The 104,826-nt window shown below is 43.2% G+C and overlaps 1 protein-coding gene across 3 annotated transcripts; it reads left to right on the plus strand.

Annotated features, from left to right (window-relative positions):
* The first annotated feature begins 610 nt into the window (after window positions 1–610).
* On the plus strand, window positions 611–102,736 carry LOC124711364 (glucose dehydrogenase [FAD, quinone]-like). 3 transcript variants are annotated; one of them, XR_007005465.1, is made up of 10 exons: window positions 611–827; window positions 64,553–64,811; window positions 71,837–72,068; window positions 79,560–79,738; window positions 81,865–82,119; window positions 91,210–91,390; window positions 93,101–93,276; window positions 93,467–93,738; window positions 94,742–95,216; window positions 102,709–102,736. XR_007005465.1 is itself a non-coding variant. In XM_047241403.1 (9 exons), exons 1-9 carry the CDS (start codon window positions 784–786, stop codon window positions 95,088–95,090), a joined length of 1,947 nt encoding a protein of 648 aa, XP_047097359.1. In that variant the 5' UTR covers window positions 611–783; the 3' UTR covers window positions 95,091–96,415. The 3 variants fall into 3 exon arrangements, 2 of the variants coding, with proteins under 2 accessions (XP_047097359.1, XP_047097360.1); XM_047241403.1 differs by lacking the exon at window positions 102,709–102,736 and having other exon boundaries at window positions 94,742–96,415; XM_047241404.1 differs by lacking the exons at window positions 611–827; window positions 102,709–102,736 and adding an exon at window positions 53,490–53,535 and having other exon boundaries at window positions 94,742–96,415.
* The last annotated feature ends 2,090 nt before the right edge of the window (window positions 102,737–104,826 follow it).

Consider the following 104,826-nt stretch of genomic DNA (forward strand, 5'->3'; position numbering starts at 1 on the left):
TTTCATGGCAACAAGCTTAAAAATTCAAAAGACGAACCATCTCAAAACTATTATTTTCATATTACTGCAACTGGTAAAAGCGAGTGCCAGCTGCCACAAATGTAGCAAAATTCAAAATACTTTGCTACGCCTGGCTGGAAAAACGTAACAGCGGAAATAACATTTCACAGCCGGAAACAATGATGTCGCACCAGTACCAACATACAACCAACCATCCACAGTGATGCAGAAACGCAAAATCACATGAAGTGTGGGTGGGGCAGGTGGTACGCTTGTGCTATGATTAGAACACTAAATAGATTTACCGTAGTCGGATATGCTTACTAGAGAAACTACGATAGGACGTCGCGTGCTGTCCTTCTACAATATTCGCTAATACAGTGTTCCTACTATATACCATTGACGCACTTCGCAAGGTCAGTCGTTCGACTAACAAGCGAGATAACATTAGCAACGGAGAACAACCTAGATAAACAGTGACGATAAACTCCTTAAAACCAGTTCGGAAATCACGTAAGTAAATTCCCACTGTAGAAACTAACAACGTACCTCAGCTAGTTTCGCGTCACGTAAGTGTCGGTAGAGAGGACAAAATTCCAGTACAGCATTAGTAATGGCGTATGAACGAACGTTCTTCGAGAGATCCGGGCATATATAAATCAACTAGTGCATTTTATGGCATTTGTTTTTCTGGAGAAGTACTGATAGTCGTGGACATCAGAAAATTTTCTAGCGGTCACATGCAGTATCGGTCGCTCCACCCAAGTTCGGCGTCATCATGAAATGGTGAAATCCACCCCTACTGCTGAAAGAATTGCTGCAATACGGTGAGTAATGTACAACGTAAGCTCCGATAACGTATTTTAGTCACATCAGAGCGCGGAGCGACTGCCGAAGGTAGTTATTTTAACTATTTGCATCTGCGAGTTAAGAGTAAGGCCAAATGGAGACGGCAGTTTCCTGTATTTGTGGCTTCCTTGAAACGTGACATGGCAGTTTTACACAGTCACGTATGTCACGTTTGCGCGGCACTTGCTTATCAATAATTTCTTAGTGAGAGCGTACATCAAGACATGAAAATGTTGATAATGATGAACAAATTTATGTACAAATCGCACAGAGTAAAAAAGCGGTAGAGGAAAAGTTGGAAACAGTCTACATATGAACCTGCTTCGTGTGCCCTGTAACAGTGCGTTTTAAAAATACTTCTACAAATTTTGTTGACGTTTGACATCTTTCCAGGTGCAAACCAACAACTTCACTCATCCATCCACCGGTTCGACTCATTGTATCGTATATGGCGTTGTGTCGCCAGGGAGACTTGTTTACATTCGACTTTCGTCTGTCTTATACGTGTCCATTATGTACATGTACAACAGGTAGTGAGTTAACTGAAAGTGCTCCGTTCAAACATGGCACGATATTTATTTCGTTAGCAAGCAGACATGATTTTAATGTACGGCCACGAGAATAGTAATGGACACGAGCCTAGACTGCTGTTTCAGATGGCATTTCCAGACCGAAGACAGCCGAGTCATCCAACCTTTGGTACCGTGTACCGTAGCCTTGGCGAGATAGGATCGGTAGCACCACAGACTATTGACCGAGGAAGACCACGTCTCATCAGGAAGAACACGTTCTATGGACTGTCAAAGAAGAGCCATACAAGTGGTCCTGAGATGTGGTATATTTCTAACTTCGAAAGGGAGCATACTTCACGGGCAACTCATGTATCAATATCCTCTCAAACGTTTCCAGGGTGGTACGCCTGCCAATCACCCACCATAGGAGAACTTCTGCCAATGGTTTGTTGCACAAAATGCCGATTCGTTATTTCTCTTTTGTTTACAGACGAGGCAACGCTTGGAAGAGCTGAGGCAGCAAATTCACACAGGCAACACATATGGACCGGTCGCAGTCCTCATGCTACAGCATAGGCCTGACGTCAGCATGAGTTAAAAGTGTGGGTCGGAATTGTAGGAGACTGTCTGTATGGGCCATAAGTTCTCCCAGCGTGTCATACAGGTGCTGTCTACAGGGACTTTACTCAGAACATGTGCATGATGGAGCCCCATCACATTTCATTCCCAGTGTTCGAGATGCACTGGCTGCGATGTACCATGGCAGATGGCCCGTTAGAGAAGGACCAATTCCATGGCCTGCACGCTCCCCCGATCTGTCCTCTGGATTGTTATCCTTGGGAGCACATTAAATAATCGGTCTATGCAGCAGACCACCCGGATACAGAAACTCTTCGCCGATGTGTCATGGAAGGCTGCAAAACCTTTCGAAACCGTCAGGAGAATTTGAAAGAGAATGACAGTCCATGATTTAAATTCTGTTAAGAATCGAAGAAATCAGCTGCTTTCACAAATAAAAGTATTTTAAATAGTATACAAATGTTTATCTGGCAAGTCAACAGCCAGTATTACGGAAAATAAAAATTTATACATGACAATCCAGTAGCAAATATTCTATACATTTTGTGTGAGAACGAATTACAATGTAATAAATACCAAGGAAAGAGTAAGATGATGTTTTAAAGTCGACTCTGAGGAAAAAGAGGATTCAATTCTAGGCGTTTCTAAAAAAGGGCCTTATACCATTAAACAAATTTTTATTACGTAGCTGCAGCTGTTCATTCAGAATGAAACCGTCATTAAGAGGAAGGCGTATGAAAATTTCTAGTTCTTCAAGGATATAAAGTCTGAAGCCTTTCTCTTCTGTGTGCAGGATACTGATGTCATGAACTTCTTTAGGCTTATGGCCTGTAAATAATAAATAATCAGCAAAGGACGAATTATATGCATTTGTATTTTTTTTCCTAAGAGATGTTCTTTAAATATAACAGCAGTAGCTCATTCTGTCTGTCTTACGTAATAGGCTGGACGTGGACCACAGCTAATTTTATAGACACTGGATTTTTGTAAGGGAGAGCGCACTGGTTTCAAATTATGAATAAGATTATTTTCCAAACTATTGTTAGTAGAAAATGCTGCTTTACAATCATTTTTATTTTGGAGAAAACACTGAATCCTCAAGGATACAGGCACTAAAAGTTACACAGAAAAAAAATTTCTTTTTATTATATTCCTCATTAGGAGAAGTGCGAAGAATGGTGATTCTATTATTAGTTTCATTTTTGAAAATATTGTCCATAATGGTTGGTTCGTACACATTGTTAATTGCGATATTTTTACCAAATTAATCTCAGCATCGACATTTTCATTAGATAAAGGTGTGGACACAGCGCTATGGATGGATGACTGAAAAAAGACTTTTCCGTGAGAGTGAGCGTGTGTTGAACAAGACGGTACTATTTCATCAGTGCATGTTTCCTTGCGGAAAATTTTAAAGCTCTTGAACACCGGTCGTTAAAATTCGGCCCGAGAGCCGCATGCGGCCCATACTTCTCGCCCGCATTTTATCCATTATATAATTGTTACTCAGAATAGCATTTTTTACAGAGAGCTAAATATCTTGCAAAGTATCTTTCCAGATTTTTGGTACGGCAAAGGAGCTCTTGACGTTATTAGTGTGCTCTTACTGACAGGACCTGAACGAGAATCACCGCCGCGAGAACTCATCAACGTGACAGCCGTACCCAGGGAGAAGTGTGCGGGGGAAGCACCAAACGTGGCAGCGTGTCGGACGTGTGCCCGTCCAGCCGGCCCTCAGCTCTGTGATGTCGCTCGGTGTGAGTCACACATTAACTTTTGGTGCACCTGAGCTTTCGCCGCGTTTAAGTGTATGTGTACTCGTTAGTGTTGTGATTGTCTTTCTTAGAATAAATAATGTGTGGTACACCATCAGAAATAGTTAATAACAGGAAGATAAGCGAGGACAACAGAAGTTTCCAAGCAAAATGAGGAGAAGTGGACACAAAGAACAAACTACTATTTTCTTAGTGCGCTGAAAAACGGTTTAATTCAGAGATGCAGTTTATTTCGCCATTACATAAGTGAGCACAGTTCATTCACAGTAGCTTTTCCTTTAGATTCAAATGACAGAAAAGAAAACGATTCACCTAAAACCCACATCATTAACTCTTTATGTCAGTACCAATTTGCAAAATGAGGCTGTCAGGAAGTACTATACGATGCAAATAACGTTCTTGCAAAAAAAATATGAGACCTCCCATGGATGCTGATTAGTTAAGCAATGAATCATAACTCTTTTTCAAACTTTTTTTCAACGTTTCTCAAACAGTAAACAAATATTTCTTAAATTAAATAAGCTTATGCTTTTCGAATCGCCGGCCGAAGTGGCCATGCGGTTAAAGGCGCTGCAGTCTGGAACCGCAAGACCGCTACGGTCGCAGGTTCGAATCCTGCCTCGGGCATCGATGTTTGTGATGTCCTTAGGTTGGTTAGGTTTAACTAGTTCTAAGTTCTAGGGGACTAATGACCTCAGCAGTTGAGTCCCATAGTGCTCAGAGCCATCATTTGCTTTTCGAATCTACTTGTCCTTGCCGCATAGAAAGTAAATCAACATATTTGGTTGAGAAAGTAATTAATAAAGTAAAAATATGCAAATACATTAGTCTTGCGTGTGATTCCAGTACAGATACAGCTTCGACGGCCCAGTTTTCATTACTTGTGCGTTACTGCACAAATGATGCAATAGCAGAAGTGCCGCGAGGGATTAGCCGAGCGGTCTGAGGCGCTGCAGTCATGGACTCTGCGGCTGGTCCCGGCGGAGGTTCGAGTCCTCCTGTTTCTCCTTAGGGTAATTTAGTTTAAGTAGTGTGTAAGCTTAGGGACTGATGACCTTAGCAGTTAGGTCCCATAAGATTTCACACGCATAGTAGACAGAGACTTGTTGGCGGTATAACCACAAGAGGTCACACAAAAGATTGTGATTTTATGGATGCAACCAACGATTTTGTAGGAAAAAATCACTTACTTAGGAACGCTATAATATGAGTGTGTACATACGGCTATCTGTCAATGACTAGCGTACATAATCATTTGATACAATTGGTTAAGAGGAGTAGAATTTAACAAAATTACTCTCCACTCACTGCCTACTGCATCACGAAAGCTTTAGATGCCAAATTTCAAATAATGGGCTGGAGAATGTTATGAAAACCATCATAAGTGTTATCATTTTCATTTGTCCATGTGGAGGAGGAGGAGATTAGTGTTTAACGTCCCGTCGACAACGAGGTCATTAGAGACGGAGCGCAAGCTGGGGTTAGGGAAGGATGGGGAAGGAAATCGGCCTTTCCCTTTCAAAGGAACCATCCCGGCATTTGCATGAAGCGATTTAGGAAAACCACGGAAAACCTAAATCAGGGATTGAACCGTCGTCCTCCCGAATGCTCGTGCATATGAACTTAATCACCGAAAATTTAAAGGACTGCTGGAGGAACAGCAACCTTGTTACGATGATAGCACCACATATTGCTCTCAGATGGGTAAGCAAAGGAAAAGTGCTGCAACGGTTTGCCAATTAGCAATTTGAAATTATTTCATTCCTACAACACAGCAGTAAAAATTATACTGGACTTGATAATGATGAGTAGTGGGCTCTTACAATTTTTTGACCAACATTACACAAAAAATCAACAAAAGTAATTTGAAATTGCAAGGACCAAACAAGATAACTGAGCACGTGACTATGAACCCAAACTGCAATATAAATATAAATAATGGGGCGGTTAAGACTGTTTGTAGAAATATCTGGGGCATTACAACAATTTGTTCGTCTTGAAAGGAGACATCCAATGACTTAAACTTGACCCCCTCCCATGGATGGTTGTCAGCTTTGGCATCTTCAATATGAGTCCCTAGTTTTTATTGCGGATTTGGGTTCTCCGGAAAAAAAATAAAAAGTATGTAACTTTTTTACGGAACAACTTCACCGTTCCATGATCTATGGCGCAGTAACTGACACAAATCAAAATAGGTAACAAACCGTCGAAAAGTGACAGGGGAATGTTCGATATGTTAACCACTGTCTGCGATACGTTTTGTATCGTTCAAATAACCGTCTGTGATGCACCAAGGCGAACATGCGTCGCAGTCCATGGTCAGACTCCCGCTGTAGGTGCAACACCTCTTGGTGCAAGGATGTAGTTCCATTCCGTCGAGCGCGACTGAGGCCGTACCGCGAACGACGGACAAGGAAACAGCGGCGGGAAGCGGCTGCGGTTCGCTTTACTGCAAACATTTAAACCGCAAACGTCCCTTCCAACGTGTGCAACGATGTGGACGATTGCAGAGAGGGTGATATCACTGCTTTGTACTTTGCCTCAAATAGCCATGTAGGAGAAGCTCATCTATGGTATGCGAACGTGTTCCGTAAGAGGGATGTTCCTTCTGCAACGACATTTTGCGGTATTACCCAACGGCTCACTGCAACTAGAAGTGTTCAACCCACACGAAGAATTCGACCACGGCCTGCGACGAACGAAGATGTCACAGTGGATGTTTTAGCTGTAACTGCTGCATATCCTCACTACAGTTCGTGGCAATCACTCGAGGTGCAGGAATGCCGCGACGAAGTGTTATGCGCATACAGCATGACTGCAGATACCACCTATATCAACTGTCGTACATGAAGCCCTACATGGGTGTTACTTTCAAATCCCCTTGAACTTTTGCAACTGGATATAACAACAACTAACAGCCAATGACGATTTTCATTCACCGGTACTCTTCTCTGATGAAGCAATGATTACGAATCGTGGTCACATGAATCGGCATAATATGCAATTATGCACAGTGAAGAATCCCCAGTGGTTAAGGCAAGTCGACCTTAAACGCCCCTGGATTGTCAGTGTTTGGTGCGGTGTGTTAGATACCCGGATAATTGGCCCATACATCATAGACGGTAACGTGAATTGCAAGTAAATGTAACGCCTACAGCCGTCCTTATGATCATATTTATTCTATAGCTATCAGTATTTCAGTGCGCCATCTTCAGGCCTTAGTTGGTTCTGAGGGGGTTATCACGATTCGTATATACACTGCATCAGTGCCCAACAGAACTTGTTTACGCAGACTATCTGTAACTGTGATGTCAGCACTCCAACCATCAACTGCAGTCGATACAGCGTATATGTGGATCCTGATAACTCCTTCAGCATCAACCAAGGCCTGAAGATGGCCCATTGAAGAGCCGAAACTGGCAGCTGCACATAAATAACATCATAAGGACGAGAGTAGGCATTTCATTTTCTCACAATAGTGAATGGCCATTGTCCTCAAGACCTCCAGTCAAAGAATGGACATACAAAAAAAGGTAATGTGAATGGTCGAATCTTTGCGAGTCTTTAGATAACACAAACATCAAAAAAGGTTTTGCATCACCTCAGTTACGAGAGTTCCGTAATCTGTACAGAAAATTGGAATAGAGATCAACATAAACATCATTCCGCCCTTTTTATTGCCCATGAAAACCTCACATTGCATGTTGTACCACCACACACCGAGACCTTCAGAGGTGGTGGTCCGGATTGTTGTACACACCGATAACTCTAATACCCGGTAGTACGTCCCTTTGCACTGATGCATGCGCGTATTCGTCGTGGCATACTATCCACAAGTTCATCAAGGCACTGTTGTTCCAGATTGTCCCACTCCTCAACGGAGATTCGCCATAGATCCCTCAGAGTGGTTGGTGGGTCACGTCGTCCATAAACAGCTCTTTTAAGGCATGTTAGATAGGATTCACGTCTGGAGAACATGCTGGCCACTCTAGTCGAGCGATGTCGTTATCCAGAAGGAAGTCATTCACAAGATGCGCACGATGGGGGTGCGAATTGTCGTCCATGAAGACGAATGCCTCGGCAATATGTTGCCCATTTGGTTGCGCTATAGGTCGGAGGATGGAACTCACGTATCGTACAGCCATTACGGCGCCTTCCATGACCATCAGCGGCGTACTTCGGGCCCACAAAATGCCGCCCCAAAACGGCAGGGAACCTCCACCTTGCTGCACTCGCTGGACAGTGTGGCTAAGACGTTCAGCCTGATCGGGTTGCCTCCAAACACGTCTCCGACGATTGTATGGTTGAAGGCGTATGCGACACTCATCGGTGAAGAGAAAGTGATGCCAATCCTGAGCCGTCCATTCGGAGTGTTGCTGGGCCCATCTGTACCGCGCTACATGGTGTCGTGGTTGCATAGATGGACCTCGCCATGGACGTCGGGAATTTTAGGCCTCCCATTATTTTCCTATGGGGAAAACTAAAAGAGAAATGTTACATGCACATATCAACAACACCTGCAAATATGCGGCACTGAATGTGCAAACATTGGCGAAGATACTTAGAGATGTAGAAATAGGGTTGCGATGTGTATCGCAGCAAACGGGCACTATTTCGAACGTCTGCTCCAGTAAAATAGTAAGATTTGTAAGAGGCTAGGGACGCACCTAAGACAAGCATCCCAATGGTGAGAGGCAAGGGAACTCACATTAAAAAAACACCCCGATGGTAAGAGACGAGGGGACTAACATTAAAAAAGTGCCCCGAAGGGAACAAAACACTTCTACTGCCACGTCGTTATTCCTGAGTAACGTTAAATGTACTTGTTACTGCACTAATAAACAAACCAATGACAAAAATGGTTCAAATGGCTCTGAGCACTATGGGACTCAACTGCTGAGGTCATTAGTCCCCTAGAACTTAGAACTAGTTAAACCTAACTAACCTAAGGACATCACAAACATCCATGCCCGAGGCAGGATTCGAACTTGCGACCGTAGCGGTCTTGCGGTTCCAGACTGCAGCGCCTTTAACCGCAAGGCCACTTCGGCCAGCGAACCAATGACCTGTTCGAACCGATTTCCACTTCGGTGCCACCTGTAAATAATTAATAATTTGGACACGTAAAGTATTATGGTCTGGAGAATCACATTGGTTTGCTGTAAAACACTGGTGTCGCATTACAGAGTATAAGAATACCGCCCTTCTATCCTCCTGGGATCCTAATCTTTTTGGGTAATTTCCTGATTTCCTGAGATACTAATACGTCTGATTGGGTTGTAACCCATTTTGAGTTGTGTCGATTATAATGCCATCTACCACGCAACGATAAAATCGTCCCATACAAAAGTTGCATATTTCTTTCCGGAGAATCCGAATCCGCAATAAAAATTTGAAAATTGGGAGTTCTTATTGAAGATTTCAAAGTTGACCCGCCTCCCAATCCTTGGGGGGAGGGGGGCGGGGGCGGGAGGATTGAGTGTTGTGTATGTCTCCCATCGAGGCGAACAACTGTTGATATAACCCTTTTTGTAATCTGATTCGTAGTTTCCAAGATTTTTCCAAAACAGTTTTAACTGCCCCACCATGTATAAAAGGTAATGTCTTGCCTGACTGACTCAAAACTACCCAGCCCAAACCGCTGAGTGTAACAGAAACAAGAAATTTGGAGAGGGTGTTAATCATACACTGTAGGCGCCGTTTAAGAAGTGATTTTTCGAAATTCCATCCCTTAGGAGGTGAAGGAAAGGATGAAAATTTTTTTGGAAAATGTGTCGCTATTAAGGCAGTTCTGAAGCTAGATCTGTGAAAATTGGTATTAGTTGTCTCGCTCAGAAATAAATAAATACGTGTTTCAGAATTTTTTTCGAAATTTAACTCCTCTGGGTCTGAAATAGCGAGTGAAAAATTTTTTTAAATAAATCATTACGAAAGAATTTCTAAAGTACTTTTGAAGCTACATCTATGAAAATTCGTATTTGACTTCTCGGTTAGAAATAAAAAAAATATAGTTCTAATGTTTTTGGAAATTCAACCCCAAACGGTGAGAAATAAGGGATGCAATGTTTTACGACAATATTTCATTATAAAAGTATTTTCAAATCTAAATCTTTGAAAATTTGAGTTTATCTTCTGGGTTAGGAATTAAAAAATATGTTTCACTGTCTTTGGATATTCAACTGATTTGGCGGTGAGACAGGGGATGAAAGTCTTTGTGAAAATATATCATTATGCAAACATTATTGACGCTAAATCTATGAAAATTTGTATTTGGCTTCTCGGTTAGAAATTAAAAATACGTGGTTCATTGTTTTTTTGGAAATTCAACCCCTGAGGAGGTGAAATAAGGAGTGAAAATTTTTAAGAAAACATCGTCATATTAAAATTTTTAAAGATAAATGTATAAAAATTGGTATTTCACCTCACGTTTCGACATAATTCCTGTCAAGTCTGAAACATCTATGACGTATATATGCAGACTGAAGCTGCAAATGAAAATTTGTTTGTGCAATTGTGCAAAGCCTCTCTGTGCCGCTTCAGTCTGTATGTACACATCAAAGAAATATGTGTTAGGGAACAAAAGTTTCTATGGAAATATCACCACACGAACGCAAAAGACACGAGTTACGAAAACCTTGGACTCCAGTTACCAGAATCCGTTTCTAGTCAGAAATACATTCGGGAAAGACCGTGCTTCTAAGCCCTTAATTAGCATGAAAAGTTTATAAGGTGTTGCAATTCGTAAACAACATAAAAATTCGATTAAAGAAAAACAAACAAAAATCTGTGTATATCACACAGTCTACGGAGCAAAGCAGAGGATGCTAAGCTTGTAAAGAAAAAGATTTGTCTAATTTTTCGGCTGTTGCTATGCTCCGGTCTGACTTAACAATCGCCGAAAGTATTTAACAAGACGTGGCGTCTTATTTGAAAGAACATCTGAAAGAAAAAACGCTTTTTGGAAAAGCATATTTGTTTCATACTCGTAGAGAACCCTTGGCATGTTGAAGATGATGCTCTCATATTATTCTGTCAATTTTGGTTTCATAAATCTTATTTAATAAATGGAACAATCGAACTTCAACTCGATACGCACCTTATAGCTCAATTTATGCGGCATCGTGAAAATCAGGAGTAGATTGAATTTTGGAGATGAGTGACTAGCAATTATAAGAATTTAAGAGAATGTACGTAGTTTAATACCCTTTCCTTCAACGTACCTTTTTGAAGATTCGTTTGCCTAGCAATTATAAGAATTTACGAGATTGTACGCAGTTTAATACCCTTTCCTTCAACGTACCTTTTTGAAGATTCGTTTTTGAAAATGAACTATTTGAGAATAAATAACATAATAGGTTGTCCAGTCGTTTAACAGATGCAGGGAATATTGCATGCAACCCATACGACGCACATGTAAATGAAACAGTAGAAAAGTACAATACAAGTCACATTAGTTAACAGTTTTATTTTTGTACTTAAGTTTGCTTTGCAATGAAAAAAATTCAGTTTCAAGAATTATAGCATTTTTTGCAGCCTTTGGCATGCGAAGATTATCAGAAATGAAGGGGGTTATCGGTTTTTTGTTGTTTGAAAGTTTGAGATTAATGGCATTAGAGTATAGTTTTTGGCCATTTGAACAACGTAACATAATTTTTTAATGATACGGCTGGCTAACATTGCATAGAAGTACTTTGAAATCAACTTCAGGGACAGAATACACGGATCCCAGACTCGTTTTTTGATGGTGATTAAAAATAATCAAATTAATAATGAGTCCCTTCCTTTCCTGCAGCCCTTATAGCAATTTTCAAGTGACATGAACGTTATACGATTGTGTGGGGCTGGTGAACTTTATTTTTAGGAATGAGTTAGACTGGACTCGATTATACAGGCGCTCTGTATTCCTTCTTTTAGTTCGTTGAAAAGTTGACAGGGGCACTTCAGTCCTGTGTTATTTTCTACATTCGCATACATGCTGTGAAATTCTGTCAGTTGCGAATCCCCGACGTTGTCCAATGCTTCCACAACGATTATTCAAGTAATCACCAACATTCGGAACAGGTGAATACATCACTAAAAACGTATTTGTTGTGAAAACGGTGCGAGGAAATTTTAAATTCTTATTCCGTATATTGGAGGATTTTATTGCCACTTTGTTGATCATGTCAGCAACTACACAACAGTTTTATTATACGAAGTTGTCGGATTCAGCCAGAGTTGCAGTCTTTCCAGTTTCAGGCATGTTAAGACCCTTTTTGGTCCATTTTCTGTCACTGCAGTACTACCTTGGGCCTTTTTTACATAGGCGTGAAGTGCTCGTTATACAGATACAACGCGTCATAAAGTTTTGTTGGTGGAAAAGTGCTACTAAAATCACAACTGGGTGACATCAGAATCCTTGCGATGTCCCTAGAAACCTTTCCAAGGGTTCACCACATCAGTTCAAATTATACTTAGATCTCAGACTGCATTTTACATGTATATTTTATGTGCATAAGTACGGTAATCTTTGAAACTCTCAATTACGGTAATGGATAACATTATCGGAAAAAAGGTTTCTAGGAATCGTCATCTTAAGAACATATGATAAAAGGTTCAACTATATGCCTGTTGAAATTGGCAGCCACACAACTGGTACTTTTGGTACGCAAAGTATATGGTTTTCCATGTGCAACTGAATAACGAATTCAGACTTTCGAAAACGGGAAAGCCAGCCGATGTGGCCGAGCGGCTCTAGGCGCTTCAGTCCGGAACTGCGCGTCTGCTACTGTGGCAGGTTCTAATCCTGCCTTGGGCATGGATGTGTGTGATGTCCTTAGGTTAGTTAGGTTTAAGTAGTTCTAAGTCTAGGGGACTGATGACCTCAGATGTTAAGTCCCATAGTGCTTAGAGCCATTTGAACCATTTTGAAAACGGGAAAATGGTGTTTCTTTGTGAATGTGTAAAGGACGTAAGTTAACACTTGAGCCATTTGCTATGGATAATTATTTTGATAATAGCGGCCCAAGGTGTAAAAATAGCTAAAACCTGGTTTTTGCTGTTTTTGAGGTTTCCTCCATAAATATGGTAACTTTGGACTTCTGGATCGCGGTAACGGATAACAACAAAGGAAGGAATTTTTAAGGACCTTGTGAATACCACCTTAAGAACATATTGAACCGTGAATTTACTTTCTAAATTCTTTTTAAAAAGAATTTACCATATTTACTGGCGATTCATCAAGAACATTGACACATTTAATCACACTAGGTGAGCGTGGAAGTAGTTGCCAGGAAGTAACAGATGGAAAATTACTTTTAACAAATGTGAATTTATTCCTAAAAGCTTTTTCAAAACAGATTTAAAATTATAAGCAGAAAGCACACTCGAAATATCAAGCTACAGTTTTGTTTAGAGGCAAAGAACAATATTAACAGTAGGAGCCTTCGGGCTGAGAAGCTTGCCTGTTCCCTTTCAACACGGCCGTAGTCATGACGGCTCACAGCAACCTCTGAAAGAGTACACTGGTGCAAATCTGCAACACTCCACATTACTTTAAACAAAAAAAATTTTATGCACCCCGTAAGAGGAATGGAAATGGTACAACCCTCAAATTATTTGCCACCGAAAGTGCAATTTTTTTAAGGACTCTTGCGGTGGAAGGGTGGCAAGCTTATAACCTAAAATAACTATTTAAATAAAACCCATAACATTCAGACTTACATAAAATGTACAACATGCTCTACATCACACATATCCCACCTCGCAAGATGATAAGCGAGATAGAAACATATTTCAAGAATTCGGCCTTTAAGCAATAAATTCGTCAACACCGAATGCGACAAACATGACAGAGGCAGCTATTAACGTACGACAGACAGACAGACAGACAGACACTAACTGCCTAACAAATGCGGACTAAAGACAGACGAGCAAATTGGGGACGAGAGACTGACCAAGAAAACAAGTAGAACTTAACAACTAAATGACACAACATATCTCCAGTCACTTAACTTCTAATAAGCTGCGATTTCTGGCGAAGACCCGGTGCAGCACCCCTAACGCTCTCCCGAACCGTCCAAAAAGAGATGGGGCCCCTCCACACCCGCACCAACGTGGTGACCAAACCAAAAGTTCTACTGTCATCTCCGTAAACATGTTAGTTATCTAGTAAGTGGATCACAGGATGCTGGGCTGTGATGTTGTCCGTGCGTCTGGGTAAGGCTACGCATTAACACGGTCCATCAGGTGATAGATAGTGGACGAAACGCGAGTGAGGGTAGCGATTTGAAGAGCAGAGGGGAAAAAGTGCCATGGCTCGTGCCGTGGGAAAAAAACCTCTGCGACAGTGGGATGGGTAGTAAGAGCAGTAGTGGCTTACTAGCTGCGATAGCTTATGCAAGGTTGGATTTGTTAGTATAGGTATCATGCATCATTACCGTGACAAGCGATGGCGATGTGTCCCATTTGCTGCAGCTGCTACATTCCTGGAACAATCAAGATCGTTATACAGTAGTGGGAGATCGGCCATAGATCATCTCACTGTGTGGGGGATGTGTGGAGCTTGTTTGCATGCAGTGTACGGTACGGCTTCCCTGTGTGGTGCCAGTTATTCGACAGTGTATTTCAGCTGGATATCCAGTAATGGCGTCTGATTAACAGGGGCTCGCCTGTGCCGTTATGTTTGCGTATGCTTGGCCATAGATGTTATGTCCTTACAAGTATGCCTTTTGGTCTTTTATGTTTCCATCTATGGTTGTGGTCGTAGTTCCCCAGATTCAGAATAAACGGGTTCTGCGAATGTCTGGAGTCTCTGTATAGTCTTGTGGTGAGTTTGTGGATTACCTCCGTGAGAGTCTCAAGTCGGCATTCCCGGTGAAGGTCCGCGATGCGTGTGTATCGTGGAGCGTTGCTTATGATTTTGAGTACTTTGTTTTGTATGAGCTGCAAACGGCGCAGGCGTGTAGGCGCAGCGTATCCCCAGACAGGAGCTGCGTACGTCATCAGGGGTCGGATAAGTGTCATGTACATGGACTTCGACACCCTTCTGTTCAGTGTGCTACGCCTGTTGAGCATAGGATAGAGCTGTTTGAGCCTCGCGCTAGCTCGGTTGGTCATGTGTTGTATGTGGTTCCCCCAGAGTAATTTCCAGTCCAGCCAGACACCGAGGTATTTGACTTTCTCGCGGAAACGTATTGGACGTGCATGTAGAGTTATTGGTCTGCAGTAGCGGTGTTTGCGCAGTTGCTTCGGTCTTCTAGCGAACAGAACGGCTTCGCACTTGTCGACGTTTACTCTAACACGCCATTTCTCCAACCAAGGCTCAGCCACTCTGAGTGCAGTCTGTAGGCGTGACGTAATGTTTGATGGTTTCCAATCTTGCGCAAGGATGGCTGTGTCATCCGCGTAGATTGCCATCATTGTGTTGTGTGTGGTTGGGAGATCGTTTATGTAGAGGTTAAACAGTAGGGGCCCTAGGATGCTTCCCTGGGGTACTCCCGCGTGTATACCGTGTCGTGTCGATTGTTTTCCCTGCAGGTCAGTGTTGAAACTCCTGTCTGTGAGGTATGAGTGTATTAGACGCAGCAGCCCGTCGGGGAATCCCGCGTCGCTGATTTTGCGGATGAGGCCGTTGTGCCATAGACGGTCGAAAGCCTTTTCGATGTCCAGGAACACTGCCCCTGTAGCTTTGTTTATGTTGAAGCCATGTGTTATATTTTCAACGACCTGTAGGAGTTGTTGTGTTGTGGAGTGGTGATTCCTGAAGCCGAATTGCTCCGGTCTCAGGATGCCATTTGTTATGCAGTGCCTAGTGATGCGTTTGAGAATCACCTTCTCAACAATCTTAGTGAGCGAGCTCAGAAGGCTGATGGGTCGGTAATTTTGTGGGAGGCTGTGGTCTTTCCCCGGCTTCCTGAACATCAGGACCTTGGCCGTCTTCCAAAAGGCGGGGAAGTGTTGGTGTTTTAGTATGGCATTCGTTATGTGTGTAAGGTACTCAGTTGCTTTATCCGTGAACTACTGGAGGACACGGTTTTGAATGCCATCATGACCAGGGGCTTTACTAGCAGCGGAATGCATTATAGCCCAGGAGACTTCGGCTGTGCTAGCATGTCGAATGTCGTCGCGCGATGGTTGGGCTAGAATGCGTGTAACCTCTTGGTCAGTAGCAAGTGTGAACACTGGATCTGATGGTACCAGGTTCGGTGTGAATGACGCTGCGAGTGTTCGGGCCATTAGTTCTGCTTTCTCTTCCGCTGAGTATGCAGGTCCGTCAGGCCCTTGAAGCGTTGGGGTGTATATTTTCTCCCTGGTGAAGTGTCGGGCTAGTTGCCACACGCCAGGTCGTGCGGTGTCCAGCCCTTCGAGTTTTTGGTTCCACTGTTGTGTTCTATGTGTTTGTATTTTATCGTGTATGATGCCCTGTAGTCTGTTAATGTGCCGTTTGAAGTACGGACGCCTGGTGCGCTGCCATTGTCTCCTGAGGCGATTCCTCATTGAGATTAGGCCCAGGATTTCCTGGGACAGGGGCGCACTGCGTTGTTGTGAGGTGCGATCAGGTATGGTGCCTGCCATTGCGTCCTGGACGGCGTTAGTGAGGGTTTCTACTGACTCGTCAATTTGTGCTGTTTCGTTAATTTCGTGTATAGGTGGGATGTGGCTATCAAGCGTTTGCTTGAACAATGTCCAATTCGCACGCCCGTAGTCCAACATCTTGCGTTGTTCCGTGTGCTGCAGTGTTTCCTCAATGTATAGTATTACAGGTTGGTGGTTTGAGGGCAGATCGTTTTCAACGGCAACGTTGAGCGTCGCTGTAATGCCCTTGATGAGGGCCATGTCTATCACGTCTGGCCTGTGTCCCCTCTGATATGGAATGTGCGTCGGTTCAGTCGGCGCTAGTATAATGTAGTTTCTGCCTAGCGAATGTTCGTACAGTTTTTTCCCGTTGGGATTTCGTATGCGTGAATTCCATTCTGGGTGTTTTGCGTTCAGATCTCTAGCGACTATTACTCGCGGTGAAATGTTGAGTAACGTGCTGATATCGCGTGTTGAGATGCCTACAGGGCTGTTGTATACCTATATCAGTGTGGTGTAGGCTCCGTTGAACTTGACTCTGACGGCCGTAGCCTCGATTTTTTCCAGCTCAGGGAGCTCTATGTTTGTTTGCTCAATGTCTTTGTGTATGACGATTGCAGTTCCACCTGCCACGGCGTCGCCCGGTCGGTCGGTACGATAGACACAATAGCCAGGAAAGTTTAATTGTTTGTGCGGTTTAAGTTTAGTCTCGCTCAGTAGCGCGACAAGGATTCCCTTGAGCTCCATGAACGCGGCAAATTCTGCCCTTTTGTTTTGGATTGAGTCTGCATTCCAGAACAGGATCTGTGATAGTGTATGCGGGTCTGCGTTATGGGCCGGGTGTGGCATATTACCCGAACCGTCCGCTGCCAGCCGCTTCAACGGACGCAGGAAGGCACACCGAGCACCCGTCGCACGGCGTCGCAGCTCGCCCCGGCCAGCCCGATGTCGTGGTTCTGCTCCTGTTGCTCTCTTGTGAACCGCGAAGCCACTACCCCTTTCTATACGGCGCTGCCCTCTGGATTCACGTGGGGACTTCACATGCGCCGACGCTCAAGGCGGACAAGTCATCTCGTGTCTCAGTGCGCGAGCAACCAACCGACCAATCCAACCGCCAATGACCGTTGCCCGAGTAACTCGAGCAGATTGGCGGCCTAACGTGCAGACTCAGATGCAGGAACTCAGCCCCGACCGGGCGACCACTAGCTGAGTTCTGTTACTGTGGGAGTGGCAAGACTCTCATTTTCTGGCTTTAAGGTCTGATCCAAACGACAGACATACTAGCACTCCAACGACAGACACTAACTGCCGCACAAATGAAAACGAGAGACAGGCCAGCAACTGGTGACGCGAGACTGACGTAGCCTACGACAGACTACACGTACGGCAGACCGACAGACCGACAGACACTGACTGCCCGACACTGAGCTGGCTGACCAACTGACTAGACTCAAACTGTCAGACTGACCCCCCTGTGGAGTTTTTTTTTTCTTTATTGATTTTCAATTCCCCCCGAAGGGGGCGGGCTGGCAGCAGTTTAGAACGCTGCTCTACAGCCTACAGACTTTTTTAAAACGGAAGAAGAAAAGAAACAAAATAAAGAGGCGATAAAACGGTGACTGAAAGTGTAAAATGGCGGAAAAATGCGGAAAGTTAAAACAGAAAGCAAAAGGGGTTGGCAATGTTAATAAAATACACAGGAATCAGACAAGTAACATAGTAGACACACAATTAAAAAACATGGCGACAGTCTGGTTTCTGTTTGCAAGAGATAAAAAATCACACCCAGCGACAGTATGATGGCCGTTCGCAACACTTCCCAAAAGACACAACACGGAACACTCACTGTAAAACACTGCACGAAAATGGCGGCGCAAAGATGACACTCCCGAGCCAAAGGCAGATGGGGGAGGGGGGACCTGGAGGAGGGAGAAAAACGAGGAGGGAGGAGAGGAAAAAACGAAAGGGGGGGAACCAAGGAGGGAGAGGACTCATAAGGGGGGAGAGGGGCAGGGCAGACGCGAGAGGGAATGTGAAAAGACAGAGGAGGGAAATGCAAAGGGACTCGGGGAGAGAAGGGGGCAGAGAGAGGGGAGGTGGGGAAAAAAGAGTATGGGAGGGAGGGGGAGAGGGAGCCCGGGAAAAGGACAGAGGAAAGGAGGGGGAGTGAGGATCAGAGTTGATAGGAGGGATAAATGGAGAGAGAGAGGGCATCATCCGGGAGGGGGAGTTGATGGAAGCCACCTTAGGAAAGGAGATGAAGAGTGTAGAGATGGAGGGTAGGGGGGTCACAACAGTGAAGAGATGTGGCAGGGGGCGGGGATGGGAGAGGAGAGGAGCAACCAGGGGGTGAGGGGGATCAAGGCGGCAGGAGGTGTAGAGGATGCAGATATGTTCAAGGAATAGGAGCAGATAGGGGAAAGGAATGAGGTCATAGAGGATCCGCGTGGGGGACGGGAGGTGTATACGGAAGGCGAGGCGGAGCGTATGACCCTCAAGGATCTGTAGGGACTTATAGAATTTGGGGGGGGGGGGGGGCAGATATCCAGGTGGGACTGGCATAACAGAGGATGGGACAGATTAAGTATCTGTAGGTGTGGAGCCCTGTGGAGCTCATAGCGCCACTTAAATGCACGTGAACAGGCAACTTTTCCCCTTTCCCACCAGAGGGAGACACCAAAGCTGCGATTGCCACAGCGGCGCCACCTCCAGAAAGCGTCTGCTTTACACTACGCGCTGCGGCGCACTCTTCAAAACAGCCAATTCTACCACGGCTCACATATAATAAAAAATTCGACGATCTGCAACGAATAGAAATTATAGAATTGGGCATCCCTACAACTGGTACTTCTCGTACCCAAAAATCGTGGTTTTTCGTGGTTTTCTCTGGAATCGCTGATGAGCAAATGATGCTTTTATGAACAGAATAAAGTCCACCTTATAGCACACCTAACGCAAAAGAACCAACCAATTTGTTCAATTTGCCTGGGCTAGAGGAAGTGCGTAATGCAGAAGTTTCGACCCCACACAGTAGAAGAGCTAGAGTATGCCGGTACTTTTGATAGGCATAACAATGGTACCCAGAGCAAAGGCTGTGTAAAACACTTGACCCCTTTCCTCTATGAACAACAGAACCCGAGATAAGCCTCCTTTAAAAATCGCATTTTGGCGCGCTGTTGTTTAGACATTTTGGTACCGAGCACTGTCGTGCACGGATAGATAATGAAGTATGCAACACAAAATAATTGTAATTCTTAACCAGATCTCAAAAATACTTATAGGATTTACAAATGGTGGAAAAAATATAGGTAGCTTTACGCTTCCACTAGCGACTTTCGTCTCGCGCTCGCGATTTGTGGACGCAACCACCACTAACCAAGGCACTATAGGACTACTGTCTGACTTGATTACTCAGCTCGCGGTTGAATCGATAGCACCTCTCCCGTGTGTATAGGACGACTGAAACTTCGTGGCCCGTAAATACGCAACACGGCTGCGAATGGAGCGGAAAGTGTCACTAGTGGGATCTCGGACAGAGGCAGATGGAACTGCTAACCGCAGGGATGCGAATTTTAACTACTATTCTTGTCTTTGCTGCCCTCGATTCACAGTCCAGTCACCTCAATGGGACCACCGCCTATGTTCGAAGTGAACGTGTAACGACCACGCAGAGAACGACAGGTGGCGGCACTGACAATGGAGGATATACACTATGTGATCAAAAGTATCCGGACACCCCGAATGACATACGTTTATCGTATTAGATGCATTGTGCTGCCACCTACTTCCAGCTACTCCGTATCAGCGACCGCAGTACTCATTAGACATCGTGAGAGAGCAGAATGGGGCGCTCCGCAGAACTCACGGACTTCGAATGTGGTCGGGTGATTGGGTGTCACTTGCGTCATACGTCTGTACGCGAGATTTTCACAATCCTAAAGATCCCTAGGTCTACTGTTGCCGTAGTGATAGCAAAGTAGAAACGTGAAGGGACACGTACAGCACAAAAGCGTATAGGCCGACCTCGTCTGTGACTGACAGAGACCGCCCACAGTTGAAGAGGGTCGTAATGTGTAATAGGCACACATGTATCCAGACCATCACACAAGAACTCCAAACTGCACCAGGATCCACAGCAAGCACTATGACAGTTAGGCGGGAGGTGAGAAAACTTGGATTTCATGGTCGAGCGGCTGCTCATAAGCCACACATCACGCCCGTAAATGCCAAACGACTCCTCGCTTGGTGTATGGAGCGTAAACATTAGCCGATTGAACAGTGGAAAAAAGTTGTGTGGAGTGACGAATCACGATATACAATGTGATGATCCGATGGCAGGGTGTGGGTATGGCGAATGCCCGGTGAACATCATCCGCCAGCGTGTGTAGTACCAACAGTAAAATTCGGAGGCGGTGGTGTTATGGTGTGGTCGTGTTTTTCATTGAAGGGGCTTGTACTCCTCGTTGTTTTGCGTGGCACTATCACAACACAGGCCTACATTGATGTGTTAAGGACGTTCTTTCTTCCCACTGTTGAAGAGCAATTCGGGGATGGCGACTGCATCTTTCAACACGACCGAGCATCATCTGTTCATAATGCACGGCCTGTGACGGAGTAGCAAAAAAATGGTTCAAATGGCTCTGAGCACTATGGGACTTAACATCTATGGTCATCAGTCCCCTAGAACTTAGAACTACTCAAACCTAACTAACCTAAGGACATCACACAACACCCAGTCATCACGAGGCAGAGAAAATCCCTGACCCCGCCGGGAGTCGAACCCGGGAACCCGGGCGTGGGAAGCGATAACTACCGCACGACCACGAGCTGCGGACGGCGGAGTATCCACGCGACAATAACATCCCTGTAATGGACTGACCCGCATGAAGTTCTGACCTGAATGCTATAGAACACCTTTGGGATGTTTTGGAACGCCGGCTTCGTGCCAGACGTCACCGACCAACATCGATACCTCTCCTCAGTGCAGCACTCCGTGAAGAATGGTCTGCCATTCCCCAAGAAACCTTCCAGCACCTGACTGAACGTATGCCTGCAAGTGCAAACTGTCATCAAGTCTAAGTGTGGGCCAACACCATATTGAATTCCAGCATTACCGATGGAAGGCGCCACGAACTTGTACGTCTTTTCAGCCAGATGTCCGGATACTTTTGATCACATAGTGTATAAAGTGTGTCAGAGGGACGCGCAAAAGACTGCAGTTGTTGTCGTAAAGCGGAAACGTTGAGATGTTCTGACGTCCAAACGGGCAAGACCATTGGCCTTTAAGCGAAGGGGCAAAGCATATCGTGCATGGCAAAATGGTGCTATCCAAAACCGGCGCCGAGGCAACTTTGCTGCACCATGGGCCATGGATGACAGCTGTGAACGACGGCTGCAGAGATGTGTACGGGTCAGTAGACGTGTCACTGTTGAGCAACTGATCGCCCAGATGAAGCACAGGACTCTCAAAAGTTTCACCTCAACGGTAGTTCAGCGAACGTTGCTGCTTATGGTCCTCCAAAGGTGGCGCCTGGTTCATGCACCCATGCTGACTGCTGTTCATAGGCGACAAGTGTTGGAGTTTGCACGTCAACACGACAACTGAACGTCCACTGAGTGGTGACAGGTGGCCTTTTCAGATGAATCCATTTTATGCTGCATCGGACTGAAAGCAAACACCCAGCAGCAACCGTCAGAGAGTCCACACAGGAGAAGGGAGCGTTATGGTCTGGGGGGGATACTTTTGTGGCATTCCATGGGTGACCCCGTCATTCTGAAAAGCACAGTTGATCAACACAAGCATGCATCTATTCTAGAAGAAATGACCACCCTTTTTTTTTCTTTGGCGTGATAGTATCTATCAGGAGGGCAATGCAACGCGTCACACAGCTGGCAGTGTATGTCCGTGGTTCGAAGAGTTCCAGGGCGAGTTTGGTACACCGCTGGCCACCAATCTTCCCGGAGAGAAACTGTGGGACTTACTCGATCAGGCTGTTCGCATCATGGATCCTCAGCCGAGAAAGCTAGCGCAGCGGTGCAAATGGTGGTTATTCAGGCTTTTGATGGTTGGTCACATTAATGTGGTTGGACAGTGTTCATTGCAGAGCACGAATAAAGATATAACGTGACGATACACATTGACATTTTACCTTTCTGTTACTGTAAGTGAGCGCCCGCACATGATAGCTTGTAGAAGAGGCACACTCAAGCAGCCAAAGAGCCGCATGTGGCTCTCCACCAATGATTTGACGAATTCTGGCCTATACCAAAATAAATTGTGGAATGTCGGTCTACATAGGAAATGGATAAATCCTTTCTTTTTCAGTAGCCACAGCCAACATACGAGGCCAGTAGCAACACATAACATAACAAGTTCCGACCCGACCACAACGAATTAAAACTCAGGTAGTTAAGTTAAAGATAGTACATTAGCTGTAACGCAACCGGCACTATCTATCATGCGGTCACCTTTAAGTCAAGATTTCGTAAAACTTTATGAGGGGCTGTCCACGCTCTAACCATAAAGTGTATGTTAGTAACGTTTGTCGCAGGCGTTCGTGTGAACTTATGTCTGTAGATCCTGGTCTAGCAGCACAGTGGCTCAGTGTATTCGCTCAGGGGCTGGCCACATTCTGAAATAAAAAACTGAGTTCTCATCGAGTGAGTTAGAAAGATATTGTGTCACATCGGCGAGCAACCCCTGACGACATAACGGCCAAGAAACAGATCGAAAGAAAGAAGAAGGAGAAAGAGAAAATAGTAAGCGTTGTTGCCTCTAGACGCTGGAGTCCCATGTTCGAGTCACGAAGAGATCTGCAGTTTTCTCCACTCATTGTTTCATATCATTCCCATCGACGTGCAAGTCGTCAAAGTGGCGCCAAGTAGACAGACATAAACCTCGTGGCTGATCTGTACCGGCCTATAGAGGCATATCATCATTACAATTTATGGGAACTTACGATGGCGGAAAAAACTGGTTTGTACAGCCAGTGATGTAGCGATCTTTTTCCCTTTCGATCACGAGTGAAGCAATGAGTGTTTAATGGGGAACTAGCCGAAATTGTGTTCGTAAATAATTAAATATAGCGACAGTCTAGAGGAAATATGAAGGGCTTATTTCAATAGTGGTACAAGTCCATTACCTCCACTTTTCTGCCTATAATGCTTCTGCAATTAATGATCCAAACAAACAGAAAGAAAGGTTCATCTCTAGCAAGAAGTCATATGCTTGTATATTTCTGGTATCTCAACTGCAGATTTTCCAGCGCTCATTTAACTTCAGGACTCTGTATCTCACAATGAACAAAAATGGACTATTGAAATAAGCCCTTCATATGTCGTCATTTGTAAAATGCATCAGAACTGGACGCAAGTAAACAGAAAACAAAGGAAAATTAAACTTTCTCCCAAGTGGACAGAGACCTCTGCTTCGCTACAGATCAGTAAGCTGCATGTCATTCATCAAGCTATTATATACGTTGTCGACTTGTAAGTCGACAAAGTACTAATATCTACTGACTCGATGAATGTCGTGCAATCTCTTGCGAGGGCAGCCGAAGGAAGAGTTGTAAATCCTTTGGAACAGGATATACTGAGAAGTCTCAATCGAGTAAAGGAGGTGCGTCAACCAATTCATCTACAATGGATATCGGGGCAAGTTGCAACTAGGAGCACTGAACGTGCAGATCAACTGGCGAAAATGCTGCAGCATCGACTTCTTGCTGACGTACCCATACCAAGAGACGATTTTCGAACGAACCTGACCAATGAAGCAATGACGAAATGGCCAAAGATAGTGGACACGGACTGTAACGTCAAAGCCACATGGTATTGGGCGACTCAGCAACAGATTCCACGTCACAGTTGGTTTTCAACTTGGCACACGCGAAAGGACAGCTTGTTTCCATCAACAGAATAAGAATAGGGTATATGAATACTAATAAAAAGAACCATTTGTTAAAATTAATTCCCTCTACAGTCTGCGGTTCCTGCCTCAATGACGAGGACATCGTAGACACGCTGATAGGATGCGATAAATACAGTCATCCAAGAAAAATTACACTGTACAAAATTTTAAAAATTAAGAAAGATTTCACTCTTACAGCCGCTCTTCGTTCCAAGGATAATTTCATTGCCAGACATATTTGCCATTTCATTCGTCTTTGTAAAATGAAACTTTAAAATCTGAAGATACTTTCTTAAGTTCATTAGGTCTTTACAAAGGGTGTTTCAAAATAACTTTTACAGATTTTGGGGAGGGGCATCTTACACTAAATGAAGAAAAAAGGCTAGTAACGATAGGCCCAAAAACGCATAAGTTAAGAGCCATAAGCACTTGTTTATCTACGATACTGTGAAACACACCTCTTCTGCTGCAAGCACTTTCCTTTCCGTATTTTTCGAGAAGACAGAATGGATCAAAATAAAAAAAATGTCTAGTAAACATGGGCTTTAATGTCCATACCTTAAGAGCTATGAGCACTTGTTCAGTAGAAGTGATGTGTTTCACAGTAGCGTAGCTGAACAAGTGTCCATAGCTCTTAAGACATACATTTTAGGGCCCACGTTTACTGGAAATTTTTAACTTGTTTTGATCAACATTACTTTCTCCCAAGATATGTAAAGGAAAGAGCTTGCAGTAAAAAAGTGTGTTTCACAGTATCGAAGACGAAGAAGCACTCATAGCTCTTAAGCTATGCATTTTAGAGCCCGTATTCAGTACACATTTTTTATTGTTTCAGTGTAAGGAACCTGTCCACAAAGTTTGCAAAAGCATTTTAGAAACACCCTGTATAACTGAACTTTATTTTATAATTCATTGCAGTTGTTTTGATGGTGCAATCAGACTAATGTACCTCGTTGATTGCGGCACATATTTTGTTCAATTACGTTTTATATTTCGTAATTAACTCAGATGAATGTCTTATTTCTATCTTTTTGTGAAAAAAATTGTATCTGATGATATAGGTTCTGCCTAAAACTAGATAGAAATAAAAGAAGAGGAACATCCATACATCACCACAGGCGAGTTACATATTTATATTTGTTAGCTTCGCCACCGCGCAACCTTAAATGACGCCTTCCAACCTAACCAAGACCTCATGCTACCCTACTGATCAATCATCACAATACAGATACCACGATCGAGGCGAAACCATTGATCATATTTTGCACAGAGTGTGCAAAATAATTGTAGACATCAACGGTTGAAATGCCTGCATGCGGCTAAAACAGAAAATGTAGGACGAAACAACGCGACTAATAATTGTAATCCAATTGTATTTCATATCATTTTCTCAAGAAATCATATACATGCAGTCAAAATTTCGAATTTTACTTAATTGTTTTTGAACTTCAACTCCAAATTACAGAAACATAGCAACAATAACTGTTGTTACTTACGCTTAGTTGCACGACTGCGAGAAACAACGTAATCGCGGTGCGCACTGTCAAGGCTTGCAATATGGACTGATTAACTGTAGGCCTATAAACTTTCTGTCTCGATTTAACGTACTTATTACTGAGTAAGGTACTCACTCATTATTAACAATTATTACACTCTTTCAGCCTCAATTCTACCTTCCTTTCTTCTGTTATTGTGCACCAGGCAGACGTATACTATTAAATAAATGCTGATATACCACCTCAGAGATATTCTGCATCAAGACGTCATAGCTGAATCTCTGGTGGGATGCTGCTCGCCAATGCAGAAACGCATCGTAACAGGGCCGCACTGGTTGTCTTTCTCTAGTTAATTATTTACAATTAGTAATGCACATACACAATTACAATTAGTAATGCACATACCAGCAGCTTGCAGACAACACAAATTACTGGTATGAAGTAATTTAAAGTCTACATCAATACAGAAAGTAATACGGAACGAGATAAGAGTGTAAATAGTTACTCATACAGGCCATTCTGGAATGCATATAGACACCAGATGTCTTTACGTGGTGCTGCAAATTTATTTAAATGTCAAACATTATTACTTGAGAACCTCTGCTATTACAATGTATTTTTTCACATACAAGCTGTTCTCGCCGTTTCGTAACATTTAATTCAAGAACGTTTTGACCAGCTCGCTATATGTAGTCTTCAGTTTCTATTATCCTGTACGATTAATACTACTGCTGTTCGCTCAGTGATATACCTCTTGCCATTATCAATAAGGTAGAATTTGATAAAAATTGTACATTTACTGGCCATAAAAATAATTCGTTACCCGAAAAGCTATTCTATCTTCTCAAAATTAGCTTTAGTGTAGTTGTCGAACTTTCTCTCTATTGAAATTTCGAGAGGGTGTTGAACTTACACTGCAGGAATCGTTTAAGAAGGGATTGCTTAAAATTCAACCGTAAGAGAGCGAAATAGTGGATGAAAGATTTTTTGAAAGTATGTCGATAATTAAGTAATTTTGAAGGTAGAAGAACGAAAATTGATATTTAATTTTTCGGTCAGAAATAAAAAAAAGTACGTGCTTCATCACTGTTGGAAATTGAACCACTAAGGGGGTGAAATAGTGGGTGAATTTTTTAAAATAAATCACTATTAAAGGAATAATAAAGCCACATCTAGGAAAATTCGTATTTGACTTCTCCATTAGAAATAACAAAACGTGTGCTTCAGTGCCGTAGAAAATTCAGTCCCTAAGGGGTGAATTAGAGGATGAAAGTTTTTATAGAAATATTTCATTATGTAAGCATTTTTAAAGTAAATCTAAGAAAATTTGTATCTGACGTCCCGGTCAGAAGTAAAAAATAAAAATCGTGTTAACAATGTTTTTGGATATTCAACCCCTGGCCGTGTAAAATTGGAGATGAATGTTTTTATTTAAATATTTCATTATGAAAGCATTTTTGAAACTATATCTTTGAATATTTTCATTTATCTTCTCGGTCAGAAACTAAAAAAGGGTGTTTTTTGGAAATTAAATTTGATATCTAATGAAATTTGTGTTAGGGTATGAAAGTTTCCATGGGAATATCACCACAAGAACTCAAAATACAAGATTAAGAATGACCACCGATTCCAGCAACCAGAATCGCTTTTTGCTCAGAATTACATTCGGAATAATTAACGTGAAAAGATAAGAGAGTTCTCAGAGCCATTTCTGAACCATCTGCTTCTGTCTTCTGCCGTTTGTCTCCAGTTCTCCAAGACTTTCTGCTGCAGCAAGTCTTGTCTTACCGTATCCATCCATCTCTTCCTAGATCTTCCGATCCAGCCCATTGCCACTTTGGTCCATCTCGTTTTTGCATTCTTTCTTTACATCACTCCAACGCTGCTAGGTTCCTAGATAGGACTTCTACATTGAGGCGGCTTCTCCATTCTCCAGTGGTTCAATCCCAGACTGGTCGGTAGATTTTCCTCCTCAAAAGCTTTCTGTCAAATCCAAGCAGTCGATTAACGTCTTGTTCTCGAGTGCTTCAAGTCTGACAGCCATACAGTACCACTGGCGCTATTAATGTTCTATGCTGGGTGTCCCAGCAGGAATGGTCAACATTCAAGGTTATGACAAGAACGATCAACTGAAGCAAAAAAAAACTCCATATGGACATATGTCCTATTCCGAATGGTTTCCGAGACAGAATACATTTGATGTTCATTGTTATTTATTTACGTACTATTCCGAACATCGTCAAGTTTACACATGTAACCATCACAATATGCATTTTACAAAGTATCAACTGGAAAATACGTATTTTAACACATGCACCTCCAAAAATTATCGTATACGTTACATTACAGCTGTTCTAGAGTTCGCAATAAATGTTCGAATATCTCACCGTCAAGAAGGCCACTCTTGAGAGAAGACGTTAGCCGAGCGGTCTGAGGCGCTGCAGTCATGGTCTGTGCGGCTGGTCCCGGCGGAGGTTCGAGTCCTCCCTCGGGCATGGGTGTGTGTGTTTGTCCTTAGGATAATTTAGGTTAAGTAGTGTGTAAGCTTAGGTACTGATGACCTTAGCAGTTAAGTCCCATAAGATTTCACACACATTTGAAAATTTTTGTGCTGCCTATCCGAGCGTCCCTACACGTTCAACTAGTGATGGCTGCAGCGTCCATGATGTGGCCAAGCGATTGATCTCGTGTACTCACCTTTCGTTTTTACGCCTCAGACTTCATACAATCTCATAAACAAACTAATGACGTAAGGTCTGGCGGTCTTGGTAGCCAGTTAATTGTACTACCGCGGTCAATCCACGGTAAGTGTAGTGGAGATGTCCCCTCAAACGTCTCATAAAATTTTTTCAGTTCCGGAAACTATCTGGAACAGAGCATTTGTTCATATGAGCCCTGTGTAACCCGGTTATAACCCTGAATAATGACCATACCTCTTGAGACGCCCTGTATACTTTTACTTTTAGTTGTTGAGATTTGTTTCTAGATTGTAACACAGCATTTGGAGAGTAACAGCGCAGGTTCCCGGCCGCACTCTATTTGAAGTCCGAACCGCGACGCCACTAACTCCATGGTCTGAACAGTTCAAACAGCACACTTCGTTTCATATCGACACAGAAGAAGCTGAGTAGCACTGTGGCAATGATACTAAACTGTTGCATGGAGGGTCGTGAGTTCAAAACTCACCGGGACAGCACAATTTTAATTTCTACATTAGGTTCGAGTACATTCTAGAAGAATCCACAAATGTCAAGACTCATTGTACTGGAATGTTCTGTAGCTGTATATACAGCGTGGTCCATTGATAGTGACCGGGCCAAATATCTCACGAAATAAGCGTCAAACGAAAAATACTACAAAGAACGAAACTCGTCTTGCTTGAAGGGGGAAAGCAAATGGCACTATGGTTGGCCCGCTAGATGGCGCTACCATAGGTGAAACAGATATCAACTGCGTTTTCTTTTAATAGGAACCCCCATTTTTTATTACATGTTCGTGTAGTACGTAAAGAAATATGAATGTTTTAGTTGGACCACTTTTTTCGCTTTGTAGTAGATGGCGCTGTAATAGTCACAAACGTATAAGTTCGTGGTATCACGTAACATTCCGCCAGTGCGGACGGTATTTGCTTCGCGATACATTACCCGTGTTAAAATGGACCGTTTACCAACTGCGGAAAAGGTCAATATCGTGTTCATGTATGGCTATTGTGATCAAAATGCCCAACGGGCGTGTGCTATGTATCTGCTCGGTATCCTGGACGACATCATCCAAGTGTCCGGAGCGTTCGCCGGATAGTTACGTTATTTAAGGAAACAAGAAGTGTTCAGCCACATGTGAAACGTCAACCACGACCTGCAACAAATGATGATGCCCAAGTAGGTGTTTTAGCTGCTGCAGCGGCTAATCCGCACATCAGTAGAAGACAGATTGGGCGAGAATCGGGAATCTCAAAAACGTCGGTGTTGAGAATGCTACATCAACATCGACTGCACCCGTACCATATTTCTATGCACCCGGAATTGCATGGCGACGGCTTTGAACGTCGTGTACAGTTCTGCCACTGGGCACGAGAGAAATTACGGGACGATGACAGATTTTTTGCACGCGTTCTATTTAGCGACGAAGCGTTATTCACCAACAGCGGTAACGTAAACCGGCATAATATGCACTATTGGGCAAAGGAAAATCCACGCTGACTGCGACAAGTGGAACATCAGCGACCTTGGCGGGTTAATGTATGGTGCGGCACTATGGGAAGAAGGATAATTGGCCCCCATTTTATCGATGGTAACCTAAATAGTGCAATGTATGCTGATTTCCCACGTAATGTTCTACCGATGTTACTACAAGATGTTTCACTGCACGCCCGGCACAGAGCTCGCGTGTGGTTGAAGCGGTATTGAATAGCATATTTCATGACAGATGGATTTGTCGTCGAAGCACCATATCATGGCCCGCACGTTCACCGGATCTGACGTCCCCGGATTTCTTTCTGTGGGGAAAGTGAAGGATATTTGCTATCGTGATCCACCGACAACGCCTGACAACGTACGTCAGCGCATTGTCAATGCATGTGCGAACATTACGGAAGGCGGACTACTCGCTGTTGAGAGGAATGTCGTTACACGTATTGCCAAATGCAGTGAGGTTGACGGACATCATTTTGAGCATTTATTGCATTAATGTGGGATTTTTAGGTAATCACGCTGTAACAGCATGCGTTCTCAGAAATGATAAGCTCACAAAGGTACATGTATCACATTGGAACAACTGAAATAAAATCTTCAAAAGTACCTACGTTCTGCATTTTAATTTTTAAAAAACCTACCTGTTACCAACTGTTCGTTTAAAATTGTGAGCCATATGTTTGTGAGTATTACAGCGCCATCTATCACAAAGCGAAAAAAGTGGCCCAACTAAAACATTCATATTTCTTTACATATTACACGAATATGTAATCAAAAATGGGGGTTCCTATTTTTAAAAAAACGCAGTTGATATCCGTTTGACCTACGGCAGCGCCATCTTAGCGGGCCAACCATAGCGAGATCTAGTTTCCCCCTTCATGCTAGACGAGTTTCGTTCTTTGTAGTTTTTTCGTTTGACGCTTATTTCGTTAGATATACGGCCCGGTCACGATCAATGGACCACCCTGTATATACTGTATGTGTTACGGCCGCAGGCAATTCGCTCCGCGCTCTTGTATGCACAAGTGCTGAGTAAGTGAAGTTAGTGTTCGTCATTCATCTAATTACACCTTCTTCTACGTGACAATATTTATGTGGATTGAAGGGGGAGGTGTAGAATGGAAAGGAAAGGGAGGGAACCACTGATGTCTACTGTATCGGGACTTTATGCGGAATCGGCGACGATGGGTGAAAGTGTGTGACGGACCGCGATTCGAATCCGGGATCTCCTGCATTCTAAGCAGCTGCGTTAACCACTGGGCCACCCTGACACAGTGTTCAGAGCAGTTTCGCGTACTACTGTCCTCCATGCCCGCTACTTTGATATTCCCGCAGGAAGTCGAACGTAATGGTGCATCTGCACTGGAGAAGGTGGTTTCATCACCCATCGAGGCAAATCAATCACATGAATACGTGGTATCCGTTCTTTCTGGCGTATCCGAAAGAAAAGACACCACGCATTCGTGTAACACTTCTTTTCAATTCTTGTCGCATCCATGCTATTAGTACAAAGTCATTTGCATAGGTGATACAGCTAGTACGTTCATTGTCGATTTCAACATCCTTATAGTTCTCTTCGTTCAACTGCCGTTTTAACTTTTAGAGTGCCAGACTGAAAAAGACAGGTCACAATCCATCTCGCTGACTTAATCCTGTTTCCACTTGGGAGATTTCTATCATTTTATTGTCTGTCTTAACCTTAGCTTTCGTGTCACTTAGGCATATGTCTACAAGACTAACCAACTTCTGTCATGGTCTCCATTAGACTCTATGGATTCTATTGAAAGCCTTCTTGAAGTCTACGAAGAGGAGATGTGTCTCGGTCGCATTCGTAATTTTCTCACAGACTTGCTTTATGACAAAAATCTGGTCCTTGATTGATTGCTCTGTTTGGGAAACTCCTTGGTACTCTCCTATTATTTCTATTACCAGAGGTCTGACTCGTTCTAGTAGATAGTGGGAGAAGTTCTTGTGACAGATTTTGAGTAGCGTTGTACTTCTGTAGTTCTCACATAACGATTTATCTTTCTTTTTATGTAGGGGGCAAATCACAGCAACCTTTCATTCCTCTAGCACTACCTGTTTTGTCCCACTTAACTCAATTATCTCGTGGATTTTGCAGCAGAGAGCTTGGTCTCCAGCCATGAGAAGTTCAATGGAAATTCCATTCCACTCCTGGACTCTCGCCATTCTTAAGATTATTAATCTGTTTTCTATCTTCAAAATAGTGCGTATGGTATATTCTGGATCTACTCTTACTGGGTCATTAAACCCAATTAATTCACTCGGTTTTTTGTAATTTAGCAGGCCTCTGAAGTATTCTACCCATCTTCCTCCGATCTTTCCTGTATAGTTGTTTACATCTATTTCCACGAAAGTCTTGCTGAGCTTCCTTCGCGATGTTTCTTATGTATCTTCTCTTTGCTTTCCTCAGTGTGACCAGTATTCGCCATCGAACGCCTTTCAAATATCTTCCCCACGTTCGTCATCAAACCACCCTCGTTTTCTCTTCATTCACTTTGTATTACTTCTTGGACTGTTTCTTTAATTGCGTCAGCATTTACCTGCCAATGCTGATCTACCTCGGTATTTTCACCCTATGCATTTTCCAATGCTTCAAAACGGTCAGTTTAAAGTCCCTAGTATTTCATCTTCGCTCAAGCTTTCCTGGTCATACAGAGAGATTTTTACATTCCTTCGTATTGTCTGCTCCTCTAAACCGCCATCACTAATCTGATAAGGCAGTGGTCTGATCCGTATTCAAGTACCTCTTTCCGTCTTGACACTTTGTATCTAGTTCTTTATTCTTGTCTCTATCAATACACGGTCAAGTTGTTTCATTGTCTTCCAGTCCGGAAGTGCCCATATTCCTTTATGCAGGGTGTCCCACCTTACACACTTCCGAAACGAAACATTGGCCAGGGATGAAGTTATGTTAGGGACTCACATAATTGGCAGGAATGCACAACCCATCAATGTAAACAAACATTACATTCAACACTAGGCTACGTTTTTCTTAAATTGCAGAAATGTGTTTTTTCTACGGAAATTAAAACTAAAGGTATAATTAGTGACAGAAGATCTATTTTCACTGTTCTAAATCCTGAAACACGTAGACTTTGAAGGATCGCAACAGCGCCACAGTTTGTGCCGTAATGCGCAGACCAAGGGTTGCCTACAACAGGCTTTAGGACAGTGACACAGTTCCCATCATTTAAAGTCTAAGTTCGGCAGAAGGTATAACTTTACAGCAGTATATTTCATTTTGGTAGAAAAACAGATATGTGTCATTTAAAAAAACATAACTTTGTGCTGAAATTGATGTATGCTTACTTGTACATTTCAACCCATTATCTGAGCCCCTAACATACGTGCGTGCCTGTTCAATTGCATTTTTCACATTTTGTATCATTTAGAAAATACATGAAATGGAAAAGTTAGGTGGGACACCCTGTATGTTATCCTCCTGTCGAAGTCAGTATCACGTATGAAAGTACCATTTGCAGTCGCTAAATTAACCAACTTAATCCCCTTATTGTTGTTCACATCATACAAGCTGTGATTTCAGTTGGTTTCCTTGAAAGCTGCTTCTTCCCCTTTTGCATTAAGATATCTCAAGATGATTTTAGTGCTCACTTGGCACATTGTCTATCACATTCTCAAATTTCTCGTAAAACATATCTTTTTTAAAATATCATCACTCTCTTCGGTGGGGAACGACAATTTATAGATGTGGTTATGTATTTCTTGGTATCTGTTTATGCAGTGACATTTTGAGGTTAATAGATTTAAAAACTACGTAACCATAAAACACCTCCATGGAACACGACATAGTTTTCCATTTCTATACATTCCTGTGCATCTTGTCTCTTGCAGAGCTATTAAGTCAGTAAGTGTATTCCATATTTATCCGCTTCACTTACAACGCTATGCGCTGCTCTAGCCTAGTATAGACTTCTGGTGTACTAGGTTCTTAACTGTATTTCACTTCGTAATCCGTTTTCTCCCTAAGGTTGTTTCGTAGAGGTCAATCCTATCCGAAGCTCTTGTGTGACGTTCGTGCCGATAATTGTTTTTCCAGGACGGGTTGGTAACACTTCGCCAACCCCCAAAGTGGAGGACCGGGGTTTTCTCCCTTTGAAAGATTGGGTTCTCGACGCTTTTTAGTTCGCAATACCCTTTTGTTTTCTGTTAGTATCTTCCTCCCCTTAGTATTTGGGCTAATCCCTGCCCGCAAGAAAGGGGGGCAGCACTTATAGCGATACTTACCCACTTTGACATGGGATCAGTGTGGACATATGTCGCGTCTACAGAGTGTATCTGCGCCACAAGCTCCCCGATCCTGCCGTCTCGGTCCAGGATTAGTTATTCGTACCCAACCCCCAAAATATGAGGGCCATCCGCTCGTCCCAGACCCACACTATTGCACACATGTCGGGTAATAGCTATGACAAGCTGCAGTCGGCTATGATCCTAAATAATAACATGGCTGAAAAGTTTTCAACGCTTAGCAACAACAAAAGGAATCAAAAAGGGAAAACAAAAAAAGTTTATTTCAGTACCTATTTTTGGTAATAGGTCATACAGTATTAAGTACAAAATATGGTTGTAAGAGCACGTTCACCACCGATAACTATGTGAAGAATTACCTAGTGCACACGCTTGGAATAAAACAGTGTTTATAAAACGTTACGCGATAATTGTCCGAGATAAAGTGACGGAAAAAATGCAACACCAAAAAATAATTAATGCAGAGTTAGAAAATTCCGGAAATAAATTTGTCTAGGTGACATATTTAAGTGATTCACATTGCAAGGTCACAGATTAATGTAAGCGCGAGATAAGTCACTGCAAAAGTGAAGCGCTGGTACATTAGTAACCCATGTAACTGCCAGAATGTTGAAAGAAAGCATGCAAATTTGCATGCATTGTGTTGTGCAGGTTCCGAATGTCAGTTATGGGATGGAGTTCACGCCTGTAGCACTTGGTCGGTCAACACAGGGGCGTTTACTGCTGTTTGTGGATGACGCTGGAGTTGTCGTCCAATGATGTCACATATCTGCTCGACTGGAGACAGATCTGGTGGTCAAGCACGACAAGGTAACACGTCGACACACTGTAGAGCACGCTGGGTGGCAACAGCTGTGTGTGGGCGACCGTTATCCTGTTGGAAAACACACCCAGGAACGCTGTTCATGTATAACAGCACAAAAGATTGACGTACAAATTTGCAGTCAAGGTGAGTGGGATAACCACGAGAGTGCTCCTGCTGTCATACGAAATCGCAGACCAGATCATAACTCCAGCTGTAAGTCCAGTGTGTTTAGCACGCAGGCAGGTTGGTTATAGGCCATCAACTGGCCTCCTCCCAACCAACACACGGCTATCACTGGCACCGATGAAGAACCGGCTTTCGTCAGAAAACACACAGACCTCCACCCTTCCCTCCAATGAGAAGCTTGACACCACAAAAGCCTCAACGGGCGGTGGTAAGGTGTCAGGCTCGGAGCTGTCCTCGAAGTGACCTATTTGTAAGAGTTCGTTGCGTCACTGTGGTGTCAACTGCTACTCAGACTGCTGCTGCGGATGCAGCACATTGGTCCAGAGCCATACGCTGAACACTTCCCTGTGGTCTACCCTCTCCGTAGTGCCACGTGGTCTTCCGAAGCCCGATCATCTTGCTACCGTTGATTGTCGTGGGCACTGCTGCCAACTATTACGTACAGAGGCTACATTCCTGCCAAGTCTTTCTGCAAATATCGCAGAAGCAACATTCAGCTTCTTTGTCGCCTTAAAGGCATTCTTGACTAACATGAACTCACCGCGTCCAAACTCAGAGGTAACTAAAGCTCAAGATCGTTACAGCGTGTATTTAAAGTAAACCTGATTTGCATCCTCATATTGGTGCTACTACCGCCACTCTTACGTTACTGACGCGAAATCTGGATACACATCATCTTTCAGATATAGAAACACGCTCACCAACTTTCGTTTGTGGCGCACAACTCCTCCTTGGTGTTGCGGTTTTCTTTCTGACAGTGCATTACTAGGACAGACTGGAAGGGCGTTCAGAATTAGGTATAAAGATGACTTGCTGGGCAAGGAATATAATAATGTATACAGGGCTATTCAAAATTAAGTGACTGTGAAAAATATTGTTTCAAGCAAGGTAGTACATGATTACATGTATGCAAGCCGGCTGGTGTGGCCGAGCGGTTGTAGGCCCTTCAGTCTGGAACAGCGACCGCTACCGTCACAGGTTCGAATCCTGCCTCGGGCATGGATGTGTGTGATGTCCTTAGGTTAGTTAGGTTTAAGCAGTTCTAAGCTCTAGAGGACTGATGACCTCAAATGTTAAGTCCCATAGTGCTCAGAGCCATTTGAACCATTTGAATATGTATGCAAACAGCAACTCAAGACGTTTTCCGTGTCACGTTCACAAACGTTGAATGTGTGATCCGTTAGTCACAAGATGCACGGCCAATCCAGTTCGTCCTACACTCACCCCGAAGTGTCCGTAGCGATATCAGTCACAGCTATACTAATACGTCTTCTGAATTCAGCTATGATGTAGGAAATTGCAGGTGTGAAAACAGTCTCTCTGATGTAACACCATATGTAAAATACACTCTGTGTCAGATCTAATGAACGTGGGAGCCACGCTGGCAACTGCAGGCTGCTGGCTAAAGCGCGACCTATCCATCGCTGTGGTAGCTCTGTATCCGAGAACTCACAAACATCGTTGTGCAAGCTGGTGGCGCACCGTCCTGGTGAAAACTGAAATTACGCCGTCCTCTTGCCATTGCAGCATGAGCCACAGCTGAGGCACGTCCACATAATAATGTCCATTAACTGACGCCTCTGCAAAGAAGATGGGCACATACTTTTTACCTTAACTCAGCACAAAACACATTCATTTTGGGGGATCCATGGACATGATCGACAACACTATGGGGAATCCTTGCTCCCCATACTTGCGCGCTGTCCCGGTTTACCTCGCCGTTCATGTGAAACAGCCTCACCGTTAAGAAACAGCCTGAGTGTGAAACCGTCCTCTTCCTTTAAGTACTGCATGTTGTTGTTGTTGTTGTTGTTGTTGTTGTTGTGGTCTTCAGTCCAGAGATTGGTTTGATGCAGCTCTCCATGCTATTCTATCCTGTGCAAGCTTCTTCATCTCCCAGTACCTACAGCAACCTACATCCTTCTGAATCTGCTTAGTGTATTCGTCTCCCTCTACGATTTTTACCCTCCACGCTGCCCTCCAGTACTAAATTGGTGATCCCTTGATGCCTCAGAACATATCCTACCAACCGATCCCTTCTTCTAGTCAAGTTGTGCCACAAATTTCTCTTCTCCCCAATTCTGTTCAATACTTCCTCATTAGTTACGTGATCTACCCATCTAATCTTCAGCATTCTTCTGTAGTACCACATTTCGAAAGCTTCTGTTCTCTTCTTGTCGTCCATGTTTCACTTCCACACATGGCTACACTCCATACAAATACTTTCAGAAACAACTCCCTGACAAATCTATACTCAATGTTAACAAACTTCTCTTCTTCAGAAACGCTTTCCTTGCCATTGCTGGTCTACATTTTATATCCTCTCCACTTCGACCATCATCATTTTTCTCCCAAAACAGCAAAACTCATTTACTACTTTAAGTGTCTCATTTCCTAATCTAATTCCCTCAGCATCCGCCGACCTAATTCGACTACATTCCATTATCCTCGTTTTGCTTTTGTTGATGTTCATCTTATATCCTCCTTTCAAGACACTGTCCACTCCGTTCAACTGCTCTTCCAAGTCCTTTGCTGTCTCTGACAGAATTACAATGTCACGGTGAACCTCAAAGTTTTTATTTCTTCTCCATGGATTTTAATTCCTACTCCGAATTTTTCTTTTGTTTCCTTTACTGCTTGCTCAATACACACATTGAATAACATCTCGGAGAGGCTACAACCCTGTCTCACTCCCTTCCCAACCACTGCTTCCCTCTGATGCTCCTCGACTCTTATAACTGGCATCTGGTTTCTGTACAAATTGTAAATAGCCTTTCACTGCCTGTATTTCACCCCTGCCACCTTCAGAATTTGAAAGAGAGTATTCCAGTATACATTGTCAAAAGCTTTCTCCAAGTCTACAAATGCTAGAAACGTAGGTTTGCCTTTCCTTAATCTGTCTTCTAAGATACGTCGTAGGGTCAGTATTGCTGCATATCAATGCAAAACTGTTTCCGGAAAGGTTTGTCGGCATGTGTCGCCTTTGCACACACAGAGTCCTGAGGTGACAAAAGTCATGGGATAGCGATATCCACATACACAGATGGCGGTGGTATTGCGTACACAAGGCATAAAAGGGCGGTGCACTGGCGGGGCCGTCGTTGTACGCGGTTGTTTCATGTGAAAAAGTATCCAACGTGATTATGGCCGCACTACATAAATTAACAAACTTTGAACGCGAAATGGTACTTGCAACTAGAGGCATGGGACATTCAGTTTCAGAAATCTTTAGAGAATTCATTATTCTGATATCCACAGTGTCAGGAGTCCGGCAACAATACCGTATCTTACGCCTTACCTCTCACCGCGGACAATACAGTGGCCGACGGCTTTTGCTTGACGACCGAAGGGGTCTGCGTACAGTTGTCAGTGCTAACAGACAAGCCACACTGCGTGAAATAACCACAGAAATAAATGTTTTGGCATACGGCGAACGTATCCGTTTATCGTTAATGGGCTACAGCAGCAGACGACCGACGTAACTGCGTAACTGCCTTTGATAACAGCGCGACATCGCCTACAGCGCCTCTACTAGAATGAACCCTAAACGACTGGAAAACCGTGGCTTGGGCAGATGAGTCCCGACTTCAGTTGGTAAGAGCTGATAGTAGGGTTTGGGGGTGGCGCAGACCCCACGAATCCAAGGACCCAAGTTGCCTACAAGGCACTGTGTAAGCTGGTGGTGGCTCCATAATGGTGTGGGCAGTATTTACATAAATTGTCTAGGTCCTCTGGTGCAACTGGACCGAGAGTTGACTGGAAATAGTTACATTCGGGTATCTGGAGACCATTTAATGGATGACAACACGCCATGTCACCGGGTCACAGTTGTTCGGGATTGGTTTGAAGAACATTCTGGGCAATTCGAGCGAATGATTTGGCCACCCAGATCGGCCGACATAAATCCCATAGAACATTTACGGGTCATAATCGTGAGGTTCGCCGCCGCTGTGGCCGAGCGGTTCTAGGCGCTTCACTCTGGAACCGCGCTGCTGCTACGGTCGCAGGTTCGAATCCTGCCTCGGGCAAGGATGTGTGTGATGTCCTTAGGTTAGTTAGGTATAAGTCGTTCTTAGTCTAGGGGACTGATGACCTAGGATGTTAAGTCCCATAGTACTTAGAGTCATTTGAACCATTTGAATCGCGAGGATCAGTTCGTGCACAAAATCCTGCACCGGAAAGACTTTCGCAATTACCGACAGCCATCGAGGCAGCATGGCTCAATATTTCAGCCGGCCTGGGTGGCCGAGCGGTTCTAGGCGCTATACGCTGGAACCGCGCGACCGCTACGGCCGCAGGTTCGAATCCTGCCTCGGGCAAGGATGTGTGTGATGTCCTTAGGTTAGTTAGGTTTAAATAGTTCTAAGTTCTAGGGGACTGATGACCTCAGCAGTTAAGTCCCATAGTGCTCAGAGCCATTTGAACCATTTCAATATTTCAATATATCTGCAGGGGACATCCAGCGACTTGTTGAGTCCATGCCACGTCGGTTGCACCATACGCCGGGCAAACAGAAGTCCAACACTTTATTTGGAGGTCTTTGATCACCTCATTGTACGTCGGCAGCTGGTTGTCGTTTGGCTGGCAAGGCAGTTCGGCATACGGCGCAACTCTGAAATGCGAAACTGCAGTTGCCGCATGTGGGTGTGGAGAAGAGGGAGTAATTATTATTGTTACTATTACGCACGAATGAGGAAACAGAAAATTCTGGATTCATTCGTACATCCAAAGAAATATAAACTGCAGGTTGTATTTAGCAGCCAGGGAGCTGCAACAGACTGATTCGAAATTCATAGCTTTTTATAGAGCGACTTAACAGTGCTACAGTGGTGTGGCACAGTTGATTTCTTCCGCCTTAACACAGTGTTGCTTTTGTTTTTAAAATTCAAATGTTTTGAGATTTATGTACACGTACATGTAGCAATACTAGTTTGTGCTCGTTATGCCATTTGTATATGAATACGATTGTGTTTACGCGTCTCGGAGATGGCTGGCTTTTCTGTTGTTTTACCGCCGTTTTCAGCGTCAGTTTGCACTTCACAGAGGACAGGATGGTGCACGTAAATCCAGCAACAGATTTCACTGCAGTCGCTCCGGGTGCAGATAGTCTATTGGCTTGGAGCAACTCAATCAGAAATGGTTTCGTTTGAAGCTGGTTTCTCAGCGCTCAGGTAAAGTTGTCCGCCCCGATAGCTAAGTGGAGGCCAACACGGTAGTTCAGCGTATTCGGTCAGAGGGCTGTTCGCCCTCTGTAATAAAAAAAACTGACTAATGGAATCAACGGTCAACTTGAACGGATGTCTTGTGACGTCCGCCCAGACCAAACGCAACAAACTATATTGAACAAAATAAAAGGAAAGAAATGGTCAGCGTGATGGGCTGCCATCCTCAGGGGCCCGGGTTCGATTCCCGGCTGGGTCGGTGATTTTCTCCGCTCAGGGACTGGGTGTTGTCTTGTCTTCATTGTCATTTCATCCCCATTCGGCGAGCAGGTAGCCCAGTGTGGCGTCGTATGTAATAAGACCTGCAACAAGGTGGCCGAACCTGCCCCGTAAGGGGCCTCCCGGCCAATGACGCCAAACGCTCATTTCCATTTTTTACCGTCAAGTTGATTGTGAAATTTTTAATTCACGACTGGTACGAGACGTGGAGTTTTGTGGACTCCTGAAAATTTTTTGACCTGATGCGTTCAACCTGTTCCTAAGATGTAATGGGTGCCCACTGCTTTTGCCTTAACAAAGACCCTGTTTCCTTTAACTTCTGTACCTACTCGTAAATGGGTTGCCAGATAGGTGGAGCCATGTTAAACGTGATTCTGAATCTCCGACGCACTACGGTTGAGGACTCGCTCTTGCAGAACTCCATAACGTGAAATACCTTCTGGCATCCATGCTGCAGGAGATGAAAAGAAAACTTCTTCAGTTGTTGTTTCGATACATGTAATCATACAAATACCTTATCCCACTACAAATAGTTTTTACAGTCACCTGAAAGCGCCTATATCCTGTATAATTTTATCTATGCCGATCATATGTTAAGTTCTGAGTCTGAGTCGCAGAGAAAACTAGAAGAAACAATAATTTTGCATAAAATAGGAAAAAGTCATAAGTTACATTTATTAGGTGAACCTGAGTTTTTTAAACATTTATCTCGAGATGGTTTGATCTCGTATGAACAGATGCAGCATAGTAATAAGAATCTCTGTGACGGCTTTAAGCTTTTACTCGTGGCCGCTTAACGGCTGTTTACCGGCTGCTCGCACTGTGTCGAGGATGTCATTTTCTTCACACACACACTTCCTTATGTCACTCACCCAGTACTAGATGTTTAGATTACAATCCACTTGCGGCTGGCTCTGAGCACTATGGGACTTAACATCTGTGGTCATCAGTCCCCCAGAACTCAGAACTACTTAAACCTAACTAACCTAAGGACATCACACACATCCATGCCCGAGGCAGGATTTGAACCTGCGACCGTAGCTGCCGCGAATCCACTTGTCATACCGAAGAAGGAAATTCAATATGCATCACTATTTTAAGGGGTCACGTCTCGTACTACATCGTCAGAGTTTGAATTACAGTCCAAAAAATTTTTAGCTCTACATTTCATCTACTTGCAGCAACAGTCTGTGTTACTAGAGAAGGAAGATTTACCGACTGTGCCTGTAATTGTTTTAAGGACGTTATGTTTTTATAGAATTTTTCTACAATTAGATTTTTTTGAGTTTTTAAATAATTTTTGTTATCATCACTTATTTTGCAAAATATGTTATGTACCCTGTAGATTTATAACGTATGAAAATCACGGACTACTTTTTTTGTCTATTATTAGACATAAACTACTCAGCATGATTATTCCTGCCTCATCACGCGTAACCTTTATCTATCAAATGAGTTCATGTAAACCCCTCAGCATGCTTATTTGCGCATTTGTTGCAACATACACACGTGGTGCCCTCTATACGGAAGTTTGCTAAACCGTTCGAGTACCCTTGGTTTCTGCCTGAAACTACCTCTTTTTTATCAGTGCCTTCATGAATCCATCGATGCTGCTGCAAGACACAGACATCTAGTGGTAGACTTAGGTACCTCTACGAATGAAGTGCATTGCAGCAGCCACGTAAGGGGTTTATACATGGTGATACCGTTGGTTGGTCATGAACAGAGCTAAGGATGGTAACAACTTGGTTCTTCTTAGGAATATAGCAGGCCATCATGACATTTCGTTGAAAACCAAATAACGGAGAATGTACAGTACATCCTTTGGGTATAATAAAATCGGGAGGCAGTTCACCTTTGCTTTTTCGATTAGTGCCGATTATTGTCGTATCTTCTGTCAACAAATAATGAATCAAACCGAGAGATGTATGTAAATTATCGTAGGTGGTATTGCGTCTACACTTTTCAAGTGCAATCACCGGGATCTTCACAGCGTTTTCTCTGAGTCACGCTGCTCTGGTTTCTTCTTCGTTCCCCAGATACATTTTCATCTTACAGCAGCAGCTTGTTGCATTCTCACAAACTGTTCAGAGCTTTAATCCGTATCCATCAGGTTATGATGGCATGTATTGTCGAAATGGGCAACGACCTTGAAATGTGACCAACTGTTTATCCAGGATCATGCAATATCCTGGAATGTTGACGTCCGTCAGAGTAGTTTCTCACACCTAAAAAACCACTCTGATTGGTTCCAGTTTGTCACTTGAGCTATGTTCACGTCGAATTGCTGCATTGTCAAAGCACAACACCCTCAGAATAACATTGAAGTGATTGCGAGGTATAATTTCATTGAACAGTGGTCGGCCATTCTCAGCACTCCATAAACTAACTGATACCTTCATTTCTTGACTTATAAACACCAGTCAGGATCAGAACACCAAGAAAATTTTTCATTTCATGCAAATCTTTATTCACCCAGTGCTTGTCAAATATTGGGCCTTCCTTGTTGGTCCACATGCAAACTTTCTCAATGAGGGTACACGAAAAAACAACGTAAAACAAGGCTCTTCATTATGACAGTTCTTAACGAATATCTTCTAGGTCTCTGATCTTCTTTTAATACATCCTTTTTGCACCACCTGCTAGAAATTCCATGCCCATCACTACAAAACAATGTAATGTTCAATAGATTTGCAGTAACTTGTTCCTCTCCTTCTTCGTGAAGGCATTATTCATCATCTTCAGCATCGTCGTGTTCTAAGTTTTCAGCGACGTCTACCGCGTTGTCATCATCATTAGAAAATTCAGATTCACTTGGTGAGTTTTCAGATCAGAAGACTGCTTCAACAATTTCCTTATCTCTTCATCTTACAGTCCACTTCGCCGTAACATTTTCAGTTTGTAGAACAGACAGTTATGAAATAATGCACCAAAATAAACATGTGCCTATCACAAGAAGGCTGCTGAACCATGAATTAATAACAAAGTGGGTCAAATGACGTAACAGACATCTGTTGTTCAGGAATTGCTTCTAAACGTCCTTCAGTTTCAAGAGTCAATGTGGAGCAAATAGTCCATTTTACTTTAAAAGAAGGACACCTTCCCTGGATGAGATACGTTGTAAAATTACACAACATTATACCCCGAAGTGATAAAAGTCGCGGTATAGCTCCTTTTACCCGGCATACTGCAGTAACTCGATGTGACATGGTCTCAACAAGTCGTTGGAAGTCTCCCGCAGAAATATTGATCTATGCGCCTCTATAGCCGTCCATTATTGCGAAAGTGTTATCTATGTTAGATTTTGTGCACGAACTGACATCTCGATTATGTTCCATAAATGTTCGGTGAAATTCATGTCCAGCGATCAGGGTAGTCAAATCATTCGCCCAGAATGTTCTTCAAACCAATCGTGAACAGTTGTGGCCCGATGACATGACACTTCGTCATCCACACAAATTCCATAGTTTTTTGGGAACATGATGTCTATGAAAGGCTGCGAATGATCTCCAGGTAGCCTAACATAGCCTTTTCCGATCAATGATCGGTTCAGTTTGACCAGAAGATCCAGTCCATTCCATGTAAAAACGGCCCACGCCATTATGGAGCCACCACCACCTGGCACAGTGCGCCGGCCACTGTGACCTAGCGGTTCTAGGCGCTTCAGTCCGGAACCGCGCAACTGCTACGGTCGCAGGTTCGAATCCCGCCTCGGACATGGATGTCTATGATGTCATTAGGTTGTTGTTGTTGTTGTTGTTGTGGTGGTCTTCAGTCCTGAGCCTGGTTTGATACAGCTCTCCATGCTACTCTACCCTGTGCAAGCTTCTTCATCTCCCAGTACCTACTGCAGCCTACATCCTTCTGAATCTGTTTAGTGTATTCATCTCTTGGTCTCCCTCTACCATTTTTACCCTCCACGCTGCCCTCCAATACTAAATTGGTGATCCCTCGATGTCTCAGAACATGTCCTACCAACCGATCCCTTCTTCTAGTCAAGTTGTGCCACAAGCTCCTCTTCTCCCCAATTCTATTCAATACCTCCTCATTAGTTACGTGATCTATCTAATCTTCAGCATTATTCTGTAGCACCACATTCTCCTCTTGTCTAAACTATTTATCGTCCACGTTTCACATCCATACATGGCTACACTCCGTACGAATACTTTCAGAAACGACTTCCTGACATTTAAATCTATACTCGATGTTAACAAATTTTTCTTCTTCAGAAACGCTCTCCTTGCCATTGCCAGTCTACATTTTACATCCTCTCTACTTCGACCATCATCAGTTCTTTTGCTCTCCAAATAGCAAAACTCCTTTACTACTTTAAGTGTCTCGTTTCCTAATCTAATTCCCTCAGCATCGTCAGACTTAATTCGACTACATTCCATTATCCTCGTTTTTCTTTCGTTGATGTTAATCTTATATCCCCCTTTCAAGACACTGTCCATTCCTTTCAACAGGTCCTTCGCTGTCTCTGACAGTATTACAATGTCATCGGCAAACCTCAGAGTTTTTATTTCTTCCCCATGGATTTTAATTCCTACACCGAATTTTTCTTTTGTTTCCTTTACTGCTTGCTCAATATACAGATTGAATAACATCGGGGAGAGGCTATAATCCTGTCTCACTCCCATCCCAACCACTGCTTCCCTTTCATGCCCCTCGACTCTTATAACTGCCATCTGGTTTCTGTACAAATTGTAAATAGCCTTTCGCTCCTTGTATTTTAGCCCTGTCTCATACATCTTGCTCACCAGATGGTAGAGTTTTGTCAGGACTGGCTCTCCCAAGGCCGTCAGTAGTTCTAATGGAATGTTGTCTACTCCTGGGGCCTTGTTTCGACTCAGGTCTTTCAGTGCTCTGTCAAACTCTTCACTCGGTATTGTATCTCCCATTTCATCTTCATCTACATCCTCTTCCATTTCCATAATATTGTCCTCAAGAACATCACCCTTGTATAGACCCTCTATATACTCCTTCCAACTTTTTGCTTTCCCTTCTTTGCTTAGAACTGGGTTTCCATCTGAGCTCTCGATATTCATGCAAGTGGTTCTCCTTTCTCAAAAGGTCTCTTTAATTTTCCTGTAGGCAGTATCTATCTTACCCCTACTGAGATAAGCCTCTACATCCTTACATTTGTCCTCTAGCCATCTCTGCTTAGCCATTTTGCACTTCCTGTCGATATCATTTTTGAGACGTTTGTATTCCTTTTTGCCTGCTTCATTTACTGCATTTTTATATTTTCTCCTTCCACCAATTAAATTCAATATTTCTTCTGTTACCCAAGGGTTTCTACTAGCCCTCGTCTTTTTACCTATTTGATCCTTAGGTTAGTCAGGTTTAATTAGTTCTAAGTCTATGGGGCTGATGACCTCAGATGTTAAGTACAATAGTGCTCAGAGCCATTTTTTGGCACAGTGCCTTGTTGACAACTTGGGTCCTTGGCTTCTGGAGTTTGCGCCACACTCGAACCCTACTACGAGCTCTTACCAAGTGACATTGGGACTCATCTGGCCAGGCCACGGTTTTCCAGTCGTCACCGGTTCGACTGATACGGTCACGAGCGCAGGAGAGATTATGTAGGCAACGTCGAGTTAGCAAAGGCACACGCGTCGGTCGTCTGCCTTAGCCCACTTACGCCAAATTTCGCCACACTGTCCTAACGGGTACATTCGTCGTACGTCCACATTAATTACTGTGATTATTTCACGTTGGGTTGCTTGTCTGTTAGCACCAACAAGATACGCAAACGCCACTGCTCTCAGTCGTTAAGTGAAAGCCGTCGGCCACTGCATTGTCCGTGGTGAGAGGTATGCCTCGCCACACTCGTGACATCATGGATCGCGGAATATTAGATTCCCTGACGATTTTCGATATGGAATGTCCCATTCGTCTAACTCCAACTACTATTCCGTGTTCAGCATCTGTTACAAAGGGCGTTCAAAAAGTTTTGCACAGTCGTCTCTAATTTTTTTTTTCTTGCAGGAGGAGAATGAAATGTTTTGTGAACATTCTTGGATCATTTAGCTAGAAGTTGGTACATAAAAGTATTTTCTTTTATTTACATGTGAGCCATAATGGACCGTGAAGTAGATGTCAGGATGCGACAACGGTCGGTGATGGAATTCCTCTTCGAGACCGGCGATGACTCTGTCATATCGATTCACAGGAAGTTGCTCCCTGTTTATGTTCAAAATGTTCAAATGTGGGTGAAATCTTATGGGACTTGACTGCTAAGTTAATCAGTCCCTAAGCTTACACACTACTTAACCTAAATTATCCTAAGGACAAACACACACACCCACGCCCGAGGGAGGACTCGAACCTCCGCCGGGACCAGCCGCACAGTCCCTGACTGCAGCGCCCAAGACTGCTCGGCTAATCCCGCGTCCCTCTTTATGGGGAGGACACAGTGGATCACAGCAGTATCCAGCGGTGCTTGCAGAGGTTTAAATAAGGTGATTTCTCGCTGCTGTACAATCCACGATGCGGTAGACCATCGATGGCAGTGAGTGATTTGAATAAGGAGACCATTGATCAAAGGATCCAGAATGACAGATGTGAGACGACACGACAGCTTGCTGAAATGACTCGTTTGTCATTGGGTAGTATGGTGTCACTGGTACAGTCACTAGGGTACAGAAAAATCTGTGCACCTTGTGCGCCTAGATTATTGACAAGAGAAATGAAAACGATGAGGAAGAATGTGTGCGAGGGTCTCATCAAGACCTTTGAGTGGAAACAGTGTTTTGCCGGCGTCATTACCCAAGATGAAACATGGTTGTTTTTGTCCGAACCTGAGAGCAAAACCCAATCCATTAAGTGGCGTCATCCGGGATGCCCTCGGAAGAAGAAATCAAGAGTTTCACCAACAGCGGCGGAAAGGTGATGTCCTCCTGTGATCAGTGTGGTGTCATTTTCATTGACTTTTTGGAACCTGTCTCCACAATTAACCGGGACCGTTACTGTTTGTCACTGGACAAGCTGCGACGTGCCATCAAGACCCACAGACCACAGCTTCAGGGTCAGCTCATCAGACTACACCATGACAATGCCAAACCCCACACAGCCCTTATGACGCAGGAGAAAATCAGGAAAGTGGCTTGCAAAATTGTTCCTCATCGTCCCTACAATCTGGACTGGGCTCCGTCTGATTTTTACCTCTTTGGTCGTCTGAAGGCCCACCTGCGTGATTCAAATGGCTCTAAGCACTGTAGGACTTAACATCAGCCGGCACCTGCGTAGTAAAACATTTGATAGTGAGAAAGACCTTAATTCCTGCATCAAGTGATGGTGTAAAAGTCAATCCCCAGAATTTTACCAAAGTGCATTTACGTCATGGAGAGAACATTTAGCCAGATGGGTCGTAGCTGGTGGAGGCTACATTGGGTAGGCTCAATGTATAGCTAAATGTTCCAAGTATGTTCACAAAAAATTTCAAATAAATGTTCAAATGTGCGTGAAATCTTATGGGACTTGATTACTAAGGTCATCAGTCCCTAAGCTTACACACTACTTAACCTAAATTATCCTAAGGACAAACACACGCACCCATGCCCGAGGGAGGACTCGAATCTCTGCCGGGACCAGCCGCACAGTCCATGACTGCAGCGCCGCAGACCGTTCGGCTAATCACGCGCGGCAAAAAATTTCATTCTCCTCCTGCAAAAAATTAAAAAAAATTAGAGATGACTGTGAAAAATTTTTTGAACGCCCTTTGTAAATCCCGTCGTGGGGCCAAAATCACGTCGTAAATCCTTTCACGTGGATCACGTGAATACGAATGACAGCTGCGCCAACGGACTGCCCTTTTATACCTTGTGTACGCGACACTACAGCCATCTGTGTGTGTGCATATCGTTATACCATGACTTTTTCTCACCTCAGTGTAACACTGTTTGAAGGGCAAAGTAATCGTTCATTCCGCAAAATTGTAGCTGGTTGTGTGTTTCACTCGCCGGCCGCTGTGGCCGAGCGGTTCTAGGCGCTTCAGTCCGGAACCGAGCTGCTGCTGTGGTCGCAGTTTCGAATCCTGCCTCCGGCATGGATGTATGTAATGTCCTTAGGTTAGTTAGGTTTAAATAGTTCTAAGTCTAGGGCAACGATGACGTCAGATGTTAAGTCCCATAGTGCTTATAGCCGTTTGAACCATTATTCTCGTTCTTATGGCGTTCCTAAGTCCAGTACAGACTGATCTCCCTGCAATTCGTGTGTAATATTCCAAGTAGGGGATCTTGCACCACATGTTGCAAACCTGCCGTACCCGCCCTTTTCCTCCAAAACCGTGCAAAGTTCCTCGGGTGACATGAGTGTTGGATGAATCTTTTGCAACCAGTTACATGACGGAACATTTCCTGAAATCTGCTAGGAATTGGTGAAATTCGAGTAAACTTCACAATTTTAAATATACATGTTACGCAGAATCAATGTAGTTGACAAAGACTTCTCAAAACTAAACAATATTTGTCTACAAAAATTATTTGATATATTAAGTTGATTCGATGGTATCGTAAGAACATCTCTGTAACGGACAAAATGAGTAACACATCAAGAAAGAAATCTATTGTTGTGCAATAATTAATATGGTTAAAAGTGGGTTTCAATGTTATTTAAACTCATTGACCACCTTCTCCTTCCCCCCCTTTTTTTTACGAATTCTCACGTCAAACTGCTAAAAGATGTGTCGTAACAAAAGAGGACGATCCTAATATTTTCGTGCGTAAACACACTCTGTTCGCCGATAAATCTGCAATCTCTAAGCGACAGAAATATTCAGATGTCTGTTTCCTTTAGAATAAGCCATTAGTACATGAAAAACATAAAATAAAAAAACACGATAATAACCTTGTGTAAGATGAACATACCCCCAAAATAAGTTGTAATATCTGGCATTAGCAATTTCAACTTGCCTGTTCTGAACAGCCGACTTTTGGTCAGAAGAGATGTTTGAAGACTGTAACCGCACGAGAGAATCGGATTTGCAGATGACATTTTCCTTATTGCTGAGATTAAAAAATAACTAAAAACCACTGAAACAATTGAGTTAACAACAAGTCGAATATAAGATCAAATAAAAAAGTCCAAAACAAACTATATCAGATGCTCTAGAAACTGACTTAAACAAGTACAAGTCAACCTAGAAAACAAAAAATTCACCAATGTAAAAGAATTCTGATACTTGGTTAGCATTACCTCATATGACGGAAGATGGAAGGGAAATATAACATAAAGGAGTGCTAATGCCAAAGAAGCATTTAACAAGAACAGACTCCTGTTAATATCGAACTGATATCTACTAAGCAGTATACAAAAAGCTTTGTGAGGTGTGTAGCAAGCTATTGCTTAGAGACTTGGACTATGAAGAAGGAAGAAATAACTAAATTGGATTCTTTTGAAAAGCGGTACTAGCGATGATCACCACGCAAATCATAACCGACAGGATGACAGATAAAAGGGTTTTGGAAAGAATGAATGAAAGTAAAGAAGCTTTGCGGGAAGAATAAAGAAAATAAAACATAGCTTCAGTGGTCATTTTCTGTGCCGCTTCAACTGATGCATCAAAATTATTGAGGGGAAAATTAAAAGAAAAATAGCAAGAGGGACACCCCGAAACTAGTTTGTGGTAGCTACAATTGAAGTGTGACCGTATCACCAAAACAAGATGCTGTTGCGGAGGATGTATCCGAGAGGGAATCATGCTGACTACCGACTTTTTGGTTGAGAAGAGGAAGAAGAAACACGAAAGAAGCGGAACATAATAAAGACTTTTGCAGATTATAATTCCAGTTTTGAGATATCTACACAACGACGCTAATTTTGCACCATTTTCGCATTTCCAGTTCTGAAGATTATTTCCTTTCTTTTGTTTTCTAATAGACTTCGGATACTGTAAATTTCGATGCTCAGTTCGTTCATAAAGTACTTTCTTCATGTACGTGTTCACAGACTCTATATATGATATGAATGATGGAACCATTTTAACCACTGTGGGTTGTCAGCTTTATTCCCTCAATGCTCCATGCGTATGAATTACATTACTGGCCAGTTTCGGGCTTAGGCCATTATCAAATGTACGATACTGGTGATGTATGAGTCACACTTAAAAAATTGTCTTTTTCGTGCTACGTAGGGACAGACAAGTTCCCACACGTACACATGTCGAATGTTACGGATATGGTCTTGCACAGAGCAGTCGGCTTACAGGAACAACTTTCACAACGCGTTATGTAGGCAAAAACTTTATTAACCGGTAGCTTTACTGGCTCTTCCACATTCGTTTAGCTGCATACTGTGTTCACGGTGTGCTAAACAGTGAATAAATTTTCAACTGCCAAAATCACGAAAATCATTTACTCATATAGATGACCGGTTTCGGCAATTCTCCGTTGCCATCTTCGGATCTATGTTTACATCATTACATAATCTGCTCCTTCAGTACAGTAAGTGTTGCTATATAACGTATGTCCATAGTCCGCCCCCGGTAGCTGAGAAGCCAGCCTGACAGAATATCAATCCTAAGGGCCCGGGTTCGATTCCCTGCTCGGTCGGAGATTTTCTCCGCCAAGGACTGGGTGTTGTGTTGTCCTCCTCATCATCATTTCATCCCCATGGACACGCAAGGCGCCAAATTGGCGTCAGATCGAAAGACTTGCACACGGCATACGGTCTACCCGACGGGAGGTCCTAGTCACACGACATTTACATTTCATTTACGAATGTCCATGTTGGTACCGTGAGCTATACTAGAAGTCATACATTGTACAGCACCATTTTCTGTACTGAAGGAGGAGATTGTGTAACGATGTAAATATCGATCCGAAGACAGCAATAGAGACTCGGCGAAACCAGTCATCTATATGAATAAATGATTTTAGCGATCTTGTGAGTTGAAGATTTATACAGTTTTCATGATACTACGGTTCGATTTTACCCCCACCCCCACCCCCCTGACGATTTCAGAAGTGTACACTGCTAAATAAACGTGCAACGGCTAGTAAGCTACCTGTTAGTAAGGTTTTTGACTACATGGCGTGGAAGTTGTTCCTGGAAGTTGATTGCTATGTGCAAGACAATATTTGTAGCATTCGACTTGTGTATGTGTTCAAATGGCTCTGAGCACTATGGGACTCAACTGCTGTGGTCATAAGTCCCCTAGAACTTAGAACTACTTAAACCTAACTAACCTAAGGACATCACACACATCCATGCCCGAGGCAGGATTCGAACCTGCGACCGTAGCGGTCTTGCGGTTCCAGACAGTAGCGCCTTTAACCGCTCGGCCACTCCGGCCGGCGTGTATGTGTGGGAACGTGATTATCCCCGCGTAACACGAAACAAAAAAATGTTTAAACATCTACATCTACATGGATACTCTGAAAATCACATTTAAGTGCCTGGAAGAGGGTTCATCGAACCACCTTCACAATTCTCTATTATCCCAATCTCGTATAGCGCGCGGGAAGAACGAACACCTACATCTTTCCGTACGAGCTCTGATTTCCCTTATTTTATCGTGATGATCGTTCCTTCCTACGTAGGTCGGTGTCAACAATATATATTCGCATTCGGAGGAGAAAGCTGGTGATTGGAATTTCGTGAGAAGATTCCGTCGCAACGGCAAACGCCTTTCTTTTAATGATTTCCAGCCCAAATTCTGTATCATTTCTGCGACACTCTCTCCCATATTTCGCGATAATACAAAACGTGCTGCCTTTCTTTGAACTTTTTCGATGTACTCCGTCATTCCTATCTGGTAAGGATCCCACACCGCGCAGCAGTAATCTAAGAGAGGACGGACAAGCGTAGTGTAGGCAGTCTCCTTAGTAGGTCTATTACATTTTCTAAGTGTCCTGCCAATAAAACGCAGCCTTTGATTAGCCCTCCCCACAACAATTTCTATGTGTTCTTTCCTATTTAAGTTGTTCGTAATTGTAATACCTAGGTATTTAGTTGGATTTACGGCTTTTAGATTAGACTGATTTATCGTGTAACCGAAGTTTAACGAGTTCCTTTTAGCACTCATGTGGATGACCTCACACTTTTCGTTATTTAAGGTCAACTGCCACTTTTCGCAACATTCAGATATTTTTTCTAAATCATTTTGCAGTTTGTTTTGATCTTCTGATGACTTTATTAGTCGATAAACGACAGCGTCATCTGCAAACAACCGAAGACGGCTGCTCAGATTGTCTCCCAAATCGTTTATATAGATAAGGAACAGCAAAGGGCCTATAACACTACCTTTGACGTGACACACTTATCACCACTATCTTAAATTTGATAATGACCTAAGGCCGAAAGTGGCCAGTAATATGGATCGTATGTACGGTGCATTACAGGAATAACACTGACAGTCTACGGAGGTTAAAATAGTTCCATCATTTGGTCGTTCATAAAGGTTTACTCAAAGAGCACCTCGTCTATAAATTTAGGGATGAACCATATGGAGAAGAAGTAACTCTGGGACTATGTAGATAACAATTTCATAAAATGAACTGAGATGTGGTAATAACATATTGCAGCAACGGCGTATGATATTGAATAAAGGGTCAAATTGGCGGAGCGAATGCTGAGATCATAATTGTACCATCTTGTTCTGAGAGCGAACTGAGCAATAGGGCAGACAACTTCACGGAAGCTCACGAGGTACCAGGGGGAAGGTGTTGCCCGTGTCCGGAATCCCCGCGTCTTCCCGGTGTGACGTCACTCTGGTGGTTTCGGACTCCTCCAAGGTCGCGGAAGACGCACCCACACACCGGGCTTCTCTTCTCGTTATCAGCGGCTCTGCACAGAGTGCGCTAACCGCCGCAGTTTCCGCGAAGAGCCGACTAGGGAGGGGAGAGCGAGAGGGGGAAACTTCAATATTAAAAGCCAGCCCGCTGAGACGGCAGGCAAGTCCACCGCCGAGATCGCTTCTGGACACCTGTGCACCATGGGGACGCAAGCGTAAGTAGCCGCACGAGCAGCTTCCCCTGCACTTCCCACACACTTCGTGCTTCACACAGGCTCCAGATCTCACAAGTAGCCTTTTGCAGCCCAAGTTGACTGCTCTTTCAACTCCCCACGAGGGGGCGAATTGCCAGCTGAGTTCTACAGCGATGGCTGCACTACATAAAACAAATGAGGAAACGGTTTTCGTTTTAAACTAAATCTTCAGGGTGGGCAAGAAGTCCCTGTACCCTCTAGTATCGAATGTTGATTTGACTTGACTTTATCACAAATACATACTTACACATTAAGTGTCGAATATATGGGTGTGTTCCCCATCGCCTCCATAATCCTCCATGTTCTTCTCGACATATTTTTGAGCGTGTACGTGCGAAATGTATCGTCAACAGCATTGCGCAGGTCTTCGTTTGTAGCATAATGACGTGCAGATGCATGCGTCTTAATGACTCTCCATGACGAGTTGTCAGATGTGATGAGTTCAGGACTCCTCGGTGACCATTTCAAGGGAGCTGGTGTTGCTGGTGTAACACAACCTGTCTACCGTCCTGGGAAGTGTTCATTTAGGAACTCGCGCACTACAAAAGCGTAATGAGAAGTCGCTCCTCCTTGCTGCAAGCGTATGCGTTCTGTGAGACCCCTTTCCTCACCCTGAGGTATTAACCACGATTGTGACGTGTGTAAATAATTTGCTCCGTTCACAGTCTCTCCAAAACAGTACGGTCAAGCAGATGTTGTAATGTCATCGCTGCCCATATTATTACGAGAGGCGGGTTCCTTTCTAAGACGACTATGTAACGGGTGTACTCTTCGGCCCAAACGACAATATTTCTGGCACGTGAGCTGCGGTAAACGGCACATTCATCTGAAAACATAACCTTGCCACGGCTCACTGTATTTGGAAATTGCGTTAGCAAAGCACAGCATGCTAAAACGCGCTCATTCCAGGCTGTATCCGATAAGTCGTTTACGAACGTCGGTCGAAAAGATCGGACCTTAAAGTGTCTATTCGTGTGATCTCGCTATGTTGTCCTTGGTATGCCTAGTTCCTCTGCGTGTCGACTTCCCAGGAGATAGCTCAATCGAAGCAGAGGCTCCGAACATGTTTCTTCTCATGTCTTCTTCCTTCCACTCCGCGAGCTGTCTTTAACACAAGCAAAAGGACGTCTTTCCCAATGCAGATGCGTTGCCTTTCGCGGTGGAGTCTTATTAAATACTTCCTGGAGTGCTCCAATAATCTGCCTCATTGGCTGCCCTGTGTGTTGTGGTTCGTGCACCCACACACTTGTCACTAAGGGCTGCTTACTAGTGTAGCTCTGACCGCTCACATCTGCCATGGCTACAAATTAAAACTTCACAGCGACTCTTACTGCGGTTCTAGGAGCTTCCAGCCTCGGGCATGGATGTGTGTGATGTCCTTAGGTTAGTTAGGTTTAAGTAGTTCTAAGTTCTAGGGGACTGATGACCTCAGATGTTAAGTCCCATAGTGCTCAGAGCCATTTGAATCTTACTGCGAAAACATGTAAACATGAATTCCAACAATTGATTCCAACAACTGATACGAAGTGACAAATTAGTAACCTGCATAATAACGTTTTATACTAAACTGGTGTTACAGGGGTACGGAAGCATCTCACCCTCATTGTAGGTGATAACTTGAGAAGTTTTAAATACTGGTAGGCGATTTAAATGGCATATAAAGATACATCTACAGTTACATAAATTTTGCGCACTCTGCAAACGACTCTGAAGTGCATGGCAGAGGGTACTTATGATTGTACCATTTTTAGAAGTTCTTCCCATTCCCATCACGCAACGAGTGAGAAAAGACTCATTGTTTTAATGCTACTTGGCACTCGGAAATATCTCACCTTGCATTCGCGCTTCCTACGAGAACGACAGGCAGGGTAGTGGGGTAAACAGCTAGATTCTTCACTTAATTTTGCCTCTTGAAACATCGTAAGTAGGCCTTCGGGGGAAAATCTGCGTTTATCTTCAAGCGTCTACTACTTCACGTATTCCAACATTTTCCTGACGCCCTTTTTCACAATGTCATTCATGCAAGACGTCTTATTTTCGCATATCGCACTTACTCTAGCGTGAGGACATCTTTAAGACCAGAGTCAGGTACGAGGCACCACTCAGTGAAACAGAAGTAAAACGTTTACAGTTTAGTAGATTTTGAGTTACAGCTCCAAAATCAACTATGCAACCAAAATTAACTTACATCAGTTGCAGAGTATATAACCAAAATCTCTTAAGGTTTCCTAGTTCCCTGACCAGCGGAGAGTCTGCGTCGCGTGACCTGTAGCAGCCAACACAGTTGAGTACTATATTGTCGCTTCTGCTGTGCAAATTGGAAGATTAGGGCAGCGAGTCACTTACATATAAACGTTCATTTGTTGAAAATATTTATAAACCACCAGTGCGTATTTACTGTATCCGTAGTACATAAAGGGAAAACGGCTGTGGTCGAACATCGACGACCATGATTTATGACTACAAACAACCAGTTCTGAAAGCACTGCCGTTTATTATAGCGGAAACTAACAGTTATATACTAAATAAAGTTGTTGGAACACGTTAAGTGTTAAATACGGCGAAACTGGATAAACAATTCGCGCAATGCATTTTAGTTGCTTCAGTTTCATACTACAAAAGTTTTGTCAAGTTTTTACCCTACTACCTCAAATATTTATGTCTATTTGATTATGAAGTTAACACCAATAAAGAAGGGAACGTGGGAAAACTTGAAAAAAGTCACAGACAAAGCATAAAAAATTAGCTTAGAGGAACGTAACAGGAAGAAAATGTACGTAAATCGTAGTCTATTAATAACAGATCCAACGCAGAGGGTGAGGTGAGGAGGGATGTCATACATCTTTCCATGTATAAACGGCTCTTAATCACAAAATCTGGATTCAAAAGACTCTAACACGTGATGGATAGTGCGTATTTTACTTATTCTTTCTTTATTTATTACGAAGTGTTTTTCTCAGCCATACTCCTATAGATAGTTAAGGAATTGTTAGACCATCATATGCTGACATTTATCTTTATTTCTTTAGTATTAAATTTTTCGCTTTTTAAGGGACTTTCAAGATGACGTAGGTACATTTCAAGTGCTGTATAGGCACACAGTAGGAGTAGAATGTCAAAACTGGAGCAGCAAAAGCTGCTATTTTGTAGGACGCAACCAAGGCGACCAACTCCAGCGTTTCCTTTGTCATCTGTTCCACAATACAGCAGACATTTTCCAGTAAGATAACAGATTTTATGAATGAATCGTATTTCCAAATTATTCTCACAGTTCTGCATTTTTACAAAACTTTCGTTGTTTTGTTTAATTTCTGGCGCCCAGGTTGGTGATGCGATCCAATCGTCCCCTCCCCTCCCCCACCCTCGCATAAATTCTAGAGCCGGCCATCCCCTTACGTTGTCCCATGGGTCAAACAAACCTGTGATCGAATGAGATTTTCACTCTGCAGCGGAGTGTGCGCTGATATGAAACTTCCTGGCAGATTAAAACTGTGTGCCCGACCGAGACTCGAACTCGGGACCTTTGCCTTTCGCGGGCAAGTGCTCTACCATCTGAGCTACCGAAGCACGACTCACGCCCGGTACTCACAGCTTTACTTCTGCCAGTACCTCGTCTCCTACCTTCCAAACTTTACAGAAGCTCTCCTGCGAACCTTGCAGAACTAGCACTCCTGAAAGAAAGGATATTGCGGAGACATGGCTTAGCCACAGCCTGGGGGATGTTTCCAGAATGAGATTTTCACTCTGCAGCGGAGTGTGCGCTGATATGAAACTTCCTGGCAGATTAAACAGTTTTAATCTGCCAGGAAGTTTCATATCAGCGCACACTCCGCTGCAGAGTGAAAATCTCATTCTGGAAACATCCCCCAGGCTGTGGCTAAGCCATGTCTCCGCAATATCCTTTCTTTCAGGAGTGCTAGTTCTGCAAGGTTCGCAGGAGAGCTTCTGTAAAGTTTGGAAGGTAGGAGACGAGGTACTGGCAGAAGTAAAGCTGTGAGTACCGGGCGTGAGTCGTGCTTCGGTAGCTCAGATGGTAGAGCACTTGCCCGCGAAAGGCAAAGGTCCCGAGTTCGAGTCTCGGTCGGGCACACAGTTTTAATCTGCCAGGAAGTTTCAAACCTGTGATCGTCAGCGCTGCCCTTCTTGGAACATATTCAGTTTCCTCTGTTAACCCAATCCGGGATGGGTTATACGTACTTGAACAATGGTCAAAGATGGAACGCACAGTTGTTTTCTGTCCAGTACTGTTTGTAGACTGGCTGCATTTTTTCAGTACCCTACCAATATTCTGAAATGTAACATCTACTTTCATTGTAGGTGAAGAATTTACAATGACATGAGTAGTTCGTGGGGTGGGTAGAGTCAACCTGTTCACAGAGACAAATTGCGCGTAATACGGACACTGGAATATAAAATGCTGGTGTGCCCACCTCACATCCACATTCACATTCTAAGTTTGCCCTTTTCTGTATTCGGTGCAAATACACCAGATGTGGTCCATGGCGCAACAATAACTGCAGAAGGTAAAAGGTGTTTCATTTTTAGTCTTTCCCCTATTGAAAAGAATATGCTATCAATCCTACGCGCCTATTGTAGATTCTTGTTATCATAAATGTATTGTGTGTTCCTAATTTGTTTAATATTTTGACAAATCGTACCCATTATCTGTTCCACTTCCATAAATTCGTGAAGCTTTAATCAATGAAGTGTAGCCGTCTCCCTAATGACCAAATAATAACGAGACGACCATGTGTTGGTGTAGTTCCGAAATCAACTATTGATCTCACAAAGATATTCCTTTGCACACGTCGAAGAGCTATTGAAGGCTTCAGTAGCTGAGTGTTTGCTGCCAACGTTCCTACTGTACCCGACAATCGAAGCAAGAACACTCGCCATTGGTAAATAATTTTATTAATCCCGCTGGGAGGCGAAATCTCCCCTGTCTGGTACTGATTAATTCGTTGTACAAAAGCTAAGGTTTTGCTACTTACTTGCACGAATACTAACACTGTGGAAGATTCAAAAATGGTTCAAATTGCTCTGAGCACTATGGGACTTAACATCTGAGGTCATCAGTCCCCTAGAACTTAGTACTACTTAAACCTAACTAACCTAAGGACATCACACACATTCGAACCTGCGACCGTAGCAGGCGCACGGTCCGGACTGAAGCGCCTAGAACCGCTCGGCCACAGCGGCCGGCTACTGTGGAAGGTACTTGACAGTAGGAGTTATACAGGCTCCAGTAAACATGAGACCGGAAGGCGCCGTTTACTTGACACCTGCGAATGAGCGGTCACTAGCCGCCACTGACTCTAGTATGAAGTATTGTTGGGAATACGCTGCATGAATAGTGGGCCAGCGAACTGTTTCCCGGATACCGTCAGCACCATTTGTGAAAGATGATGAATCAGCACGAAGAGAATCATACAAATGATGAAAACTGCAGGGTGATCAGCTCGTCAGTAACGGTTAGTTATTTAGCGGGAATCTGGGACTGCGGCGAAAAAACAGGGGCGCTTTCTTGGCAACTGATTATATCTGTGAAGAAGACGCAGTATTTGCCGAGCTGAGCTGCCAGATGTGCAAGCCAGATAGTCACTCACGTTATCTTCCGAGAGAGGTACCGCGGCATTAGAGCAGATGATCCCGCCGTTGTTTGGAAGCATCAGCGAAGGGCGCCGCTTGCTCGATATTCGGCAAGTCACAGACGTGGGCGAACGGAAACGTCGCCGGGCGTGCAAAGGCCGTCTGCACCTGTGCAGTGACTAACGTAATAGGATTACAGTGCAACCTTAGTATCAAACAGCTTAGTTGTAAGCTCGCCGCACGAACTATTAGTGACTTCCCTTAAAAGAGCTGACTTATCACGTTGGAGCGCTGTAGATGTTGTATAGAACTGGTGCCAGGCACTCGTGTGAGCCTCCAACGCTGACCTGTGTCATGGTTCTGAAGTTGTGTGCAGTGTGTGTGTGTGTGTGTGTGTGTGTGTGTGTGTGTGTGTGTGCGTGTGTGTGTGTGTGTGTGTGTGTGTGTGTGTGAGAGAGAGAGAGAGAGAGAGAGAGAGAGAGAGAGAGAGAGAGACAGTTGGCTCCGTGATGTCAGTGCACCAACAATGGGGAGGGGCTCTACTCTCCTCATCGATACCGTCCAAATCTGAGGTCCATGCAAGCCTTGGCCAGAAATGAAAGTGGCAGAAGTAGAAGCTCCAGATCGCCAAGCGCTTAGAAAAAAAAGATTGGGCAGGTACGAGTTGGACCCGCGCACTGAGAGTTCCGTACAAATTTAATTATATCCATACACAGTTCATCCATACTGGGAATCGAAAATCTTGACGATTTTTGCCTGTTATCTACCTTCATAGTGGCAAGATATCGGTCCAGATAAGTCCAAGGCTTTCCAGAAAGTTGTGATTTTTAGTTTGAGGTCGGATAACAAATGACAAAAGGAATGTCTTTTTTCAAGTCAGCGGAAATTACCCTAAAGATTGTAATGTGCGAGTTTGAGGGTATCAAAATATGTGACGTAAATGGCCGTAGCTTTTGGTTGCATTGCCTTTGAAGCTTCAATTTTTTACACCGCCAACAGAGCGTAGGCCTTAGTATTTGACATAAGTTTCAATTTGATACGCCTATCCGTTCCTAAGAAAATGAGGTCTAAGGAGACGAACGAACAGGCATACAGTCAGATAATAAATGACAAAAAAATCTTTTCGTGAGATATAATCACAAATTTACAATTTTCAGATTTTTTTCTTTTCGTTTTTTTTTTACGAAATTTCATGATTCTAGGCCTACGGAATGCACCCTATAGGTTTTGATGGGTCTGCGAGTACTAAAATATGTGACATTAATGGCGGTACCTTTTGACGGCATTGACTTAGATGCTTCAATTTTTACTCTGCCAAGGGACACATACTTCAGAATGTGACGTAAATTTAAATGTGATACATCCACCTGTTCCTGAGAGAAATGTTTTTAAAATAGGGTAGAGAGACGGACAACAAAGCGATCCTATAAGCGTTCCGTTTTTACCAAATGGGACACGGAACCCTAAAATCGAAAAAAATGTACCTTATAAATATTCGACACAACGACTCTCGAATTATCATTCTGTACTCTCTTCCGCTGCGCCATCCGCTGCCTGGAAACTATTAACATAAGTGGCTCATGCTTCTCCTGAATCGCGCCGAAAACGCTATTTTTTCTAAATGATCAGCCATTCGGAGTTCCCACTTGTGTCACTCTCATTTCTGGCCAAGTCTATATCAAAAACGTAGACGAAATCGGTGACGACGAGAAGGCGCTTTCCCCTTGTAAGGTTGGTGGACAAGGGACGTGACAGAAAGTAGCTACCGTGTTTAGACGTGCCCATGAGCACACGGTGAATTTAAGTTGCCCGACTGTTTGAGTTATCAACGCGGACTGTCCAACGAGTCTACAACGAATGGTGTATCCCTCGCAAATACGTAATGCAGCGTAAGAACAGCTGGTCGCAAAAAGTTCCTAACAGACGCGGGTCGGAGGCGAGTGCAGGGAGAAGTTGAGGCGGAGGTAGTTCCGTGACGTTTTACGGACATATATGGATCGTGACGGCGACCAGTCGTTGCCCTTGCTTCTAGCTCTTTTTGGCGGGTACAGTTGTGGCACTCCTGTCTTTCAAGACGACAACTACTGCGATCATAGCGCTGCATGCTTACGTTCCTGGTTCGACGAACACTCAGGTACCGCGTCGCAATTCCACTGGCGTGATTTTGTGGCCCCAGGGATGTTTACCGGCTGCAGTGTCATCCTCTGCCTTGCGGTATGGAGTCGCATGTGGTCAGTGCACTACTCTCCCGGCCGTTTTGGAGACTTTCCAGACAGTTGGGCCGTCACTGTTCGGTCGAGTAGCTCCTCAGTTGGTATCACGAGGCTGAGTGCGTCCGTTCCATTCCGGGAATCGAACCCGGGCCTCCGCATGGCGGCCATCTACTTTGACCACTCCGCTACGAAGGCAGACGGTCTCTTTTTATCACCCAGTCTTTATTCCACAGGAAATATCTCGGACTATTTGAATCGTCTCGTGCCTAAAGGGCCTCAATCAGGATATATCCAAAATGGAGTTAAGCACATCGACGTCCTGCTGTAGGGTAGCCGCATCTTAGGATGCCATAAGGCACTCTGTCAGATGACTGGTTACGGTAGGAAATACGCTGCAGAAATCACGCTATACGCTATAAGGAATTCAGTCAGTGACTGAAACTCTACTAGCACGTCGAGGGAGCCCTTCCAACAGAAACAAGAAAAGCTATCCGGCAACACATTGTAAGTTTCCCGCTAAAAGAAAGTCATTATGCTGGCAAAGATATAAAATGTTTAGATACCGGACTTAACATTCCAGTGATTTACAAGTTGTTTAAGAAGAAACATCCTGATATAAAGATCACATTTTTAAGGAAAACATCAATCCGCATTTCGGACTCCCTCAAATCGATTGCTGCTGTACGTGTTAAGAGCTGAAGGCGAAAATGGACTCCATTAAAACAGCCGATAACTGCTGCTCAACCTGTCCGTCAGATCATTTACGTATACACAAATAATAGACGTCCTATCACACGTCCCTGGGGCACTCCTCACCATAGGTTTGTCTCCGATGAACGCTCACATTCGATGACAACGTACTGTATTCTAATACTTAGTAAGCAGACTTCTAAGACTACCGTATGCTACGGTAGAGTACTATAAGTAAGCGTAGACAATAGCAGTTTTCCTAGTGGCTCTGGTCTGTTAATACTGTAACGGCGCTACGTTTTCGATCGCTTTGTTTCTGTATGCGATCAGTGTCTTACTAGGTTCCTCAACAAACTGTAATTGGGGAACCGTCTAGAAACTGAGTGAGGATATATATACTGGGTCGTGTAACCTACGGAAAATTTTTGTTTTACATAGTTGCCCTCCTATCTGTTACTTAAAAGTGAACACTATTTACAGCAAAACTGAAATTGTCAATGTTTAATTCAGGTTTTATTTTAAAATTGTTGATTTGTAACGTGAAACAAAGGGATGTTGTAGTAAAAATGTAAAAAAATAAACAATACGGGTTTATCATATACCGTTAGAAAGCGCAACTTTCTCAAAGAAAAAGGTAAAATTAAAAGGAAAACTCAAAACAGAAACATAAACATCCCTTCAATCCTTCGTCAAGCTTATATAACACATGTTTCTATTATTCATAAGCGACTTCCACATTGATCAGTAGTAACAGGAAACTTGTCTTTGATGACGATGAAGAATGTTCTATTCAGCAAATTAACAACAATAATTAAATAGATTATTTTATGTTTGAGTATGCAAACTGAAGTTGTATCAAAAGTCATTTCTTTGGTTGCATAAAAGTGCAGAAGTTACGCGATCAACTAATTTTTATTACTTATAAAAAGCGTTTTTCGTTTGTGATGTACTAATATTGAACGATGTTCGGTTCTAATTATGTGCGAAACAAACAAACAGAAAACAAACAAAACTCGTCGATTCCCAGCTTGTCTGTCACACATTCTTTTATGTATCTTTCCTTAGCTGTGTTATCAATACTATAGGTAATCGTACCATTTACACTACTGACCATTAAAATTGCTGCACCAAGAAGAAATGCAGATGATAAACGGGTATTCTTTGAACAAATATATTATACTAGAACTGACATGTGATTACATTTTCACGCAATTTGGGTGCATAGATCCTGAGATATCAGTACCCAGAACAACCACCTCTGGCCGTAATAACGGCCTTCATGAGCCTGGGCATTGAGCCAAACAGAGCTTGGATGGGGTGTACAGGTACAGCCGCCCATGCAGCTTCAACACGATACCACAGTTCATCAAGAGTAGTGAACGTCCACTGTTCAAAGTGCCGTCAATGCGAACAAGAGGTGACCGAGACGTGTAACAAATGGCACCCCATACCATCACGCCGGGTGATGCGCCAGTATGGCGATAACGAATACACGCTTCCAATCTGCGTTCACCGTGATGTCGCCAAACACGGATGTGACCATCATGATGCTGTGAACAGAACCTGGATTCATCCGAAAAAATGACGTTTTGCCATTCGTGCATCCAGGTTCGGCGTTGAATACACCATCGCAGGCGCTCCTGTCTGTGATGCAGCGTCAAGGGTAACTGCAGCCATGGTCTCCGAGCTGATAGTCGATGCCGCTGCAAACGTCGTCGAACTGTTCGTGCAGATGGTTGTTGTCTTGCAAACGTCTCAATCTGTTGACTCAGGGATCGAGACGTGGCTACACGATCCATTACAGCCATGCGAATAAGATGCCTGTCATTTCGACTGCTAGTGATACGAGGCCGTTGGGATCCATCGCGGCGTTCCGTATTACCCTCCTGAACCCACCGATTCCATATTCTGCTAACAGTCATTGGATCTCGACCAACGCGAGCAGCAATGTCCCGATACGATAAACCGCAATCGCGATAGGCTACAATCCGACCTTTATCAAAGTCGGAAGCGTGACGGTACGCATTTCTCCTCCTTACACGAGGCATCACAACAACGTTTCACCAGGCAACGCCAGTCAACTGCTGTTTGTGCATGAGAAACCGGTTGGAAACTTTCCTAATGTCAGCACGTTGTAGGTGTCGCCACCGGCGGCAACCTTGTGTGAATGCTCTGGAAAGCTAATCATTTGCATATCACAGCATCTTCTTCCTGTCGGTTAAATTTCGCGTCTGTAGCGCGTCATCTTCGTGGCGTAGCAATTTTAATGGACAGTAGTGTACTACGTCATTTATGTAGTGTACCAAAACTACCGAACTACAGTTTTGGTAGAGCGTATCTTATTAATAAAGCCTTGGAGCCACTCACATATCTGGGAACCTGTTCCGCACGCTCGTCTGCAGTGGGTCAAACGCTTTTCGGAAACCTAGGAGTGCGGAATCTAGCTGCTGCCCTTCATCCACGGTTCTCCTCCGACCTGCCCACAGTGCCGTGACGTTAGTGTTGCTGCTATTGCTGGTGGCGGCGCTGGGGACATCCGCCGCGCCCTACGCCCCCCAGTCGCCCTTCGGCGCCTCCGCGCAGCCCAAGGGCAAGTGCGACTGCTCGCAGGCGGCCGACTCGCCGCCAGTGGTGGGCAACCCAGGCACGCCCCCCATGGTCGCCGTCGAGAGGACGCTGCAGCGCCAGTGCGACCTGGTGGACCCCACCGCCTGCCTCGACACCAGCGGCGACGGCCTCGACGGGGTGAGTGCTGCACCAGGCTACACCACACGGGCTGTTCTCCAGTGTCAGAGGTTTCCCTCGTCGTGGCCTCAGTTCGACGGCCAGAGCGCGCTTCGTCTTCGGTGCTTGTCCGATCACGTTTAATTCATTAATCCAAAAGTAAACAGTCTTCAATGGTGGTGCAGAGACCATGTGAACTTCATCTACTTTTCTTTTGATTTATGTGGCAGTTCAACCTTCAAATGAAAATGTTTAATAAAAGCACGAAACTCGGTTTTCTCGCATTTTTATCGTAGTGGACGCAGACCAATTCAGAAGGCTATCGACAATGAAGTGTGCGCTGCACATTGTTGAAATCCTTAATACAATCCTTGGAATAATCAAGCTTCCCAGCCTTGATGGCGCGACAAAATTGTTCCATTCTTTCACAGAAATTTACCCGACTTGTCAAACCACCATCGTAAAACTGTTTTAGAAGAAAGTCCTCTGAGGTGATGAGGGTCATGACCACACTGACACGTGCCCTCTCCCTCACCAGGTGGATTTGACCCTAAGCATTTCCGTCCATTGATTTCCTGACACTTTTCTGTGCTTTTTGGCTTATCATCTTGATGACACCTTCCGACTACTCCTATCTTCTGCATATCTACCAAACCCCACGCTCTCAACCATGCGCGCCTGTGCGTACAATATTTTACCTTTGCTACTTAATTCCAGTTCCAAAGAAAACAGGTCTTGACAGATGTGAAAATTACCGAACTATCAGTTTAAAAAGTCACGGCTGCAAAATACTAACGCGAATTCTTTACAGACGAATGGAAAAACTGATAGAAGCCGACCTCGGGGAGGACCAGTTTGGATTCCGTAGAAATGTTGGAACACGTGAGGCAATACTGACCCTACGACTTATCTTAGAAGAAAGATTAAGGAAAGGCCAACCTACGTTTCTAGCATTTGTAGACTTAGAGAAAGCTTTTGATAATGTTGACTGGAATACTCTCTTTCAAATTCTGAAGGTGGCAGGGGTAAAATACAGGGAGCAAAAGGCTATTTACAATTTGTGAAAGGGAAGCAGTGGTTGGGAAGGGAATGAGACAGCCTATCCCTGATGTTATTCAATCTGTATATTGAGCAAGCAGTAAAGGAAACAAAAGAGAAATTCGGAGAAGGAATTAAAATCCGTGGGAAAGAAATAAAAACTTTGAGGTTCGCCGATGACATTGTAATTCTGTCAGAGACAGCAAAGGACCTGGAAGAGCAGTTGAACGGAATGGACAGTGTCTTGAAAGGAGGATATAAGATTAACATCAACAAAAGAAAAACGAGGATAATGGAATGTAGTCGAAATAAGTCGGGCGATGCTGAGGGAATTTGATTAGGAAATGAGACAGTTAAAGTAGTAAAGGAGTTTTGCTATTTGGGGAGCAAAATAACTGATGATAGTCGAAGTAGGGAGGATACAAAATATAGACTGGCAATGGCAAGGAAAGCGTTTCTGAAGAAGAGAAATTTATTAACATCGAGTATAGATGTGTCAGGAAGTCGTTTCTGAAAGTATCTGTATGGAGTGTACCCATGTATGGAAGTGAAACATGGACGATAAATAGTTCGGACAAGAAGAGAACAGAAGCTTTCGAAATGTGGTGCTACAGAAGAATGCTGAAGATTAGATGGGTAGATCACATAACTAATGAGGAGATATTGAATAGAATTGGGGAGGAGTTTGTGGCACAACTTGACTAAAAGAAGGAATCGGTTGGTAGGACATGTTCTGAGGCATCAACGGATTACCAATTTAGTACTGGAGGACAGCGTGGAGGGTAAAAATCGTAGATGGAGACCAAGAGATGAATACACTAAGCAGCTTCAGAAGGATGTAGGTTGCAGTAGGTACTGGGAGATGAAGAAGCTTGCACAGGATAGAGTAACATGGAGAGCTGCATCAAACCAGTCTCAGGACTGAAGACCACAACAACAACAACTTCTTTCAACGCTACATTGACAATTCATCAATACCTCAGCAAATGTCCCGTGATTTAGTCGTTTATGTGAGGTAGAGAACGCGGAAAGAAACTGGAGGGACGGGTGGAAATTCGTGACTTCCAATTGCACAGAGCATTGTGGTAATGCAATGGCGGAAGTTGAAAATTTGTGCTGGGCTGGGACTCGAACTCTGGTTTACCGCTTCTCATGAGCGGCTGCCTTAACTACTTCGGCCATCCGGACACGGTCCCTGAGCGACTCAAATTTCCAACTTATCGCATGCTCGAACGCAGCGTCGATTAACCCCCTACTCACAAATTTTTGATTCCCGTAGGAGATCGGACGATATTAGTGCATCCGCACTGTAACAAATGTCAAGGAGCCGTAGCGCTTTTACTCATGTTAGGGTATTTCTTATCATTCTCTGTGGCCCCTCTCTGTTTCATAGCTCAATTGTCCTTTAATTTTTTAACGTCATTCTCCTGAACCACATTTCGATCACGCCCAATTTATTCTTTCATAGTCCTCTGGCTTTCCAAATACGGCTCGGCTCGACAGACTCTTGCTTCAGAACCGAGCGGGGTGGCGCAGTGTTTAACACACTGGTTAAAACACTGGACTCGCATTCGGGAGGACGATGATTCAAACCCGGATCCGGTTGGTTTGTTGGTTTGGGAGGGGGGGACCAAACAGCAAGGTCATCGATCCCATCGGATTAGGGAAGGATGGGGAAGGAAATCGGCCGTGCCCTTTCACAGAAACCATCCCGACATTTGCCTGAAGCGATTTAGGGAAATCATGGAAAACTTAAATCGCTCCAGAGAAATGCCGGGATGACTCCTTTGAAAGGACGTCAAAACCCAATCTCCAAATATCCATTCTTGTTTCAGAACTTACTTCACCAACTTTTTGCCAGCATCAGATACCAGTAAGTCTCTATTGTACAACCTACTTCAACCTTACATCCACCAATCTCACAGCTTACATCAAGCACTTCTTACAAACAAAATTGTATTATATATTTCGCGTTCGGTTCACAAGAATGGTATCATTACCTATTTTGTCTTATTAGCAAGTGATGACCAGATGACCTGATTAAAAATAAAGAGACAGGCGGTAGTAAAATACCATATGCACTTGAATACGCCACATAATAATCCTACAACTGACCCGGTCCACAGTTACTTTGTGTCAAACTGAAGTACAGGAGTTAGTTTCTTTTGTAATTAAGTTTGGCAGTATTTTACTACTCCTGCGTCCGCAGCTGGTGCTCTAGTGACTTGTGCGCGATCTCTAGATGCGGTGTCGCTGGGTGGATTCCCCACAGGATCGGAGGGAAGCTCATGGACTGCGTGTTTGTGTTGTTCTAATCATTTCATCGGCGCGTGAGTCTCCGAAGTTGTGTGAAATAGAGACTTGCATAGGGCGGCCGGTCAATAAGCCCATACTTTCATTCATTTACGATCCCTTTCTTTCTTTTCAACAGTTCATCTGATGTCGACTTGGTAAGACGAAACTAGTAATGATACCATTTGTGTCACATGAGGGTGAAACACATAATTCAAAAAAGTAACAAGACGGTCACTGTGTTTGTCTAACGGTGTATGCCTGCACTGGGTGCACTTCTTTCTATTTTATGCACAGGTTTCCTTAACACTGATGTTTCGTTGGTCGCTATTCTCGTATTCGCTACTCTTCATCACTTCCGTCGTTACTCTTCTTCTGCCAAATTCAACTTCAGAGCAGCCTGTGCACTGAACAGTTCATCTGAATCTCCCTTAGTTTTACTTTTGACGTTAATTCCTGTTCTCAAATTTCTTTCTCTTTCATCAACGGATCTTGGATACACAATTTAATTAATTCTGCTATATATAATACTTAACACGATCATGAGCTGAATGATTCCTGATTTAAACCTTCCAAAACGTAACTTTCTGCTAAACGACCAAACGAAAGATCCGTTACTGTCGTGAACGAGACAGGGAGTACATAGGCCTACAAAGAGGAACACCGTCAATGGTCTGAAATCTGTCTATAAAAAAGGGAAAGAACTTGTAATGTCCGGAGAATAAATGATGCACGTTATCTCACAGAAATCGTCTCAGAAAGTAAGTCATATCCATGTCGTTCCTGCAAGTTTACTAATGTCACGTAACCATCTACCATTTGATTATCGTGTCATTCATTTCTTAAATTTTGGAATATAACTTCGTATCAGGGTACGACTTAAATTGATGTATACTCTGAACTGTCGAAACAAGCTGTAGTACAACATTTCCCGTTTTGAGATGGCTGTATGGGCATGTTCCGAAAGACAATAAATAAATAAAAGCCTTTCGAATGTGGCAAAGAACGTTCCTGGTGCATCTATCATCCGTTAACTCAGGTGCAGACCAAGGGTTCGGTTATAATAATAATACATTGAATAGAGAGTATGGCTGATGAATGGCGGTGTTTGAACAGCTGTTATTTAGATGTTTACTTCAATGAAAAATGGCGTTCTGCAGTGCGGTTGTCGATCAGTACGTTGTTTTGCACGACGAAACTCGCCTGACTGACTTGTTACTCTGAAGCTTACGTGCGTCAGGGAACTGTGACGAGTACTCCGCAAGGTCAGCATCCGCGTGTTCACCAAGTTACGTAGTCAGCCGCAGAACGGCAGCTTTATCGCGTGCCTCAGTCACAGACCGTCTGCCGGAAGGAGGAGGACCTTCTATTTTCCGCTTGACTGAAACGTCATGTGAAACAAACCGCCATTGACCAAGCAACAGTCTCTCGGCTGCAGCCGCAAGGACTGACACAGAGAGCTGTCAAGGACCAGGATAGGATGAGGATGAGGAAGAGGAGAGGGCGGGGGGGAGGGGGGAGGGGGGAGGGGGTTGAGGGGCGGAGGGCGTGCGTTCCAAATGGATCGACAACGCGAAATGCAGGCGTGCCTGCTTCCGGAGCGGAACGTGCGGGAAATTCCTCTTTCGCTGCAGCCGCCCCAGACGGCGATGCACCAGCGGTGCGCTGACGCAACGCAACTGGGGTCAAACGCTCTTGCCGTTGCATCACACCTCAACAGCGACCGGCTGGTAGTCCTGAAGGTCGTACGGAAGTCTTTCGTCCCTCGCCAGCTCTGCCGCGCCTGAGCATTACCGTCACATACATGTACATCTACACTCTGCAAAACTCTGTGGAGTGCGTGGCACAGGGTTCTTCCCTTTGAACGACTTACCGAGGAATTAGAATTACATATTAATACCTTCAGCTGCTGACGGGCGTTGATATATATAAATAGGGACAGGTGAAAATGTGTGCCCCGACCGGGGTTCGAACCTGGGATCTCCTGCTTACATGGCAGACGCTCTATCCATCTGAGCCACTGAGGGCGCAGAGGGTAGCGCGACTGCAAGGACTATCTCGCGCCAGACCCACATTCTCACCTTATATGTCCACACACTATATTCGTAGGGTCCCTGCCCAACACATTCCTTACTCGTGGAAGACATTCTTACCAAGTCCCGTAAGAGTTCGGGTACATGTCCGAAAGAACATACACCATATCCATATAAGTAACACAGGATTCCTCCAGTCCTAATAGCGCAAGGAGGACGGGAAGAATGATTGCTCAAATGGTTCAAATGGCTCTGAGCACTATGGGACTTAACATCTGAGGTCATCAGTCACCTAGAACTTAGAACTACTTAAACCTAACTAACCTAAGGACATCGCACACATCCATGAACGAGGCAGGATTCGAACCTGTGACCGTAGCAGTCTCGCGGTTCCGGACTGAAGCGCCTAGAACCGCTCGGCCACCACGGCCAGCAATGATTGCTCAAATTGCCTCTGTAGGCGCCGTAATTATTCTAACGATTTCTTCGCGATCCGTAGTGCGCGATACGTAGAAGATTGTAGTACGTCCGGACCGGCCGCTGCGGACGAGCGATTCTAGGCGCTTCAGTCCGGAACAGCGCTGCTGCTGCGGTCGCAGGTTCGATCCTGCCTCGTGCATGGATGTGTGTGATGTCCTTAGTTTAGTTAGGTTAAAGTAGTTCTAAGTCTAGGGGACTGATGACCTCAGATGTTACGTCCCATAGCGCTTAGAGATATTTGAACCGTTTTGTAGTACGTCGGGACTTCAGAACGTAAATTCGTTACACACGTCGTCCCAGGCTAAGACCATTGCGCTACAAGGGTGGCCGTTTATCTTCTGCATTTCTTCTTGGTGTAGCAATTTTAGTGGCCATTAGTGTATATTCGCTAATAAAATTCGTTGCAAATAATCCACCTCAATTCGCAAAGAACAGTGATGTTCATACGTACAACACTAGAGGGGAGAAATGAGCTTTCCTATCCGTTATTGAAGCTGTCAGTTACCCAAAAAGGAGTACATTATTCAGCAACAAAAATCTTTGATCATTTGCCCAACAATATAAAGTGTCTGACAGGTATCAGATCAAGTTTTAAGTCTAGCTTAAAATCGTTTTTTTGGACAACTCCTTCTACTCCATGGGCCAGGTTCTCTTTCATAAATGGTAAAAAAAATTGCACCTCTAAATGTAATTGCATGTGTAGAACTAAAAATTTCAGTAATATTAATATTAGCACTATTCAAGTGTGTGTACATATCTTGTAATCTGACTTGTTCCACATCATATCGATAAAATAATCGGGAAAATGATCTACGGATCATGACATAACTAAAACAATAAAGCAGCATCTGTGAGGCAAGTCTTTGCGCCCAGGGTCCCGAACTGAACCAAATGGAACACCTTCAAGAACAGAGACAATGTCGACGTCGCTCCAGCCCCAGTGTCCAACAATACTTCCGTCTCTGGTTTAAGCTTCTGAATAAGGTTGGTCTGTCAATCCTCCACAGATATCCAGACACCTCACTGAACGAATCCCAAGCAGACTTCAACTAGTCATAAAGGCCAAGGGTGGACAGACCCCACATTAATTTCTGGTAATAGGTGCCTGGATACTTGTGATGAGATAATGTACTGGCTAATGCTGTAGTACCTTGTTGTGTCCATTTGTCTGGAGCGTTTCTTGAGATAGCGACGTGTCCACAGGAGACGGACTTCGTGGTGGTGGGTTCCGGCACTGCGGGCAGCGTGCTGGCGTGCCGCCTCTCAGAGGACGGCCGGCACCGCGTCACGCTTCTGGAGGCGGGACCTCCCGCCCCCGCCGCCGCCGCCGCCCCCAGCCTCTACCACGCCTACGAGGGCACCGTGCTCGACTGGAACTACGAGCTCGAGAAGGACCCTAACAGCTGTCTCGCCTCCACCTGTCGCTGGCCGCGAGGTGAGTCGCATTTGTCTTGCCTCGGTCTCTTCTTCACAACCCTTTCTCGTATCTCAGAAACTGACCCTTGCTGGCACTGCCTGATTCTGGTCATCTTCGCCTTCAAAAGAGTTAAGTACTTTCACCGTACTCTCCTTCCGAACAGGCCTCGGAAGGCTCAACCGTACCGACCGACCGCCGTGTTATCCTCAGGCGATAGGAATCACTGGATGCTTTCCCACATTCCCAGCTTTTGTCAGTTTTCGTGACCGGAACCGGTACTTCTCGATCAAGCAGCTCCTCAGTTATTCTCACAAGAACCGACTGCACCCCGCTAGCCGACAGCACCCTGCAGACAGGACAGTCACCCATCCAAGTGTTATCCAAGCCCAACAGCGCATAACTTAGGTCATCTGACGGGAACCGACGTTACCAGTGCGGCAAGGCCGTTTGCAGTTTCACCGTGCGCGCTAGAACAAAAATATTGCAGATAACACTTACTTAATTACTCATTGAAATTGTAATGTTATCATGCCGTGTGAGGGTGTCTACAACTTGTACAGGACACAAGTTGCAGTTATAAGAGTCGAAGAATGTTAAAGGCAGACACAGCACTTGAGAATGCAAAACCCAGTTTTATTCAATTTGAAGATTGAGCAAGCTGTAGAGGAAACCGAGAAGAAATTTGGAAAGGGAATTAAATGTCAGGGACAAGAAAGTAAAACTTTGAAATGTCTCGATCAAATAGTAATTCTATCTGTTTCGAAGATCAGTTAAATGGAATGGCTCACATCTTGAAAAGAGGATGTAACATGAGTATCAACAAGAGTACTGGGCTGCACTCTAATTAAATCAGGTGATATAGTGGGAATCACAATAGGAAAAGCAGTAGCTAAGTGTTGTTACGTGGGCAACAAAGTAACTGACGACGGTCAAAGTAGGAAGGATATAAAATTGAGACTGGTAATTGGGAGAAAAACGTCCCCGAGAAGCAGGAATTTGTGAATATAGAATATAAAATTAAGTGTTAGGAGGTCTTTTCCAAAGGTATTTGTCTGGAGTGTAGCCTTGAGCCGAAGTAGAATATGAACGATAAACAAATCAGTGATGACGAGCATAGAAACTTTTGAAATGTGGTGTTAGAAAAGCTTGTTGAGAATTAGACTGGTAGGTCGAATGATTAATGAGGAGTTAATATATTTAATTAAGGAAGCAACAAAATTTATGGTACAAGATAACTAAAAAGGAAGATTAGGTTATAGGACACATACTGAGTGTCAATGTGTGGCTCATGGAGTGGTGATGGAGTGAAGCGTGAGTGGGAAAAGTCGTAGATGAGAAGGGGAATGAATAGAGTAACCAGTTTTAGATCGATGTAGTTTGCAGTAGTTATGCAAATATGAGAAGCTGTGCGCGGTATAGACCAGCATAGAGAACAGTCATCAACCCAGTCTTCAGACTGTAGATGACAACAGCGCCTGGTACGTGCAGATTTAAATATTCGTTGTAAGTTTTTCAATTAATAAGCAAATACCAAAATTATTTTGTTTACTTTATCTTCATCCTTGATAAATCCCTTACTTAGGATCTGCTTGAGGAACATTAACATATCAGTTCCTTTGTCCGAGGAGAAATCATAAGGTTTTAATTACCATCTTGAAAAATACTGTTAAGCAGTTAATTTATTGTTTGTCTATAGGTATCTACCTGCATCCCTCGTCAAGATCCGTGGCACGCCGCTAGAGGATAAAGTGCGCATCGGCCGCGCAGTTTGGTTTTGAATCCCCTCTAGCGGTGTGGTACGGATCTGTGGCGAGTGGATTTCAAAGCGTGCCAGGACTGCAGATATGTACCTATAAACGCACAAAAAATAATTATGTAATTTGATTTTTGCAAAGTGGTGATTAAAACTTTACGTCGTCGCCTTCTACTTCTTCTTCTTCCTCACTTCATATATATATGTAGCTGTGTGGTCAGCGCGACAGAATGTCAATCCTAAGGGCCCGGGTTCGATTCCCGGCTGGGTCGGAGATTTTTCTCCGCTCAGGGACTGGGTGTTGTATTGTAACAACCATCATCATTTCATCCCCGTCTGCGCGCAAGTCGCCGAAGCGGCGTCAAATCGAAATAGTTGCACCCGGCGAACGGTCTACCCGACGGGAGGCCCTAGCCACGCGACATTTACATTGACATTTACTTATTTATTAGGAAACTAGCTTGTTATAGTACGCCATCTCTTGTATGGTCTTCCTAGATTTCTTCTTCCAGTGTATTTATAATTGAGAGCCTTTACCAGCACTCTTTCTCCTCTCATATGGTCTATGTATTCCTTCCATTCTCTCCTTTACTTTTTCGTTGACGTTATATACTGTCCAATCACATTCATGTGAAAACCTGTCAATAGCCTGAATAAACACTTTTTACAACGCGGGCAACTGCGAGTCGTTCAGGAAGAGAGTCGGTGAGGTTCTGGAAAGCCATGACAGGAATGTGAAACCATGCGGACTCCCGTGTCGTGGCCATCTGCACTATGTTTCTCGGTTCAGGAACTGCCCTAACGACGTGGTCTCACAGATTCTCGATTGGGTTTTAATATGGGGACTTTGGTGGTCACGAGAACAAGGTAAACCCGTCCTGATGCTCTTTAGACGACGCTCTTGTATTGCAAGCTGTCTGATGCATCGCATTGTCTTCCTGGTAAATGCCATCAAGCTGAGGAAAAACAAACCGCAATAAGAAAAAATGTGTGTGAAATCTTATGGGACTTAACTGCTAAGGTCATCAGTCCCTATGCTTACACACTATTTAACCTAAATTATCCTAAGGACAAACACACACACCCATGTCCGAAGGACCAGCCGCACAGTCCATGACTGCAGCGCGCCAGACCGTTCGGATAATCCCGCGCGGCAAACCGCAATTAGAGATGCACATGCTTACCAAGGATAGACGCATGCATGTTTTTATCCATTGTGCCTTTCAGAATGACGAAATCACCCGCGGAACGTCATGAAAATATTCCCCAGACGATAACGCTCCATCCTCCGGCCTGGACAAAACAAAAAAAAGGGGGTTCAAATGGCTCTGAGCACTATGGGACTTAACATCTGAGGCCATCAGTCCCCTAGAACTTAGAACTACTTAAACCTTACTAACCTAAGGACAACAGACATATCCATGCCCGAGGCAGGATTCGAACCTGCGACCGTAGCAGTCGCGCGGTTTCCAACTGTAGCGCCTGGAACCGCTCGGTCAGATCAGTTCCGACGGTTGTTACAGGGTGTTTGTTTTCAGAAGTTTCACGCCGGTGGCGCATAAAACGCGAGTCCTCTGAGAAGGCCGCCTGTCGGCACTCAGTGGACGTCCAGTTGCGGTATGGGCGTCTAAATTCCAGCTAACGTCGCCGATGAACAGTAGTCGGCATGTGTTGGATGAACCAGACGACTGTTGCAAAGGCCCATACGCAGCGCCGCCCGCTGGAACGGTCGTTGAGGAGACATTGTTGGCTACCCCTCGCTTCATCTGGGCAGTCAGTCGCTCAAAAGTTGCACGTCCATTCACCTGTACAGATCTCCACATCCGTCATTCACCATTAGCATGCATGGACCGTGGTCCACCACAGATGCCTTGGCATCGATTTTGGATAGCACCAGTTTGTCAAATGTTCAAATGTGTGTGAAATCTTATGGGACTTAACTGCTAAGATCATCAGTCCCTAAGCTTACACACTGCTTAAAGTAAATTATCCTAAGGACAAACACGCACACCCATGCCCGAAGGAGGACTCGAACCTCCGCCAGTTTGTCACGCAAGTTATAATTTAGCCATGACGGCACACGAACAGTTTACAAACTTAACCATTTCGGATATGTTTCCACCGTTAGCCCGAAACCCAATGATTATACCCTTTTGGACGTCAGATAAATCGCGCCGTTTCCGCATTACGGCAACGACTACAGTGTTGTCCCAGTGCGCTTTATATATACTCTCCACTGCCGGCCACTGAGGCCGAGCGGTTTCTAGGCACTTCAGTCCGGAACCGTGCGACTGCTACGGTCGCGGGCTCGAATCCTGCCTCGGGTATGGATGTGTGTGATGTCCTTAGGTTAGTTAGGTTTAAGTAGTTCTAAGTCTAGGGGACTGATGACCTCAGATGTTAAGTCCCATAGTGCTCAGAGCCATTTTATCCTCCACTGCTAGTGGCGCCATTTCCCGTCTCTGAGTGGTTATTGCACGTTGAAGTCGAGAGTAGACGGTAGGCGCATTAATGTGACTGGAACGCGTATATTCCTAAATATTTTCTTACGCCCTCATTCTTTTACGATCTTCTCTTGTACTGGGTTATTCAAAACGATCTAGATACTTTCAAGTGATTGCAAAAAAATATCTGGCACTATATGATTAGATGTATGAAAACAGCAACTTAAGAAGTTTTTAATGATTATCGCCCGGATGAGTTTTATATGTGAATGATTATCGTCCGCATGAGAGTCAGTAACAGGTGCCCAGATACGTCCTACTATGTCAGTGATGTTGAGGGGAAGAGGAGGTGTGAAAACGGTGTCTTTGATTTAACCCCTCAAGCAAAAATCACATGGTGTCAGGTCTGGAACGCACGGGGACCATGCCAGAAACTGGAGATTGCGAGACAATGCACAAGTGATAGGTCGTGGTGCGCAAGAGCTCACGTACATCATTGCCTAAGTGCAGTGGAGCGCCACCCTGCTGTCAAATGAAATTGTCTCCGTCCTGTTGCAATTGCGACATAAACTGCGCGAAATGCTTTTTCTTTCGGTCCGGTGGCAATGTTTCTGTAGATTGCTGTAACAAAACAAACTTCTTGAGTTGCTATTTCCATACCTATAATCATGTAATACCTTACCTCAATATTAACATTTATTAGTCACTTGAAAATGACGCTGTACATTCTTCCACTCTTCTTAGGACTCTCGTTTCCTGAGTCGGTATCCTAATTTCTTGATTGCTTGTTGTTACCCTTGTTTCAGTTCCATAAATAAGGGATGGTGTTGCTACGGTTTTATAATACTTCAGCTGCTTTTTATCTGGCTGTATTGTGCAATTTTTTTGCAATCGTTCTACAGGTGAAATTATATTTACTTAATTTTTGGTCCATATTGTAGTCTTATTCATATGTAATGTCATACCCTCGATATTTAAAATGTTTGTCTTGTCCCAAGGTATACATATATAGTTGACAGACAAGCAGCATAGCTTTGAGTTAATTACTTTTGAATACATTGTAGGAGTGAACAGTGATCAATGTGTTACAAATATTTACTATCAAAAACAGTCTTGATCACAATTTGTTTAGTATGGTGACCGGTTTCGACCACTACTGTGGTCTCTTCAGACCTACAAGTCGTATACAAAGCTTTAACTAGAGGGCTACATACATTAAATAAAATACATAAAGTTATAAAGCTATAAAGCGATGAATTACCAATGAGTAAGAACGTCCTTCTGGTGGTAAATCACTACTGGAGAAACCAGTGCACGTCTTACTATATATAATGGAGGCTCCGCCCACTTCTGACGGAATGATGTCATTACTAATCAATGGGTTATAGGTCGAATAACAATGTAAAATTTCTTAGTTAAAAATTGTCAAGAAAGGTAAATAAACACACACTAAACTTAGCTTGTTCAACAGCTATTGTCAATTAAGAAGCGTTAAAAATATTTAAACATGTAGGATAAATGAACCACGTTTTGACAGTACATGGGTTGCCCTCTCAAGGCCTGTTAGTGAGCCATTTGGAACCACTTTGCCATGGTGAAGTTGGACGCCGTTCCAAAGATGTGGCAGCAGGCTTCTTTCCACTGCAGTTGTTGTAAAGTCGATAGGCAAACTATCCAGTACAGAGATGTGGCAGCTTTATAACTTTATTTATTTTCTTTAATGTAGCCCTGTAATTAAAGCTTTGTGTACGACTTGTAGGTCTGAAGATGCCCACAGCAGTGGTCGGAACCGCTCACCATATTAAATAAATTGTGATCAAGACTGTTTTTGATAGTAAATACACTACTGGCCATTGCAATTGCTACACCACGAAGATGACGTACTACAGACGCGAAATTTAACCGACAGGAAGTAGATGCTGTGATATGCAAACGATTAGCTTTTCAGAGCATTCACACAAGGTTGGCGCCGGTGGTGACACCTGCAACATGCTGACATAAGGAAAGTTCTCAAACGATTTCTCATACACAAACAGCAGTTGACCGGCGTTGCCTGATGAAACATTGTTGTGATGCCTCGTGTAAGGAGGAGAAATGCGTACCATCGCGTTTCCGGCTTTCATAAAGGTCGGATTGTAGCCTATCGCGATTGCGGTTTATCGTATCGCGACATTGCTGCTCGCGTTGGTCGAGATCCAATGACTGTTAGCAGAATATGGAATCGGTGGGTTCAGGAGGGTAATACGGAACGCCGCGATGGATCCCAACGGCCTCGTATCACTAGCAGTCGAGATGACAGGCATCTTATCCGCATGGCTGTAACGGATCGAGCAGCCACGTCTCGATCCCTGAGTCAACAGATGGGGATGTTTACAAGACAACAACCATCTGCACTAACAGTTCGACGACGTTTACAGCAGCATGGAATATCAGCTCAGAGACCGTGGCTGCGGTTACCCTTGACGCTGCATCACAGACAGGAGCGCCTGCGATGGTGTACTCAACGACGAACCTGGGTGCACGAATGGCAAAACATTTTTCTCGGATGAATCCAGGTTCTGTTTACAGCATCATGATGGTCGCATCCGTGTTTGGCGACATCGCGGTGAACGCACATTGGAAGTGTGTATTCGTCATCGCCATACTGGCGCATCACCCGGCGTGATGGTATGGGGTGCCACTGGTTACACATCTCGGTCACCTCTTGTTTGCGCTGACGGCACTTTGAACAGTGGACGTTACATTTCAGATGTGTTACGACCCGTGGCTCTACCCTTCATTCGATCCCTGCGCAACCCTATATTTCAGCAGGATAATGCACGACCGCATGTTGCAGTTCCTGTACGGGCTCTTCTGGATACAGAAAATGTTCGACCGCTGCCCTGGCCAGGACATTCTACAGATCTCTCACCAATTGAAAACGTCTGGTCAATTGTGGTCGAGCAACTGGCTCGTCACAATACGCCAGTCACTACTCTTGATGAAATGTGGAATCGTGTTGAAGCTGCATGGGCAGCTGTACCTGTACACGCCATCCAAGCTCTGTTTGGCTCAATGCCCAGGTGTATCAAGGCCGTTATTACGACCAGAGGTGGTTGTTCTGGGTACTGATATCTCAGGATCTATGCACCCAAATTGCGTGAAAATGTAATCACATGTCAGTTCTAGTATAATATATTTGTCCAATGAATACCTGTTTACCATTTGCATTTCTTCTTGGTGTAGCAATTTTAATGGCCAGCAGTGTATATCTTTGAGTGCCTGGTCACCTAGGGTATCCAAAGTAATCTCACTGTGGTGTCACACATCCAGGGCGCGTGGTGGGAGGCACGAGCGTGCTGCACGGCATGATGTACATGCGCGGACACCCCTGGGACTACGACCGTTGGGCGCAGTCGGGCTGCAGCCGCTGGTCCTGGAAGGACGTGCTGCCCTACTTCCTGCGCTCCGAGGACAACCTCGACGTCAAGAGGCGCAGTGACTTCGTAGACGTGAGTATCAGTACACGACGCTCCTGCACATGTATTCCTCCAGCCACTGAATAGCGCACGGCAGAGCCTATTTCGTTCAGTGCGCACAAAGTAACTTGGCCCGTACCTGCGCAGGCGCCGCGCTAGGGGTGAAAGCTACGCCGTGAACGGACACCACAGAGTAGGGGAGACCGGCTCGACAGCTGGGACCAGTACACTACCATATATCTCGAGTAACTTGTAAGATACAGCTAGCGAATCTGCAAATGAACGTATTAAGGGGTTAAAAATAATTCTAGAACACAGACGTTCAAACTCGATAATTTTTCACTATAGTACCAAAAAAAAAAGTCCGCAGCTCGTGGTCTCGCGGTAGTGTCCTCGCTTCCCGAGCACAGGGTCCCGGGTTCGATTCCCGACGGGGTCAGGGATTTTCCCTGCCTCGAGATGACTGGGTGTTGTTGTGTCGTCTTCATCATCATCATCATTCATCCCCATCACGGTCGGAGGAAGGCAATGGCAAACCACCACCACTAGGACCTTGCCTAGTAAAGCGGTGCGCGTCTCCCGCATCGTTCCCCTACGCTCTGTAAAGAAGCATGGGACTTCATTTCCATTTTTTCCACCAAAAAAAGGAATAGTTGCATAAAGAATAGCTCAACCAAAAAAGACGACCACATACTACTAGAAGGAAACCGATAAAACAAAAAAGTGATAAAAAATGTAACATAGCAAACGACATTGCTAAACAACATATTGTGCCACATGATGCCCTGAGAAGCTGCTCGACAAAATTGCCTCAAAATAAGTCTGACTCCATAGCTGAGGAATCAGCACAAGTGAATGCCAGCGCGAGGCCCAGGTTCGATTCCCGGTCGGGTCGGAAATTTTCTCCTCTCAGGGAATGGGGTGTTGCGTTGCCCTTATCACCATTTCATCATCGACACACAAGTCGCCAGAGTGACGTCAAATAAGACGACTTGCACTGGGCAGCTGAAGTCCCAAAATATGTCATATGCACATTCCATGGCTTAATTTTTGTTCTCCTTCATCTGCATGTGTCTGAAGTAGTGCAGATTTGGGAAGTACTTGTAGCCATGGTTTATTCTCCTTATTCAGCGAATGGCATAGCTAGTGGTTACTACAATCCTCTCAAACACAATTATAATGAGATTTTCACCTCGTTTGCCTCTTATGATAAAAATTTAATGGCACAGCATACAATCACAAAGCACATTGGCAGATCAGTGTTAGGGTTGGTCTCATCAGAATCGACAGCAAACCAAAATGGCGACTGCCTGATTCCTCCGTCATTGGCGTCAGTTCTACTTTCAGTTTCACTGACACACATTGCGTGTGTTGCGTGCACCAATTTTGTTTTCCGGATCTGCCTGTTGTCTGTTAAAGTATTATTGCCCGATTCCGAGCAAATGGCTTCTGCCACGCTGTTCAGTCTCCCACAACTAGGAGGATCCATAAGACAGTTTCTAGGGAGGCCAGACCTGGAGGTATGCAGTATCTTTAATGTTTCGGAAGACGGATGCGGATTTGTATGAGTAAATAGCCATAAAAACCTCCAGTTACGGCCCTGTTACAAACCTGCATAATTTTCCTTTCCATGAGAGCAAAGGGGGCGGGGGGGGGGGGGGGGGGGGAGTAACCGTGGTTGCCCCTTGCCCCAGGGATGCGTGACTTACTCACAGTTCCGGATCCTTATTAATTATGTTTAATTGGTGTTCTTGTATTATCTCTGGTCTATGTAGGTTGTACAATGAACACTTGAGTGAAATATGTTCTGCACTGCCAACCATTCTGCAGTCACATACTCCTCGCTGTCAGCGTTGGACTGTAGATAGGTGCTGTGGATAAGGTCTGTGCCCATTCTGCACATAAACCGTGCCCCGACAGGGTCAGACGGTGTAGCTTTATTTAGCCTTTTTCAGGTGTTTGGAAAGATTTCCGAGACTCGTCGACCCCTATCAGATGAGTCCCAGTCGCTTTGCCAGGTATCCACCCGCCGGCGCCTTAGTTGGATTGAATAGCACATCATAACAGTGGTTAACCTCTGGTCTTTGTGGCTGTCGGTGATAAAGGGACAACGCGCCTTTATTTAGTAACTGTGAGTGCTTGTTGTCTGTTCCCCGCAGCCATCGCTGCACGGCACGGACGGCCCGATGACGGTGCAGCGCTTCAACTGGCAGCCGCAGCTGGTGGGCCGCATGCTGCGCGCAGCGTCGCAGCTGGGCCAGCGCGTCGGCCACGACCCCAACGGCGGCGCCGGCCAGCTGGGCTTCACGCCCGCGCAGGCCACCACCGTGCTCGGCGCCCGCTCCAGCCTGCTGCGACAGTTCTGCGGCGGCTCCGCGCGCCGACCCAACCTCAGCATCGTCACCAGGGCGCAGGTCAGTCGCAGTCTGGCGCGCACGAGCAGCACGCCGTCGAAATTCCTATAGGGACTTCCGGTAACACTACCTTGGTTCGCCGCCAGGCCACATGGAGCGCTGCAAGTTCATCAACCCATCATTTCGGTTTCTACATCTACATCTATATACATACTCCGCAATCCACCATACGGTGCGTGGCGGAGGGTACCTCGTACCACAACTATCATCTTCTCTCCCTGTTCCACTCCCAAACAGAACGAGGGAAAAATGACTGCCTATATGCCTCTGTACGAGCCCAAATCTCTCCTATCCTTGTGGTCTTTCCGCGAAATATAAGTTGGCGGCAGTAACATTGTACTGCAGTCAGCCTCTGGTTCTCTAAATTTCCTCAGTAGCGATTCACGAAAAGAACGCCTCCTTTCCTCTAGAGACTCCCACCCGTGTTCCTGAAGCATTTCCGTAACACTCGTGTGATGATCAAACCTACCAGTAATAAATCTAGCAACCCACCTCTGAATTGCTTCTACGTCCTCCCTCAATCCGACCTCATAGGGATCCCAAAGGCTCGAGCAGCACTCAAGAATAGGTCGTATTAGTGTTTTATAAGCGGTCTCCTTTACAGATGAACCACACCTTCCCAAAATTCTACCAATGAACCGAAGACGACTATCTGCCTTCCCCACAACTGCCATTACATGCTTGTCCCACTTCATATCGCTCTGCAATGTTACGCCCAAATATTTAATTGACGTCACTATGTCAAGCGCTACACTACTAATGGAGTATCCAAACATTACGGGATTCTTTTTCCTATTCATCTGCATTAATTTATATTTATCTACATTTAGAGTTAGCTACCATTCTTTACACCAATCACAAATCCTGTCCAAGTCATCTTGTATCCTCCTACAGTCACTCAACGACGACACCTTCCCGTACACCACACCGTCATCATCAAACAGCCGCACATTGCTATCCACCTTATCCAAAAGATCATTTATGTAGATAGAAAGCAACAGCGGACCTACCACACTTTCCTGGGGCACTCCAGATGATACCCTCACCTCCGATGAACACTCACCATCGAGGACAACGTATTGGGTTCTACTACTTAAGAAGTCTTCGAGCCACTCACATATTTGGGAACCAATCCCATATGCTCGTACCTTAGTTAGGAGTCTGCAGTGGGGCACCGAGTCAAACGCTTTCCGGAAGTCAAGGAATATGGCATGAGTCTTATACCCTTCATCCATCGTTCGCAAGATATCATGTGAAAAAAGGGCGAGTTGCCTTTCGCAGGAGCGATGCTTTCTAAAGCCGTGCTGATGCATGGACAGCAACTTCTCTGTCTCAAGGAAATTCATTATATTCGAACTGAGAATATGTTCGAGAATCCTGCAACAAACCGATGTTAAGGATATTGATCTATAATTTTGAGGATCCGTCCTTCTACCCTTCTTATATACAGGCGTCACCTGCGCTTTTTTCCAGTCGCTCGGGACTTTACGTTGGGCAAGAGATTCGCGATAAATGCAAGCTAAGTAAGGAGCCAATACAGTAGAGTACTCTCTGTAAAACCGAATTGGAATCCCATCAGGACCTGGCGATTTATTTATTTTCAACCCATTCAGCTGCTTCACGACCCCAGGGATGTCTATCACTATGTCCTCCATACGGGAATCTGTACGAGATTCAAACGGCGGTATGTTTGTACGATCCGCCTGCGTGAAAGATTTATCAAACGCTAAATTTAAAATTTCAGCTTTCGTTTTGCTGTCTTCCGTTGCCAGGCCAGACTGATCAGTGAGTGACTGGATGGAAGCCTTCGACCCGCTTACCGATTTTACGTAAGACCAGAATTTCCTTGGCGATTAAAGTATTCCATATTTGTTTCGGTTTCCTCCAAAACAAAGCAAGAGTGACGATCTTTTACGGAAGCTCGAAATTTAGCGCATACTTCAATGCGAGATGCTTATAATGGTTTCCACAACGAAACTTTGTCTCGAAACCTGACAGCAAATCCAAAGAGATTCTGATCGTCATTGAAGTATGCTAGAGGCAAGACACAATCATTGCCTTCTCTGCGCGACAGCAATGGAGATACTATCGAAAACAGGGCTGCCTTCACAAAAGAAGACGTAGTAAATATTCCAGACTTCGAATAAAGTACAGCCGCCAACGTTAGTAACGTGGAAGTAAATATCCTTGGAATACTGAAGCAACTTAAATCACTTAATAAAAACGAGTCTTCCGGTCCAGACTGTATACCAATTAGATTCCTTTCAGAGAATGTCGATGCATTAGCTCCCTACTTAACAATCACATACAACGGTTCGCTCGACAAAAGATCCGTGCCCAAAGACTGGAAAGTAGTACAGGTCACGCCAATATTCAAGAAAGGTAGTAGGAGTAATTCACTAAATTACAGGCCCATATCATTAACGTCGATACGCAGCAGGATTTTGGAACAAATAGTGTCTTCGAACATTATCAATTCCCTCGAAGAAAACGGTCTATTGACGCACAATCAACGCGGATTTAGAGAACATCGTTCTTGTGAAACACAACTAGCTCTTTACTCGTTTGAAGTGTTGAGCGCTATTGACAAGGGATTTCAAACTGATTCCGTATTTCTGGATTTTCGGAAGGCTTTTGACACTGTACCACACAAGCTGCCTGTAGTGAAATTGCGTGTTATGGAATATCGTCTCAATCGTCTCAGTTATGTGACTGGATTTGTGATTTCTTTCAGAGAGGTCACAGTTCGTAGTAATTGACGGAAAGTCATCGAGTAAAACAGAAGTGACTTCTGGCGTTCCCCAAGGTAGTGTTATAGGCCCTTTGCTATTCCTTATCTATATAAACAATTTGGGAGACAATCTGGCCAGCCGTCTTATGTTTGCAGATGACGCAGTCGTTTATCGACTAGTAGTCATCAGAAGATCAAAACAAATTGCAAAACGATTTAGAAACGATATCTGTATGGTACGAAAATTGGCAATTAACCCTAAACAACGAAAAATGTGAGGTCATCCACATGAATGCTAAAAGGAATCCGGTAAACTTCAATTTCACGATAAATCAGTCAAATCTAAAGGCCGTAAATTCCACTGAATACCTAGGAATTACAATTACAAACAACTTAAATTGGAAGGAACACACAGAAAATATTGTAGGGAAGGCTAACCAAAGATTGCGTTTTATTGGCAGGATTCTTAGAAAATCTAACAGATCTACTAAGCAAACTGCCAGCACTACGCTTGTCTATCCTCTTCTAGAATACGGCTGCGTAATATGGAATCCTTACCAGATAGGATTGACGGACTATATTGAAAAAGTTCAAAGAAGAGCAGCACGTTTTGTATTATCGCGAAATCGGGGAAGGAGTGTCACTGAAATGATATAGGATTTGGGATTGACATCGTTAAAACAAAGGCGTTTTTCATTGCGGAGAAATCTTCTCACGAAATTCCAATCACCAACTTTCTCCTCCGAACGCGAAAATATTTTGCTGACGCCGACCTACATAGGGAGAGACGATCACCATGAAAAAATAAGGGAAATCAGAGCTCGTACGGAAAGATAAAAGGTGTTCGTCCTTTCCGCGCGCTACACGAAATTGGAACAAAAGAAAATTGAGAAAGTGGTTCGATGAACCCTCTGCCAGGCACTTAAATGTGATTTTGCAGAGTATCCACGTAGATGTTGCTGATTACGAGTTCATGCGTATACTGCACTCTTTGAACTGCGTTGTGAATATGTTGCTCCTATTCTGCTTGGTTTTTCCAAGCATCCGTAACATTGGATGAAGTAAATGATTCCATATTTGTTTTGTTTCATATAAAACAGAAGCTGGTTTCATCGCATAGTGTTTTGTGGACATTCGTTCCTGCCTACGAACCAATGTGCAAACTGCTCGATTTAAATGTATTGAAAGCATATTGCTCGTAATCTACTTTATTTTCGTTCACATACATTTTTCGTACTTTCTCGCATTTAAGGGAGAACTCGACGTTGGCAGCTTTTGGCAGAAATTATACTGAACTTACATCTAGTCATGGAATGAGTGTGTAACTGTGTTTCCTTGGTGTTATTTCTTGCCACTGAGTGTCATGCAATTCATAGTGGTTTGCAGAGTATGGATGTAGTGACTAGAATATTCATCCTCGCAAATACTAAAAATGGAACAATAGTTACGCAAACGTGTTGACACGTTATTAGCGGGTAATAGACACAACACAGATTAGCAGAAGTCAATGTATGGTACTAGAATAATGCTCCCACTTCAGCAAAATTTTGGAATTCTCCACTGAACGCAAGAAAGTACGAAAAATGGATGCGAATAATTATAAAGTGGAATACGAGTAATATGCTTAAAATGCATTTAAATCAAGCAGTTCACACACGGATATTTCTATTATACATGAGTACACAGAACATCGTGCAACAACACCATCTTCTGTTGTACATGAAGCAAAAGCAAATATCGAATTATTTACCTCACCCAGTATTACGGATGCGAGCGTAAATTAAGCACATTCACAGTGCAATTGAAAGAGTGCGATACACATAAGAAGTCGTATTCAGGTGCACAATGCGATAAAACCAGCTTCTGTGTCATGTCAGATGATTTTCAGGTTTTTACAACTGCTAAAGCGCAATTAAGTCCGCCTGGAAATGGCCACATGGTCGAAATTGCATTATTGGGTTTTACAGATAAGTAATTTTACAGTCAAAGGGTGACCACCATGTTACATGACTTTACTGCCGACTGAAACTTCACAGTGGTCATGTGTTTGCATTGGGCTTGTGCTTGTGTGTGTGTGTGTGTGTGTGTGTGTGTGTGTGTGTGAAGCTCTTTTTGGCCGAAAGCTTAAATGTACAGCAGTCTTTTCGTTTGCCTTTCTGCGACTCAGCGTCTTCTCTACGTGGTAAAAATCATTTTTTTATGTTGTTGTTGTGGTCTTCAGTCCTGAGACCGGTTTGATGTAGCTCTCCATGCTACTCTATCCTGTGAAGCTTCTTCATCTCCCAGTACCTACTGCAACCTACATCCTTCTGAATCCGTTTAGTGTATTCATCTCTTGGCCTCCCTCTACGATTTTTACCCTCCACGCTACCCTCCAATGCTAAATTGGTGATCCCTTGATACCTTAGAATATGTCCCACCAACCGATCCCAAGTTGTGCCACGAACTCCTCCCCAATTCTATTCAATACCTCCTCATTAGTTATGTGATTTACCCATGTAATCTTCAGCATTCTTCTGTAGCACCACATTTCGAAAGCTTCCATTCTCTTCTGTCCAAACTATTTATCGTCCACGTTTCACTTCCATACATTGCTACACTCCATACAAATACTTTCAGATACGACTTCCTGACACTTAAATCTGTACTCGATGTTAACAAATTTCTCTTCTTCAGAAACGCTATCCTTGCTTTTTCCTTGATGTTATTTTTTTATAATATTTTAAATATTATCATCTAACACTCGTATTTCGTAAAGCGGAAACGCGAATATTTGCGAACATTTTCCCGTGATCGAAGTTCCCTGCCAAGCTATTAGGAGCACTACTACCGTTCTATATTCTCGTATGGTAGTTCTAATATGGGCCTTGCACTTACATTTTGGTGTTCTGTGATGCTCAGACCGTCAACTGCTCCAATGCTGCACGTCACCCCTTAGATAATAACTACAGAGTGTGTGAAAGAAAGTTCACAGTTACGATTGTTGCCCAAACGCAGCCAACCGGAAAGTTTACACCGAAGCGAATGGAAGCGAACGAGCATTGACAGACAAATTCGCCAGTGGCCAGCGTTTCCTCCCGCTCGCACGGGAGTGCGCACCTATGAACAATCGTTTCCGCCGAAGAAAATACGAGAGAACGTGCTTGACCTAGGAATGCTGCTCTTGTTCTTTCGCACTGATAACCTGTAGACACGGTCTTCAGTCAATACAACACTAGTTACAGTGCGATGCAAAGCTGTGGTATTCAGATACGATTGGTTTGCATGGTGAGCACACTGATTTTCCCAAAATAAACAAAACTGTGTGGCAAAAGAAGAATGTAGGCCAATTTATAGGTATTTGAATTTGTACGCAAGTGTGAAGCGGTTGGAGGTAGTGCACTTAACACTACCCTGGCATTGTACTAGAACCTTGCACATATCTTGGCTGGCAGTTTCGCTAGTTTCTCAGTACAGTTGAGGGAGAAATTTAAAAGTCGAACACTAAACGACCGACGTCCAATGTAACATGAAGCAACCGACGAATTTTGTGGCATTTGATGGCTGCCGTATCTCAGATTGTTCCCAATGTCTGCAGTGACAAATGCAAAGTACTTCTAAGATTTTATTACTGTTTATGCAAGCAAGATGATGTCAATAAAGTATTATTAATGAAATGTGAATATCTGTACATCCTGCCGGATAATCTACTAGAAAAAAAAATCTACTACACAGTTTGTTAGAGGACAGATAGTTTGATCATAGGAAAATGGCTGTCATTTATTCATGCAGTTAGTACGCCAAAAACTTCTAAAATAAGAGTGACACGCCAGAAATGTAAGCACAGCTATAACGGATGTAAACAGCAAGAATGATAGGGTCCTTTATGTATTTTAAATTTTAATCAGCAGACTGGACACACATTTTTACTTGTATTCTTTCAAGGAAAGTTATTGTCTGTTACTTTTTAACTAAAATGAATGCAAAGCTTGTGCTCATTCACTAGGTTCCCACCTGTTGGAAGCGTCTATAGGAAGCTTTCCACGCATTACGTCAGATCACGTGCTCCCACAGCGAGTACTCGATTTTGGCCAGAAAGTCGCTCATGAAAAACGGCCTTTAACGTGTTCACCACAATAATTGTATGGGTTATTTTTCTTGGAGCCCATGAGAAATATGGGCCCCGCAATGAACTTGTGACGGCACATTAGTTGCCTTGCCCGACATACATCGCGAACACTCGGTTCTGTCCAGATCCCGCAGTCAATCAATATGTCAGTGCGAAGGTAACCACTGAAGGTCTTATCTTTCCCATGTGTTATCGAGAGATTGCACGTAGTTAAACGCGTAGTTAAGAAGTAACTCATTTGAAATAATAACTCGTTCCCTGCCCGGGGACAGTCTTTGGAACTCATGAGACCTGTATGTTACGTGCTATGATGCACGCCACAGTGTCCGTACATAAATTTTCTGCAGTGACGTTAGTGTTTCAACAAAGTTAGCTGGATGTGCTTGAGCAGTGGTTGATTTCACAGCTCAATACAGATTCCTCAAAAATTTTTACGTTCATAAAGCACTGATGAATCGAAGGTGGATAAAGGACCACAAATTATAGAACAAGAGTAAGTCCACCTAACCATTGATCAAACGCAAATACAGAAATCTGGTAGCTACACGAATTGTTGCACTCCCTGACAAAGCTAAGCAGACATTGTAGGAAGTCAATGCAACTTCGTACACATACACACCATCGATGCATATGTAAATCATTAGCATTGCAATTCCCTGTCACAGGTACATGTCACCAGAGTGCATTAATGTCGTTCGTGTTTGGTGCTGCTACCAGTCCTGGTAGGGTACACAAGGAGCCTGAATAGCATCGGCTACTGAGTGAGCAATGTGAAGGGTATGGAAATGACATGCACTCGTGTCAGACAGCATTATCAGTACCTGACGGGCTTTCCAAGCAGTAACATTGTGGATCTCCATTTGGCCAGCAGGGCGAATTGTGCAATATCGAGATTTCTGGGGAATTCAGATGTAATAGTGGCTCGATGTTGAACTGCTTGGGAATGTGATGCCAGACGTAATCGACTTCATGCATCCGGTTGTCCAAGTCTGCTCACCACACCACACCACACCACACCAAACAAATTATAACTCCTTCACATCTGCACCTGCCATCCAAGAAGAAGTTATGGATTCCCTGCATCATTTTGTGTCATCCCGCATCATTGGTTGGAGTGTAGCAGCAGCCAGATAGGGGAATTACCATCCCATGTGCAGACTGCCGTCAACACCTCAACACAAATAGCTGCGTCTGGAGTGGTGCCGTAACTGGGAAGCGTGGACTGTTGACGAATGCCGTCATACTGTGTTCAGCGATGAACCGTAGTTCTGCAATACCCCAGATGACCATTGTCCTGAAGTATGACGACGACCTGTTAAGAGGACCCACTCTCCCAATGTTTTGGAAAGACACATCGGTGTTACATCTGCTGTCACAGAGTGGGGAGCCATTTCACATCATGGCTGACAGTGATTAACGAAACTGACTGCACAGCATTATGTCACGGATATCCTGCGTCCTCACGTTACCTCTCATGTCACAGTATCGTGGTGCCATTTTTCAACAGGACAATGCTCGTCCATGCAAGACACATGTATCTATCTACGCACTGTCTCCGTGGCGCTGAGGTACTCCTATGGGTAGCAGAATCCCCACATCTGTCCCCTATTGAATACTGTGGGACCAGCCTGTTCATTAACTCGATCACAGTGCCAGTATCCCGGATATCAAGCACCAGTTTATATAGTTGTGGGCCAGCTTGTCTCAGGAGAAGATATAACGGCCTTATGACATTCTTCCCAAACGAATCAGTGCAGGCATCCAAGCCAGAGTGGACGCAAAGTCATACTAATAAGTGAGCCCATACTGCCAAGTTCTTTGTAAACTTGACGCAATTTTATAATCACTGAAATAACGTGACATACCCTCTCAACTGTAAAGTTTCGTTTCATTTTCCACCTCCTTCTGGGTGCTTCTCTACTTTTGTCAGGAGAGTAGCTTCCATAGGGCAGCTGCAGTGTTCAAAATGCAGCTGTCAAAAATGTTATACTGACGTGACCTAAATAATTTATGCCAGCTGAAGATGGATGAAGCCCAAAACGCGTTCTTGGCACACAAAGCTACTTTCAGAATGGCTGATTGCTGTATTTATTCAAGTAAATCATTACTTGTCTCTTATGTGATGTTTCAATGCCTCCAATCCAAATTCTGATTAAAAATACGTTAATGCTCTGTGTGTCATGTTGTCGACATTACTGAAATAGAAGGACGAAAGTGAGCAGCCAGAGTGGGATGTTTTTGTCCGTTACAGGTGACCCGTGTGCTGGTAGACCCACAGTCAAAGCGGGCCACAGGCGTGGAGTATGTGCGAAAGGGCAAGACACGACGATTCATGGCCGCCAAAGAAGTCATCCTCAGCGCTGGAACTGTCGCATCGCCGCAGATCCTCCTCCTGTCTGGAATCGGTCCTAAGGAGCATCTGCAGAAAGTCGGTATGTAAACAAGATGTGGTACAAAAACACAGCTAACAGTGACGTAACTCTACAGTGAAACTTATGGTCATGAGTGACTTCGTCCTGGAATCGGCCGTGCTTTCCATTTGCTAAGCGTGACACCCAGTATTCCTGTTGGATTAAAAAAGTACATTAGAGTGGCAGTGCTTAATCCAAAGGTAGCGGTTTCAGATGCTCGTAGCAAAAAAATTTTCATCCCCACTATTTGGCAAGCTAGGGAAGGAGAAGAGAGTTTATCTCATTTCTTATCACCAGTCTCTGTGATAAAACTTTGGATTAAATTACAAACATCCCCACAGGAATCTCAAGTTTCATGGTAGTCTGTCCACTGAGTTCATCTATTAAGTCGTTATTCAGCAACGGGCTACATTCGCTGTTTATTAGTCTCACGTTCCTGTCTCATCATGAACAACACAAGCACAATACTGTTGCATTAAATGACAGGATGGGAAGTTTTAATAGGGTTTATTGCAGATTTTTAAAAGTAATCATAAACTCGCATAGGTAATCACATCTAACATCAATGGCATTGAAAACGGTAGCTGCTGATCCATAATGAACTGTAGTATTCAGAGTGTCACGGACGACATGTATGAGAAGTCTCCTGATGTATTGCACTGTATATTGGAGTATTTACTTATAAAATCTAGGTATCCAGGGAATTGGTATTTGCACCATTATGTGTTGTGCAGAGATCTAAGTGTTTCTATGTCTTCCTTGACATCTTACGTAACATCTCAGGACTTATGACTTAGTTTCACAAGTCTTCTTCAACTCCATTGTGCAATTATTCATTAGTCGTGGACTGAAACTGAGCAATGTGGACTTGATTATTCCCCATAATAATCTGTCTGGTGTGGTAAGGTCTAGGCTTCATGCTGTACCTTTCAGTGAGGCTGGAGGTGTTGCTGAAGCATGCCCAATGCAGTAGCCACATCTTTGTTCGTTGAGGAACTGTCACATCTTAATAGTAAAGTGCACTGGAGTTCAGTTCCACTGTAAACATACATTATCTAAATTGTGGTTCATTAGTCACGTAATGTACATAATCTAAGTCATTTGATTCAATAACAGGACACACAACAATAGTGTAGTAAAAGATCACCATAAACATACAACAACTAGCCCTAATAATAAAACAATTATGTGCATGTCTATGTATATAATTTGAAAAATCAAGTACTGAGTAACTCCTTCTCAAACTGTCATTTCTATGTTAGCATTAATCATAAATTGTTGTTAGTATACTTCAAAATAGAAGCCTGTACTGAATGCTTCGGCCTGTTAACATATAACTTGACACATTCCCCGTCCCTGAAAGATTTCCTTCGTGACATTTACAGACTGAAGTGTCTGAATGGAAATCCTTAGGTTTTCCAGGTGTGATTACTAAAACTTTCCTTGTACTATTTAGACTTATTTTCTTAGGTCAAGGATTTTTAAATGAGAACAAATCCACGTAGAACCAAAAGAATCAGGCCTGAAACGTTGCCCACAGTCTATTCTGCTTCAATTACACTGTCCTCAGGAGACAGATAAATAAACCTTGTAACATGCTGTGGCTGTTGTGTATCTTTACATGATTTAATGGCTTGGCTTGAGTCAGCCCAATCACATGCAAATTTCACAGAAAATTCAGCACTGTTGTTCAATGAATGGAATTACTAAATATCTGACTCATTTCTTTAGGGATACCTGTCATCCATCACTTGCCTGGTGTTGGAAGACGTCTCCAGAATCATGTTTCATACAAGATGAGGGTCCAGCTGAACAACTGGAAGCAGGAAGCACTGCTGAACAATGGAACACTTCATGAATATGTGAAGAAGAGAGTAGGACCAATAACCTCCACAGGAATGTCACAGGTTTGTTGCTTTCTTTGAAGTAGTATACTAACAAATTACCTCTAATCCTTCTGATTCAAACAACATGAAGAATGATGAGTTTATGAGCAGAGTGAGAATGGACTGGTACAGAAAAGATTAATTTCCAAATGGTAAGACTTTTAGCCACTAGCTTAATGTGTGTATGACTGAATGGATGGTTTGCTTGCAGCTGACAGGCTTCATCCGAACCAAGTACGCACCTCAGATGCCCGCGAGTCTGCCAGATGTGCAGATATTCTTCGCTGGTGAGCAGGCTAATGGTTCTTCTGTAGTGAGCAGCTCCTCACCTCCAGCATACATAGACATTGTGCCCACACTGCTTCGACCAGAGAGTCGTGGTTACTTAGAACTACGCAGCAAGGACCCGTTCCAGCCACCACGCATATTTGCCCAGTACTTCAGAGATATGTTTGATGTCAAGGTGCTGATTGAGGGCATCAGGTATGTACCTGAAACATTTATCATGTTTGTTTATATAGTTTTATGTTAAATACCATGTAATCTGTTACTCTGCAACAGATGTTATAAAATGCATGGAGAAGGACTTGCTGCAGGGTTGGACAAAATAATATTAACACCTACCCAATATGGTACACGGTCCCTTTCATCATCCAGAATTCCCTTGGAGATCAAATCGTATGAACCCAGTCTAAGAGGTCAATGTGAGAGGGTGCTAACTGTTGCATAATTGTTCTCCCCATATAGATAAAGGCTGCTCAATAATATTAAAATATGGTGTTTTTTAAGGACAGAGATGATGTATTACTTTATCCTTATATTCAGCTATTTTCAGTGGTGAAAATAGGTCATTGTATGTTGCAAGATTTAATGTCACACCATTCTCATGGGAAGAACATAACCTACAAATGTTTCATCGACTTTGAAGTTTAACTTACTAGTAACCCAGAACACCTCCAAAGAGGACAACAAAGGACAGTGTCTTTGCATTACAGAAAAAAATCTGTGAAACTGCATGTTCGTATCAGTCTGTTCACATTATTTTGTCTAATTTCTGCCAGACGATGCAGAACAACTTCAGTTTGACTTTGAACCACATTGGTGATAATATCACCCATAAGCAACAGTTTTGCTTTCCTTTGTTCTATTTCAACCATGTGTCTGTATCATCTGTTTAACTGATATCTTGTGTAACAAGGAATCTCCATTTTTTTTTCTTTTCTTTTTCATTCATAGGTTCTTATCCTTCTGTCATTCAATCCTCAGGGTGTTTTGAGACCACCATATATTTTTTTTTTTTTATTCTGTACTTACTTTTCCCCCAAATCATATTAGTGACAAATTAGCACATCATTAGTGCACGGCAACCTAAAAAAGAAAGTGGTTGCCTTTAAGTGTTAATTTATTTTTTTGTGTGCTGTTCTGATAATTCATGCTATTTTCATAATTAATATTGTAAATTCAATGGGACTCCGTTTTCTTGCAGATTTGTGCTTGAATTCGTCAGAACACCTGCCATGAGAGAGCTGGGTGCCAATCTCACACCTGAACTGACCCAGGGCTGTGAAAGATATGTGGCAGGATCAGACGACTTTTGGGCTTGTGCTGTGAAACGCTACACAGGCCCTGAGAATCACCAGGTGGGAACGTGCCAAATGGGTGACCCCTATGATCCTAACACTGTCGTTGATCCCCAACTCAGGGTAGTAGGAATAAAAGATCTGCGTGTCGTAGATGCCTCTATAATGCCACATGTTCCCTCAGGCAACATTAATGCACCTATTGTCATGGTTGCTGAGAAAGGCGCACAAATGATCAGAGATGATTGGCACTGACGTCACATCTTCGTGAACACAAATGCAACACCAGTGAAAAGATGCAGCTTATGTTAGTCAATATTATTGATCTATTTCTGAGATTCGTGGTGTGTGTGTGTGTGTGTGTGTGTGTGTGTGTGTGCGGTGTAGTATAATTGTGGTTTCACACTTATTTTTAATTTTGAAGTCTTCTTGTATTTATTCAAATATTTTCAGAGTTGAAGGGGTTTACTTAAGTTTAATCAGTTTCTCTCAAGCAATTTCAACATCTCTACTTTTCCTTTGGCAAAAACTTTTACTTCTGGTACTGTGTACAACTGAATTTTTTTTAGTTGTTAACATGCTCCTAGAACATTTCTCTTCTAGCCACATTCTGTTCTTATCTTACGATGTTGCTACATTTTTCTTTGAACATTAGGTCTTAGAAAAGTAATAAACTCTATGAAGGATCTGTCTGTCACTTCTCAGAAAATTATTACTATGAATGCCACATAAATGGACAATGAAAGTTTTCATTTTCCATAGTTTCCCCTTCAGTTTAATTCATTCAGACTGAAAGAAGAGTATTTAATAATACCTTTATGTATAATTTGCCTTGTTATGGGCACACCTACAACATTCAGGCTGAGTGTCTATTTCTACCTCTTGCATATTTTCTGAAATTCTGCATTACAGATGCAGTGAAATTTAGAAAGCACTGAGGTGACACTACACAAACCGGCACATTCTACATCTAGGTGCTGTCTGTTGGTACCTCATAACATTCAAGTTGTTTTGGTGTGTAGTTTTAGTATTATAATGCCCCAGTATTGCCAAGTCAATAATTGCCATACTATTGTGATCTCAAGAGTCTTTTTGAAGGCAGTAATAAAGCATGAATACTATTTTATATTGGACGATTTAATATAACAGGAGTAATCTGAGTAAATTCGGATTATATACTCAAAACTGAATGAGAACAATTGATTGGGATGAGTAATTCTGAAATTGTACGTAAACGGTCTACCTGTAAATCACAATCCCAGTGACACAATTAATTTAAGATCACCTGATTAGCCTACATCAAATGTGAGGAGTTATTGCTCCAGAGTTACAGATTTGTTTATTTAGTCAGTAGTCATATTGACTTCCTCTGCAGTGTAACCAAAGATATCAATATAATTATAAATAAATTATGCTCCAAATTATTTGTAAAAACTATTCATTTTTTAAAACATTATCTCTCCTGCTTCCTACCAGATTCTTAATGGCATTTGTGGTGTTACAGTAGTTCATATTTGTAATGAAATTTATAGTTCAGTGTGAGTACGTGGACTCATATGCAAGTCTACCTGTCATAAATAATAGCTACAATACTCATTAATTCTATGCCACCCATGAGTATGGCTGCTTTACAGAAATTGATTGATTTTTCTCTTCCAATTACTTGAACTCTGACAATATCATTAGTTATCTATTAAAATTATACAAATTTCTGGCAGCAAAATAGCTAACTGTGGACAATAAAATGAAAAAAAAAATACATAAGATTCATCCATTTCTAATTGCTAACAATATGTGTTAAGGCTAACACTAAGACTACCACACTTACTGCCAGAGAATACATAATTCCATCAAAAATTCCTCTGATGAGGAAGCCACATTGATAAATGAGTATTTCTTTCCTGTTTAGATAATATATAGGCAAAAATGGAAATAGCAGGTCAGTGCAAATAAGGAATGTAAATGACAGTACACAGACACATTCAAAAAGAATACATTAATGCCCAACAACGATAAAAATAACAACCGGAACTGATTTACAAATTACAATTTCTGAATTTTGGGGCAGCTAATATTGTGGACAAATATATCAGGCAGGTAATATTAAATCCTGATAAAACAAACCTAAAGTTAATAAAATAAAATATGAATCCAAAACAAGTGAAAGTTTATTTCTCACAGCTGACAAAACCATGAAAACACTTTACCCTTCTTTTGTATCCCATCCGTGTACACAGACTTTCATAAATCACATATTCTACTGATACTTTGTCTTCTGATCATGTGCCATTTCAGTACTGGCTGGGAAATAACATGTACAGATAGTATTAAGAGTTCTTCTGTTCACCTTTAATGGGAAATGAAATAACCAAAATAAAATCATTTTGGTCAACAGTCTTTGGTATATTCACAATATGAGAGACTAACAAAGATGTGAATCTGTTGGCTGTGGAAAAATTAAATGAATTTTTACCTAAGAAACAAGTCTTCGTTTGAGACAGGTATCAGAAACTCGCTTGAGGAAAAAATCTCAGGAAAATGTAGAAGAGATTTTTAACAAATTTTGAGTGACTGAAGTCATGGCATGTACATCGAAAACAGAACTACATGCAGAAGGTAGGAGGAAACATACATTGTACTATGTGTAAGCCAGGCAGGTTGATACATGGAGAAACACAGACATATGAAACTAACCTGCAGATCAAGAAAATACATGTTGAAATGAAAAGAAAGAGAACTGAGGAACACCACAGGATTAACCATCCCCCTACTTGGAAAGCATTTTCTGCCTTCCAGTGGAGTATGAGAGGTGTGTTTAAAGCAGGGCTTAACAACTGGCCGGTTTTGAGCGTGAGTACTTGCGTCTGCTCAGGCATGTGCTCGCGAGCAGCTGCAAGGTCGCGGAATAGGGAGGGAGGGGAGGGAGGGGAGGGAGGGGAAATGTGCGTGCACGTTTGGATAGGGCCGCAGCGTGCCTATTGAATTCGCGCTGACTGTGTAACGTTTAAAGTACTACGATCAGCTCTAACAGTCACTTCGCTGATTAAGAATCATGTCAAGTCGCCGTTGTGTAACCCCAACCATGCTTTCGCAGTTCAACCCCCATTGGGAGGAATTGCATCTGTTTACAGAAAAAGATGGTGTTGCAAAATGTTTAGTATGTCACAAAACGCTGAATTCTTTTAGGAAATTTAATTTGCAGCGACATTATATGTCGTACCACGCGAAAGACTACGGAAGTGGAAAATGTGATGGACCATGCACAGGAAGTTATTAAACTTAAAAGGAAGCTATCCGAAGAAGATCTGGACGACGAAGAAAAATCAACTGAGGCAGCTCTCAGAGTGAGTTACAAAATTGCTTTGCTTTTAGCAAAATCCCTGCTCCCCATCACTGATGGTGATTTAATAAAAGAATGTTTGGTGGTTGCCGCGGAACATGTGTGTCCATCTCAAGTTGAACAGTTTCGGATTGTGCCATTATCTAACATGACCATTATGCGTTGCATACAGGACATGGCAGACGACGTGCAGAGCCAGCTTGCAAATATCCTTAAAGATTTTATGGCGTATTCTCTATCTCTGGACGAAAGTGTTGATATCACATGAACAGCGCAGCTTACCATATTTATTAGAGGTGTTAATAGAGATCTTCAGGTGAGGGAGGAGCTCCTCGGTGTAGTAGCCATGAAGAACACTACAACCGGAGGTGATATTTTAAGTAGTGTTGAAGAAAGTGTTGAAAATATAGGATTGTCATGGAATTCTTTAGTTTCAGTGTCTACAGATGGTGCACCAGCGATGACTGGTAAAAAATCAGGTTTCGTCACGCTGTTGAAAGGGGAATATGCAAAAACAGACCGTGCCGAATGAAACAAGGGGCGTTCACTGGCTGATCCACCAGGAAAACTTATGTGCAAAGAGTATCACTCTAAAAAATGTGATGAGTGATGTTTTTCGTACAACCAATTACATAAGGAAGCATGGGCTACAACACAGGCAATTTAAAAGTTTTCTAGAGTATGTAGAAAGCTTTCTTGAGTATGTAGAAAGCCAGTATGGTAGCCTGCCTTATTACAGCGAGGTCCGCTGGCTTAGTCGTGGCGAATTATTAAATCGATTTTTTTGCCTATTAGATGAGATAAATATGTTCATGGAAATAAATAATATTCCTGAATTGAAAGAGCCTTCATGGAAATGTGATCTCGCGTTCTTAGCAGATTTAATTAGCCATCTGAATGCTTTGAACATTTCACAACAAGGTAAATATCTACTAATTACTCATTTCATAGATGGAATACGAGCTTTTAAAATGAAATTGACAATTTGGGTGAGTCAGCTGGAAACAGGAAATCTAGCTCATTTACCTACATTATCATCCATGCAAGATGTTCACAAAGACTGTGAACATTATTCACATGCCCTTAAGGAAGAATTTGATCAACACCTTCAAGATCTGACAGCATTAGACAGTGATTTTGATCTGTTCTCCTCTCCATATTCAGCGAATATTGAAGAGATTCGTCCTGAGCTGCAACTAGAAATTATTGACCTGCAGTGTGACAGAGAATACAGAGACAAATTTCAGAACAAGAAAAACATTTTGGAATTCTACAGAGGCTTCCCTCAGGATAGATTTCCTCGTTTGCACAAACTGGCGGCTACAATAATATCAATGATCGGTTCCACGTTATGTTTGTGAACAACTGTTCCCTGCAATGAAATGTAACAAGACGCGCCTGAGAAACGCATTGTCTGATCGAAATTTAAACGGCACGCTGCGCCTACAATGCACAAGAACAATTACTCCGAACAGAGACGCAATTGTAAAGGGCAAAAAGTACAAGATAACCGAGAACCCCACACTCCAGTGACACCTTTTATTGTGTAACAGTTCACAAATTAATACGAATGTAGAGGCATACACTAAGCTAATAAAATTATGTGGCACGTGTACATTCTCCTTTATTTGTTTCATTTGTCACAGTAATAATTCGTGAGTGATATCCCTGCAGGTGGCCGCGGATTTACATTGACTGGCGGCAGCTGTTGTGTGCACCACGTGACTCTCCCCACTCTCCGCTCTGGTCCGGTAGTGGGGGTAGCGTGCTCGCGCTGCTCCGTGCTCGCGCCTTGCTGGAACAGCTTGCTCCGCGAGCACGTATGTTGTGAAGCCCTGGTTTAAAGTTTATCTATTGAGTATATATGGCTCTAATGAGTGTGAGTGTAGGGTGGTGTAATGTTTGTGTTGTATGATGTAGACAGTGAAACCAGGTACCAACAAAGCATACTCCTGTCTAATAGCATGAAGGGGTTTCATGTTCCTAACCAGCAGGTGGATCAGCATCAACAGTGTACTAAGCAGTAGTTCGGAATTTAATTCAGTACATCGGGGCAAAGTCTTACAGTCAGAAACTTTATGCCACCGCATCTCCTTCCCTTACCACCAATATACTGGCTGTGAAAATTTCTTCCATTCCCAGAATTCAAACTGGCTACCTTCATGTAGGGTGCCACTGAACAGGCATGTGTTTAGAGTTTTGACTAAGGAGGTAGATACAAATTGAAAATGAAACTCAACCATAAAATTTTGGTATAAAGTGATTTCCATCACTTGTTTCATAATTATCTTTATTTTAGAGATGTGTTTAACATCACATTTATGTTTTTACACCCTGTTTAGTAATTTACATTTTTACAGTTTATAATTCATACTTACACAATTTGAATATCATTCAGAAATTTCAACATTTCTTTTTTTTTTCTTTCTTTCAAAAATACAACAAGTTTTTTATAACAGCATATGAATGCACAGAAATTTAATTGTGCTGATAAAGCTTGTGTACTGTAAGTGATGATTTATTATTTTATCAACAACTCTGAATTTAATACAAAAATTAAATATTAACATTCCAACATGCTCCACATCTTAAATGTATCAATCATGTATGAGTATTACACACTTCCATCTGATATTTGTACTTGTATCATTTCTTACACACAGTCGACAGAGAAATACAAGATTAAAGAATGAATGAGAGTAGGGCAGATGAAAACACGCAAATGGGTGACACTTAAGATGCAGCTTAAACTCTGCACCAGTCAAAAGAATTGAGTTAGATACATTTATATAAAAAATAAGCCATTTTGAGAATTGGATTTTGGTGGATTATTCCTCAAATGAGTACATTTCTTGAATCCTAACTACACAATTCTGATACAATTATTTTGACAGTTTTAAGTGCAGAACATGCAATGCTGTGTCACGTTTCTTTTCTGAGATATAACATTGATTGAATATCCATCTACTATAATTCTAAAAGCATAATTTTGTTCCGCACAATGTAATTCCATACTTGCACACATTTCAATATACAGATTCCCACTGGCGAGTTTCAAGGATGTTCTGGCAATATACAGTTTTTATTTATTTACATTCTTTTAATATATCATAATGGAAGTTTATAACAAAAAATATATTACTCTCATCTGAATGCACTGGCTATTCCACACAGAAGGAAACAACAAAATAAATTATTCACCAACAACAAGCATCAAAGTATGTCACATTTAGCAGCTTGAAGGTACATAATGAAGTCAGCAGACATATCTTAATGGGTGCATTGCCCGTTCTAGTAGCAAAACAGCACCTCTTTGGATGAATGTTGAAAACAATAATATGGAGAACTACTAGTCATTAACACTAATAAAATAATGGCACCTTTCCAGTATTGGTGAGTAGTGTCCCGTTTAACATTCACAAACATTCTAGAGGTCTAAAGAAAAATTGCCTAAAATTATCATGAAATTAAGTTTCAAAGTACAGTACAAAGGAATAGATAGCTGTACCAGTATATAACGCCTTATATTAAAAATCTGTTTTTGGAAAAATGCAAAATTAAAAACACAAGAAGGCTGAAGAACGATGCTTTAACTGTTCATATGCAGAAGTATCATTTGGTTACAAAGGATGGTAGTTAATAATGCAGATACATCCAGAGTTACTCATCTTGAGAACAACAGTGTGAAGGTGCTAAGAAAATAAAATTATGCAGGACCACTTCCATAACCAGACAGTTATCATTGTTGCCTTCAGTGTGGAAGGACCTGGGTTCAATTCCTGATACCTCCTTAGACCTCTTCCGAGATGAGAATGTCTGGAATGACATCCACTCAGCCTTGTGAGACCAAATGAGGAGCTATTTGAATAAGAACCAGCAGCACCATCAGGATTCGTCTAATGGCAATAACGGGTGGAGGGATTGGTGACATGCTGATCACATGTCCCACAGTCGAAGACTGCTTCTCATACTAACTTGCAGGTAACAGTCAGCCAGATGGAACTGCGTAAGGCCTAATCCATGATGGGTGTACATTTAAATCATGTACACTGAGCACATAATTGCATATCATGTGTGTATACATGTGTGTGTGTGTGTGTGTGTGTGTGTGTGTGTGTGTGTGTGTGTGTGTAGGAAGTGGGGGAAAGTAGGGGAAGAGGGAGGGGTTCGTAGCAGCAAGCAACAGTTTCAGTAAGTAACTTGGCAAATTGCTACCCACCATATAGTGGAGATGCTGAGTCACAGATAGGCACAACAAAAAGACTCTTAACATTCATAGCTTTCGGCCGTTAAGGCCTTTGTCAACAATAGACAGACATATGCACATACACACACGTTCATGCAGACACAACTCACACACGATTGCAGTCTGAGGCAACTGAAACCACAGTGGTTTCAGTTGCCTGAGACTGCAGTCGTGTGTGTGTGTGTGTGTGTGTGTGTGTGTGTGTGTGTGTGTGTGTGTGTGTGTGTGTGAGTTGCTTTTGCTAGAGAGAGAGAGAGAGAGAGAGAGAGAGAGAGAGAGAGAGAGAGTGTGTGTGTGTGTGTGTGTGTGTGTGTGTGTGTGTGTGTGTGGCGCGCGCGCGCGCTCCCATGTATGTCTGTCTACTGTTGACGAAGACCTTAACGGCCAAAAGCTATAATTGTGAGAGAATCTTTTTGTTGTGCCTATCTGCGACTCAGCATCTCTGCTATATGGCAAGTAGCAACTTTTCTTCTCATAATATGGTTACCTTCCATCCTGGATTTTTCATTGATTGATAAATAAAAGAAAAATATACACAAAAAATAATTTATTACTAAAAGCTACATTCAGTATGATTTCTTTTTGATATAATCCACTCAACGACTGAGTCATCTGTCATAACTGTGGACAAGCTTTCCAATACCCTCTTCATAAAATGTTACACCAATTAACTGTGAATGGAGATAAGACCCATCATTTGTTCCCTGCAAGCAGAGAGAATAGTGCACCAAAAATTCATCAAAGAACAAGTAGAGAGCCAGTCTAACCAAATGAAGAGGTATACTGACTTCTGGAATTGTTCTGATCCATAACAACACCCGTCCTCAGTGCTAGTGCAACCCGATCGCTCATTGTGCAATTTCAGTGGGATATTTCTGATCACCCGCCATACAGTCCTGACAATGCACCAGGTGAGTTTCATCTTTTTCCAGAACAGAATAATTACTAGGAGGGCTGTGATTCCAAACTATTGATGAAGATTAAGGTAATATCAACACTCATTCAATTTATGGCAGCAAGATTTTATGAAGAGTGCATTGGAAAGCTTGTCCACAGGTATGACAAATGCCTCGATCATTACAGTGGTTATGCCGAAAAGTACCCGTAAGTATACATACTTTTAGCAATAAAATACATTTTATATACACTTGTTTTTTTTTTTTTAAGACCTATTAGAGGTTAAAAAAATGACACTCATAAAGACACTCTAAAAAACAAAATGTCTTTGTTTGGCATAATGGTAATTACCTTGTAAATTTCAAACTCTGAAAACACCTCTATTTTTACAATGTAGCATTTTGTTATTGAAGTAACAGTTATGTACAGGAAACAAGACTTTACCTCAACCTCACCACCCTTCACTGTCCTGAAAACCTTATTCCACTGAAAGGATTAATTCACAGCTTCCTAATGTTAATCATTTAAGTCTTCTTACCAAAAACAAAATCTTATCCCACACTCAACATGTCCCTTATGTTGTCCCATCTTACAGTATGACTGAAAATCAATGAAAAGTTGTAATACTGTGCAGTGTCATTCATACAGCATTTAAATGTACATAATTGCAAATTGTGTACTTAGTAGAAGTTGGATTGCCAACAGCATCTGGATAGCTTCCATCCACAGTTCAGTACCAGATTAAGAATTTATGATAAAAAATTTCATGAGTTTGTCATTTTTTTGCACTCAAGTCACACTGAACTTACAAAATGAAGCTCAAAGGTCAAAGCAGAGGAATGAGACTTCTTGTATCACTTTTCTGATAACAATCTTGTACATTGGTTGTCTCAAGGACCACAGACAACTAAAGGAGAAATCTAACATCCTTTTATGCAGTATATATTTAATTTCTGCACTCTTATGTATGGTGTCAGGAGTCCTTTATGTTTAATATGAAGGATGTATTCACAGACAACAAAGAACAATTGAGGCTCAAGAAACATTACTCTAAAATCAGTTTTAGCAATGACAAGAAGAGAGAGTGTGCCATGTAGAGAAAGAACGCTAACTGGAGTTTAAAAGAAATGATAAATGAACAAATGGTGCACCCCTTTACAGAGAATGCTCAAGAAAAGTTGCCTCAATAAATGTTAAATTACCAACCATAAGAAAAATGAAATGCTGAAGGAACAGCAGTAGTAGTAGTAGTAGTAGTAGAAAAAGAAGAAGAACCAACAACAACAACAAAGATGGATGTATGGCTACCACCTAAGCAAGATTTAATGGACCGTCAATAAAAATCAGATAAAAATGTACCACTTTCGAATGACTCTCAATTGAAGTTTCCTGTAATAAAATAGTACACCTTTTTCTTTTCTGTAGTTTGACAACTAAAAGCATCACCACGTGTAGCAGATAGCACACTTCATCAAAAATGAATAGTGGAAGCCACTGACAATATCTAC

This window comes from Schistocerca piceifrons, chromosome 8 (genome assembly GCF_021461385.2).
Source record: "Schistocerca piceifrons isolate TAMUIC-IGC-003096 chromosome 8, iqSchPice1.1, whole genome shotgun sequence".
In the NCBI taxonomy this organism is placed as follows: domain Eukaryota; kingdom Metazoa; phylum Arthropoda; class Insecta; order Orthoptera; family Acrididae; genus Schistocerca; species Schistocerca piceifrons.

What these genes read in the sequence shown, in the direction of transcription:
- LOC124711364 (XM_047241403.1), top strand. Translation starts at nt 784, where the DNA reads ATGGTGAAATCCACCCCTACTGCTGAAAGAATTGCTGCAATACG. An exon ending in GCGGCGACGGCCTCGACGGG is followed by an intron (nt 64,812 to 71,836) that starts GTGAGTGCTGCA and finishes ACGTGTCCACAG; the next exon opens with GAGACGGACTTCGTGGTGGT. An exon ending in GGAGCATCTGCAGAAAGTCG is followed by an intron (nt 91,391 to 93,100) that starts GTATGTAAACAA and finishes TCATTTCTTTAG; the next exon opens with GGATACCTGTCATCCATCAC.